The 124748-nt window shown below is 32.5% G+C and overlaps 4 protein-coding genes across 6 annotated transcripts in view; 2 read left to right on the top strand and 2 right to left on the bottom strand.

Moving 5' to 3' along the window:
- The first annotated feature begins 3774 nt into the window (after window positions 1-3774).
- On the top strand, window positions 3775-53711 carry LOC119835660 (gamma-aminobutyric acid receptor subunit beta-like). Its single transcript, XM_038360624.1, has 10 exons — window positions 3775-3904; window positions 36711-36811; window positions 46099-46166; window positions 47705-47931; window positions 48138-48220; window positions 49630-49767; window positions 50100-50384; window positions 50533-50705; window positions 50836-50967; window positions 51186-53711. Exons 1-10 carry the CDS (start codon window positions 3828-3830, stop codon window positions 51348-51350), a joined length of 1449 nt encoding a protein of 482 aa, XP_038216552.1. The 5' UTR covers window positions 3775-3827; the 3' UTR covers window positions 51351-53711.
- A 3491-nt stretch (window positions 53712-57202) lies between these two features.
- Window positions 57203-71139, bottom strand: LOC119835893 (UDP-N-acetylglucosamine--peptide N-acetylglucosaminyltransferase 110 kDa subunit-like). Of its 2 annotated transcripts, none has more exons than XM_038360993.1 (9): window positions 70898-71139; window positions 70427-70674; window positions 63901-64295; window positions 62282-63507; window positions 61911-62202; window positions 61655-61835; window positions 61328-61432; window positions 59400-59581; window positions 57203-57871 (listed from the first exon to the last, which is right to left on the bottom strand). In XM_038360993.1, exons 2-8 carry the CDS (start codon window positions 70543-70545, stop codon window positions 59422-59424), a joined length of 2478 nt encoding a protein of 825 aa, XP_038216921.1. In that variant the 5' UTR covers window positions 70546-70674; window positions 70898-71139; the 3' UTR covers window positions 57203-57871; window positions 59400-59421. The 2 variants fall into 2 exon arrangements, with proteins under 2 accessions (XP_038216921.1, XP_038216922.1); XM_038360994.1 differs by having other exon boundaries at window positions 59433-59581.
- A 22660-nt stretch (window positions 71140-93799) lies between these two features.
- LOC119835587 (tryptophan 5-hydroxylase 1) lies at window positions 93800-102365 on the bottom strand. Its single transcript, XM_038360501.1, has 10 exons — window positions 102077-102365; window positions 100985-101138; window positions 100059-100224; window positions 99584-99634; window positions 98182-98299; window positions 96074-96237; window positions 95821-95947; window positions 95436-95668; window positions 94927-95143; window positions 93800-93928 (listed from the first exon to the last, which is right to left on the bottom strand). Exons 1-10 carry the CDS (start codon window positions 102341-102343, stop codon window positions 93839-93841), a joined length of 1587 nt encoding a protein of 528 aa, XP_038216429.1. The 5' UTR covers window positions 102344-102365; the 3' UTR covers window positions 93800-93838.
- A 6499-nt stretch (window positions 102366-108864) lies between these two features.
- The window catches only part of LOC119835901 (JNK-interacting protein 1), a 25379-nt gene continuing 9495 nt past the window's right edge, over window positions 108865-124748 (top strand). The window contains exons 1-4 of one of the 2 annotated variants that reach the window (XM_038361010.1): window positions 108865-108986; window positions 109115-109347; window positions 110965-111141; window positions 123600-123800. In XM_038361010.1, the coding sequence (XP_038216938.1) occupies window positions 108865-108986; window positions 109115-109347; window positions 110965-111141; window positions 123600-123800 (733 nt within the window). Of the gene's footprint in view, window positions 108987-109114; window positions 109348-110886; window positions 111142-123599; window positions 123801-124748 lie in introns of both variants that reach the window. The other variant, XM_038361009.1, reaches the window with a different exon arrangement.

The following is a 124748-nucleotide window of genomic DNA, read 5'->3' as shown; positions in this document are numbered from 1 at the left end:
AAGTAATAAATGTTATTTGCAGTTAACAATTTTCTTTTTTCTTTATTACAATATTTATGGCAAGACTAGGTATATGCTCTAACGAACTGCGGTTGGTTTAGCGAGATTAAAGTCGATTTAGGTACAATTAACAAGAATTTTTGTAAGTAACTGAATTCCGACAGACGGTACTTAAGCTCAAACTCAAACATTTATTGATTCAATTAGACTTCTTATCAAAGAACTTCTGAATAGTCATAACATAAATTTAACATTTATTACCGGTTCCGGACGGCAAAAAACTCTGTATTTGATTTTTAAAATAATACCAACCTTAATTTTTAATTCTACAAATATGTAGTATGTACATAACAGTGATACCAATGCTATCCTATAGTTCTTAAGCGACAACATTCCAGGGAATTTCATCTTCCATATATTCATTAATGCTTTTTATTCTTACCAACGCGGCTTAGTAAAATACGTCTTTACTCAAAGTTCCGTCTAGCTTAGACTGTAATCATCTTAATTTAATACAAACTCAGACTATCCAAGTTCTCGTTTAATCAACACTTCGTCCTTTGCTCACGCGAGGCTGGCAGAGAGTTGTAAAGTCTGTTAGTCCTGTATAAGACAGCAATTTGTATCGAGTTTAAACTATTAGCGATTTGTGAACTTTGCTTTAAACCCAAGTGGCAATAATAAAAAAAAAAACATGGAGTTACAGGAAAAGTACAAAAATGGACTTTGTCACATTTTGCGTGTTGGTCAAATAATAATGATCTTAGGATTTCTTTTGTAAAGATGTCACTCAAAGTTCTGATTGATATTTTAATTACACTGAACGTTTTAAAGAAACGATATTTATTTATTATTTACAAGACGCTCATCTCAGCTCCACCCGGATATCAAGATTCCTGTTTTATCTCAAGGGAGCATTTAATCGGGATGAAAAGTAGACGAGTCAGCTCATGCTCAGTCTATATACCAAATTTCATCGAAATCCGTTCAGTAGCTTCAGCGCGATTGACGGACAAACATCCAAACAAATTTTAACATTTATAATATTAGTGTAATTGTAAAGATAAAAGACATGAAATATATATTTATTATTTATAAATACTAGGTAAGTATACGTGGCTCCGCTATAGTAAGTAAGGTCTGAGCATTTTTATACGAAACCACCAGATTAATATTTAAAAAACTGCCCCGCCAATTTAGAACACGGTTAAAAACGAAAAGAAATAAAAATTAAAAATAACATCGACTGAAAAGTAACTTTAATAGCTTTACCTATAGAATAAAATGCAGTTACTTGTTACTTTTATTTTCTCGTTATTCTGTGAAGCAATTGAGCAAGCGCGTCCTTGATGGACGGCGAGTAGCGTCAGACACCGCCCATAACGTTGCGAATGCAACGATTATATGCCGATATGTTATTGGTATATAACTGTTATATAAAACATGACGCTCCTTGCGATAGACAGAGATAGATACGTGTGTAATACATTTAGAAAGACAGTGATAGGGCTATGGTACGGCAATTCTCTCACTTACCTCGCGAAATGCGATGTAATATAGAGAGATTTATAATTATTTGCACATATTGTGACATTATTTGCACATTTGGAGGTTCGAAACCTATTTTAGCTGTAATGTCTTTGGTTTTGCTTATAAATAATGGGTTTCAATTTATGCTATTTTGATTTATTCAAATGACTTCCTAGTTTCCGCAGTGGTTTCTAACGTATATTGAGTCTTGTATTAATGGTGTGTTTTCGATCAATAATATTAGATAAAATGTTATTATGGTATCGAATTTTCTTTTTATTAAAACTTGTAGTTTAAAAAAAATCATGAATACATTTGTATTATGCAGGTATACTGAAGATGACCTGATGTTATTAGTAAAATCGAAATGTTTAGTGTGGATTCGTTTTTTCTTAACAATACTTGACGCTACTCTCGAAATCTGTTATTTTATAGAAGAAACGGAACTTGTAATATAAATAATAAATAAAACATTCCAACGCCACAGTACACATAAATATACATTAATTAATACAAAATTGAAACATTAATTCGGCGTTTTTGTCTTAGCGTTTGAGGCATTGAAGACTCTCAGGCGAAGTGCCCTCTCTCCTACTCCATAGCCCCTCGAAATCATTACATTTGCATCAGAAAGAGAAACTTCAGCGTTTTAATACAACACATTAATACAAGACAGTTCTTGTTTAACTTATGCTGTATTTAATAGTCTCCAGAAATAATGGTGTTGCGTACGATTTGATTCTTAAGAATGCGAATCGGGTGTGAAATGTTTTAAATAGGGTGCAATTATAATATATTTACTGAAATTATCATTTTACAAACACTGAAATTAAGCCGATATTATTTATTTACCAATAGAGTGAGGTAGCGTTGAATTCTTTACGGGCGCGGTGATAAATATTTATTTCTGATTAATTGGACTTAAATTTTTAATTGTTTAAATCATATACGTAAAATGAATGATGAAATATATACGTTAAGTATATAAAAATTCGTGTAAAGTTTAAAACTTTGAAATACCTACGTGGAAAAGTAGGTATTTAACGTTTTACATTATTTCGCAGCTCCCCAAATATGCCAGTTTTGACACCAAGACTGTGGGAATATGCATCAAGGCGACGCATATTTAATATTTACGTGTATTTATAAATAATTTCAAACTTGCGTCAACGTATGGAATTTCATTTTATGCTTTATAATGGTGAATTGTACCAATCAATTTGCATCAATAGAAAGGTGATTTATAACAATAGGGCTTTCCTTTATCATGTTTATAATGCTTATTTAAATATAAAATGAAATATACAAAGAATAAATAGATTGGATAAGGAAGAATTCATTCAATTGCTGAATTCAAGATGGCGGTATTTATGAAATCCTTGAATAAACAAAAACTAAAGGGGCCGCGTTTTTTGTTGGCCTTTTTGGAACATTAGGAATTTTTAGATTAGAATTTTCGCAATTTTTGCGTTACGTGAAAATATTCGTTATTGAGTTTAGTGCGAATATTCAGTGCTTCTATATTTCATAAAAATGTTACCAAAAATAGAAATACTCTCGAGCGAATTGCGATTAAAGTCGATTTAGCTATAATAAATACAGTTTACATTCGGATTATATTTAGCCCATTCCATTCATTAAGTATAAAATACGTTTTCCCTATATTTAACTCATTGAGTAGTACTATTATGGTGAAAATATTAATCGCTCATGTAATACGAACCACAGCGTAGGCGAGGGAATAAACAAACAAAACGTATTAATAGATGACGTCTTTATTATTATTGGATGTCAATATCCTATATCCATCTAATTTATTGCATATACAAGGAAACAAATTATGGTATTAAGATTTGCCGCAAACGAGCGAGTCTAAATACATAAATGGCAATATTGGCGCCAATTTTTTCATGCGCTCTTTGTTCCGAAAAGTTAGCGTATGCTTTGAATAAGATTTATGGTCATTTTATGGTCAAAAATTCTAGTTATTGGGCCTTTGCGAGCTACATGTGGCCTTCGAGTCTGGCGTCGAAAAACCGACCGCCGGCGAGATTTACCCGCGCACGTGAAGTTTTAATGCGACCGTCCCGTAATTAGGGGTAGAGTACGCGTCACCATGCGGTGGTAATATGGTCGATATCGCGACAGGCGGTGTCCGGGTCACGCAGGGATCGATACCTAACACTTTGTGAGCCCACGAGGGTCCCACCGAGTGAACCTCTGTACTCAGTCCGCCGAGTGACTTCGGCGGCTTTAGAATAGTCCGGGACGTTTTCGATGCAAGCACGCTACGCGAAATGAGCGCACGTCTCACAAGTGCGCCGCTTTATTTAGCGATCGCGGCCGCTTTTCTACCACACGCGAGCCCAGTTGAGTGAGTACTAGTCGCGGCATTAAAAAAAAAGTCATCGCAATCCCATTAAACAACAAAACCCTGAGTTTTACGACGCTTTTCCGACTGGTTTTCGACTTTTAGAAACTTTTAAAAGTTTTTCGAAACTTTTAAAAGTGAGAATTTTAACAATTCTTCGATTGGGCATGCCTCCGCAACAGACAAAAAACAGTTATAACCGCTTAAAAAATTCTATGAGTGAAAGAAAAAGTTTCGATAGTTACGACTAGCAATACGCAGCGAGAAATCCGATCTCGGAGCTCAAGTATTGCACTAAAAAACGCTATAAAAACACGAAAATCCTTAAAAATTCGAAAGCGTATGTGACATTGGTATGAGTATTTAGGCACACAGCGTTTAAAGGAAGTAATTACGATTACTTTAGGTATAAAAACGAACGTCCTAGCGTATTCTACTCAACAAATCATGATCTAAGAAGAAAATCCTTAAAGGAAAAGGATTCTCTGTAGGCTCTGCAAAATAATTAAACAAAATAAGCAGAAAAAAATCACGAGAATCGTATAGGTTAGGAGGTCCTTGTCAAATTTATCGATTCGACAGAGAATTGGGCGTATTTTGCTACCACAGACATCGCAAATGTTCTGTAAGCACAATGGATCTTTCTCGAGTATTTAAGAAAGGACGATGGTTATGCATTAAAAACAAAAAACCTGACTTCTTCTTCATCACAATGACACGAAAAATTACACTCATACAGAGGAATAAAAACGAAAAAATCTCATAAAACATAGCTTGAAACGCCAGTACACGAAATAAATAAAATATAGCTTACATATTTCAACAAAATTAACACAAATACAAGCCCGAGCTCTATTACGCCACTCGTCTTAACCTTTGATCCTAAAACTCAACATATACACAATGATTTTACAGATACTCAAATTATCAAACAACACCGATTCATACAGAAAAAGAAACGATCGCAAATGATTTAAAAGGTATGAATCCATTGTCATAATCTCCATTACAATGACGTAAATACAAAATTAACTCGAAACATGCACACACATGCTTATTTACATTATTTACACGCTTTCCTAAAAGCTACACTCATTAAAGCAGCTTTTTCTAAACGGCAATTAAAAAAGGTTAAATCTGTTTATTTTATATTTAATTCGCAAGAAGCATAAGCAAATTCTATCAATTTTACATTTCATTCACATATATATATATACACAATTCGTTTTTATAATGTTTCACTAAATTAAAACAACCCGTGAGCGCAAACCAAATTTTGAAGATTTACATAACAGCATTAGTTTCCAATAAACGCAAAACAAAAAAACACTCTTAAATAAATAAATATGTATCAAATTTATATCCCAATGTCGTCAGAATAAAAACCTTAAAACAACCCGTGAGTTTATTCCAAATTTTGAAGATAAGACAAAAATCGTACACAGTGATACAGTATATAGTATAAAATGCAATAATTTATCAAAAGGTAACAACAAACGAGTAAGTAATTAGATAAATAAATATGCAAAAAATTTCATTTATTTACATTTTAATACCATCTAAAAATACAAAAATGCTTTCGGCTTTATTATAATTAATGAAATAAATGTAAGCATATCGCATACATAATTAAACATTATCATTTTTCACAAAATACCTACGAAATACACGATAAAAAATGAATGCATATTAAACCTCAACTAACATAGATCATACAAAAATCACCATTGTAACATATTCACTGCATTTTTATTTTCTTTATTGCATAATATGATTAACCAAATCGAAACATGAAATACGTAACAGTTTCGAATTATATACAAATGTTTCGCTACAAAAATCTTATTAAATGCATTCGTATATAGTCGAAAAAAGGACCAAGCAAAAATAATGTTATCACTCATAAAGCTTTCTTATTTATTTATAAATTATGTGTAATATGTTACGTATCTACAGTTTCGTTAATATATTTTACCAACATTAAATACCACATTCATTAAAAACAAAACTAGTCAAAAAGTATGTTTGTTCAGAAACATATAGATCAAACATAATAAAATATCTAAAGAATAATTCTTACTACACGTTAAATCATTTTCTTATTATGCATTTATTTATTATTAATATTATGAATTACACTTAAAATTATATTATCACGATTCAAAAGTGCTTCTATAAGAAATTTAATTGCGTGGACAAATGTTTAAGTATGTATTATTCGCAATTCTATGCTCACATAAATTCGATAATCTTACGTGGAATAGATTGACATTTACATATAAAAGACCGCTTTCCATATAAAAAAAAATACATGTGACGATGTGTTATCATTCAATACCCGGATATTGTATAGAACAAATTTTTAGAGTAGGTATACTTTGTAACGTTATTTACATTTTAGAGTTACATTTTAAAACAATTTTTGGAGAAAATTCGAATTTTCAGGACAGGAAATAATAATTGTGTTCGCCTGAATAACAATGATATTGCGTGCCACCGCAGGCCAGTTGTTAATAAACCAGAAGTATACAGGTTCGTTGCGTGTGTGATGACCATCATAGTTGCGATAAAATCGGAAAAACCATCGAATCGGCGCTATAATACTATTTCCTATATACTATTATGTTAGGTCGTTTTGTTAGAAATAACAGATTATAAACATTATAAAGGATTCTTCAAATATTTAAAAATATTTAAAGCCCAAGTCGTAGGGCTTTTAACACAATTAACAGCTTGTCTCGATTTTGCACGAAATAACTCTTGGACGAGGGCTAAAAAACCTATCTTACGGTAGAAAATTTCTCAAAATCCGTCGAGAGGTTTTTAAATACGTAGACAACAAGCATAATAACAATTTTTTGGCTTATAACGACTTAGTGGAACATCTCATCCAAATAAGTTAAGATGTATTTAAATCATATTTTCACATTTCCTAAAAAAATATAAACCTGGAGTAATTACCTATCTGCTAGTAGCCATAAGCGCGGAAAAATACCACATAATTTTCTATATCTTCCTTCCTCCGAATTCGCGTTTTGTAATATCAAATTTAATAACCGTTTTTATTACCACATTTACGAGAATAAGCTACAACCTAAATATCATGAAAAACTGTCGCATATCTTAAAACCCTAAAAGCGATTTAAGCTTGAAAAATCTCATAAAGCTCAGCGGAATTATGAAAAAATTTTGTGCTAAAGATGCATTTTTATTAAACTTCTCTTAAATAACCGTAACAGTTGCTTTTTATATAATTTAAATATATGTAAGAGGCGTGTTAGTTAGATACTCTTCGGATATTGTTATTTTTAATTTGTATAATCTGTATCCGCTTACTTTAGGCATAGTTGTGCTAAAATGCCTAATAGTCAACTTAACGTACAATAACTACATTATTACATACTTAATGTACATTCATTATCTTGTGCTAAATATATGTCTATCAATGATTATTGTATATAAAACATAACATACTCCTGATTATCCAACACATCTCGTCACTCAAATATATTTTACATTTTAATCTCAATGTTAAAGCGTAAAAATATTCGTTTATGCCGCGTTATGTTTGATTATTTTAAAAGTATTAATATATATTAAAACATGTCCTTGATACAAATTTTCGTCAAAAATATTCTAAAATAAAATATCAAAATTTATAACAAAACCATTTGATTTATAAGACAGGGTAGACACCGCAGATAAAATCCAACTCGACGGATAAAAAATTAATTATACATATAAAAACCCTTTCAAGTGATGAGCTCCTTGGGGGAGTTGTAATATAAATTGTACTAGATATTTTCCTTAAGTGGTTGGTAAATTGTTTTTGTTTTCGGTATTAATTACATCGCCTTTTAGAAGAGGTTTCTCCAGAAAAACTCTGTCGTAAATAACAAGTATGATGTAAACGTATATTATATGCTTTATAAAGCGTATTGTTATATAGCTTTTATTTTTATTTTTTCTTTGATTATGGTTATAGTATCGGATTGTAGAAAAACAGAAAAAATATGCTCTATGCCTAATCAAGAAGTTGTTAAAAATTATATTGCAATCATCTTGTATATTTCTGAAGTAAATTAATAATTTAAAACAGCAGTAAAATTCGGGGTTTTATTTAGCATCCACTAGTGTTAAGTAACTTAACTTTCTATTCAGCATCAAGGAAGATTTCCTTATTTTTCGTATAAGTTTCTCTTCGTATTTCATTTGAATTTTGAAAATGAATGACGCAAGACTTTGAAATGCAAAAACGATTCCTACTTGTTTTAAAATATTGAACCAACCTATCACTCATGCACATTATACTGATTAATTTAAACAGATAACCCAATGATTAACGGTGCTGTGCCGCGGGAATGTATAGTTCAATTTATTTTAAAATTCCTTTTTCATATTTTCCATGATGAAATGTTGCAGCTTCAACTATGCATTCATCTTTATATTTTAGCTACAAGCTGTGCTTGACAAGCATATGAGCTTGAAGCATGAGAGTCATTAGTTCTGAAGTCCGAGCGTTTGTTGTTTTGTAGTTTTTAAAATTCCGCTTTTGCAATCCATATTTTCACCTGCAATTTTGTTGGATGATATTTTATTTTAGCGTATTTTTTATTTTAGAACAAAGATCATTTATAAGCAGCTCATCACAAGGTTTAACATTTAATTTTAAATGGAACTTTATACATACGCTGTTTTTGGTTATATGTTCTTTTACTTATAGCTGGCTTTAGTTAATTTGACTATAGCTGGCTATTACCTAGCCAATTGTTTTTATGAAAATTCTATCTATATCATAATCGAAATTCAATGAAATCCACTCCCTTTCAATAACAATACGCATTTCATTTGAATGCCACGTTTATCCGATATATTCGGTTATAAGTACATTCGAATATTTATTAATATTAAACATTCATATAACATAAACGTAGCGACATCATTCGTGTAAAATATTCATATTCAGATATCAAATGTTAGTTAACTGTTTATCTATTAATAAACACGAGCTCATTTTGCATCAGACATCTCGCAAATTAAACATCAAATATGGAAATGTCTGCTTCCGTGTTAAATTTCCCATTGCGAGGTTATATCTCGTTAATTATTTTCATTAAATAAAATATGAGACGTGAAAATGAAAAAATTATTTCTCTTTTTGATGTAAATTGGATCAGTTAAAAAACATTCACAATGAACATGTTTCTTATAACAAAACTGCTGTTATTTAATTCAAGAAAGGGTTGATTTAAAGCTCGTATCGGCGAATCAACTCGTTGATTGCCATCAAATAATTAAAACACAAAGGAAATTGTGGTCGGGTCAAACGTTTCCACCCTATCGTTGTTAACCTTCAACCACTAGCCATGGTTTGATTTATTAAACACATTCGGAGCGTAAAAGTTTTAAGTTTCACCAATAAATTCGTATCGGAACGTTCAACCCGTTAAAATTTTATTACGCTTTTTGTAACACTAAAGGTACGATACGGCCGGTGCATTGGAAATATTAAAATTGAATGAAAGTTTAACTTGTTCGACTTTTACCGTGTACGTTTTTTTGTTGGTTGATAAATTGCAGCGATATTTATTTCATAGTTGTACTCATTAATTATTTTTCGTTGATGATTGATAACTTGCGCCCTTCGCACGGGTCCAATAATTCATGTTATCACTACATTATACCATGTATTACCATGGCATAGCGATATCATGTATTAAAACAAAGTCACTTTCTCTAACCCTATGTCCATAGGTATACTAAATCTTTAAAATTATGCAACGGATTTTTTTTTATAGATTGAGTGATTCGAGAGAAAGGTTTATATGTATTGTAACATATATTAAACTACTTCGAATTAACGCGTGTGCTAAGCTAAAGCTAGTATACATATAAACCTTCCTCTTGGCACACTCTATCTATTAAAAAAGCTTGATCAGAATCTGTTGCGTAATTTAAAAGAGCTAAGAAGACATACATTTTGCGGAAAGCGAATAATTGTTGCAGCAATATATAGTGAAGTTAATACTAATAGAATGTTATTGTATTAGAGGAAGATTAAATCTTTATCACGGATTATATTACGCGAATTGTGTTTAATTTATTTATTAACTAGCAGAATTATTGATTAAGAATTTCTGATCAGTAAATAACTTCATCTACCTTAAATATCGGATTAATAAATTAAGAGTATTTACGGTTCTATAAATATTCATTTAATTACCATAATATTCAAATAGACCAGACGCTTTCTTTTTTGCCCCCGCACACAAATAGGCAAAAATTATAATAATCATTGTTTTAATTGTTACTAAAATGCTTCTGTTTTCATAAAAACAGTTCATTGAATTGAATTCTTCGCATTTTGGAAAGTCGGTTAAAAAGTGACATTACTATTTTTATTGAAAAAAATCTTACGTAAGTGTCATTACTTGAAATGAATGCTTTAATGTGATTATAAACATATGCTTTTCATAATAACAAATAATAATTTGTGATTAAATACAACCATTGTACTTGTAATAAATAAAATTCTAAAACGTTTTCTGCATAGAGCTTTTTATTATTTTTAATGTAAAGATTAAATTCGATAAATGATTTATCCCAACAACGTTAACAATGCACACGGGCGATAACTAAAATAAACAGTGCATCGACAAATAAATAAACATTGGTCCAGTGTTTGCGTTGTACACAAGTAAAATTCGATTCAACTTTTTGCGATTTCACGTTATATTGCATACTGCCCACCGCGAAACAATATAGTTTCAGACATACGAGGTTTCATTCAAAAAATTTTTGCTCAAATATCAAATGTTTTACGGTTATGCTTAATTTTATTGGAATACAAATATAACATTCTTGTATATTATAATATATTGTTCAATAAAGAGTAAAATAAATAATGAAAAATACACATGACATTACGAAATACAATGTAAGAGACTTTTTAGTTAAATAAATAATACGGGGGCTTTCCTGAAATTAATTATTGTGTTAGTATAAATGTAACTAAATTGTACCTACTTTTGGAGAATAAAATATAATACGCAACTATGGTTGCTGATTATATATTTAAAAATTATATCTGCGTCGCTTTGCGGGTATTTCTTTGTGACACCATCACTGGTTTTTAGTTTAATCACTGTTTGTTTAATGTAGATATTTTCATGAGAACGATGGCGAATAGAATATTTTTCATTTCCATTGAAATAAGTAAATATCTAATTAATATTTCTGTTTAAATCTAATTAATACTTCAACTACGATACTAAAATAATGCTAGAAACATCCTGTACAAACTAATTTTCACAAATAAATCAATTCGTACAAATTTTTAATTTTATTAAATTATATGACAATTTCTTCCTAAATTCATAATTCTTCACATTATTTCATCAATACATACATGTAGAACAAATAAATTCAACTCATTTTTAAGGAATAAGCTTAAATCGTATTGTATTAGACAATACATACCCACCTCGCAACAGGGTCAATTGGGCGTGTCCCAAAACCCTGGCAACGTAGCCGCGTTCGATATAGCTAGCTTATTTTTTGCCATTGCGTTCATCCATTGCTATACTTACTATTAGAAAGACTTTATCAAAACATTACGCGTGTTGAATAACGTTTTGGGCTACATCCAATCCATTTGTAGTTTCGGCTGACTATGATCACCCTATTGATTTTATTTTTACATTCGTGAGTGAGCTTGGTTTCTAGGCTTGGGGCAACAGTATCTATGTGTGTATAACAGTATAATACGTAAAAAATTTGCACGGTTGGTAATGAAATCCATCATGAGTTCATAATTTATGAGTTTTTCATAAGAGTTTAATAAACAATACATTAATTCATTAAAAAGCTACCACACACACAGAGCATTCTGTTTTTCCTTCTGGTTATGTTTTGATTTCAATCACTAGGCGTTTATTAGTATTTAGAATTCCTTTTACTCAACTCAGATGTTGTGTGAGGTTTATACAAATATTAATATTATAGTAGGTACAGAATGATAAAATATTTGCGTGCCTAGCCGCGACTTCCCTCGCTCGCCAGTTAAACGTACTACGTAATTTTAGTATTCAATGGCACATATTTAAATGCTTTGTTTATAAGAAAATTTTACAGAAATTAAAAAAAATGATCACGAGCCGGGAGTCGAAACCGCGTTACTACGAGCAATAATTCGGGTTTGACACCAGCTTCACGATCAAATTTATATGTCAAATTTCTATATCACACAAAAAGAGTTAAGATTGAAATAATAACATCAGCTTGTATTGCTTTCCTTTGTCTTTCACGCAAAAAAGGCACTTCAAGTCGATTGGCGAAAACATCTATTGTTATTATTAATATTTGTTCATAAATATCAGTTTTGAACAAGAAATGATGTATCTACCATTTATTTTTATTCATGAATCCTCAATATCTTCGCAATTCCTTAAAAAAATCATGAAAATTATCAACACGTTTTATTAATTTTTTTTATTAACTGTTCCCATCAAAATGAAATTAAGAGTGTTGGCAGTAATTTTTAGTTTTTAAAATAATATTGAGTTCGTTCAATTCAGGATTTGGGACTTAAAATGGTCGATGCAACGTTAAACTAGAACTGTTTATTTATCTTTCCATATTCTGAATGATAAGGAAAATTTAACGCAAGCCAAACCGCAGGCAGAAACATGTTAAAAACGTGAATAACAATGGATTAAATCACAAAATAAATTTGTTGCATCAATTATTATATTTCTTTAATATCTATTCATAGTGCTCATAGCCGTAAAACGGCGTTTTCATAACACTATTTACAGACAAGCACTTAAATTAAATGTTTATTATAGAGTGATGTCTTTGGTCAAGCTTAATGAATTTGGGTTAGGTTTCAAAGTGGACTCAATAAATGGCTATTAATCGCTCTTAGTGGTTATATTGAAGGGAATTGAGTATTCACAAAGGAAAATTAATATGAGCCTTCTCGTTGATGGACGTAACAATGGAACGTGGATTATAAAATTAAGTCAATGAAAATATATGACGTATATATCTATGACAGTTATTATGAAATATCTTCTGGTTTTTTTATCTCCACTTGATACTCAGTTGATAATTTTTTAACAAGTGGATGAATTTTCAAAGTCACAACATAAAAATGTTTGATTCTTATCAATACATACAAACATAATAAAATAAAAAAAATCATTTATTGAACAAATTATATATCACATACAACATGAATCCCAGACTCCAGAATATAGCTTTCGCTGTGTTTCACTCTGTGTCTTCCCGATACAGTACATAAAAGTTCAATTTAAGACACAATAAAATATAATTGCTGCTACATACATATGAAATATAAATTCTTTAATTTAATATAAAAATATGTCCAAGTAACTCTCTGCATGCCTAAAACACTGCACCGAATTGGATGAAATTGTTAACAAATAATACAAAGTTTGCTTCAGGTCCGAGAAACTACATAGGGTAGTCTCTATTGTGGAAATCAAAACGGAATAAAAAAATAGGGAGCAAAAACTCTGACTCTCTATACATTTCTTTGAATTCGCGAGTGAAACTGTCGGTACGAATAAAAATCAATTTCCATTACATGTAAATGTAGGTATCCTCAAATAATCGTATATTTCTGTCATACATTTCAATCAACAGAAAATGAGAAGCGATATAATGTATTTTAATAATTATACAAAAAAAAAAAACTGACCTGCTTTTGAATTATAAGATTTGGACTAAATTTAAATAGGACTACGGGGAGGTAATGAAAAAAAAAACATAAAAATTGGTTCATCCAACAAAAAAATAAGAGGTAACAGACACAAAAATACAGTAAAATCGATAACCTCCTTTTTTGTAGTCGGTTAAAAATATCCTATGAACTATAGTTAAAATATTTGAAGAGTACGTAGTTACGGTATTTGCGAAAAGTTCGCACGGAGTAACCAACACTCGAAGGAAACTAGTATGGATCGCGTGCAGCGCACCAAATCTGCGGCTAAGCTTTCAGAAACCTTACCTATGTTCGGAATTTAAGTAGCTTTCGCCGTAATTGCTCGTATACAAGTGGGTGAAGGACGCTTATAATCGCATTTATTAATCTTCCCATTTTTCTTTTTGAATTCTTGATGTATTGTTTGTTCATTAGCAGACATTTTTACAATTCATGTGAAGACATGATGTCCGATGTAACATTAATTTTTAATGCTTGAATGTGAATGTGAATGAATGTTGTTATTTGCAATTTTAGAATCGGGAGTAGTTACCTCCCCAGATCGGTGACGTCGGTGACGTATTTTCTACAACATATTTATTTTTATTCATGCAAAGATAATTTGTGTCATCTATAAATCTTTGTTAATTTAGTTCCATGTCATGCGTAGCCATTTTGTACACCTTGATATTGATAATGAAATAACGTTAACCTAAATGACAACAATTAAATTGCTTTTAATATTTCCTTTTACATTTTGTTACCTTGCAGTCTTCATAATTATCCTCTCTCTTTTACACTAGATGTCTTTTTGTCGTCGGCAACTGTAGATAAGGATTTGTTACTGCAAGAACCGGGAGCGGTACTTTGTAATTCCTTTTATTAATGCGATGTTGTTATCCAGAACACATTTTCCTATTTTCACGGTACAATTTTGAAACGCAGTAGGATTATACGATGCTTTCTTTTTAGAATATTCCCCTCTACTGCTTTTAATCTTCTACAGTATTAACTGTAAGCTTCAGAATTCATTTTGATGACAAGATTTTCTCGTACATTCGTGTTTTGAGAGCATTGAAGTGGATTTCAAATGCATTTTGCTTAATATTTGGATTCGTGTTTATTTGCTTTTGTAATTAAATTAAATTCATTACTTGATATATATAAATTTCTATAATATTCCAGTAATGTGTTAATATTAGTTAATATTAGTTTCACCGCGGTATCAAGTAGCCTACAGAATTATAATATATATAATTAGCCTCCTAGCTATCTATATATATTAATATAGGTACTCACTATATTAAAATACTAATAAAAAACAAGATAATTTGGTAATAAGTTACTGAATTAGTTAATACATTTGGGGCGGATTTTTAACGTATCATGACCAAAACCAATCAAAATGCAATAGAACATTTTAGGATAATTATATTGTAGTACTTTAGTTGTTGAGTACCGAGCCGCCAAAGTTTGTTTGATATTGACGTATACGTATACGTAGTCAAGTACAGTCTGACATGCTGTGCTGCATGACATTTAAACAACAAAGACCCGGAACTTTGCTGATAAGTTGTTAAACACAATAAAGACTGCTGTCAAAACTTCAGTGAAGCCAGCTTCAAATTCCAACAGTGTGGATTAAATACGGGTTGATTTTGGAAAATATGAAAAGCGACCCGCCAATACAGGCAGATGACAAACATAAAAAATGTAATGCATAATCGTTCAATTTGGTTGCGTTATAATTTTACTCCGTGTTCCTTCGACATCATATCATAGCAATAGTTAAATTTTAAATAATATTCGTACGACGACTTTAAAAGAAAAGCATATAAAAATATAGTTTAATTCTAGATAAATCTTGAAAGATATCGACATCGTGTCTATTCATTCCGAAAGTCTTATCTTTTTCAATTCGAACAACTCGTAGCTATCATGTCGTAGCAAGCTCGTGTAAACTATCTTATCGTCTTTGTCAATAAGGGTTGTGCTTCTATCGAGGTTCGATGGCATAAAAATTACAAACGATTTAGACAAAAGCATGGTATTATGTGCGATGATTAATACTAAGGTAATTGAAGTGTCATGCATATGAGCTACGGCGTAGACAATCTCGCCTAATAATGTCGTAGAGGCGTAGCGCTGGACAATATATGGGCGTAATATTATGTACAATCACATTTAATGAGCTATGACAATATAATAGTATTATTGTTGGGGATATGGTTAAAATTTCGTTAATATTTGACATTTTGTACCCAAATGCATTGTAACTGTTCCGCAAGTAGACATAAAGCGATACTAGTTCATGAATAGGGTATTATTATTACCACACAGAAAGATATGAGAAGACTCTAAACTAAACCATGGAAATTGTATGTTGTTAATTTTTCTAAATACATTTGATATATTATTTTAGTTATGTAGAGCCAAAATATTGATAAAATAGAAGCTTTATCTATTATAGTAGAGCTATACAATTCTCAGACCGTACATTAAAATATATAATATTGTAGATTTATATAGAAACGCTATAGTTATATGCTACGTGTATTGTCTTGATAATATCTGCAGAGACGCGACTGAAACAAAACGTACTGTGAAGCAACGGATGCGAAATCAATTCGGATGTTCGCGTTGGCTATGATAAATGGAATTTATTCTTCTATATATATGATTGTGTAGTATGAAATGAAATACAGTTGAGTTATGTATCTTAACTTTATTGTATTTGTTTTATTTTATATTATATTATTTATATTAGTTGAGCATATGTTCAAAAGAGATATAATAAAAAATCAGCGGTGCTATAAGCGCAATTATTTTATAAACACAAATCACACTCGTTCGTTCGTTCGTCATTTATAAAGCATTTCAATGCTATAAAACTAAAAATTAAACAAATCACACTCATTAAATTTAATAAAATTGGTATTATGAAATTTGATTAATAGTGAATTAGTCATATCTCAGACATCTTCTTATTCAAATACCAATTAGAAACCAAATTAAATTAATTAAAAGTTAAATATAGTCTACGAGAAACCTGACTGCATTTATCTCATTTAGCGCACCGAAGAAGTAATCAACCAAAGAAAGCTCTCTCACTGATTATCCGTCGATTTTATAGTCTGAAAGTATACGTATATCCTAAAAAATATACATAGATTTTCTAGGTATAGAATGTCGAATAATGTTATCCAAAAATACATACTTGAAGTTACATACATAACATTTTTATAAATAAATAAATTTGAATTTTAAATATATACAAATATGAAAGAAATATGAACTGAATATTTGTGAGTAATAAAATATTCATAAAAATTCAAATTTGTAAAACTAAACTAATACAGTTTTGTAGATGGGGTTGCGAGGTAAGCAGCCGCCCCGGACTCCCAAGCAGGGGGAAGGGTGGGGGAGGGCGTTGGCTGCGACCCACACCTTCGCCAAAAGACTGGCGCTTAACCTAGAACGTATTTATTATTTCATTTAGTTATGTTCTTTTTGTATCTATCGAAGCTTAAAAAATTGAATTGCATGTTCTTATTACTGCAACTGACATTACAGTAATTATACGGGAAATGATTATGAAAGCATTGATGTAATTCTTTTCAACATTGGACATGGAATTACAAACAAAACATTGTGATGCATTGAAATTCTTCATAATTGTTCGAAAAATTATAATATTTCTTTACTGCAATGTGAAATATACAACGTCAACATACATCTATACCGTTTATTGCTGTATCATTCTATTTTTCATAAAGTACTATGCCAGCATATATATAGCATATAAATCTATTGCAATTATAAAAAAGCACAACTTAGGATTTCAAAAAATATTTATTTTTCGTACTTCGTATTACTATAGCTCACTATCATCAAAAATATGTACTGAACATTACATATATTCTACATATCCACCAAATTTACGCATTAATATGAAAGCCCATTCGGTTTACGCGCGTGCGTATAAGAGTTATACTTCTGATCATTACGTTGCCACTTTATACTCAAATACAACATACTGTGCTGAAAAAACACAGTGTATAAACTGTGTTTTTTATTACACTATTGTACACTATTGTTTCTATTTCAAGGCATTTATCGTTTACTATAGAGAAAGTATTTAATGTTAACGTTAGATATAATTTTTACAGCAACTCTGAAAGCATTTAAACTGCAGCTATTTTAATAGAATTAATACATTGCATGCAAGAAATGTGTCATGCACCGCTCGTATAATTAAATAATATTTTATAATAAGAACAGTTTTTGCTTGTTGAAGGACCTAGCATGCACCGTGACTATTTGCATACATGATATACTCTGAGGTCAATATTCGACACGCGATACTACAATTTGTTGTGGGACAAATAGGCAAGGCCGGGCTTTATTACCATCGATAGAACATAGTAAGCGTTGTATTGAACTGATTTAATATACAAAAGTTGCCATTTGTCGTTTAAGTAGCATGTAAAATATTATTCTTATTTTGTGTTAAAAGAGCGACGTTAAATCGGAAAAAAGAATGAACTATTTCTCCACGTCAAATATTCATTGGCTTATGCTGAACGAATTTTCATTAAAAAAATGACAACCTGTAAGCCAGCCTCTCAGCTGATGTAATGTTTCAGTTGATAAGTACATGAAGAACTATTTTACTACAAATCATTCGGGTTAGGACTAAACAATTAAAATAAAATTTATCGCGTATCATAACTGGAATCAAAATTCATTCTATGTTATCCACAGCTATCAAAACCTTAAAAGTAAATTGTATTATCCTTGATTTGTTATAATGATTTATATTAAAATCACTGTTTATTAGTATAATGACATTCGCCAAGAATTTTGAAACTTGCGCAAAGTTATAGAATATACGTAATACTCGACTACAGTAAAAACTATGAATGGGATAGTTTACTTACTGATAGTAAAAAATAAAAGAGAAAATATGTAGTTACTCCAGTATTTAATCACGCATAGATATTTCACTGAGAGTGGCAGACATTTGACCACGTTCCCGCCCGATGCGATTAATTGATTTTTTAGCTTCCCCTCTGTTTGATGTTTAACAGTGTGAAATAAAAGTATATTCGTATATCTTAACCAACGTTCGAAAAAACAAAGGATATTCTCAATTCATATCGTAATTTTTAAATGTTTAAGAAGTGAATCCACTACTGTATACCGTCGGTAATCACACGATTGGTATGATTCTTTCGTGTCCAATAGGGAATTCAAATGTGAAGATAAGTAAGAAGCTAATAAAAAAATTATTGTACATACAAAAAAAAACACTGGTATGGAACCGGCTCCTCCTGTTAAAAGAAGCAAATAATCATAATTTAGGTTTTTACAAAATGTCAACGTTGGTGCCAATAGATTATAATAACATGAAATAACACCGACTTCCACGTATGTAAAACGCTGCGGTATCAATAAAAAAGTGTTTTAATTTAAAGTACATTATTTCCCGATCATTCTCTGTATGAAATAGCACAAATTATTTTATATCACTTTAGACACTAAACGTGAACGAAAAGTCGGCTCAACTGTTCACTTTATCACGCAAACACGTAGATATGATTAATAAACAAAGTCACTTACTTTATAGCAATTTACCTGCTATGAAAGCAAGATAATACCGTTTCATTCAACTCTTCACGCAGCTAAATTTATCAAGTAAACAAGAGACGCATAAATACTATTAAGATATTTATAGCGCTCTATGATTAGACTGCTCCATTTACACGAAGCTCGTCTATTTTCTATTAAAGCCTTCAGCCCGAAGCGTACAATCTATCAAGATTCTCATTAACTATGTCGCTAGCTGCGTATTAAGGATTTTCTATACAACGTATGAGAAAGTAACGTGTATATATTATAGATTTTAAAAACGAATTATCCTCCGGTTATATTAACATTCTAAATTCAATATAATGTACAACTTTAAAAGTCAAATTTTTACCTTCTAACCCCAATTTTTCAGTTGAAAAATAACCTTTAGCAGTGTAACATTTATGGATATATACAAACTATCCAATTTATTATTATTTTGTCGTCAGGCGGCGCCTGAACGTAATACTTAAATACAAGTGTTCGCAACATTTTTTACTTTTTACATTTTTTATGTCAACACGGGAACCTAAGGTGTGCTGCGTGGTACTTTCCCCGGTGGGAAATAGCCCAATTTGTGCGGAGACAAGCTCGACTCCCTTATTAATGCCTTATTTACTGATTGTCTGATCTTTCACCCTCAATGTTTTCAAAACACAATTCAAATGTCAATTTATCTCTCAATTTGAATCTCAATTCGATTTTAAAAGTCCCATCGATAAATACCCCATTTGCAAAGTCTATAAATAATGTAGCAATAATTTCAATAGAAACTGCAATCGAGTGAAATGATTGCGTGAATGCATATCGTTAAAATGCCAGCGTATCCCTACTGCAATAAATGTTTGCTATTCGGCAGAACGTATTAGAACACGATATAACAAGGTAGAAACGTTGCAGTAATCGGTTTATACCGGTTAAGCCTTCTGTGATCAACCAGGCTATGAAACACTAGCCGCTATCTGCCTTATTTATAGCAAACCTGCTCAGAATTACGGTACAAACTTTTTACTTCAATATTGTGATTGTACTTTTAAAGCTTTACCCTAGAAACCGTCTGTGAAGAAAGAACTTGTTTTTAAGTTGTGTCTAGTTATAAATAGCTGGCGGAAGAAATTCTTTTGAAATATTGTTTGTACATTGTAAAATTTATTATTATCCCATGAGCATATTACTCAAGATTTTTATTTGGTGTAAAAAATTGTTTTTTAACAAAATATTGCAATGAGGGTTTGGTTTTAAAAATTATACGGTACTTATAGATTGAAAGAATAAAATAAGTTGCATAGAGGAAAGAGGCAACATCGTAAATTTACAATAAACAAATATTCGAATAACAAAATTTAATTTCATAAAGTCGCAACGCCACCTTTAATTCACTAGTTTTAAAAAGGTTTTGTTATGAAAGCCGTGTTCGTTCGTCCGCGAGATGAGATTTAGTAAATGCTTAATACAAATATGTTAAAAAGCGTGGCAATCGGTTTCAACGTGAAACTGATTCTGATAGTAAAAATCACTCGATTCCCGCGCAACATTCACAGGCGACTTCACACAATATTTCCAATTAAGAAGTTTTTTGTTTTCCTTTTTTTGCGAACGATTTTTGTCATAAATTGAAGTGGAAAAAGTTCGTTTCAACGGCGTTCCGCTTTGTGCAATTTACAAAGATCCCAAAAGCGAACAAATATTCACGAAAATTTATATTTAATGTATTTATACAACGAATAGAATTTCCTTCCTGACCTTATAAAACCCATCATCCCTTATGTAGCATAAGAAATACACTCTATTATACATAACAACGATATCACCGCTGCTAATAATGCATAGACCTCGCGATATCATTCTGTTGTACCAACCAATCTTATAACAATCTGCTTGCATATAAATCGAATCAAATTTATTTATTTCCGTACCTGTGTGCGCCCTTTCCGTGCTTTTTTAAATACAATGTCGGCATATTTCTGGCTCAATTCGATACATCAGTATCATTAGATGTTACATAACATTTTTGATGAACTATTGCCGAATATTGAAGTGTATTTTGCGTGAAGACACCATAGAAACTATAATATTGGGAAATTAGAAATAATATTGATTTGTAATACAACAAACGTTGTACCGCATTATTATATATTATTTAAATTGTCACATCACAATGTGCAATAATATGTTGCTACTACGAAAAAACATTTTAACAATATTAAACGTCAAAATTTTACTATAATTCCTTATAATTATGGAGTAAACACCATTATAAGCATATAAAATAAAATCTCCATATATTTTAAACCTTTAAAACATTCATCCTCATTATTCGCATTTATGCTCAAGAGCGTTTTAATCTGCGCTTTTAAAAGCTTTTGCAAGCCGCTAATGAGTTATAAATACCGATCAATAGCTTCATTTTATAATTTATCAGCAGTGATAATATACCGGGAACTAATTAAATTCACACATCGAGATTAAATTCCCTCCATTCAGCTAATAAACCGTCCTTTTGTGCCACCGTTACTAGTCTGCGATAACAAAGAGCGAGTTCACTTTGACAGTTCGTTGCGGTTATGGCTTACACGTTTTAATTGAAGATTAGAATGGCTTCTGTTATCAAGGAAATCTTAGAAGTTTTGATAGAATAATTTGTGCCTATGTTTGAAATATTTTTACACAATACTGGAATTAAAGTACAGCGAATATCTTTTATAAAACTGGGGTCTGAAAATATTGAAATTTTTTCAGACCCTGAAATGAAGAAATGAACCTGAGAGAAGATTAGAAAAATAGGTCATACTTGCAGTAATAAAATCAAAAATCAAAATAGTTTGATTTGTGGAAAAGAGTATATTAATATTCACAGTTTGTATTTATCTCGAAACAAGTAAGATATATTCTTAATTAAGGCTTACAGTAACCTTTTCTACCATAAAATTGATATCATGATAATATTGTCATTTGGGTCGATTTTCCCAAAGCATAAATACAATATACTAAACATGTGAAACTGTACGTGTCCCAATTAATTTGGAAATTGTCGCCTATTTGCGTATAATCATAATTAAGTTGTAGCGAATTCGGATTATTTGTGTATGACGCTTGGAAATATGGCACATGAGTACGAGAATACCCAGCGGCGTAACCTGGTCACGTCTGTTTGCTTTTACATATAAGGGAAGAGGACAATGGATCGCAATGTTATAATAAATTCTTGATTCGTATTCAAATTTTGATCTGAAGCGTAATTTAAACTTCAATAGTTCCAGTTATCATTGCACTTCAATAAGGCTAGTGCTATTCGACTGTATTCATTTTGAATTTCATAACTCAAATCTTTTAAGAAGTGAACCGATTTGTATGATTCTTTTTTTATTTGAAAGCTGTTGCCATCCGTATGATAATCCCTATTCCCTCTATTAAAAATCTGGTCTAGTTCTGATAATGTGAAGGTGGTTAAGTTTTTACTTAAAAATAAATATATTCAGAAAACATTAAACGTTTTTATAAGTATGTTTGTTATGTTTTACTGCACCGATTCCAAAAATTTTTTCATCATTAGTAAGCGGCATTCACTCAGTGATATAGATTATATATATATGTACCACGGGCGCAGCTGGAGAGGACCTTTGTTATAAATATGTGTAATAATAGCATAAATATATAATTCCGTAATACGATAATGAAGAATAAGCATGGTGAATGAATCAGTATTCAAACTGCTATCTCCTATAATTATGTAGTTAATATTGTTTACAATCTCTTAAACGAAACTAATTTAATGATCAATCTTAATATGTAAAAATCCAGTGGCATGATGTATGTTCCCAATGAACTCTTCTGATTTTGATGACATTTGGCATTTTATATGTAATTTGGATATAGATTAACTTAAGATATAGGACAGTTTTTATTTCGATTAATTATCTCCATAATTTATAAGCTTAATATTTTTAATTATTACTATTTGGTCCAACTTAAGACATATGATAGTTTTTATTTCGATTAATTATCCCACTTATTTATAAGCTTAATATTTTTAATTATTACTCAGCCACAGCAACGCGTGGCCGGGTATGCTAGTGTAATTAATATGTATATTATAGTAACGATAGATAGATACGTGAGCGACATTATCAATATTTGAATATAGCCGGGTAAAGCGGTTTACACCCTCCAACTACGCCCCGTTCATGCTGCGGCGTGAGGCAGCGGCGATCGATGGATAGAATTCGCCCCCGTTTGCCGTGCAATTTTTGCGTTCAACTCAGTACTTTGAGAGTCTGTTATACAATTAATTTAATACATTCAATATGAACGTTTATCATGACGGGGATTGGATCATGGGGGATGTTGCCATATTTATATAGATATTTTTTTACATTATTTAATATGGTCACGCAAATATCATTCAATTTTTTACAAATTGATTGATGACAAACATTCCACCCGCTTTGCAGGCGAAGTCAAAGAAAAATATACAAAGTCGCAGGGTTTTTTTTAGCATAGTTATCGTTCGCGTAGCATTTACATAAAACTTATTTCATTTTTCTAAAAATTTCGTTGAAACCGCTCCAGTAGTCCCTTAGATTAGCGGGTTAAAAGAATCAAACTCCTCAGCGTTACGTGTATTATAAGTGTAAGTTATACGGTCACGTGGACTAAATCATGACAATATGATCGAGGTGTGTTTTATACAATGCAATATTATACCGTTTATTTCAGCAACGTAAATTTGTTATGAAACAGTTTTCGAAATATTTGTACATTGCATACAAATAGAATATCAGGTGGAATTATACTCACACCTTCATACTCTAATATAAATTGCATATCGTGAACCGAATCGGAAAAAGGATCTGTATTAAATACTTGAACATGTGAAGCTCGAATTCACGAGAAGCGAAATCAAATCATCCATTAAAGTGCAGTACTGCAGTCTAATTGAAAAGACAATCTAATTATCAAGCCCGTGATTGTTTAATCCGTTGCAAATAAAATAAAACTTCATTGAACAAACCTGTTGTATCTTTGTATGGCTTGTAAAAAGAGGACGTTTCAACATTATTCAGACTTTTGTACCTAGGAAACTGTATTAATAAGCCACGATTTAAAAGCAGGTGTGTATAAATAAAACTACCCGTTACGTAAAGCGTCGGGTCTTTTATTTTAATAGACGATTTTAGAATCCAGAACTGCCTCCCGTTGTTAAATAACGAACATTCATTGAGCGCTTAGCCAATTAGAGTAGAAATGGACGAGAATGAAAGCATACCATTAAACTGACGCCATTTCATCGTTCCTGTTTTAACGGGGCACTTTCTGTAGTAATTTACACTTCAATGCCATTTAGTTCGTTTGTATTTTATTAATAGACTATTTAAATGAATAAATACAAGGAGACATAATTATAGATTGAGTATGCAGTTTTTATATTAGCATATAATAATTAAGAGTATACATAAATTTGACATTTAAGGATAAGATATTGGATGATACTATTCTCAATTTGATTTAGATTCATTGACATGATAAATGTACAGATCGCAGCAAAAGCTCAAAAGCGTTCTGAAATTTGAAAACATACAATTTTTAAACAAAATTATACCTCTTTCCAACACAACAATCACCTGTAAAATTATATTAATCACAGCTGCTACGGCCTGTTATTTAATATCAAAAATTTTAACTTCGAATTGAAATAAAAGAAAACCCAACGAACGGCCTGTAATACCCCGGAACTCACGATGGGCTGTAAATAAATTAAAAAACATGACATCGGATTTATGCGGGTACGAATATCTCTATAGTAAACGTGTCGCAGTTATATCGGAAAAATTGCAGCTTCTGTAAACAAAACTCGTACCAATATCAATAGCGTCTAGCTTATTTACTTTATTTTCAATCAAATCAGCCATAAACAGTCGTCAGTATTCAAATTAAACGATTGGCATAATTAATTTCTTCTTTTAAAATCTATTATAAACATGTGCATACATTTTATAGAATATTTCGACTGACTTTATTTTTTCTCGTTTGTGCCGAAGCTTTGTGAATAAAACTCTATTAAACTCAAACTGTCTGAACTGTCGAAAACTATGAACAAAGCATCCGCACCATAAACTCAATACATATTCAAAGTTCAAACAATATTTTTGGACGACCAAACGAAAAGCTATTTAACAAAAAATAACTATCATTTTACGTTACATTCTTCGCTAACAATTATTATAAAACAATTTCGTAACATTCGAAATAAAATGGATTGAAATGTTACCTTTTAGAATTGTTATTGATAGTCATAAATGTCCGAAAGTGTGTTTATATCAGAAACATAAAACTTATTAACAATTTAACTGATATATTAGACAATACCGCATCTGATCAGTCCTTATCATTTCGTTCATTCTACAATCTAAATTATCATATCGTAATGTTCACTTGGGAGTTATAGGAAAATAATTCATACAACATTATCCGATAAGTACCCATATCAATTTATATGCTATTTTGAGTTCAAGAGACTATTTATAAATGAATTTATTAATTTTAATCAATCAGTAATCATAATGTGAATATCAGAATGGTTTTCGTTGTCACTCTTGGCCAATGAGTAAGGTGCAAAATTCACAGGTTATTAATATTCTCTTGTATAAGCCTTAAAGAGAGATATTATTCTCAAATTCTTTTAAAATATGTCTAATTAAAGTGTTGATATTAAGTGCAGAATACACGAATATGTACAAGATATCCATTATAAGAATTAACATCATATAAATAAAATTCGATGAAATATTATTATGAGCTTCATAGTGTTATTATAATTTTCCAACTCTACTTCGCTGTATTTAATTATGGAACATTTACAAAAATTTTGGCACAAAAAATGAGGACAAACTGTTCTCGAAACTTATTCGCCGTGTTAAAAAATCTACTCCATCCAGTGTACTGTTTAAAAACAACCAAAATATCTTGACGTGTAATATTATGTATTTACATAATAATACTTTTTACTATTTGGATATTATTTTTATGATCATTGGTTAAAATTTGCGGTACTAAAGTAAGTTCTTAATTCGTTTTGGCCGTGGGACGTCTACTGCTGGACAAAGCACCTAACTTTCTAGCTCGACTTTAAAATTACATAATTCTTTAACTTACAAAAATACTCTTATATCTAGCGAAATAAAAAACAAAATACAATAAACTGTTATGTTTTATCGCTTAATTCATAGTATTGACACGTAAAATGTTAAAATACTAACATTCTGCATAGTTTACGATCGTAGTATGCACAAGGCATTAGAAAATTGCCGACGTTTCCCCGCCAAATGCAGATCGGTAATTTGTGGGACATACACTTTTTATTCTATGAAAACAAATGCACAAAATTTGCATTCAAATCGAGGACAGTAGGGGGAGGGGGCACTTTGATACACAAAAATTCAATCTCTTTTCTGAGGACCATAAAGCATTATATTTAAATATTTGTTTTGATGTGTGCATTAGCTGATATGTCAGCTTATATTTTGGCTACGCAAAAACCACAAAAACTGGCGACGTATAGAAATAAACTGATTTTAAGAAAAAAATCTTTTTTTTTTTTCATTTCAAACTGTGACTCCATTTAATTGTTGGCACGTGTGCGTTCACACAGACATCTGACGTAGAAAAATTTAATTAGCTGCATACAATTACATATTTATGTCAACATTTAAGCATTTTTTATTATAAATTTAAACTTTACCTTTTATTTAATTAGAAATAAAACTGATTTACTAGCGGTGCCGGGCGGTTTTACCCACGTGGTACCTGATGATGTACAGACTTAAGTATTTCTTAATAATTGGGCTATCTAACACTGAAAGTATGTTTCTAATCAGACCAACAGTTCCTGAGATTAGCTTGTTCAAATAAACAAACAAATTCTTCAGTTTATAATATACTAGCTGCGCCCCGCGGTTTCACCCGCGTAAATCCGTAACCCGTAGGAATATCGGGATAAAAAGTTGCCTGTATGTTAATCCAGTTGTCCAGCTGTCTACGTACTAATTTCATTGCAATAGGTTCAGTAGTTTTTGCGTGAAAGCAAAGCAACAAACACACACATCCTTACAAGCTTTCGCATTTATAATATTAGTAGGAAGTAGGAAGTATAGATTCAATATTACAGTGAACCATGAGCAGTTATAAAATTCAATTTCGCATTTAACTGGTGTTACTTTAGTTATAACAGCCATTAAGAGACACTTCTCCACTGATGTCAATAGGGCGTACTTAATCATATATTGAAGTAGTACTTAAGTCCAATGAAAAGCTGTGAAAAATAAGTGTATATTTCTGTTGATGATAATATTTGACGAAGATTGCGTTAGACAATATATTGTGTGTGTGTGTGTGTGTGTGTGTGTGTGTAGATTGCAATAAGTCTTCGAACTTAAAATAGTATCGTTTTTCCTTATATCAGCTTTGTGCCAGATAAACTTCTATCTATACGAGCCCACACATTCAGAAAAAGAACAAACTGAAACATTTTTTTTTATTCTCATAATTTTTTTTTATGAACACAATTTATACTTTCATAATGATATGCTTCGAATAAACTAAACTGATTGTCTATGGTGTTATAACTTTAAGTCTTATTTTACTATCAAAAGCAAATTTATTTTCCCGTTAAATGCTCATTTGGTCTTTAGAAGTGTTGTTAGGAATTCTCAGTAATATTGTTTGATAAAGGGATGCAACGTTAACAAAAGAATTGAATACGACTTAAAATATAATAGAAATCTATTGAGAAGAATCTCACGGAATAGATATTTTCTCGCTGCTTCCACCAGTACGTGAAATGAGCGAACGAGGAAGGAAAATCACGTATTTATCCTGTATTCATATAATAAAAAGAATACGATACTGGAGCACTTTTAATATTTTCTTCAGGAGCGTCGTAGTCTTTGTTTCAAATAACGCAGGCACATTGTATTTACTCTATTGAGTGGGCAACAAGCAATCGGATTAAACTATTGTTGGCAGATCTTTTGTTTTCGGAAGGAATTCTATGACGCCCACAGCTTCAGGTTTCCGATGTTATAACAATGCTTTACTTTGAATGTTCGATGACGTCAGGTCGGCCTTGGGTTTCTGCTGTTTCTACGGGCGACACTGTCTTTGTTTGCACGTGATCAATGCATCCTTTGATCTGTTTAGAAACTTTTATTGCAGTTATCTACAATCAGTGATCAGTGTGAGATTATACGTGAAGTTATAATAAGGAAAGATATTGAACTGACAACTAAACTAAACATTAACTTTATCGTGACCTAATAGAAATGCATACTTTTTAATTGTTAATCTAATAAGCTTTCATTGGATTAATAAAATTTTAAACATGATATATATATTTAGAAATTGAAAACTTTTTAACGGATTTTAAACGCGATTTATTCTCAGACTTAGTCTCCGCGTTACCACGCTCGATGTAAAGTATTCGTCGGATTAATGATATAATGAATAAATCGCGTTTAAAATCCGTTAAATTTTTTTTTCTAAATGTATAATACTCGCATAAAATCGAACACAAGAAAATACTATGATATATATAAATTCATCCACAATGAAATATATGAAACCGAAACAATAATACTGTTTGTGCCACACACAGTGCCACGAGTATACTACGAGACCTGCTACGATCGATTGCTTTATGTTCCTATACGCGGTGAGTGTTTGCTTGGCTAACATCGGTTAAGAGTTCGAGGATGTTGGCACAATTGAAAGAAAAATTGATCATTTCTTATTTTCAATCCTTATCTAGTGGTATGAAGTTATATAACTTGCAATAATGGATCATATAATTACAAAGACATTGAAAAATCGCATGTGATATCAATTGGTAGGTACGTATAGCGTTTTTAAAAACTATAATATCATATGTAATTGAAAGAAAAATTTATCATTTCTGAATTTCAATCCCTATCTATTAGTATAAAGATGAACTTAGAATAACGGATCACTAGATCATAATTTCATTGAAAAATTGCATGAGAAATTGGTTGGTACGTACAAGTATGTATTGTCTTGGTAAAACTTGTATTTTTATGCAGTATATATGTACAGTTAATTAATAATAATTTATTATTGAAATGAAAGATACTGGTGCATTTAAAAGTCTCTCCCTTACACCTTTCAAAATGAGATCATATTTAAAACTCAACTATCTATTCTTCGCCTACGTAGTCATATGAAAATACAGTGCAAGGGTTTTACCCGCATAATTTGTGTTATCAAATTTTACACTGATCGGTTCAGTAGTTTAGTAATTACTTTCACATTTAAAATATCAAGAGGGATTCCATTGAACAATAGATAAAATAGAATTATGACGCTCGAATATCGATACTAAGATAAGGCTACGAGATTTAATGTAATATAAAAAGTAAGTCCCGTGTCCCCTAGGGGGTATGGGGCAGATGATGTACATCTGTTTCACTGATCTATTTTCTTTACGGACAAGTAGGTGATCAGCCTTCTGTGTCCTGCCAGACCGAGACATTTTTTTTTGTGCGTCCCCACCGGGAATTGAACCCAAGACCCCTCAGTTCTACGCTCACGCGTTAACCTCTGTGCCAAGGAGGCGGTAGAGTAATATGATTATATATAAAATATGTAATATGATTATACATAAAATACAATATTTTTATTGCGATAGAATTATAGATATTTCATCGAAATAGCGTTAAATTCGCTGAAAATTTTCTCCAATCTGCCTCTTTTCATTCCTATAAAGGAATTGTGGTAAAGGAATATTGGAGAAATAATTTTAATATTTTATAGTGCTCACATTTGAAGCTCGTGCAAGGGTATATGAAGTAATTCGACAAATGTTAGACATAAATTGTATATGTGAATTGTAATGTGTTTACGTTTCATTTCACGTAGTTTTCGTGAAACGAAATATTCGGATTGTAAACAACTTGTTATTCGAAATAGGTCATTTCCGATACTCGTAAACGAAATTTAGATGGAAGTATGGTGACTGGGTGTTTCTTTGATTACCCCGGTGTATTCTGCCTTGATTTATTTACATTAATATCTTTTTCAAAGTATGACAGCATTATATTTTCGCCTACAACGCGATGCTCCTTATCTTTTGAGGCATCATTTTCCCAAGATTCTCTGAAACTATATTTAGGCACATGCATTTTTTTCTTAGTCTTTCTGCAAACAAATCTGCTTTTCCTTCAATTGAAATAAGGATAAAATTCAATTGAATATTACTTTTAGTTACTGTCTTATTTTTATAAGTTCATTATAGCTTTGTTTTAATTCGGTTGAAAGTTGCGGCTTGAATATTTTTAAACATGATTTTTTGTATGGATAAAAATGATTTAATTTAAATTAATTTTCCCATTCGACTGAAACATACACAAATATGTCATATTATTCCGATCATAAGCAGCTGTATGAGATATCTAAATTTCAGCAGCATTTCTGTGGATCTTAGAAGAGTGACTAATTCAAACGGTGATATTATTATAGGGCCTTTGTACAGTAATTAATAATAGCAAATTAAATTATGAATTCCTTCTGAAACGTGTGCATTAAATCTTCAATGTATCTGCATCAATACAATTCTCATAAGCAATATTACGAAGACAAACTTTAAATTTACAAGTACCTATACCGATGACCTCAAACTAAAAATTTAGTTACATAAGCTCCTCCCATACGTTAGTAACTTTCAAGTTCGCGTTACGAAAGAGTCGATCAATACACTAGCCAACGTTAAAACGGATCACGCAAAGTAACTCACGAAAACATCATTTATAATATCCCACTCGTCTAGACCCCTAATATAAACGAAGGAGCCGAAGCGTTATCTCTCTATCTTATATTCACCTTAGCGAAATAGCAAATGCCGAATGAGAAAGAGGGTCGTTTGTGAAGGACCAAATTTTAGGTATCCAGTGTCATGCGCGGCTTGAGCCCGGTAAATCTATATTTAGATCGCTCAAAAATTGGGCACCTTACATTATTATTAAAAGCAATTTATACGTGAACTAGCTGTGCATTTTGATTTTATTCTTCTTCTGTTATAGGTTGTATGTAATTATGTAAAAGAACGACCAAATTGTGTACGTGATAACGCTGACAAAACATCTAAATTGAAGTGATTTTATCTGATTACTGCATTGGTTATTTATTGTGATGATATTAAATATAAAATATTAGGCAAAACGGTATTTTTTTTAGATAAACTTTCTTATTATTCTAATGAGACTTCTCAAAACCATATATCACTCACTACACCAGCCCAGCAAAAAAACTAAACCATACAAAAGCGTAGAAAAATTACCTTCGAACTTTACAGTTCCAGCCTATAATTGGAGAGAGTCTAAAACCAATATAGACGGAGCTAAAAAACAAGTGAGCAGTGCAATTTGGTTCGAGGCTGCGGAGCTTGCGTGTGAAAAATTCAAGCAGAATTTTTACTGCTCGTTTCAGCACTTTATATGACCACTCTTAATCGGATATTCGAAAACTAGTGAATTGCAATTTGTAAGTGAACACGCTGTCTTTTTGGTTGTTTTATAGACTGTCGATGTGTTATAGCTGAATTTATACTTTAAACTTTTGCGCGTATACACATCTGAAGGAATTAAGACTTGATATAAGAAAAATAGATGAATTATAAGGAGTAAGCCATAAGCGCATTTCCTAAGTTTCACACTTTCAATGTCGAATATGCAATGAAAAATCGACCCATTGCATGTCTGTGCTAGGTCAACGCTGCCTTTCTTCGAGGAAGTTTTAATTAAACTTCGTGTATATTTCAATAATAACAAAGCAGAAGTAAAATTGCATGTATATTTGAAAGTTTGTTAGTTTTGTGCACCTTGAAACAGTTAAGTTCGGTGTTTATTTTAATTCGATGCTAATGAGCAATTTCTGGCATAACATCTACAATTTAAACTGTATACTGCATAACATTGCGATACTTAAATTTTAGTTTGAACAAGAACAGTAATGCTAATAAGAATAAGAGTAAATTGTTTGTAACAGAACTGAATAAAGAAATACTAAAATATAATAAAAATTAGGCATTAAACCAAGTTGTCATAAATGGAATACTCGTGGTAAAGAACCAATGTATTCGAAGACGGATTTACGCTAAATGTTATTTTCAAAATGGATTCAAACGTTTGAGAGATTCTTGTTTCTCTTAAATCAAGGGTTTTTATGTATTGCTTTTAAATAAAAGCATTCACAGCCGATAAGCCGATTGACTCGGGTTCAAAGGGAAAGTTGAGATGGAAAATGTTGGCTCCCAATACAGCTCTTCAGGTTAACAAATACTCTGAATATTGCAAAGTTATGGAACGAGGCAATTTGAGCGACATTTTCTAGACTATTCTCCGAGTTGAGCATTTCGTGTTTAATATTGTTGTGTGAAATGCTTCTCATTTATTTCTTTTCTATTCGGTGAATGTGTGACTCACAATGCAACAAACTATTTCGCTTTTATATGAAACTAGGGTCTCACTAACCATACACATGAAAACTCATTCAGAATAACGCATTCAGATGCAGCTACGTAAAATGTAATTAGTTTTGTATGTTACTTAGTAATATGTATGAGGAAATTTACTTACATTTGCTCATAGACCTTGTTATGTATTATAAAAGGCAAAGAAACGGAAGGAGAAAGACGTATGAATAAAAGGCGTGGATAATATTTGAAAGCATTAAAGGCCTCTTCTATTGAATTTAATTTTATAGATAAAATATGTTTTGTACAGCAGTACTAAGAAGGCACAAGCGGATAATGTTATAGCTTTTATTACAATCCTTATCCGTGCAACCACTTCGCGATTGATACTCTAGAATATTTGAAATATTTTTCAAAGCTATTTTATAATGGCATGTTCTTTAATATGGATAAAACAGATGATATAAGTTTATTTCATAATTTTCTGTTTTACTTTATTTATATTATCTATCCTCAGTATAAAATTACTATACTACGTATTGGTGTGTGTTTGTATATATGTATGCTTAGATCTTTAAATCTAAACAACGGATTTAAGTATTTCTATTTATTACTGTAATAGAAAATGTATTAGTGTTAATAAAATCAACATAACAATGCTGTTATGCTAATTTTTCAGAGCTTTCACGAATTTTGAGCTCTAGGAAACGTTTAATAATTTACTTATTTATTTTTGTTAAATATACAAAACCTGATACATTATAACTTACACATAGGATACATAGATTTAACAAATAAAAATGAATAAGATATACAATATAATTAATAAGTTATAACATGGCTTGTTAATTGAAAATTATATTGTACTAGCTGTGCCCCGCGGTTTCACCCGCGTAAGTCCGTATCCCGTAGGAATATCGGAATAAAAAGTTGCCTATATGTTATTCCAGTTATCCAGCTGTCTACGTACCAAATTTCATTGCAATTGGTTCAGTAGTTTTTACGTGAAAGAGTAACAAACATCCATACATCCATACTTACAAACTTTCGCATTTATAATATTAATAGGATATTTTAAATATGTTTGCTTTTTTCAAATAGAAATGTATTTATACCATGGCTTGGAATAATTATACTCAACATTAATTTATTATTAATTAAAGGCTTATTGTTAAAGCCTTGGCTAGAATATTTGTTCAATATCGGATTAAAACATAAATAAACCACCATTACAATAATATCTTAACTGTTAATTTTTAGACATTTTACTGCTGACTTTAACATTTTAACCAGGGATCACAATATCTACTTATGTGTCAGTTTCCATAACCTTGCTTGATTCAAATGTTTTTTATGTTATTATACATATATGCCCTCTTAAACTATCTTAAATTTGTGGAAATTAACAGTATCTAGGCTTTAAGAAGTCGGAAAATTAAGAAGAGGAATTATGCTGCTGATGGTTATAAGACTTACATTATGTTTCTAGAAACTTCTGAGGGACCTTAAAAACCATATATAATATATGATATATGTTGTTTTGTAAAAGCAGTAGCTAATTAAAATAGTAAATACATAAAACAGTTCCTACAAATTTTCAATTTGCATCGGCATACAAATAATGTCATTTAAATGAACATTTTCCAATTACGGAATACGGCATTGCAGAATGATGATTTTCATTTCAGATTATGGCAGCTTGTTAACTTTTGTTCTATCGAATGCTCTGTCTATTTAACTCGTTGATAATTAATATTATTCGTGAATTTATAATGAAACACACGTAAAGGGATATTCAATTCGTTATGAGTATTCATTGCGAGTTTAATTATCATAATGTTATTACGATAATATGTTAATTTTTCGGTGGTCATTGATTTCAAAATATTATTTTTGTTCTTATAACCATTATTTCAATTTATGTTATAAAGAAAGATACGGATTTCTGACATCTAATTGGGACAATTGAAACATAGAAGCTACATACTAAGATTCACACGATTTCATTCTGCCATCCCCTTTCTTCGATCATTCTAGACGTCGTTATGTGGACGTTCTATATATCCGGGCAAAGCGGTTTACTCAATAGAGTCTAGGCTCTTCCGTTTCAAATAAAGAATATTCTAGAATTTGCTTGCTGAATCAGGGATCCCCGATTCTTACGATATGGGCTCTTCAAGCGTAGAGAGATTAGATACCTTCTAGGGAAGTGCGCTGCATCTTAAGCCAAATCCTAATTTACTATCAGGTGAGATCATGGCCCAGCGCTTCACCATAGATCAATAAAAACATAAAAAAGATATACGTTTATATTCCTACATTGTCAGACATTATGAAATCACAAAACATTTATGTTTAAAAAATTAAACCGTCAATCAAATAAAAATTATTATCTATATCGGTCCAGGGGTCCTCAAGTTATCCATTTGATAACATACATAGGTATAACTGAAAACCATAAAATACCCACAGACAAACTTCTCCTTTGAAGGTTGTTATAAAACTTATAAATCCCAGTAAATAAGCATTATTGTCTGCGATACCGAAAAGATTCCGTAAAACCCAACTTTACAAATTCACTACAATGAGGTTTGGATTCGGCGGTATTGATTTTATGCGTGTAATTTCAACGCAATGAGTTTAGGGTAAGGGAAAGTAGACCCTATTCACACAATTATTTAAATTGTTTGCGGAATTTAGATCTTATAGACAATTTTGCATTCAATAATTTATATTAGCCTAAAATTTTACCAAAAAAATTAAATCGCCTTATATTTTCAAGATACCACATGGGAGGCAATAGCTTTCTAATTAGAAAGGAACCATCGAAATCGGTTTAGTCGGTCGAAAGTAAAAATAATATAGGCGAATTGACAACCTCTTTATTTTTTGAAGGCCATTGAGAAGTAAATCTCAAATTAAGTTTAATATTTTTATATTAGCAAATGTTATATAGGGTTTACTACATTAAATTTGGTTTTAAATTTAACAACGTGGATTATTTTCTGATGGGCTGATATTTATATGACGCCAGCATGATTGGGGTAGTTTGAAAATTCAATTGCATTTGGCACATAACTATCGTAACAATAGCAGAAATTTAATTTCCCATATAATATTACCCAATCACTATTCGAATCTAGACCTTAGCAACTTATGCGACCTTATAGTTGAAATAAATATTGTAGTTATCGGTCTTTTGATCCTTGATCATGTATTAAAAATTGTAACATTTTATTTCAGTTTTCAACGGAAACATTATTATTTAAATCTTTTTATTTGATCTCCTACGCCATATTGATACTATGCGCTACTGGGTTAGCTAACTTTAACTAATCAGACACTCTTTCTCTGTAATGCTTCTAGATAAGGACATAAATTGAATTTAAATGAAAAGTACAGAAATTGTTAAACGTATAGGTGGAATGGAACCCTCTCTTCCAGTTTAGTTGAGGCGTTGTGTGAGAGAGAGAACGCGTAGAGGGCAGTGTTCTCTTTCTATGACGCAGTGATATCATAGAAAAGAAGTGCTAAGCGCTATCGGGACTGCGGGAATCCCGTGGATAGCAGAGCACGCCTGTGGGGAGATCGAGTATCTTAAAATATCAGACGACCCTTTGCTTTTGTCGTTGCCTGTATTATGGGCCTGTGCATGTTGAATAGGTAACGAAGTGGACGACATATTGTTGTGGCTACGGCCTGTTGTGTCAATAGATGAGTGGCATGTGGAACATCAAGCGTGCGAGGGTAACCGTTTGCGTTCGTAACGGAGATCCCGGGGATCCCTCATTGCTGGCGTCAATTTTAGGCGACCGTTGTGGTAAGGTTTATTATTGAGCAGGAGTCTGGCATAACCTTGCTTCTGCCTTAAAGTGGGGTACCTATGACGGATTTGTTCAAAAAAATACTACATAATCAGAAGTCATACTGGCCACAATTTTAAAACGTTCTTAACGTAATTAATTTTGTTTCAGAGGCTCCGGTGGTGGTGGAATGTTCGGAGATGTCAATATATCAGCAATATTGGACTCTTTTAGTATAAGTTACGATAAAAGAGTAAGGCCCAATTATGGAGGTTAGTCATACACACACGCACAAACTGAACAACGATACAAAACAAGTCACAAATAGAAATTTAAATCCAACGCTTACAAGTATGATAATCTTCCTATCCTTTAAAAATTTGCAATAATTTTTTACTATAGTCTTCGACCTCGATCAACTAAGTGATTAAAACAAAATGGATATATTTCAGCTTCAGTCCAGTCTATTTATGACATTTTCGTCCTTAGAAAATAAAATAACGCCTATATCAAAACAAATTTAACCCGTGAAACAATTATCTCGATAGAGATCAAATTAAACAGATTGGCTTGACCTACGACTTCCATCTCGTGCATTTTAAGTTATCGTGCGATAGTCGTTTCTATTGCAAATGTGTATTCCCTAAGTTATCCATTTATAGTAGTATTTTCTCGGGGAAAAGTGTCTAATAGTCGTTTTTAATTACCGTTTTCTTACAGTTTACTTGTTTTCGATAATAATAGTTTAATAATTTAGGTGAAAAAACTTAAACAGACAAGTAACGCATTGATCGCTAAAATATTGACTCGTTTTGTAACCTACTATTTTTTGGTATTGTATGTAAATTATTATGAATATTATTTTTTATTTTATTTGTCAATTTTAATATTATTTTTCTATCTGTAAACGTTCCTCATAAACCCCACCCAAATTTAGCATCAATCTTAACAGACTTAACAACTTAGTACAATTGTATCTCTAGAGAGCAGTGCGAGCGGGCATTGCACTCAGTCTGCTCCCTCCCCCAGTCCGATCGAATCCGACAGCACCCGAAAGGACGCGAGCGCCCGTCGCTATACATGTATTCCTGCAGACAGAGGGTGTAACTACACCCAACTTTCTAACTACGAGGTTTTACTGCGTTATCTCGATACTAAAATCCATATTTCGTTTTCGCTTGTGTACGAAAATACACTGAACATTTTATAAAACACTGCGTGTTAAAATAAGTATGAAAATAACATAAAATATTTGACTGAAAACTGACGTAATATGTATTATTGTAATATGGAAAATTTTCATTTTCATTTAACGTTCAGTTTAGATAAATTGAACTTTTAATAAGCTCTCAATATCCATAATAATTTCATCAACGATGCGTCATAATTTAATATACGGATAATTCCTAACCTGGGAATTATATAGTCTACTATCTATAATCGATATTCACAGTGGGTTATGCGAGAGATGACTATAGGTTGCGGTGTTTCTAATCCCGCTATAAATTGAACGGTTATTTCAATTATCGCTTGATTGCTGACAGGGTTTTGTGCCTGAATTGTGGACTTTCATAGCTTGTTATACCATTATTTTAGACAGGGCATTGTAAGCAATATTTGTAAGAACAATCGCAAACGTTCGTTAGCACGGACACGATGATGAACAGAAAAGTATTTAATTTAATTGGTAAATGCGTACTTGTAATTACAAAAAAGATGATTTTGTTTAACAATGATTTGCGGGGAACATTTTAAAGTTATCATAATATACAACAACATCTATATATTCTACATTTTGTTGTATAAATTGTTACACAACGTAAAAGTCTTTTAAGCATTTCTGTTTTACTAAATCAATACGAAATATTCACAAATAGTATAAACAATATCCCGAATAAAAACCGACTGTTGTATCCAATCTAACCAGATCTGGCTACAACTAACCTAAGCTAAAACATCGATTCATCAAGCCAATTACCTGATCACTGGATTTATGGTAGCTTGTCTTGCGAACTGAATTGTAAATTAAAGGCTTGTCTTGTTGAAATGTTGCGGCTAGACTATTAATAAAACTATTTATGAGATCAAATTATGTTGTTAAGCGTTTGTAATTTATATAAGTACGTTCGTCTTACTGAAATTATGTTTATACTACATACAATCCAAATTTAAATCTATCAATCAATCTAAACAAAACTTTTCATTTTTATGTAGTGAGCGAATGTGCAAAATATATTTGTCATCGACTAGACAATGCACATTATAATATCACACATAACGTGCGAAACACATTTCGTTTTATAATTATTCACTAATTCGATGCTATACCATAATTATCGTAAATGGTTGCTTATTTCGTTCCTAGTGTTAGCTAGATTCAATCTACGGCAAATGTGTAATTAAATACGAGCGAACCGCTCTTTGTTTCATTAACTCCATTCACTTAACCTGAAAATAACCACACTTCATACAACAATGTATAGAACCTTTCGATGAAAAATTTATACGTTTAAAATATTTTATCCTGGAAATCGACTCGGGTTAATTATTATCCATTATAAACGCTTTAGAGTTCGAACAATTAACTCATTTAAAATGTAGCTTTTACGTGTATTTTTCGTTCTATCGTAGTATGGTTAGGATATTATGATAGTCGTGAGTGTTTTCAACTCTATAATATCGAGATATCCTGGCTTGAAATATAGATTAATTATTTCACTAGAACTAAAAAACTGGTAGGTTTAAGCATAGAATTCTACTTACACCTGTATTTAGGTATCCCAAGTATGTTCACTACAGTATATAAGAATACCTCCAAATTATCCAATTTAATGTTAATAATATTGAAAGCAACAAAATTTTCCAATAAAAACCGTTCAACAAACGGGTCATAAAATATGCTGGGTGCTAAGCCGAGTCATAAAATATTTATGTACTAAATAACTTCTAAATCACTTTATTTATGTTGCGCCCGTAAACCTAGAAAAAATGCTCTTTAAACGGTTATTTTTTATTATGGGTGTTGAAAACGTTTCGAATTGCATTGGGCCCGCTCGGGGAAGGAATCACACCATCATTAAAGGCCGTCGTGAAATAGTAGCATTTGCATGCTATGTTTCGTATGGGGGGGGGGGGAGATAGACGCTCGCATCCTTTTCCTTAAACTACCCAGTCTCTTCCTCTAATCCCTCAATTGTATCCCCCAATGTAACACAAAAAAATTAAATTAAATTCTGCAAACAACTGGACAATAGCAAATTAAATTACTGTGACGGACAGATATAGCGTAGATTACATATTCATTTAAACATTTTGGGATATTCGTATACACTGGTTCAGAAAATCACGCCAGCAGAATAAAAACATTGCATAAAGTGCATAACATGCATTCATTTAAGTGTCATTCAAAAATGGTAAAAAATACTGTATCAAATATTTAATTTCCGCCGCTCAAATGATTCCATTATATTGCGTCGGTTCAAACATCAATGGGTTGGAAATACATGTAGTTTTTTAGTTAAATATTGGCATTCGACGGGAAAGGTTTTTATAGACAGCGATGAAATTTTATTTTACAATTTACATCATTGTGTCGCTCGTTTTCGTGAAAAATAACAAATAGAAGAGTAATAACGATAATATGTTTGTAAATTTATAAGGAAATTTTGTATGTACATTTTATGTGTGGTTGTAAAGAAGATATACATTTCTTATAACTTCTGTTTTTTGTTTTTTTTTTCAAGGACACAAAAATAAATTTAAAAATTACAAAAAAAAAAAAAAAAGATTCGCTCGGTAGCAATTCGGCCCTTGAAAAAGGGAAGCCAACTCAGCTCAATCCATGCGGCGCTGGCTCTAATTTCTTTTTTCATTTCATTTTCGACATATTATATATAGCATTAATAGTAAATTAATAGGTATTACTGTACACATTTATCTGTGGTTCTTAATTGTTTGTAAAATTTTAATTTTGACATAAACGTATATTTCTCCTTAATTCCTCAATTCGTGAGAACAGAAATAAATCAACACCAATTTAAAATTTTGTTACAAAATTAATTTAAAGACGTAAAAAGAAATGCAGTCTTACAAAGTTAACGTTAACTATTTTATGAAGGAATACTGTTTTAAAAGTATCTGTAGGGAATTCTAGTCTAGACGTTCTCATGAATAAATATTAGATTTACTCGTATAAATATTTATACATAAAAAGTTTATTTTTATATTTTCAAGTGTTCAATAACTTTCTAACTCTAACCCACGTTTCCTAAAATGGACGATTGTAGGAATACAAACTACAAATAATGTTGAACCTGTATATATCTACAAAATGTGCATAATGTTGATATAAATAATTAATTCATACCAACATATGAAATTAAAAGAATCAAAATAGTCGCTTAACTTTAATTACGCACATTCAACGGATAAAAACATAACATGTCTGCTTTCGTTTCCATGATACCAGCCAGGAGTCTAGTGTTCAAATCTTGGTTCAAATTTAAAAATATCCTTTAAAACTTTGTATAAACCTGATCTTTAAAAAATATGTTTTATTTTTACTTTATTGTATTGAAATCTTTCTAATCGCATGTAAGAAAAAAATCGTCCAATATTTACGAATAGATTGTATGAATGGGCACAATTTGACTTGCTAAATAAATTAATTGTCCATTCGTCGTATCAATGCAGCCAGTCGGCGCCAGCTGTAATAGCCGAACGAATGTTGGGTTGTAATAAATGAAACGATTAACTACGTTTTGCACAATTTCGTTTGGACTGCTCAGATAATGAATTCGATGTGTTTGCCAGTAATTTGCCCTTTTATTACTGGTATTTTGTAGTGAAATTCGCACTGACTGTTAGAGGCATTTTCGTAATGTGAAAATCACGGCGAATATTTAGTTATCAGTTTTATAGCATAGAAGCGCAATTTGGAAAGAATTGTAAAAATTTGACCAGTGAATGACGGGTGGCCGATAGGCCAGGCGTTGCTACGGTATAGCAATAAGACGCGTGTTCGAATCCCGCCTCGTGATCAAATTCTTTTGTCTTTCAAAATGCATCATTAACACTAATAATTAAATTTTACAATGTTTCCATGCGCACGTCAATCGATGTTATAGTATATTATTCTAGAATGTGTAAGCTAAAATACAAATTCTGAATATAATTGCAATTTGCTGATAATCTGTTTTGTTTGCGGCATACCGGTACTTAATGTGGTCTGCGGTTTGGTTCATTGTGATTAAATTGTGTTGAATGAAAATCAATACCATCATACTTTTAATATTCGACCACACGAAAGTTGTGTAAAATAACAAGTTCTTTTGTCGTCAAAACACGTTTATAATACGGAATTCGGACATTGGGATCTCTAGTTAATAATGACAGAGAAAAATAGTCGTATTGCGTAATATACAAAAAAATAAATTCTTATTAATTAAAGCTGAATCAGAAAGGGCAATCGTAATTTTTGTTACTTCTTAATAAACATGATAATCTGAATCACCTGAAATTTTAGATGGACAAAATCTGTTTGCGTCCATTTTATTTAAAATAAATAAAAACATCGTACATAAAGTTTCAACGGTTAACTATTAGTACTTCTTGGTAGTTTATCTTAGTAAGAGCACCTTCCGAGCCGTTGATAAATAACAAGACGTTGCTTCGAGAGTACTTCAAGAAGTTTTACTTTACTCAATCTTTTCCTCGGATAAAATGCGCTGGAAATGGTCGTTATAAAAATTCTCCGTAGCTCCGCTCTTAATAGAAAGAAATTAAAATGGACATGCAATTTTAACTGAAGTCTAACACACATTAGCGTTAGATTGTAAGTTGGAAACTTAAGAGTTTTCTTTGAAACGATTAGTTTCAGAGGTATTATATTATCCTTTAAGTGTTTAAGCTTGATTAAACTTCCTCAGATAATGTTCAACACATTACGAAAACGTGCTTGAGGTTTTGCTGTGTTTTAGGCGTCTGTATTTTATAATTTTTGCATTTGCTACTTAGTACCTATCCGCCAGCGAGACGTGAGAAGACGTGAGAGAGTTTTTAGACGAAAACTTCATCCTTAATAGATGTCGAATTACAATACGAAATTTCCAACGAAAAAAGGTAGGCTTCGACTTAAAAACCTTTTCCGAATATTGTTGCAAATAACGCAGTAATGCTTCTCTTCATTATATATCATACTGAAACCAGAATCCTCGAAACTTTTACTGTAAATATAGTTAGAAAATAGAGTTAATCGCTCACAGAGAATTTAATGAGTGCCATCCACGGTGCAGCTCTGGACTGTCGAAACTTTTAACAATGCTTAGATGGGGCAGAGTATTTGCAACAACACGTCAAAGTATAAACTAGGATGCCATTATAATTATAATACGCTTCTGTCCTATTGTTAGTATTAAAAAGTCCGTATTTATTGCAATCTAATTGCAAGCAAAATATAAACACGGCATAATCGCAATGTAATTCCATAAAATAAAACACCGACTCAAAATGAAATAAACATAATGAAAATAAACTTTAATAATTCTCCATCAACTGTTTGATGGCGTCTTTATACTAACAAGCACATTTTTATTAATTAAATAATCATCATGATGTCAAACTCCTTGCAGCCAAAACTGTAGGTTCTGAGTAGACACTCAGATGTTTTCAGCCTTTATAATTTTTTTTTTTTTTTTATTTTAAACAAAGGAAATAACTCAAACTGAATCAAAAGCCTCAGCCATTCAACTGGATAACTTTAAAAGCAATTTTATATCGTTAATTTGTTTTGCATTAGATATTGATAGTTATTCACGAACAGATATATTAGGTAACGCTTTTAATGCTTAGTTCTTAGAATAAACATCTTGATATTAAAAACTCAAAAAAAAAAAATAAATAATAGATTTCAAACCCATGCATTAAACTTTATTATTATAACATTCGATTCAAAATATTAGCGCCCATTACTATGTTATTTTATAAGTAAATAATACAACGATTTCAACATGACGAGGAATCCACAATAATAACTTAGGCCCAAAGTAATCGTTGAAATAATTTCTTATTGTATTATTAAATTCTACAGTATATCGGGAATCATTAAATTATGAATAATGTGCCAGTAATTCTACCACAAATACTTGCTAGCATAGTATGTTTGGCATCCTCTGAAATTACCGTTAATTCAATGATTAACAAGTTCATTTTGCATGAAGTAAAAATGAGATTCCTACCTTGAAATCCCTACTAATATTATCTGTCTGTCTATCTGTCTCTTCTTCACGTCTAAACTACTGAATCGATTTGCATGAAATTTGATTGGAAGATAGCTCGGAACTCGAAAAAGGATGTAGCATTTATCCCGGAAATCCCAGAGGAACGAGTACTATGCGGAATATCCCTTGGCATACACGGGCGCGGCAAACCGCGGGCGGAATGAATTGACGTTTTCTATTGAACGAACGAAACAGAGGTTACGTGTGACTCAACCTAATATTTATATTATAAATATTAACGTCTCAACTGTACATACTGTTTTACAAAAATACATAAAGAATTGACGTGAAATAATCCCAAATACATAAATATCAGATTTCTTGTATTTCCCATATGACCTGTTTAAGTCAGTTGCCTTTGGTAACAGGATGAAATTAATATCGTGAAAATCAAATTACCAAAATTCAGCTGTATCGATAATTGTTGAAATCCAAACCAGCGGAAATTAATTGATAATCTACGTTTTACTATAATTGAATTAATCCAATTGTACATATTAAATTGCTAATTTATCAGCATACGCATTGTACCTATTTCATATTGAATATAAATTATTATCTAAAACGTTCAAAACCAATGAAAATGAAACATCATAAATAAGTTTCAAAACGTTTCACAATATAGCCTTACAAATGTAAATATATTCTAGTTATAAATAACAAGGTAGACCGCTCAGTATAAATATTGAAGGTCGAGCTTTAGAATGAGAGAGTGCTACGAGTAACGGTGCGCAGATAAAGCGTAAGTGTGAAAGAGACAGCTGCACGCAGTCTATCCTATCATATAGTTTTCAACCTGAAGCTCGATATGTAATATGCTATGTTAACTGCCCAGAACCTGTAAACATTATGTATTGTGAACTGCAAGCTCTGCCCACAATACCTGGAAAGAGGCGTATGCATTTATATCATACGTTTACTATGTAGCATTTCTGCTGAAAGGATTCGCAAAACATGGATATAAGGCAGAGAAGGGAGGAATTCACGCCTTACCTACAATAATGTTTATTTTGATTTATTTAATCGTTACGTTTGCTTCATCCTACACAATTGAGCGCAACTAATGATAGATCCTAGTAACAATCATAATAAAATTCTTTATTTTGCCAAAACCTAACTTATTGATATGATTTCAAACTCAAACTCAAACGATATATCGAATAACAATGTAATAAATTTAGAACAACATGTTAATGATAAACTGATTCATTACAAAATAATAATGTTCAGTTTTGTGACTGACTTTAGAAAAGGAGGATCTCAATTCGACTGCTTTTATGTTTGTTACTTTTAAATGGGTGAACCGATTTCGATGATTTTTATTTTCTAAAACTGTTATGTGATCTCATTTGAATTTGGTACTTAATTGGACAATTTGTATGCGGATTAGGTTTTTGCTTAATGTAATTATTATAAATGTAATAAATCGATTTTCGAGATTCTAGTATTTAACAGTACGCTTAGAGTAGGCTTATTAAAGCGATACATTATTTTTGCAATGAATAGGAAGTAAGCATTTAGTTTTGTCGTACGTATAGGAGTTTTTATTATGATTGTTCATGAATTTATTTCATTATTCTTCTGGGGACAAATAAATAAATCTGTCAAAGCTTATGTTATGGATAAAACCCATTGTTTCGCTATGACAACTGGCGTGGCTCGAGGGAATTGAAATGTTATACACAGCACATTTATTTTTTCTTTTAAAATAACTGAAAATTTACAGTAAACCGTATCCATTAAATAAAAACAGTTTTCTTCTTTGTTGGCACATGCATGTTGGTATGACCGAGAAAGTTGCCAAAATTTTAATCGATAAAGGCGCTTACATAATACTTGTATGAGCTCACACAGATTTAATGCTATAGTAACAAACTGTATACGGGAAGATTAAAAAGGGGGAGATAGAATTGAATTGGGTAAACCATTAAACATTTTCGATATAAGTGTTTAAACAACAAAGATGAAACACTTGAAAGCAGTATCTTCACAAAATAAATTTAAGTTGAGAGCTTACCTTCAAATTTCACGCATGAAGACACGTCTACTTGAGCCTTTTCTTCTTATCATCATATAACAAAAGGTAAATTCAAACTAGTTCCATGATAAAAGATATAACGGATATTTATAAAAGTGTCATTGTTGTCTTTTCTATATCTACAAGCGCGTAATGTTTACGGTAGCTAAATTTACTTACGATACGAAATAATATAATACATGTTAAAAGATACCCCTATTTCTACGAGATAAAAAATATCATATACATGTTATATCGTTTTCAGGACCGCCCGTGGAAGTGGGGGTTACCATGTACGTGCTCTCCATCAGCTCTCTCTCTGAAGTGAAAATGGTACCTTGTTTTCAAAGCAATAATGACACAATGCATTAGTCAATCACCAGCATTACCGTTCATCGTAGCACCCGTGTCCACGGTTCGATTGCGAACGCGCACGATGTATTAACCATGGTCATGGTTACATCGCGCCCGTATGACCGCACGCACCCCGCGCCTTTCGTTGCTCAGGCGATGGGCACAGACCTTTGGTTTGGTTTTCACGGCGCGAGGAGCGAGCGACACTTACCATTGGGCTTGATTGCAGGTCCGCCAGTGGAGGTGGGCGTCACCATGTATGTGCTCTCTATCAGCTCCGTCTCCGAAGTGCTCATGGTACTCGTCCCTGTCAGCTCACGCTTGTCTCGGTCGCTCAGCCGCGCTAAGCGACCGAGCAGCCCCAGATACGAGGCTGCGAGCATGTCTACGTTTTGTCCAGCAAAACGCCCTTTGTCCGCCAACTTGCTTTCTTATCATGATCAGCATTTAAATATTGAAGCCATGATAAGAAAAGCAATCTGTGTATACCTAAATTGTCTAATGTGTATAGCAGTTCTCGTAACTCCAACGAAGTCGCTTAGCATGTTGACGTTTCTTAGTTACCTGTGGCGAAGTTCCTAAACGTCCCTGGCTTTTGCAATGTATTTTAACAATAACTGCTTGAACTTGATCACAGGGAGTCTCAGAAATCTTCAATTGCAAATGTATTTTTCATAATTTTGTTACGTAATACTTCACACTGCGTGGACTTGCGACGACTGTGCAGTTTTATTTGTCAGTCATTTCGTAGTTGGTTGTGATTGTATCTGTGGTACTTGTATCTACTGGAATACTGCCAACGTAATCGTAACTTTTCACGCTCTCCAGTTAATTGGGGCACCGGTATTTCACGTCTTTAGAGCTCTAGTTTCTTTTCGATTGCTTATTTATTCCTTTATGTATATAGTAGTCACTGTCGCTCGGACAGGAGAACCTTTCCAAAAGTACTTTAACTTGACAGAAAAGTGGAAACCAAATCAAAAATATAAGGTCACATTGAACGTGGCTGAATTGCAAAGGATTAATTGCGTGATGAGCATCAACGATACAAAAATAATCATAATGTTATTTCTCCTTTCAATTTGTACAAAATAAATGGGCTTGTATGCTTCAGTTTAAAAACTGCTTATCGAGCCGTGGGTGCCAGCTTGCGCCAACACCCACTAAATACATTGTCGTGTCAACCAATAAGAAGCCACCTGTCCATTCGTAGACCACACCTATTTCACTACCTAACTTAAACACTCCACACACTTCCGCATAGCTTTTCTTCACTTCACTGCACAAATGTTTGATCGGTAATTAGTTTGTATATTTGTTGTAAATGTTTTATGTGTGAAAATCGCAGCCTTCACAATACAGCATGCAAGTGTTAGATGGTATTCATAGAAACATTATTCATAGTGTAAATTACACAGGTTGCAAACCATTCTGACCACCTGTGAAATTTATCTGATAACATTGACAACTGTGAGTAATTTCTTTTGTGTATCTCCAAATGCTTTTAATTTTTCTAGGATTTCACGCTGGATTTCTACTTCAGACAATTTTGGACGGATCCACGCTTGGCGTACAAGAAGAGGCCAGGGGTAGAAACGTTGTCAGTAGGCTCGGAATTTATAAAAAATATCTGGGTTCCGGACACATTCTTTGTCAATGAAAAACAATCGTACTTTCACATAGCCACTACTAGTAATGAATTTATACGCATACATTACTCGGGATCTATCACGAGGAGTATCAGGTAGTGTTGATTAGAATAGATTTACAAATATATTGTGATTATATTAATGTATAGGTATATATTTGATTAATGAATCTTTTTTATTCATAATATTACCGGTTATGAAGTGATACTCATTATACAAAAACTCCAACTTTAAAAATGGAAACTACTGATATATAACTTAATGTATAATATTCAAATATTGTATTTAAAAACAATTACAGATTGACAATTACAGCATCCTGCCCCATGAACCTGCAATACTTTCCCATGGATCGACAATTATGTCACATCGAAATAGAGAGTTGTAAGTATCTTTACATTTGTTAATATATAATTTGTATAAATATAGATAATAATTGTAATTAACGAAATCTGTAAATTATTTCAATATATATGCTACGACACTATAGACGAGTTACATTTATTGTATCTCTGCAAATATAAATATATATTCAACTCACGCTTCATATATAATATATTTCATAAAATATTTTACCTTACCTTTCCACAAAGAAGGCATTGGTAATTCCGATGCTACCAGAAAATTTTATGATGATAGAAAAATAGGCAATTTATATTTTAACAACATCCGTGTGCTCACCAAAGGCAACCATTTAATTATTACCACAGTGCAATTTTCACTAGGCTTCCCAATATTGTGTTGTGACCACTTTCTTGTATCACAGATGTTATTCAGGATATCTCCTGTGAGCACAAGCGTTATAAACGTCGACACGTGCTGTGATCCCTCGTGTTATCATTATTTTGGAGTCTCCTTCTCGCATACAGCACCCGCAGAAGGCAGACACGTAAATAGTAAGCCTGTGTCCTCACGAGCATAAGCTAAACTGATTTTGAGACATCGACGCTGCGATTGCTGAGCGGGCCGAAGGAGGCGGGGTCAGCAGTCTGCTCAACCACCGAGAGCCGTGCCGCAGACACTTCTGCACGCACCCACAGTACTTACGACACACAGTACTAGGCAACCCCGCACCCGAGCATTGCCACTCATTGCTTTCACCACCCGCTACCAAACCTGCACAATCTTTGTCGCCAGCACTCGCGTATTGTATCTTGCTTACATTTCTACTATTTATTTTATGTGTACATGTAGCATTAGAAATAGATATTTTCATTATTTCACGCAGTAGATAAATCCTTATAGATTTATATTTTTCTATCATCCACACCAAGCCGACTCGAGTTACTCAACTCGGCTCAGCTCGGTTGTCTAAACGCGGGTCCCATCGTCAACGGCTGAGTGTGGGATGCGCGATACTCCACAGCGTAAGTGATAGCGTTTTGTGTGTTTGGCATGTCTCCGGAGTCGGATACACAATGAGAGACATTCGGTACCATTGGAAAGACGGCTTGGCGAGCGTTGGCATGAGTAATGAAGTTCAGCTACCGCAATTCCGGGTCCTCGGGCACCGTCAACGAGCAACTGTTGTAACGTTGACCACAGGTAAACTATTTGGCATCAATCGCTGTCCTTGCATTATCCATCCATAATCCGCCATCGACCCCGTCTCCCTCAGCCCGTGTGCAGATACCGCGGCACTCGCACAGTTATACATGACACGACAATCGCACGATAAGGCGCGAAATCGAGCTCGAACTCCCTGCCTTAGCCCCGGCCGAATGACGACTCGTGTTGCAAAACCCATTGAAATGGGTCTGGGGTTATTTCATTTATGTATGTGCTGCGCACAGTCGGCTACACCATGCGAGACATCCGTTACAAATGGAATGAGGGGCCTAATTCAGTGGGCGTCTCCAGCGAGGTGTCACTTCCGCAGTTCAAGGTTCTTGGTCATCGACAACGTGCTATGGAAATCTCCCTTACGACAGGTACTTGAATTGGGAAAAGTCGACTAAGAGACGAATAAAATCATTACGTAACATGAAACACTGGGCATAAATACCACGAATCTGTTCACGTCCTGCTTTTGTATTTTTGCACTAGCAACACTGAGTGATTCTTTAGTATCACAGTGTATAAATATACATCAATGATGTTATTATTCAAATAATTATTATTTTAATACAGTTTATATTTATTTCACAACTGTATTATAATAGAGATATGTATCAACAACAATAGATTGGACATAATAATATACATTATACATCTAAGCCTTCATTAATTGTTATTAACATCTTTGCTACAACATTTTTTACAGGAAATTACTCAAGACTGGCATGTGAGATACAATTTGTGCGTTCAATGGGATATTATTTAATTCAAATATACATTCCATCGGGTCTCATTGTAATCATATCATGGGTTTCATTTTGGTTAAATCGCAACGCGACCCCTGCACGTGTAGCGTTAGGTGTGACTACGGTGCTAACAATGACAACCCTTATGTCCTCAACAAATGCTGCTTTACCAAAGATATCATACGTAAAATCCATTGATGTTTACCTTGGCACCTGCTTCGTTATGGTCTTCGCCAGTTTATTAGGTAATTATGATTTGTCGAATTATGCAAAGCGATATTTAATTCTTAGTTTATAAGGCCCGGCTATTGCAAAGGCGACTAATTACCGTGCTACAGGATTAATGAACCCTTACTCGACACCATATAGTAAGAGTGTTCTCCGTCTTTCCAGAATATGCTACTGTGGGATATATGGCTAAAAGAATACAAATGAGAAAGCAAAGATTTATGACAATTCAAAAAATTGCTTCCGAGAAGAAAATGCCGGTAGATTGTCCAGCGGTTGATGCCCATACACTTTCTAAAATGAATACGCTTGGTAGATGTCCACCTGGACGACCATCGGTAATTAATTCATATTGAATAATTGATGTGTTTTAAATACTTGCACATTTAAAGAAGATATATCAATTGGGCTTCACAAATAGAGTTTTTTAGTTTCGTTTCTATTTATGACTTTTAACTACAATTTTAGGAAGTACGGTTTAAAGTGCACGATCCAAAAGTGCATTCTAAAGGGGGTATTTTAGAAAACACAATCAATGGTGGAAGAAACTCTGAGGACGATCCTTCGGCGCAGCCTCCTCAGCTCATACAGCCCGGGAAGGTAATAACTCTTGTTACGATAATTTTTATTTATCACATGTGCTGGCGTTTTGGCGTTCTATGCAGATATGCGAATGTGTGTGCAAAATACATATTGTTATAATATTGGACTAAATTAAGCTGATACTATTGTATTTATTGTATGCGTGCATTTACAAAGTACTGTCATAGATCTTTTTCCTTTTTAATGTCATAGACGCTAGCATTGTGTTGTTTCAGGATATCAGCAAGCTACTCGGAATGACGCCTTCTGACATCGACAAATACTCACGCATCGTTTTTCCCGTCTGTTTCGTCTGCTTCAATCTTATGTATTGGATCATTTACCTTCACGTATCCGACGTCGTGGCTGACGATCTGGTTCTTCTGGAAGAAGATAAATAGAGGGATCTCAAAGTACCACTTATTTTTCCACTCATAATTTATTTTGAATAATAATTTGAAACGTGCTAGGGTCAGACTTATCAGCAATTAAGTAGAATATGACGTAGTTGTTTAACATTAAAACGAAATGAAAATGAATTTGTAGACATAAATGCATTTAGCTTAGATGCTAGAATATCGCTATTAAAGTATAATGTATTTGTATATACTAAAAGACTTGATTGATACGAGTAGCGAAGAATAGTTCTAACAATAAGAATTAGTAATTCTGTTGTTAAGTCTGAAGAACAAGTGACTAACTGCTTTGTCAAAGGGTCTATTTGGATGATATTTACGTTTGGACAGTAATTTATGGCATTGGTAAATAAAAGCAAGCAAAGATTTGAATTTTGTATGGAATTACATTTGGTTTCAAATTATTATTACGTGGCAAAATGAGTGGACGTAATTATGTTCCGCTTTGGAAATTATTCTAATGCTCAAACTTTCTGCTTGAAGAGTTGATTAGTTCATTCATTATGTATATCAAATGTTTGGAACATAAAAAGTTTGCAAGTTGTATTCGTGTGATGATGTTAGTTTTTTGTTTTAAATGTAGTGGCAAATATCATATTGTTTATATTTATAGATTTAATTTTATCGTCATAGCTTTATATGGAAATGTGGATTTAGTGTTCATGGTTAATTGACTAAATATTTCAGCTTTAAATATTGATATAATGCATGGTAATTCTTAAATTTAAGTTTCAAAATATCATTAGGGCTTAAACTATCTATTGAACTTGGTAGTAATGTTGTGAAAATGAGTTGGTGTACTATAAGTAGGTGTGCTGATTTAAAAAAAGTCATTTTATTTTGTTGTTACTTTCATAATTTTTTTAGCGAAATAAAATTTGCTGCATGCATGCGCGTTAAAGTTTTTAATAGCATGATATATTATATAAATGTAACACATAAAGGTTTGGCTTTTAGCTTCACATCGTCTCATACAAATTTTGATGGTTGAAATAATCGAATGCAGGAATATTAATTGCTTTTGTAAGTAATGTTATTATAATATATACAAACATTATATTGCTGTCGTGTTTAAATGATTTCTTTACAGACGCTGTAAAAGGTTTTAATTGAAATGCTGTTATTTCCGTTAAAATGATAGTTGATAAATTGAATAGCATTTATTCAAAGTCGTGACAACACAGCGATCGCAATAAATTCCGTAATGTCTTTAAAACAAAGTGAAAATATTTTACAAGGAGACTGAGTGATTTTATATGGCGATGATACAGTTGATATTTGACGTTTTCGCTTTCGTCTAGTCAATGCACTGATAATTTTAGTAATCGGACTTATCTTTAAGGAATCGATTGTAAATACGATTAGCTGTTAGCTCTTATGATATTAATTATTTTTCTATTTATCCCCTCGCAGTTGGTTAGACTCTTTAATCGATTATATCGATTTATTCGATTATATAAACCTAAGCATCTGTGAGGGTTCATCCCGCAGTATCGGCAGTCTGCAGATTTAATAACCTCGGCTTACAGCTAAAATACGCTTACGTTTCCTCCATTCGTACCATTCTAACACAATTCCTGCTGGTTTCCACAGTACCGTTGTATCATCTTATTGAATTGTGTTTCATAAAATAGTTTAGATATCGCACCGTAGTCCGACACAACGCTTTGAATAGTGTAGTTATTTCTTTCGCCCATGTCTGTTGAAAGCTCCATGTAGTCGACAATTGAGCATTAGATCCGTTGTTATAGTGGGAATCGAGACCGCGCAGGCACTCGCGTTCTTTGCCCGAAAGAACACGATAGCTTCGATTGACAATTCCTTCCTTAACAACACCACAAACCCTCGACTATCTGACATGCAGAGCTCCTGTCTTCAGCTATGACGTGAATGTACGCCTTTACAAACGGGTTCCTTGCTAGTTAAAAGTAATCTTAATAAGTATCACTGCCCCATCAAACACCGAATAATTTAGTTCTACCGATCTCAATAATTTAGTAAATAAAGCAATATATTATGTAGCACTGTAATTGTACGTGTTGTTTTACGTAATAACGATAGATGCCTTATAGAATTCTGATATCGATATTTACATCGCAATAACATGATTACACGTTTATTCGTATTTATATTGATGTTGTCGAAGCGATACTGTTATGTACGCGAGTTTATACAAATTCTGCCTTAGCTAAGGTCGGATTGAGATATGGGAGTGCATATAGGAATCACGAAGCTAAAGGAAAAAGAACGAAGCAAAGTAATGATTCTAACAAATTGTGTCAATTATTTTGACTAAATGTGAAAAGGGAAATAACAGTCGTGACCAACCCATTTAGAAGAAAAGAATCGGTTTTTGGTGTGTTTAATTGCAGGGGGAGCCTTAGTGGCGTCGTGAATTTTAGAGAAGAATAACCGAATAGAACGCTGCAATATTATCATGTAACCAAATAATTAGGTTAATTTATCTCTCGTTAGTTGATTTTAAAAATAATATATTTTTTAATATATTCTCTCGTCCTCTTATATGTGTAATCGGGTATTATTTATAATAACACATGATTTATCATTGTTAATACGGATTAGAATTAGTGTGGAAAATGTATTTAAAATAGCTAGTGATTAAAAATATATATATAAAAATATTAGATGATTAGGAAAAGAATTTTATTTAAAAGAAATTAACGTGATTGTGCGTGTCGTTTTATTTGTAATGTGTGAACTGTTTATTTTCACAATATCATAAACTTTTGAGACATTGACACATGGTTTAAGAGTATATTTTTTTATTATCAGATCTCTATTCATGGTTATTGTATATGAATGAATAGAATTAAAAGTTGTGTTCATTGTTTTTATAGTACATTACATTCGACGGCTGTTATAGGGATGATTAAATACTTAAACTAAAACTAAATATATAACACTATATATTATTACCATTATGTATGTAAAAATCTATTTTCACTCAAATATATCGCACCTTCTCATACACTTTTTTATTATTCTCGGATATTAATTAAAGAGGTAGGCGTAGCACTAATCATAGCGTATTACGACGTTTTCCATAATATAATAATGCGTCTTTCTGAAACGAAATTCTAAAATATATGTGTAGTATCTAGTTTATAAGTACGGTTATTGAATAAGTGATAGCTATAAGTGAGATGACATGTCACACGCACACAGCGACTTTTGGGGCTCACTTGTATCTGATACATACAAATTATTCCATATATTAAGTTTTAGATAGATTCATACGCCGCAATAACATTTTTGATGATATTTTTAAATGTTAACATTATATTCGATGTCGATAGATTGCATATTATTGTTATTCAGTGAAATATTATAAAATAGACTGACTTGCAACGTCACTAATAGTTTATTTGCCGTGTTCAAATAAATTAAAAGTTGGCAATGTGAAGCCCAATGTTTACGAGGGAATATTTAAATTTGTTTTCAATTGAAAAAAATGTCACTTTGATGAAGAAATCTAACCCAGTAGTTATGTTTTATCAATATATATTAAGTTGATTCTATTGAAAAATATAGTATTGTTAAAAATTTATTATTGAAGCAAACTTAACATTTTAATATTTATAAATGTTGTGTTTAAAGTATAATGCACTTCCTTTTCCTAAAGTCACAGTCAGTCAGTTACACTAGGCGTTCGAATTTGAAGAATTAGAAATCAAATGCTTTACTTATATAAGATTAAAATGATGGAATAATATACACATACATGATTTGACATTTTGTGCTATAAAATTACTTGGATATGCGCGGGTATGTCAATACAAACAGTTGCTCCTTGGTACATGGCAAGCACCTATGCATTCAGAACTTTCTAGTGATGAAATAGAGTAATTTAATTTTGGTGAATGTGGAATTTTCTATATCAGTGCTTTATTACAATTATTATGAACCGAAATTTAATGATTTATTCTAAATTTGAGAACATTAATGAATTCGTGGAATAATAGGAATGCGTGTTTAAAACAAGTGTATTTATAATCATGGAATCTTCAAATTAATGTCTAGTGTAAACGAGGATGTGTTTTTGTTAAATTATATAAGTTAAAGGTTAACCAAATGATAAATTGTTTTGGTATATATTCACAAGACATATAGATTTAAAAAATGGCATTCATAAAAACAATATGAAACATCATATGCATAAAAGTAACATTAAAACTCCATATATCATTCATAAAGAATAACCTACCCAATGGTATAGGGAGGCGGGCTGGCCTTTTCATTTTAGACAGATTTTTCAAGAAATTGCTCATTAATATACAATTTTATTAACGTATATTATAGTTAAGGTATTAGGAAGTAAACACATTATTGATAAAAAAGTAAAAAAAAAAACGAGTTATTTACAGAAATTGTTCATTAGAATTAAATTTAATCATTATTTTTTTATTTTCTTAAATTTCCTTTAAAGTTATCCAGAAGTGAAAATGCTTTTTGTCTATTTATATTTTTATCTTTTAAAACAACGGATCAAGGATTAAAACAAACTTTTGTTTATTGCATTTATTGAAGAAACAATAATTTTGATAAGATTGTGATAATATAATTTAATAGCAAATAGATTTCATTTCATTCAAGTCTTTATCTAGTAAAAACTACAAACGCTTATTATTGTAATAAAAATATATCAGTATAGTCATCAATAATTCGAAATACAATCATAGACATACTTAATGACTGATTTGAAAGCAATACGAAATCAAAAAATATGAAAATTTGTATTTGAAATGTGAGTAGATAGACCTACCAATTTGGTGAAATATCAAAAATATGCTTATTAACACTCTTGCATACAGGCACACAATTTAAATCAGTGGTAATGTATGTATGATCTACACACATTTCATATTATTTGTACACACTAAAGTGTGATTATTTTCGATGGCAAAAACACTTTTATTACAATTCCATTCGGCTTTAACGCGATTATAATATTGTTTTACTTTTACAATCATCATCAGCAGAGTACTAAATGCAATTGATGTTCCACTAATAATTGTAGTACACGTATATTAAATATCAAAAAAAGTCTACTGCGTTTTATTTCTGACACCCTATAATTTCCTTATTATATAAATACAGCATCATCATCAGCCCATATATGGACACACACCTCATTTGAAGGTTCACTCACTAATCCACCAGTTTGGCAGATGTCACATGTCGAACTTTAAAATCTCGAACATGCCAGTTTCCTCACGATGTATTCCTTCAGCGTTACGAGTAGTGATTATGACATCCATAAGCGCTGACAAATTGAAAACTCAATTTATTTCTTACCAAAATTTTTCATTATAATTCATATTCTTACATAGTAATTGGGTCCTTTTAAACTGCAGTTCAATTAAAATCAATTTATTTTATCACCATGTGGAACAATGTCAGTAAGCTTATTTCGTGACGTCACATAGGTATGTCACACTTTTGTTTTTTTTTATATTAGAAACTTGGTTTTTGGTTAGACATAAAAAGTGTGAAGTCCCGTGTCCCCTAGTGGGGTATGGGGCAGATGATGTACATCCGTTTCACTAATCGATTTTCTTTAGGGACAAGTAGGTGATCAGCCTTCTGTGTCCTGCCAGACCGGGACATTTTTTTTTTTTGCGTCCCCACCGGGAATTGAACCCAGAACCCCTCGGTTCTACGCTCACGCGTTAACCACTGTACCAAGGAGGCGGTCAAGTTAGACATGGCTTCAAATAAAAGAGAAATAAAACAAAAAAAAAGTTTATCTATTTATTGCATAACCAACTTTTGTTTAAAATCTCATTTAAGGTGGTACAACCATTGGATACAAACAACTGCAATTATTATGTGTGGTTTTGAGTTTGCCTTTGCATAGTAATAAGAGCTTAAAATTTACTACCTGACCCGATTAAACACATACATTGATCAGACATTACCCTGAGTGAAATATTATTAAGACACGTAATTTATATTCAAATATTAAAATCAACAATTTTAATGCCCCATTCGGTGCGTAAGAAAAAAATTGTGAAAAGCTAGCACGTGTTTCTTCATACGATTCTTTTAATCCATATTCCTAATCCTATCATGTCCCATCGTGTCTGCTTAAGGTTAAAATGTGTGTGAGTCCATAATATCTACACACACATTTTTACCTAAAGCTTTAGATAAGACAACGATACTTGCAAAAAAACAAGGCTCGCAACACAGTCGTACTACTGTAAAAAGTTGTGAGATCCATGTGTCACTCGTATTGTTTGCCCTACTTGACGATTAATTATTAATGTTATATGTAGTGCGTTCACAGAACGTGCTTTTGTGTATAAAAAATTATAACTAATCCATACATTATCAACCATAAGTGGCAAAATAAATAAACACAAACACACAAATGTTTTATTTCACACAAACACTTATACATTTAAAATTGGTGTAATACTTCTAATTGATCCAGAATTTTCTTTGACTTCTTTCCGGACGGACGTGTCATTCAGATCCTTAAACTGAAATTGACAAAAGGTAAATTTTAATATGTACCTATCTATTAAATTTCATTACATTTAACTGAAACACAATGTTAAATTCAATACATCTAAATTCATTTTTAATTCTTAATGTATTAAATATGTCTTGTTAATTAGTCACGTTATTATGACATAGAGATAATATCCAGTCTTCTGAAGTACAAAAGGCCTTTAAAAACTTCTTATGATTGATGGAAATTCTCATTCGATAACTCCATTTTCCTCGGGCTTCCAACATTAAAGTAAACTGCTCTATATTTATAGGTTTAAGAGAAATCATTAAATGGTGAATCACAATACATTGGATTGATTACTAATTCTCAATGATCATGATTTAATTAAGATTGTTTTTGTGGCGTGGTGTATATAAATAAATAATAATAGTATGCGTATTGTAGAAAACAGCCAGTCCCCAAAATAACAACTTGTTCAGCAATATTCAACAATGGCCAGCGAACTATAGAGGAAATTTTTCGTTTATACAAAATAAGGTTTTATTTACACTCCCAACAAAGTTTTATTAAATACCAGTCAATATTTTCAGCCCGTATAAGTGCATGATGTACCAAGGATGATGTAGCAACGATACAATTACCGAATCATTTAATACTAGCTGCGCCCTGCGGTTTCACCCGCATAAGTCCTTATCCCGTAAGAATATCGGGATGAAAAGTTGCCTACATTTTATTCCAGTTGTCCAGCTATCTACGTACGAGATATCAATGCAATCGATTCAGTAGTTTTTGCGTGAAAAAGCAAGAAACACACACACATCCTTACAAACTTTCGCATTTATAATATTAGTAGGATAGGATATAATATTAAGTACCTATACTATAAGAAAAAACATCAATTCACGTCAAAAGTCATTCCTAACCACCACCTTTATAGAAATAACAGATATAGAAAAGCAATAACCAGATCTGATTAATTGAGATATGTTTTCCGGATATAACCATAAAGCAGTGAAAGTTAAAAGTTATTTTTAAACAGACTGACTAAGCGCCATCTAGCGGTTGCTATTAATATGCGTCTTGTGACTTTCACTGTCACTTTGAAACACGTGCACTGAAACTACGTCATTTCTACATTTTCTTCGCCCTGAGCGACATCTATGGATATTGTTTGTAAAATAAAGTTTCGGTTTTGTTTCAGATTTCATGGGCGGCAAATACAAAGGTTTGTTCGTACTTCTTAAGTTATTGTACGTATTCATAAATATTTTGCTGTTCTATGTCTACAATGCATTTATATGCGAAAAAAATATGATAAATTCGTGATCTTAAATCATTTCATGTTTATTTTATCGGTGGAATAGTAACTATGTGTTGAATAATTACGGTCTTAGTCATAAAACTTTAACTAAAGTAAGTTTAAAACCTTCGATTTTGAACAACATTTTTTACAACATCTATTAAACTACTCGGATTTTACGCGTGCGAAGCCGCGGGCAAAAGCTAGTTTATGAATAAGACCGTTAGTTTGAAGTAGTTCCATAAACACTTACAAAGACCTGGTAATAAACCAGGTTAATCCGTACCCGCTGATATATGATCCGGGCTGCATCCATTTTCATAAAGCTCCCACATCTTAGTGTACAATGTTTCTAAACCTTCCGTGTAGTATTTACAATTGAACAGAGGGCTATCAATTCGAGCGTTGTATACTTTGGCTCGAATATACTTTCGACTGGAAAAATAATTAATATTAAATTAGTACTCGGAATCAGTTTGTATAAATAACATAAATAAAAAAATATCCAGTGACCCAATGGTTTCAGCTTTATATACTAAGTATACATTCTTTCTTTTTATAATTGTACATAATCTCTTGTCCTTTGTGATACGCTGTATCTAACAAGTTTCAAATTTAAAAGTCATTTTAAATGATAATATATCTAGGTAAGCGCCTATATGATAAAGGTTGCTTCTACGGTATTGAGATGTTTCACCGTAGTAAAAAGAGGCCCATATTCCCCAGCTACCTATCTCCAAATTTATCTCCAAAATTAAAAGTCTTGTTATATAATGTAATTTTATTGATGTAAAAAAGACAAAAAAGAAACTACAACAATCTTGGGTTATAATATTAGCATTATAAACTGATAATTCTTCCAAACAAAATGTTTTTGTCCATTATCTCTTACTAGATTGGATCTACTTTATTTTGAAACTTTTAATAAATATGCTTTCTGTTTGATTAATTCAGGAAACTTTCCCCGCGGCAAAAATAGGAAGCTTGTCCACGTGAAGACAACTTCAGGGGGTGTTTGTAAGGTTATGTTGATATGAAACTAGATGGCGCTATATCCAAAATAAAAGAGTATTATTGAAAATTTATTAAACCGTGACGTCTTAAAGCAGTACTAATCCCAGTGTGGGATAGTGATGGCGCTATTATATTCTGTCTGTTCTCACACTATGTTATACACATATAGTAAAACGTAACATAATATATTTAATTTATAAAATTCCTTATAAGTGAAGAAGCAGAAATCGCTGAAAAGTTCACTGACATGTTTTGCCGTTGAAAGATAACATGTCGAAAACGAGATGAGTAATTAATGTTCGTTTAATTACGAACATAAATTGAGTGCGGTATCTAAACCAATATTAAACGTAATACTAAACAAATTCGTTATGATTTCTTACCAGTACCCTACTATTATTTATGTATCAATATAATTCAGATTTACGATTTATTTATTTGGTTCTCAAGAATAAGTTTAGTAAGCTACATGATTTAATAAGTGTAGAAGGTCTTCTGGGTTTCTGAGAAATATAATAAAGTTTTTGTTATTACATTTTTCTTGTAGTATATAATATCAATCTTTTGAATCGAGTGAAAAAGATGCCTTTTTTCAAGTCAATAATAATTCGCGCAGAATCGTCTTTGTGACCATGAAGGACTTATACCAAAAAACGTTTTCGTTTGTTAAACTGTCAGTAGCATATAATTTACACTACGGAAATTATTTAAGTAAAATCGTGACCGCCAATTTATCGCCAACCAAAACAATAAGTCCATCGTTCAAACAACTCATTACTACGTATCGCATAAATTCAATTCAGTAGCGGAACATAATAACATCCCTGTTTAGATCTTAATATTTCCTGGCTACTTATGCACATTTATCTTTTTATATAAATCGTCAGCATTTAGCGTTATCTGGCAGTGCAGTATGATAAATAAGTGTGGAAGGTTGTCAACCAAACGAATCACGAAGTAATTCATAGTACTTTTAGCCCTCATTGTTGTTGATATTTGTATGACCAGAGTGAGTTCTGTATTTACAGAGATTCTTATAGGATGGCTGATACTTAGGTTTCTCAATAAAATACGTAAAATTTGTCTTGAAATATTAACAGGTACAAATCCAATAATATTGTAATAGATACGCTAAATAAACACAATACAGAGTTTACATATACTTACTATTGAACGTCTAATCCCATTCTAACAGCGATGTCTTCGTAGTGACTCCTATCACGCGCTATTAGTTCGGGACATTTCAATGATATCAGTTGAGATGCGGCTACTCTGGAATTATTATTTTATAGTGATTAAGAATACCACCAAACAGTTAATACAAACACAATTCAAGGATCACCGGAGCAGTGACGTAGACCGGATGTACTGTTATAATTTTTCATCTATTTTATTCATCACATTCTTCATATCGCAAGTATTTCTGAATTGTGAACTTCCAATAAGGATTGCTATTGAATTACTGTTTGTAATGAATTTTTAGAAAATATGTACCTGGATGCCAGAGTATCTCCTGGGAGAGTGACAACAGGAGTGCCTGCCCATAAGACATCCATAGTTGTTGTATGACCATTACATAAAGGTGTGTCCAAACACACGTCAGCCAATTGACCTCGACGTACGTGCTCCTCCTTACTAGCTATTTTTGAAAAAATAATTCGACCAGGATCTAAACCTGAAAATATTATAGTTATCTTATAAATGTCTGCATTATATCAATAAAATGTATTGCAATATTTCATTCTCTTACCTAAAGCCTGAGAATATTTATGTATATTAGGTTCTCCTGCTAGTGGAAAACTTACGAGCCAAAGAATACTATTCGGCACCTTCTTGAGAATTTTTACCCACGATTTCAAAATATTTGGATCCGCTTTATACAACTGATTAAAATTACAATAAACGATAGCATCTTCTGGTAACCCATACTGATATCTTGATGTTATCACGATATTCTTGCAAATTTCTTCCCCATTTGCTACTTTTTCATCACAAGATACTATGCTAAGACCATTTTGTATTGATACATCACCAACATACACCTGTAAATTATTTGTTATTTATAAATTAAGTGCTTTGAATCTTCCAATAACTAGTAAGTTAATAATAAATTATTATTACTTGTCTTTCAGTAGAATCCTTTGTTGATTCAATCACATATTTCGGAATGTTTATTATTTGTTCTAATACTTCTATTGGGTTTAAATCATCATAATGTAAATTCAGTTTATTTGTTTCAACACTGAAATATTTTTCTAAATCCTCATGGTAATTTACGAGTGCTACAATTTCACCCAGGGTCTCATTTTCAATTCTTAATTTATACCGCTTTTGTAAATGGGGAAACATTTGCATATGATCTCCAACAAAGTACGTAAACGGCATGTAAGCAAATTTTTCACTAAAATCACGCTCCGCTTGAATCGGACAAGAAATTCTATCACATATTATATAATCCATATATTTAGCACCACTAGTACCAGGATAACCAAGCCACATAACTTGGATGGGCGCTGGTTTTAAAGCAAATAATTCATTTCTGGACCCTTTTGTGTAACCATTCATATTTACTAATATGTGGATACCATCACTAACTATTCTATTCCCAGCATCAGTATTAGACGCAACTTGAGACAAATCAACAAAATGTTCTGATTCTCTAACTATTTTACTACGGAATGTTGAGCCATCGTTTGCATTTAATGCATAACAAAAAATTTCAACTTTTGATTGGTCGTGAAGTCCTGGTACTGATTGCATCAAATGCGATGTCGGATGATTTCCGAAATCGCTACTGACGTAACCAATACGTAATCGGCCGATTCTCTCGATACTTTTTGCATTGCGTACTACGTTTAATCCTTTAACTTTTTCTAAATACAATAATGCATGCTTCGCAGCTATTTCCCTTCTACACTTATTCGTTAACGGATATAAAATGGAATGATGTGGATGGACTGATGATAGTTTTTCACTATTTAATTGACTCTCGACTATAGAAACTATTTTACTCATACGCTCGTCGTAATCACGCCAATCACAAACAATTTGCAGACAATGTGTTAAATTACAGTAAGCATCCGGGAAATCCTCTCTTAATGAAAGAGCCTTCTTGTATGCTTCAATAGCTTCAGTAATATTACCCGTATCTTTATAAATACTAGCTAAGTTACAATGGGCGTCGGCAAATGAGGGATTGATTTCGATCGCTTTTTTAAAACATTTTAAAGCCCCCGATACATCTTGTAATTCACGTAACGTGTTTCCCATATTGCTGTAGGCATCCGCAAACTTTGGTTGAATATTAATTGCTTGTTCATAATGCATTAGCGCTTCGTAGTATTTTCCTGAAAAAGAGATAATTATCACAATTGTGTATTGTACTCTTGTGATAATCGAATAATTAAGGAACGCAAGTATTGGCATAATTAATGTACGCTGTAAACATTAATTGTTTCGCAAGGCAAATCATTCGCATAAAATTTATTACAATTACATAATTATATTATTATTATACATAAATAACACAATCATTTAAGTAAAATTATAATGCGAATTATATTGATATTATTTATCAATACAACGTTAATTAGAAAATTCCTGGCTTGAATGCTGAAACTAATATATATCTTTAGAGAGTTACATCAAAATGTTTTACGAGCTGCTGCGCTAATGAAGGAAGTATTTCTATATTATTTTCACATAGATAACATTTCTTAATACAATGATAAAATATTTACCTTGTTGTTGCAAAAGAGATGCTAAGTTGCTATGAGTGACAGCAAAATTAGGGAAAACCTCCAACGCTTTCATGTACAACTTAGTGGCTTCTTCGATTTTCCCCAGTTCTCTTTTAACATTTCCGAGGTTATTAAGTGAATCGACATGCGAAGGGCACAAATGTAACGCCTTGCTGTAGCATTCTTCTGCTTCATTAACGAGGCCTTTTTCTTTCAGTGCATTAGCTAAATTGCAGTAAGCGTCAGGGAAATTGGGATGTAATTCAATGGCGCGTCTATAGGTATCTATAGCTAAGTCAATGAAACCTTGTTTGTAATATAGACATGCCAAATTTCCGTATATAATCCCATTGTTTGGAGTAAGCTTCAGCGATTGGAGATATACTGCTACCGCTCTGGAATTATAAACAGAATTCAATCGATTTGATGTGTTAACAATCAATCAGGTTTTGGCGTATGATTCAGAACGTGGTAACATTTAGTTCTAGGAAAATTAGTATATTATTTTGGAAATAGTAATAAATTTACTCAACTACATTCACTTTGCGTATGCAATGAATTTTGTTGTTTATTGCGATAAAGAAATCGGTGGAAGTAATATTTTCTCTAAAATTATGTTTATAATTAAAATGTTGATACGTTGTAAAAACCACATGATTTATTGTATGATTATTATTGAGATAGCTAGCAATGGATATTTTAAGGTGTATTATATTAAATTGCGAAGATATTTTGTCTAATAATCTGAACAGTTTTAGCAATAAATATAATTCCTTTTATTATTATTATAATAGTATAAAGAATTGTTATAATCTATACATCAGGTTTATTTTTAGCTGTGAGTGGTTCTAATGAAAGAGATATAAAATTTAGCCGAACAAAGTGGTCGGTAGAAGGCTAGACAGAATTAATTAAATTGTATGAACTTTTCCAGCAAAATTTTCCAGGAATTCAATGAAAGCTAGGCACAAAAATAGGTACGTAGATAAATGCGATTAATAAAGTCTTTATTTTCTGCCATTAATGTTCTATTCTTAACTTTATTAGAAAGTAGCTTTCTAAGAAGGAAAATATATACAGTCCCGGGGTTTTCCATGCAAAGCTGCCACTCCCGTGTGTTTTCTGGGATAAAACTATCTTAAGTTCTTTTTCGGGTCTCTAATTATATCTCTAGCATATTTCATTCAATGGTTTCGAAGATTTTGATGTGAAAATGACTCAGAAAGATACATAGACAAGCATAGCTACTTTCGCAATTATAGAATTTGTAGAGAAACTGCTCGCCCCAGCTCTACCCGGGCGGCCGTCTACATTAATTAAATCATTTTCAAATGTTTAATAGATATTATCCTAATGCAAGATAATCCAATTAAACTAAATCATCGAAATTCGTTTAGCCATTCTTGAGTTATAAGTGGGGTAACTCTCACAATATATGTATGTACTAAAGTAAAGTTTTTTACTACCTTTTGCCCACGGCTTTGCTCGCGTATATTAAAAATATTGGTGTTTCGTGAATTTTCATAGAGGATGTATTATGACACTTTTAACGAATTAAGATATAATTCGGGGGTCGATATTATATTGCAATGCAATTACTCTTTTAAAAAGTCTTTTAATGTATGAACAATTGTGAGATTCATATTATATTATATGTCTGTACATATTTATTATATATATTAAGACACATAATAATTATAAAATAAGTTGTTTACATTGGGGATATAGAAATCATTTCCTTTTATTAGACGACGTACGTTGCGTAACGTATGATGTAATATTTTAGCATAAAAACCTTCATTTTTCAATATTACGATCGTAAATATTTTATCTTACATTATTTCTACGACTAAACGCTTTACTAGAGGCCTTTGTATCCTCGGATGAAATAGCTCAATCAGTATCTATCCTTTTTCGGACAGAAAATAAATTGGCGGTAAAAAATGGGAATAGAAATTTGACACTTTCCCGCCAAATAATAATCTATCCCATCTATAAATGTGTTGCTAAGCGTAAAACTCGACAACGGTTCCACCAGTCGGCAATTTTTTCTTTTTTTGTTATCGAACAACAGCTTTTTACGGAGAGAACAAACGTACCACGGGTGAGGCCGAAGCGGATTGCTAGTATTTATAAGAAAACGTAACATATAATTTGTCGCTTACAAGGACAGCGTATCAGACGGTAGGAAAATTATGTAACTTGATATAATGCTAGACGTAGGTATCTACAAAGCATAAAATATCATATCTTCTTGGTTTTATTCCAGCTACAGCCGCATGGAAATATGTGAATAAAATGCGATGAACTTTTTCTATTTGAAATGGGATCAATCTCGAACTCATTACCTGAACTCGAGTTGAATTGAAATGTAAAATGCATTTTTCAGCCGAAGCGCTTGGGACTCATATATAGGTATCTTTAAATAATTTAGTAAATAATTCTTTCTGGATATCGAATGAAATAAATGAGTGGACGAAAATAGCAAAAATCATAATAAGTTATTTTATCCCCTCCCAATTAGCTGATGCCCGCGGCATTTTTCCGCGTGTTTATATAAATTTTAATACAGCAAATGGTTAAAAACCAACACAAGTTTATTGGGTCCATCAACAATCCTACTAATATTATAAATGCGAAAGTTTGTAACGATGTGTGTGTGTTTGTTACTCTTTCACGCAAAAACTACTGAACCGATTGCAATGAAATGTGGTACGTAGACAGATGGACAACTGGAATAACACATAGGCAACTTTTTATCCCGACATTTCTACGGGATACGGACTTACGCGGGTGAAACCGCGGGGTGCAGCTAGTATTTAATAATTTCGTAGTTTTGTTTAAGAATACATTTGATTGTTTACCTGACAATGGTTCGCCAGATAGTAAGCGATCATAAAAACCCATGAACATATTTTGCAGAGGTAAGTCAATGCAATTGCGTTGCCCGCTTTTAAAGGGTAAAGAATACACATTGGCGACGTGAAAAACAGAATGATATGGAAAAGGTGAGGAACCTGATAAGGGCCTGCGGCTCCCTCACTCACCATACGAAACACAGCATCATTCACGTGCTACTTTACGCCCTTCTGTGGACAGTAGTAGCTTTCCCAGTGCACGCTGACCCAATTCGAACCATACTTTAGAAATAAAAAATGATTATGACAGCGTTCTACTGAAAACCATATTATACATATTATACGTTGTCCGCAACGTATTTATACTAATACAACAACACTACATTAAAGTTCCGATAAATACAAAAAAGCAATTCATAAAATCTAACAAAATTATTAACCATCATTCTATAAGGTTTTAAATTTGTAGCACTTAAATCGCTCTCATACCAACTGGCGAGAGCCCTAGACGCCTTATATGCATCGCAGCAAAACCCATTGTCAGAGGAAGTCTATCTATATTTCTACAGACTATCTCATTATGTCTAGTAGTTTTCGAGATTTTGTGATGAGTCAGTGAGCTTCAGCTTTTATATAAATAGATGATTATTAAATACCTATTTTAGTTTAAGTAAATATTTGCTTCATTTTGCAAAAATAATAACTCAATATAGAATTAGTTTAGGATTACAATAATTTTAGTTTATTAAAATCATAAGGCTTGTCGATGAAGAATAAGGACAAGTGGTTAATTTAATAGAAAAATAAAGTGTTATTTTCATCTAGCCATGACCCACGGTTATTTAGACGCAAGCAGTACTTCCCAAAAATTATGAATATCAAAATCACGACTATTTTATTCGAAAAAATATACTAAACAGAACCACCATGACGTTTTAATATAATTTAGGAACAATTTAATTAATTTGCCTATATTAATATCAAAACCAGTAAAAATACCAACAATTGTGGAATATGATCATGTAATTTGGTACACAAGGTACCTTAAATTGAAATGTAATTGGTTTTTAGGACAAGAATATTTCCTAATAGACAATACATATTATGTTATGAGTCTGTTTTTGGTATAAGTAAGAGGCACCTTATTTTTAGATGAAATCTGGCCATGATACAATTCGGACGTCCCTATACTTCAACGTATTTATTAATTCAAATACTATATTCATACCTTGATATACTTTATGTTGCTCCATTAAAAAAAAAGCTATGAACTATATTCAAGTTCACAGTTCATAGTTATATAAGCCAAATCTAACGCCAGTAGACCGGTCTCCGACTATGATCATGGACTGAGATTTATGAAAGCCTCGATAGTTATTGTTCTTCACTTTTGCACGAACAAGGACCGCGATATAAAAAAACAAATCCAGAGCACAGAGCATTTTGGAATGGCGTTTCAATTTGTCCACAAATTTACTCTCACGAAGCACAGGGACTTTGATTTCGCGATAAATAGATTTTCATTTTTACGAAGGTGCCCAAATGTTATTCGTATTTCTGAAACGTATATTTGAATATGTTTTTCATCAATTTAACTCCTTTGTGAGGATTTTGTTGACTGATGGCAAAATATCAGTAATTTTAATTTTTTCCGTCTGTATAACTTTGATCCACCTAATAATAATCAGATAATCTTATTCCATCACCTGAAAAGTTTCAGCAGGTGGAGGCCAATAAGCAAATATTATATTGAAACTTTTTCTGTCATACATAAAGATGTGAATATAAACATGCGGTATTCATATAGTTCAAGGTTGCAACACATTCAATTGTTAACATGTCGCGAATTCTCATGAATGGTATAACTTATTCATAGATCGGCTATGTACGAGTACTCGCAAGCCTGGGGGATTGCTGCGCTGGGTTAAAAATTGTGCTTGAAAAGTTACAAATAATACATTCTGTAATATTATATGCCACTTTTTCTATTTAATTCAATGAATACATACAGGAACGTCTGTCTTCCAATATTGATATCGTTGAACCATCGAATTTTAAAATAAAATCAGAACGTGAAAGAGATCTATTTCAAATTTTAAATGACTATCCGAACTGAATCCGTCTTTTCCTTTAGAAGTTCGGAACAAATACAATCTAGTCACATTGTTGCAAAATATGTCTTATACAGTTGCAATAAGTATGTTAATATATAATGATTTTCTTCTTTTATTAAAAACTATTATTTATTTTTAAAGATATGTTATAGAGAGCTGATTTGATAGATTTGTTCGACATGAATAAGCTCCGAAACCACTGGACCGATTGGAAATAATATTTCACCAGCAGAAAGGTACATTGCTTCCGAGTTACGAACGTTGTGATTTATTTTATTTTTATCACAAGTCAACCTGGGAGGAGACGGGACATGTGGCTTGTATTTCATATACAGGGAAGAAAAATACTATATTATATGAGTATCCATTCTATTTTACAATTTTTACCAAGTTGTCTGTTTGTTGTAGACAAGAAAAAGGTGCGAGAATTATGAAGTACTTATAAACTCATAGAAATATATTATATTTACTCAAAATATTGTTTTATGTGTAAATTTAGGTATAATTAGTATGACATTGCCTGTTTTTCATTTTGATTCTCTATATCCGTATTCAATCTAAGTTGCAATCATCGAGTGATAATTTTACTATAAAAAAGACAATATTCATTTTCAAAAGGATCTCTATACATATAAAATTATTTTAAATATATATATAGAGATATAATATAATTATTTACGTGTCTCAGTGTTAGTAACCATACTCTTCCGAAGCGGCTGGACCGGTGTTTTTTTTTTTGTATGCATATCAGGTAGGTCTGAGAATCAGCAACGTCTATTTTTCATACCCCTAAATAATAAGAGTAAGATAGATAGTGTTTGGCGGGTCAGCTAGTAATATATAAAAAAAAAGTTATGAGAATTATGTAAAGGTAATAAACGAATGTCCAGTAGTGACAAGTAAAATGCAATTAGCCTTTAAAAGTCGTTTCGATAACGACTTGCTTTTTAAAGGACATTATATTTTTCAAGAAACAAATACATTTTCTGGTATATATTGGTACTTTCGATGTATCGATTAGGTAATGGCCTTATGCAATTATTTATCCATAGCATACTTGATCGCAATCGCCTGTTATATTCACATATTTTATTCACACGAAGTTGTCGGTTTACCAACGTTTTAAATGCAGTTATAGAAAGACATTGATCAATAAAATAAATTAATCTATCTTCATCGATAGCATGTTCCTTTATCGACATGTGTTATTGAATCCTACCAATATTATAAACGAAGAAGTTTGTAAGAATGTTACTCTTTCATAGTATGAAATTTGGTAGGAGAGATAGATTATAGCCTGAATTAATACATAGACTACATTTAAGCCAGGCTACATACGCGAACGAAGCTAAGGTTCCTGCTGGTCAAATATTAATTAAATACATAGATGGATATTAATGAAATTTTTAGTTTTACTTGTTTAGTCTACAAATATTTTCCGAAAATATAACGTAAGAATTATTCCCTTGACGAGTCAGTAAAAATCAAAATAAATAAAAAGTCAACTAATGAAACCGGACAAATCCTTTGATCGGACGAAAAATGAATACCTACCTTTTGATTTTATTTTTAATCCAGTCGACGCAGCCATCAGAGAATGACGCTGTTTCGGACGCGAGTTTTGGCGGTGCGATATTGATGACCGTATACACGACAACGCATTGGTAATCCATAACACGGTCATGTCCTCAGTGCTCCGCTCTCTAACTGACTTCGCGTCGACACGACGCGCCCGCGCAGTTTGCCAAGCGACGCGACGCAATCGGTGACCTTCACGCACGCATGATACAAACCGCGGGAATCTTTGAAATTAAAGACTAGAGATCAATCAAATTTGTATTTAGAATGGCGTAACGACATATCGAGGTGGGTTTCGATTGTGAATTTGGAAATTTTATTTCATTTTTTCTTTGTCTAGAAATGTTGTTGTTTCATTAATGGAAATAGCAAATGAGATAGTAGCGTGATGAATAAAAAAAACTCGCTAATACAAAAACTCTAATTCAAAGTAAAACAAAAACCCACCACTCGTCTGGGGATGCGTGCGTCATTAATATTCAAAAACTTATTCGAAATTCAAATAATAGAGCGTCAGTTGCTCGCGCCATTTGAATTTTACGCTGTCACAATATGGAAGACATGTTGTATTTCAATCATGGAGATACGGAGCTGTAAAACTCAAAAACAGTCGTCAAATGTTTACGTGTTTATAAAAGCGTGTATTCGCGAATATCGAATGTGAGTCAAAGCGGCTAGACGCGGCGGGATCTGAGCACGACTGCTGCTGGTTACGAACGCTACGAGCTTTCAGAAATCCCTCTAAGTGTACTTCCCTTCACGACTGTACTCTGCGCAACCGTCGAAACTATTAAATTTATACTCTACACCTTACAGATAAGACGCAGATTTCAAGAAACTTTTATATTATTAAAATTGTAAGTCCAATATTAAAATCAAATTTGAAACTGCTGAAATTGCAACGTACTAATGGTCGGAGTGCTCATTGAGGCAAATAATTTGCCCATGTATCGTATTTAATTACACGTTTTTACTATTATTGGAGTGAATTATTGTTGAATGTCTTTTAAGAGATGTTTGTGATTTCAATTCATTTATTATTTGAAGTAATGATATTTGTAACATTATTTTATATTTGATATTTATGACATTTTCATCACGTTGTCCAAATTGTTTGACATATTCATACTTTATTTATCAACAATAATAATTAAATTCATGGCTTCTATGGCTAATTCAGATTTAGACGTGATATTGATGTATCCGTATTGTAAAAATTGACCTATTATTGTTGTATCAAATAAATATATGCACCAATAAGGTCTCTAGAAGGTTTATGAATACAAAAGAACACATGATATTAAAAATAATGTTTGTAGGTTGTATACTCTTTATAATTCTAATTAAATAGTTCAATAATTTAGTACTAACAAGGTATTACAGCGTGGCTTCCCATATTCTGAATACTATCTGAATACGATCAAGATTAAGTATACATATGTCTGTTTATATCAAAGGCCATTCAATTTAAGTTAGGGTATCTATACTATAGTGTATTCATTACGTAATAGCGTCTAAGTAATTTTAGAAGCGCGTGATTCAATTAGTGTCAATAAAGGCAAAATACCTGATACAATTTGCTTCGGATCCAAATATAGAGCTTCTATTCTGTTATAAAATCTATTTTTCTAATACTGAAAATGTTCTGAGTATTCTTCGCTATGCTGAAATGCAAGTTCAATATTGCAATCGACAATCCCAACAAAAGGGTCTATCGTACCGTAAACACAGGGGTAAGCTGAAATTTTAGAACGAATAATACAGCAGATGTAATAGCTTGCAACGGTCTCTGTATAGTGGTCCAAGTGGCAGGTAAGATAATAAATGAACAGCAGTATCTGTTAGATGCTCACGTAACTACACTGTATCAGAAGAAAATACTAAGTAAGGTGTAAAAGTTTCACGGATTATGAATGTTCTAGAAAGAAACTCCGGGCGCGGCTAAATAAAACTCATTACAGAAAATAGGTAGGGCGTATAATAACATCAATTAATTGTGTTTTAACATGAAAATGTATACGTATAAAGCCATTGTCCAAAGACCATGTCCCTACACACGATTGCTTTGACAAGTGTAAAATGTACGAACTCCTGGTGACCTACTGACCTACTAAATGTTAACCAAACCATGGAATTGTAGCTTTAAATTTGTAATGAATGCGGTTACATGTAACAAGAGTTTTGTCTACAGTTTTATTACGCTGAAGTGTGATTGTTGTTTTGTCAATCTAAACTACCGATATGTTTTTATTAATTTCGTATTATTGGTTATGTCTACAGTGAGGTAAAGACCAATGGAAGAAGGAGGACTTCTAATGCCCGCTATATTAATCTATAATTTTTCAGCAATAACCTACATTCCCCCTTTAATATAAAAACACTCCAAAATATTCTGTATTTTGAAAAAAAAAACCTAGTTGCCAGATTTCTCATAACTTATTTTATGTTGTTCGTGTATTTTATAAGAATCAATGTCAATAAGAAGGAAACAGGCTCTTATTGGCGTCAATTTTAAAATATTTAAGTTCAAAAATAAAAAAATCGGTCAACGCCCCACTAACCCGCTTTACCGAAACTAATTTATTCTGGACTTCTCACTGCCCCCTCTAGACCTTCTACAAGAGACTGAGAAAGACTGACAGACAAACAAATGTATATATGCAATCATGTATATTTTTTTTATTAATTTAAATTCATATTTATAACAATAGGTTTTGTAAAAAACCAAAACGCATTCAATTCGAAAAACTATCGAAATATATTTTTAATCAATAGTCCCTCATATGATATAAAACGTCTATTTTATACATTATATATTAAAAAACCAGGGGAAAGAGTGTTTTTATGAACATTTTCAAGGGAAAATCGTTTATTGGAAAACACGTGCCGATGGAACAGAAATGAAATTATGCGCTGATGCAAATGCTAAAACATCTACCGTGTTTTGAAGAGCATTCGTTGGCATCATAATTCAATAGCTTTAGGCATTTGCTTTGATACACTTTACTTTGAAGTGACACAGATTTCATAGTTTGAAGGTGTATGAATATTAATACTAATCTTCTGGTATTCGTGTTATTCTGAAACCTATAAATGATATAAAATACAAAATAATTGCATATATTTAAAAGTTTAATTACGTGTACTGGGGCATAAAGTAACCCGTGACCGTGTGGAATGGGGCGGATAAATGATGTAGGAGTCGAGCACGCTTCGGCATGAATTGGGCCAGCTCGTACCGGGAAATTACCCCACAGAAAACTGGAGTGAAATAGTAGCATGCTACTTTCGTACGGCGAGTGGGGGAGGCTTACGTCCGTTTCGTTTTTCCTCACCCATCCCATTCCTCTCCTTCTTTCGTACTAGAAATCTAGTACTATTACTATATAGTAGTAGTATAGTACTCCTTGTAGTCTGACAATGCTCATGGGCGGTAGAGACCGCTTACTATCAGGCGAGCCACCAGTTCAGTTGCCCGCTTATGACATAAAAAAACACTTTCAAGGGTAAATTTCTGATACGAGTAATAAACCTTCTAAGTTCCGTCCAATCGGTACTTTATTGTACCTGACCAGAATTCATACCCAGGAGCCTATGGTTCTATAATCACGCACAAACTTCAATAACATTATTTAAATATGCAATATGCTTATATGTATGCATGTATGTTTATTCTTCTGACTGGCAATCCTGCAAAAGGCTACTGAAAATCGGCGCTCCGCATTACGCGTAGCACATGCCGAGTAGTTACCCTTTTTAGCAACACACCGATAAGTTATAAGTCCACCTTTTTTTATACGCTCGTTAACATTAGGTGGTGATAATAAACATTCTCTCTTTCTTCATTAGAAAGTCTAAAAGATACAAAAAATAATATTGACTGTAAAGGTAATACGATATTGTATCATAACTTTAAAACAGATGAAAAGTTGGGTATTATAATCGGCAATTGAGAGGCAGATTAAAACTCTTTCAAACTGTAAGTTATCGAAACTTGCTCAGGTTTTGCATTCTTTTGTGTTTGACTGAGTGAACTTTCCTCGCGATACATTTGATGCCACTTTGTGCTTCTTTAGAATACATTTTAATGTTGCTCTGGATTAAATATGACGTTTTCGAATTCGTGCGTACTTTTGATCGCGTTCTTACACATTTTAATAAGGAAGTGATGGACGAGGAACTATGTATTAGCATCTGTGGATTTTGGGTTGAGATCGAGTACGGATCGAATGTTAGTATATACTTTTTCGGTTGTTTAAGAAATTTTATTTTGAGCTCAGGTGCAAAAAGTAAAAAAAGTTATTGCCATAAAAGTATTTTATGATGAAGCGGAAATTTACACTATAAATACTGGAATAGAATAATGTATAATGGTATCTAGTGTGTGTGTGAACGTGCGATGTGTGTAAATGTGTGGTGTGATTATAGTGAAATAGAATTTATTATTGAGAAATTATTATTATTAATTACTCATATGAGTAACTAAACCTCGATCACTTTACTGAAGTAAAAGAATATTTGCTAGAATTATGTTGTTTGTCCTTTTCACAGTAATACTAGTACATACAATACAGGTTTTTATATTTCCAATTAAGAGCGCTGACATTGTAGTTGAACTTTCATAATGTATTCCAGTATTAATTATTCAATAACGTCGAAAGGAATGAATATTTAATAATTCATGGAAGTTGATCGATCGAGCTTAAATAAGTTTTGTTCTTTCAAAATGTTAAAGCGTGAAACTCAAGTAATTATGTCGGATTCTATACCGAATGAAGAATTACTCGTATTGCTTTAGCTATAACGACTGAAGCAGAAGGATTTAGATACGCGAAAAAAAGGTTTTGTGTAAATGGAAGTATTCCTTGTTCTTAATACGTAATCTTTGATATCTATTTTGTTATTTTTCTCTATGTTTCTACAAAGAAATTTTGCTATATCATTTCTCAATACTTACGTTGGTTTATAATCGATTGTCGAAGCGTTTGTCATACATTTTATTTTACGTTCTATTATTATCTGTCGACACATCGATGGATAAACAAACAGTAACAAAACAAATTGCAATAAATATTTAACTAGGTACTTTTCAATAGTCTTAGATCCGTGATTTTTCATCTAGACGAGGATACAAATATAGATAAACACATATTAATTAAGATTTTAATTTTAAAATACTTCAAGCGTGTACTTTGAACATCCCTTACTGAACTTAATTAATATCAAAGTGATACGCTATTCAATGTAATTTAAAAGATATTTGAAGTAGAATCTTGGCATAAACAAAATTTAGCTTCTATAGTAGAAAGTTCTCGTCAATGCTGAAATATATTGGCATACATAAATTACATATACAGCGTTCAAACTATATCTTCTCTGCTTAACCTTTATTTGTTTAGTTCTAGAACTGGACAAATAAGCGTGAGAGGTCTTGTCTAGACATAGACCTCTCAATCTGTGGGATGCAATTTAATCCAACAGTTGGGTCTATGATATATTCTATGGTAAGTTATGCGTAAAAAGTATCATATCATCAGATAAAATTATTCTTTTCGCAATGTTACCAAAGACAAATAAGTATATACACATTATCAGTCGAGATAATCATATTATAATAATATAATATAAAATTGAAACTTTGATCAATCTACCAGTGAATTCTCTTAGAAGTTAAACGGCCTAAAATATACACACTAGCCTGAGAGAAATATACATACTCGCTAATACTGATTTTGCATAATGTATTCAGTGCATTCGTTTGTTTGTTTTTAAATTTAATCTTTGGTTTAAAATTAATTTAACTATAGGAGATTGTATAGTTTGTTTAAATCGAAAATAGCTTTGTTCTTGAAGGAGTAAATTTTTTTTCTTTCTTTTTTTATGTCATAGTCGGCTATGGAGCTGGTTGGTCGCCTGATGGTAAGCGCTACCACCGCCCATTAACATTTGGAGAGGCATATGGCCAATTGCAGACCTTACGCCTCTACAAATGGATTGCCGACTTTAATTATTTTACAAATAATAAATTGACAATGATGCTCTGCCTTCTGAACTAGGTTATAACCTGTATCTCAGAAGACAGTGCCTACCATTTAAATTCATATATATAGTATTTGTATTTTTATTTTAATAATAATAATTAATTAAATGAAATATGATGAACAAATTCATGGTCAATTGACCGACGTGAAAAAAATCATTACTTAGTTACAAACTAACAGTTGGAAACATCTTCTGTTTTGAACAACGTTATACAACGAATGTTATAATAATCACGCGTTCTTTTCTTGACTCAGATTGCAGTTAGCCCAAGGTTGCGGTGGTGGTGGGGTAAGGTGCGGTTTATATAGCATTAAGGATATAATGTGCGAACGCGGTGCAGAAGCAGAAGTAGCAAATGAGCGTCATTCCTACCGCATTAAAACTTTCAAATCATAAAAATTATATAATAATACATTAAGATACTCTTTAAAAAAACTCTTCTCCTCTATCTGTTGACGAAAAGTAAATACAGATAGACGCGGCGCGGTAATGTGTATTATAATATTTACTGAAAACGGTATTTCTAGTAGCATTACAAAACAGCGGAGTGGTTTTGTGACTATTAATTTATGAAGAAACTTACTAAAGAAATTACGTGTCCGCGCGATTTTGTGCTTGCTAAAGAAAAAGCTAGTTTGTAATAAAATATTTATATGATAGACGAACCAAGCGAAGCGCGACAGGCATTAGCTACCTTTACTCGAATTACTTTGACATAAGATTAAGTCAAAAATATCACGAAACATGAACAGATCCAGGTTTTTTACTTCAATTTTAAAAAAGATTCGAATTTTTAATTAATGATGGGTCTAAGTCACCTTGACCTACAAGTATGTATTTCGTTTTCAGAGTGAGATCTATTTACGCAATGATTAATATTCCGTAGCGGAACAAACACAAAAGCTACCCTTCTTTCACAGAAACCTATTTCTTTCTCATTAGTACACGGCTTAACGGTTTCCCTATTACTATTTCTTTATTATTTATTCGCTTTTATCTCTAGTTTTTAATGATGACATCATTTTATTTTTATTATTATAAAATTCTTTATTTATTCTTGACTCCTGTGTCATTAATCATGTCATATTAATTAAAATAATACACTAGCTTTTGGCCAGAAGAAAGGAAATTCCTATGGGAATGAGATTTTACCGCGGTAAAAAGAGATAGACTTTATCACACACAAAAATCATAATATTATCAATAATTTCCATAAATATATAATATATTGAATTTTGATCCACTTTGTTCTTTTTTTACCTAAGTTAGCCAATGTTTACAGTCAGTGTTTGTATGTTTTTATGGATATAAAAATGTTATTAATATAATAATATATGACTTAAACACTTATGCTTCAGGGTTAGTTCATTTTATTGTCGTCCCAAATATGTTGTAGGTACCTTCTTATTTTATTAGTCTTTTAATTTTTTTAAGTTTTAGAGAATTGGTATTAACGTTATAGATGTTTATACTTCCATAAGCTGCGCTTTCTATCTTTACTTCAGCGATACTAGCTTATCATATTATTATAAATTTAGAAGTGTTTGTTTGTTTTTTTTTTTGTTTGATTAATAATGTTCACACCTTCTGGATCAAAAAAATTATGTTCGTAAACTATAGAATAATTCTTATATTTTATAGTCAAGAAAGGCGTAAGACCTCTGCAATTGTTCACGGATGGTAGCGCCAACCATCAGGCGACCCAACACCTTTATTGTCGACTAGAACAAAAAATACAGGTATTTTTATACCTGTATTTTTTGTTCTATATCTCGCATACTGCAACCGTGTACATTATACACTTTCTAGCTAACATGCATTTAATTCAGCACTCGTTAATTTATTTCAGAAACGGCTCTGAAGCGAGGACACAATAATATGACCTATTTCAAAGTCCACGATATGCATTCAACTTTCCTCTATTTCAGGTTAATAAGGTTTTTATGTATTCTGCCGTTACTCTAAATATCTTGAGGGCATACACGATTACTATACAAACAATGGGCTACATGGGCCCCTTTGTTATGTTTTAGCAAGAATATTTTCCATCATTTTTCTCATTATTATGAAACTTGCTTTGCTTCAAACGTACCTTAATGGATAAAAATGTTTTTCAGCTTAATGTGTATGTTATTTGTGTAGAAACTATGCAATGAAATTCAAAGAAAAATGTTCAATGGAATCTCTATGTATATATAATATTCTCGTGTCACTATGTTAGTTACTATATATATCTTGGCTATAGCTGGACCGATTTTTTATTTTGTATATTGATGATAAGAGTAAGGCAGAACAGCATGCCGCGTCAGCTAGTTCTACATAGTTAATAATATCCTAAATAAGATACAGCAGAAAATTTTGTTTAAATTTTTATACGCGCTTCAGGATTTCTTAAATTCTTTTATTGTTGGTAGGTCCCACGGGGGGAGCCGGGGCGGATCGCTAGTTTCATATGTTTACACACACATAATTAATCTGATTTTTTCCTATAAATAATCTGAATTATATGATAAATCTGAATAATTATTAAGCCATTGGTTGCAGTTGCAAGAATAAATGTGATTCGTCGAATATACTTCAATTTTTTTTTCAAAATACCATTAAAATTTGTTCAGTAATTTTTTGAGTTATAAGCATGTTATAAATAGGTAAATTACACGGCACTATTATAAGCAAGGCTTAATAAACGATAACATTATAACGCTTCTCAAATTATTTGCATACCCTTTGATCATCAGGTTGCCAAAAGATACGGCGCATCCAAGTCCCCTTATCTCTCACAGTGATGACATTGAAATCTAGTACTATATTGTTATTCTTACATATCTATGGTCTTGCGCAAGAAGTACGCCTTTAGCGTGCATGTAATTACTATATCTAGAACTATATCTGGATTACTGTAATTGATCGTTACCTTGTGTTGGGATTATTCAGAATTCTAACGATACTTACACATTTTACATAAGTTCTTGTATTTACATACTTAGAAGAGTAGTACGATCTGTATTTGACAAATGGACGAATAAATTTAGCGCCGCAGTTTTAAATACTCTTAAAATAAGCAGACATATTTTATTGCCACATTTATAAACAAACGACTTGGCTCAAAGCCCTAGTCTCCGTAATGTTTTCCAACGTGGACTGACGGAATGATGCTTTGTTATACGATTTCTCGGTTTTTAAGTACGGGTGTTGTGTGTGTGACATATTTTGACAACACGTCGACCGATACCAAGTATAATGAGAACTCGATGTATAAATGTATATCCAAATTAGAGCAATAATTTTTCGCCGCCAATCTCATTAACGAACGTCACAAAATTTTTCAATGTCCCAGTTATTTATAACGTGAAGCGGTGGATCGCTCACTTGCCAACATTCATACGTTTTTGACAGAAACGTTGGTAGTTATAATTAAATTGAAGAAGCACTGCCAAGGACAGTTTAAACCCTGGCTTAAACTGTTATTTTCTACGGAATATTTTTATTTGATATCACCCGAACTTACCTGGCAAGAAAATCTTATAAGTAGATTTTACCAATTACAAATGTTTCTATAACTGTTAATATAAGATATGAAATCATTGAATTCAGTATTGTCACTATCATAACAAATAAGTTAAAACATATTTTTATATATATTTTAAATACCCATGTATGAATTATATGTACTTTGTTCTGCTGTATATTTATTATTTATGTCATTCACCTGAGTTTTACGAACAAATATATATATATATGACTACAATTCATATTATTAATTAAATCCATCGTTTGCTGAAAACCTATTTGTTAGTAGAGTTTCCAATTATTAATTACTTACTTATATAGGTACAGATTCGAAGCTGTTGGTTAATTTCGTCGCAAATTTGTATTTCTGCGAGATAAAGACGTAAAGACGAATTTAATTTATAGCTTCATGCGAGCAAAGGAGATTTAATGGGATTTAGGATTAATTTTTTTTTTAATTTAACACAGTTATATCTTCAACTTAACAGCCAGTTTTATTTACGGACAATGAAATAATTTTACTCATAACCTGTTTTATTTATTTAATACTTTATTGTACAAACTTAAAAACAACAAGTGGAACAATATTACCAAAAAATATATCGTTTAAACGAGAGACGACCTTTGCTAAACAGCGAGCTCAGCCAGGCAACCCTATAGGAAAGGGATTGTAATTTAAATTGTTCTTCAAAATATTTTACCGTTTATATAATATATACAACATTGCGCAGATTTTACGATTGTAGTTTGACGAATCAGAGTATTATTAAATCCCTAAATAACCTGGTTAAGTAATGATTATTTCTTCATTTAGTTAAATGCTTTTTTGTATAAATGATGATGAGTTTTAACTAATAACACCTTCTTATTATCATAACTGGACAAAATTCAAATGACACTAAACGGGAGGAGAGCTTTCAAATAAAAAAGAATCATTAAATCAAATAACCCACTCGAAAATTCAAAATATCGAATCGAATAATCGAATTGGTTCTCAATTCGATTTTTTTGGGTTTTCTTTATTTTTTTGAGTCATTTTGGGTTTTCGGGTTGAATAAATTTTTAAATTAATACCTATATTCATATTTGGTACCATGTTAACAACAGATTTTAAATATGTAAAATATGCTTGAAAAAGTTATTATTATAACACATTTATTATTATTATTATAGAATGAAATAGAATCAGGGCAGCGAATTAAGTCTATACCACAATTTATACATTTCCTGGTATCTACACTTTACTTAAAGTATGTACTTAAAGTTTTGAAATAACATTTTTATTCATATCAAGATGTGATATTTAAAAAAAATCGTATCATATAAAAAAGAGTTAGACAATTTAGTTAGAAATCTTTCCGAGCCCTCTTAAAGCACCATTATGTTCTAGTTTCAATAAGATTACGTTAGTTAAAACCACATGTACCAGGTCTCGTTTGTTCAAAAATAATTCCAGCTTGCTGCATCACTGGCGTGTCATATACAACGGCGGAGTTAGTTTTTAACGATTCCGATGACACATTAAAACCCCGAAATTTGATTATGTTTCCGTTGCTCAGACGCCTATCATGGATGACCTTATTCCACTTGCATCACTTCTGATATAAAAAATAATGCGATATCTTGGCACGATGCCAACAAATTCAAACATCAACGTTAAAATGCACATCATCTGAAGGGTTTCATTAACGTTTTTACTGAATCATTATATAAATATGTTGCTTCAAAGTGTTCCAACCGCAATTATCGTAAAGTTTGATTGCATATGCTTTACATCTGTATGGGCATTGAGATAAGCTCTCTTAGGACCGCTCATTGATCAGAGACTGGATATAGCAATTACATTTGTAAACATCATCCTCTGTGTGTTTGTTTATTAATATAAGGATAATAATATGATGCAATACTATCGAATGCCTTATTCCAAAGTGTTTCAGAACTCTCATTCAAAATATATATTTTTTTTTATGTTAGAGTCGGCAATGTAGATGGTGGGACTTTTTGGGAAGGATTGAAGGATTGGGGACAGGAATAAACGAAACGACTGGGAAGGGTAAAGAAAAGGATATGGGCCTCCGGCTCCCCCACTCACCGAACGAAACACAGCAGATTGCTATTTCACGTCGGTATTCTGTGGGGGTGTGGTACTCCTCCGGCGCGAGCTGGCCCAATTCGTGCCGAAGCGTGCTCGAATACCACAATAATTAATACAGACCCTGCATTGATAGCTTACAAAACCTAGTTAGTTCTTTTATATTCAACATATTTGTTATTTGACGAAAAAGCATTGATTCAGCACAACTTTATTGTAATATTTGAAAACTTTACCTACACTTATAATATACTAGCTGCGCCCCGCGGTTTCACCCGCGTAAGTTCGTATTCCGTAGGAATATCGGGATAAAAAGTTGCCTATATGTTATTCCAATTGTCCAGCTGTCTACGTACCAAAATTTCATTGCAATCGGTTCAGTAGTTTTTGTGTGAAAAAGCAACAAACACACACACATCCTTACAAACTTTCGCATTTACAATATTAGTAGGATAGTTACTGTTGAACTTTTTCAAATTTGGATATCTCTGTAGGTATACATATTGTACCACTTATTTTAATTGTACTAAGAAAAACGATCGAAAATTTAGATATCTATTTAATAGATTGCATTCAAAATTATTTCAAGTACGATTCAAATTTCCCCGAATCGATTTAAACTTAAAAGAAACGAATAATTCTTTCACTGAGCTCACAATTTATCAATCAGCGTTTTAGTGATTCGATTAAATCGCGAACCGACAAATTGCACATCGGTTTCAAAGATAAAAGCACAACTCGATGTTTAAACATGTCAATATCGATTTTAAATTTAATTTCAAAGCAATTTCACGTAAGCAACGATACTGCTAGCGGCCATTATAAAACGAATGCTTGGAAATGATATTACAATTAACATTTTAACCTATGTCAATTTAAAAAGTTACATACAATATTTGTTAGTACTTAATATATCAGATTTAAATGGACATAGCGTAGAATATATTGTATCAAATTTATTGGTCAATTTTTAACGCGTTGCGAGCTATTAAATCATTTCTATTTCGGATTTCGTTCGTTTGTTTACAGGAAATCCAGTGGGTTGTTTAACGACGGTTTAGTTTACATTTGTGGTTTTATCCGTAATAATTGACAGTGTTACCACTAGCTTTTATTAAAGGTTTTTTGTGTTATGACAGGATATTTTTAGCTATTTTAACAGTAAAAGTTTCGGTGCTCAGGTAGGACAAATGAATACTAATAGATTGAAAAGGCGAATCTAATCTGGGTTTGGAACTGGAAGTTGTTAATTGATTGACCTATTTTTGCTGGTATTATACAGAATAAAACTTTTACACTTTTTTGACTGTAAAGATGAGACATTTGATGAGATATTTGAAATGAAATAATACTTTTTTACGCTTAATACTACAATACTAAGAATAAAACAGAAATCTACGTAATATTTACCATGTTTGAATTTTTATTTAGGTACGTACCTATGTGCATTTATTTTGTACGTAAAAACTTCCATATAAAATGATAACGATGATTGCTCGTGCGCTAATTAAATAAACTTATGAGAAAGTTAAGGTAATAATCTTACCCGTTAGAAATTAATGTAATATAGTTATTTCGTGGTATCTACAAACATCAAATTAATATGTTTATTATGACATACTGATGCTAATGAGCGCCATGTGTTTTTGGTCTAAGACCCGTCTAGAGTACAACATTAATTGGCTATTACCTTATCTTTACCGAATTCAGAGTTGAATTATGATTAACTTCGAATATTTATTACATTCTGAATAATGCTTATATAATGCCGGTTTGTTGTAGACTCAATTTATATATTGCCAAGGATCCAGTTTTCATTCATATTTTTTAACTAATTGTTCACACGCGGCTTTGCCCACATGGTCAAACAAAATTCAGATCGAAATTAAATCACTTTATTGGGACGTGAAAAAAAAGACAAATACGCAAACACTTTTGCATTTATAATATTATTGAGGACGGGAAAACCTGTCTGTTTGTTAGTTAGATTCTCACAAATACCAGTAAAATCATTATCGAATCGATTTGGTTTAATTTGTAATGAAATTAGTCAAGTCATTAGACTGTGGTTCAATCAAAGACAATTCCTTTATAAATGGAGTAGAGGTATTTGTTCATTGATTCATTCGCCATCGCAGTACATAGTAATCGAGGTGATTTGCTCATTTCATGATATTATCTATATTGAATTTTGTACGAGACATTTTTGCAGTCTTCTCAGACACCATAACACGAACATTGCTTTTTCTTTTCCATTGAGTTACCACTGGTATACACACTGATATCTTATTATGAAGTGCATATCACCAAATAACTCACAAATTATATACATTTTAGGGTCACGGTAGGGGTTGGGGGGCGCAAAAATCTGAATTTACACGAATTTACCATTATCGCTAAAAGGTTGACAGGGTTGCGTTCATCTGAATTATATTGACGGTATTTGGATGTATATATAAGTAATATAAGTTTGTGTATGTACTTTGTCAGTTATATTACTGCAAATATCAAATGTGAATCAATCATCCAAAAAAGTAATTAAATTCAGGAACTTAATAGAAAAGATTAGGTTAGGTTAGTTACTAAGTTGTTAGGCAATGTAATCATAATACAGGGATCCTCACTAATATTATAATGGCAAAAGTAATTCAGTGTGTTGACTCTACTTCAAGCCTAAACCACTGAACCGATTCTGAAACCTTAGTAAGGACATAGGTTACGTTCCATCACGAAATCCGGTCCCTTGTCCCGGAAATCAAACGGGAAAAGGAAGTATACGGGTTTCCCTTTAACGCGTAGTCAAAAAAAAGGGCGGAGAAAAGGAAACGGAAGAGGGAAAAAGTGCGCGCGGAAAGCTGTAGAAACATAAACGGTAAGACTTCCCTCCGCACTAGTCCACCGACCGACTGACTTTTTTTTTGTTTAACAAACTATCTCCACCACATTCAAAAATATATAACCTTCAAATTTTCTGCTTCCCCTGTATATGTTTACGATTGAACATGTTTATTACTGTTGTTATTACAAAAAATAACAAATAATAATAAATTAGAAAAATAATACGCAACATATGGGAATATTACAAAAGGAAAGAAAAATTCAGCCATTCCATATTAATAACTAAAAATAGACACCAAACCGTTTGATATTGATAAGTAATACGCCACACTCGTGCTATATAACGTGTCTGATTTTCCCAGGTTATTAGTGTGAAAAGTAAATAAAAAACCGGACGCTTTCATTTATCACGATGACTAATGTCGAACTCACTAGACTGGAACGGACGTACACATAGGATAATATATTATATTTAATTTATAATTATGATCGAGTGGAGTGACTGAGGCAACGCAGTAGCTTGAGGGACTATATCTGCGAATGCTCATGGGAGGGTCTGATCGCGTACCATCAAACCACCAGCTCAGTTGCGTGACTGGTCATTTCTTGACATTGATGAGTTAAATGTAACAAATTTAAGTACTGAATATCACAAACCCAGTTGCTTCGTGTATCCTGTTGTACTAGGAGTTATGCGTTGAGCTATCTACAAAGGGCCGGGTACGAACAATATCATTATAAAATAATTGAATATAAACATTGTAAAACAATTGAAGTTATATGAGATTTGCTAGTGCAAAATAAATAATACTAAGCGCAGAAGCTGTTGTGTTGATCTATAGAAATAATAACATAAAAAGCTTGTGTTGATCCTGAAAGAAAGCGATCCCACAAATTATTTTTCCATTGGAAGCTGCACTATCTTTAATTAATATCGGATGTATTTGTTCAAAGAGCGATGGCGAAAAGAAAAAAGACGAATATACGATTCGACATTTTGTGTGCATATCGGGAAGGTCTGAGAATAAGCCTACATTTATTTTCCATACCCCTAAGTGGTAAAAGTAGAAACATAACATTTATAGAAACATTTTATTAAAGGCAGGTGAGTAAAAATTAAGGTGATGGGAAAAATTTACTTCTATATAATTAATTGCATTATATGGATTGTAAAGGGTTTGCTTGCCATACTATATAAACAATATTGCAAAAAAATATATTTAAGCTTGTAACCTTTGGTTTTGATGGGAAGCGGAACGTTACTGCTTCCGTTCCTTCATAACAAAGGATAAATTAATCTTCTTGGTATCCACAAGGATGTCTAAAAGCATAATGCAGACATTAAATTATTAAAATTTGCTTCTTATTCACAGCTGCTGCTGTTTCTGGTAGTTAGACAATTGTAGTAACTGAGGATAAGGAACTGTGAGTAGGGAAAATATCAGACAATACCTCGCTTTTCAATCTCGTGTTTGGAATCATCACTCACTCACAAGCATACTTTCATTGCATATAATAAACTAGCGGTCCGCCCCGGCTTCGGTCGCGATAGATTTATAGCCTATAACCTTCTTCAATAAATGGGCTATTTAATAATGAAACAATTTTTCAAATCGGACCAGTACTTCCGGAGATTAGTGCGTTAAAACAAACTCTCCAGCTTTATAATATTAGTATAGATTTACGATGAATACACGACTGAATGTTTCTGGTGTCATAAATATTTATAATATAAATTACTTTTGGCAATAATATAGTGCTATCAAGTTAATCTGATGATGAAGTCAGAAAATAGATAGTTGTGTTCCTCAAAGGTGGAAAGCAAAGACAGGACAGTTCCAACGAGTACAATCTGGAGGTCTTCAAGCCAAAAGTGATCAGGTACTTTCTAGAGAAGCGCGCTTCATTTTAGACCACATCTCAGATTACCATCAGGCGAGATCGTGGTCAATCGCTGCCCTATTATAAAAAAACACAAAATTTGATAATTATAAAGAACTTGCTGCGCCCCGCGGTTTCACCCACGTAAGTCCGTATCCCGTAGGAATATCGGATTAAAAAGATGCCTATATGATATTCCGGTTGTCCAGCCGTCTATATGCTAAATTTCATTGCAATCGGTTCAGTAGTCTTTGAATGAAAGAGCAACAAACACACATACACACATCCTTACAAATTTTTGCATTTATAATATTGGTAGGATGTAGGATATTGACAATTAAACTATAATACTCGTATTGTTTGTTAAATACTCAATTATGGTATGGCTGTAAAGAGGACTGACTCGAGAGAACTTCTTAATGGTGTAGAGATGCAATATGTTTTAATGGTTTTAACCATTATAGCCTGTTTTAAGTTCCAGACGTCGAACGTACAGAAATAATTTAATTAAAACTATTTTGTACTACAATAATACTAATACAAAATTAATTACAACTGTAAATACTTGTAGATAGTACCTTCCTACTTCTGGTCTTGTCTGGCACCAACTTCAAATAAATGAGTGGGAAGCGCTTATAATTTTTCATAACGTTTGAGACTTTCTGTAGTCCTGAAGTCGGTTCAAATGCTTATTTTAAAAATAACTAATCGCATTCCTCATTGCAGTAATGATATTTAAAAGTATCTAATTTATGTTGTATTTTATGATTTATTGTACTTTAATCTTAGTTGAACTAGTGTCTTTTAGATCAGTGTAATCCTTATCATATTATTAAATTCACAAAAACAAGCTATAATAACAAGCTACTACGAACTCATTAGTATCTCTTTAGATTTCTAAAAGTATCACACTAATATAAATACTTAAATAATAAGCTATATAATAAACGATCGATTATCTCGGATGAATAATTCAAAGCTACAAATGAAGACCAATGTTTTATGGATGGTAAATCCAGAAGCCATTAATCTCCGTCAAAGATGGACAATATTATCGAATCGCTAACAATAGAGTAAGTGTTTTAGGTCAGGGAAACGGTGGAAACTTTAGCAAACATCGATTTGCTCTTAGCCTTTTGTAATATGCCTTGAGTTCTCGTATTATTCAGTGGTTTGTTCGCAGGAATTCATAGAAAATGTGTAAAAACTCATGCTACATTTTAAGGTCCTTCGTTAAATGTTATGCTATTAATATTTATGTTGTGACTTTATTCAGATTTGTGTTATTATTTATTTGATTGTATAAACTTTATTACAAAGGACATAAGAAGTGTCTTTGACTTTAAGACTAAGATGTACATCCAACTGTAGTTATACATGTACAAACTTGAGTAAATAATTCATATATTCAAAATTGTAATATGGACTTATCCTAGAATTATGAAAAATTAAACGAAAAACAATGAAATACAATCGAACCTATAAACTCTTTTTATATGTACAATGAGTTTATAAAACGAAAACCTCATTCAAAGGATTATTTTGTTATATTATTATACAACTTCACATTTCCATATTAATCGTCCAAATAGAAATCATATATGTATCGTAGATTAGCTTAACCAATTACAACACAAAGTTTATTATCGCTTTTTTCATTATGATCACTATAATATATAATCATTTGGAGTGTCCTTGACGATGAAATCATATGAAATATTAAGTTTATGTGAGAGATCAGAATTCATAGCCCGTCCGATAAATCGGACGTTATGCACGGCGGACACAATTGAATAGTTAAAATAAGAGAACGGGTTTTACGTAGAAATTTACTATAAAAAGCAAACAAATTATTTTACGACGTGGTTTTCCATATGGCATTTTGGGTGAAAGCCTACATATTAGAGTAAATTTCAATGTTTGAAATGTACAAATATTGAGATTTATTCTTCCCTCCACATTGGTTTACCCAACGACGTTCTGATTTATTGGGACCAGCCAATATTCATCGTATCGCATAGTACATAATGGTTTTGCTGGCTTGCGACATTATGTGGCTGTGTTTCATGTATGGAAATAAGCTTATTGCTATAAAGCGTCTTAAAAAGAATAACGACTCAGTCTCTCTTGTGCAGCCATTCTTCCGAGCAAGTAACCAGGCGTTTACTACCGAAACATCACCACCACTTCTGTGTACGCAACAGAATTCGTAAATTTAATAAAGCCTGGTCGCATTTGTCAACGCCAACCTCATACTTATTGTTATTTGAAATAAGTGATGGCTGAGAGACTTGAACTTTGTTTTTTTTATGTTTGACCAGCGGGTTGCAGATGTTATTGTAAGATTTTCAAAGTTAGTATCTACTGTGAAAACATTTTTATCATTCCGGCATACGAAGACATCATCAGCTAGTCGTAATAACCTCGCACCTCCTTCTTGAATTGTTAAACAGTTTCGACCGTGCAGTTCTCAGTGCGATTAGGTCTCAAGGTCTCTGTAGGCTTAGGCATAGACATCAGGCTCAAATATGTTAAATATTTCTTTGACAACTTAACGTAGCCTGACAATAGCATTGCTATAGTATTTTCTTGTGTTGTGATCTAATTTCTAAATAGCATCGCTTCTAAAATAACTTAAATTTCGGTTTCAAAATATAACAATTTAACTGGCGTCCGACTTATCGAACGTTATGCTGTAATGGGCTAATCAGTTTCTTATTGTGACATATATTAAGGGAATCGAAAAAAAATTCTATGAAACTTTATTCAAATGACGCATAAACGTATCGATAAAAGATTAATACTTTATTTTCCTAGGAACACCTGGTGTTAAAGTCATAAAAATGCGTTAAGACATGCCCATTACCACTGCTTTTACGCCTATTGACTAGAATTTATTCGGATTCTTACAACACATCTTAATCTTGTTTAACTGGTTATAAAATTTATGGTTCATCATTCACTTTGATAGACACTCACTAAAACATTTCTTGTGGACGTGAATGAAATCTTTTGTTGTGTTAAATAATATTATAGACGTCTGTAATTATATCAAATTTAGTCATTTATATAAATAAAAGTTAAGCATTAAGTTTGAGGTACTGGTCGTTCATGAGCAGTGTATATTTTTAAGTATATAAATTATATATCACTTTGTATGTTCACGATGTACTCCTAAACTACTTAACCGATTTTAATCAAATTGTACACGATGTGCAGTTTAATCCAACTTATAGAAAGGATAGTTTATATTATTTTAATTACGATAAACGACTGCCAGGCGGAGCCGGGGCGTGCAGCTAGTATAATGGAATAGGGGTACAATGTTATATACTTGGGTAATATCATTCTTTTGGGTTGGGTTTATTACTTTTTTTTAGGTTTGTATCAAATCAGACTCGTTGAAGTCTGAAAAGTATTGAAAATAAATGCCTTTACATTGACTCCACAAAATTACCATTTAAAAAAAACAATAAAATTTAGACAACACAATACAACAATGAAAACAAAACAGCATAATAAATAGGTACACAAGAATACAATTATAAACAAAGGAAAAAAAAGTAAATAAATTTAAAACGTGAAAAATACAGTGGAGCAAAATGGGGTACCCACTCAGCCTACGCAGCAACGCAGTTGCCACACTGATTTTCAGTGGCCCTTCTTTATAACAGCTGGAGAGGAAAGTCTTCAATGACTTATCAATAAATTAAAATAAATTAACGAAAGGTGATAAAGTCGTAAAACTTCCATGATACTCACTACATTTCTCTCCTAGAATTCATATAACTAAATTAATAGGTTGTGCTCAGAACACCACAAGAGAAACCGCCGTTGCGTCCAACCTTGTGGAACATCGGTTGTACGCAACTATTACCTGACCACATATAATAAATTGCGATGCGAAACAAATAAGTTAAAATCTAGAAATATTCTGATCCGATAAGTGCCAAGCTACACTAAACTCATTACGTGTTGACATCAGCTGTTAGAAGTATAAGTTCAAGACCTCTCTTTATACAAATAGCAACTATCTCAAAGCACTACGTCATTGCTTAAGAGTTTTATAAATAGCCTAAGCGGCTAAGCCATTATATTCTTTACGCGCTCATTCTATCAAACATTTAACGTATCAAAATCAAACTAACAAAAGATTATTTTAAAATAATGTTGGCGGTCGGTTTAGATAACAAATCTTACACAGGTGCATATCTAAAGTATTTTAGTATTGTCTAGCTCAGTATATTTTAAAATATTTGGCTAAATTCCATAAGCATGTACGTATAACAAATGCGACCTTATTCTATATTTCGCTGCCAACTTACTGATATCCGACGAAAGTAAATGAATGACAGGAGGTATTAAAAATTGGTGTTCTTATCGTGTTTCTACATAAAAATATATTATCTACTATGTTCATATACGCTGCTCGGGGCTCTGGTCAAAATCCACCACGATGGCCAAGTGCGGAATGGTAGATGTCGTCGTTTGATTCATGGACTTACCGGTTTTCTCACGAATTTTTCCTTCACCGTTTCGAGTAGTTGATAAGCAGATGGTCCTGGTCTCAAACCCCCAACTTATCGATTTAATTCCGAGATCTTCATCACTGAACCACTCGGTCCATACTCATAGCACAGCAAATGAGACTTTTGAATTAGGATAAAAACGTAAAAATTGTGAATGATAAAGCGATATACCTATACAAGGGAACTTATATCGATCCATGGAGACATAACAAAAGAAATATTTAAAACTTTCTTTCAAAATCTAAAGCTATGTTTGTAAATATGTTGTGTACGCTAAGTATCAACATGACAATATACATGATTTCATACGACAGTTAAATAAACCGAACTAAGAACGAAATACCCTTAAATCACAGAAAGGCGACGTAAGTTGACATGTTTTTAAATGGGATGGAATGACATACATTTTGAGGTGTAAGAAGACTACTTTCTCACCTACATAATAAATTTTTTGTGTACATTTTGCGTTACGGCATTTTATAATTTTTTTTTTCGTGAAGTGAAGTGAAGTCCTATGGAAAAGTTGTCATAACTAAAAAGAAATGTTTGTCTATGCCTATGCCTATGAATAAAATAGATATGTTTTTTAAATCGGCGGGTATTTTGTTCAACAGCGTTTCACAAAAATGCTACGAAATAACATGTACAGGAACAGGCCTCCAGGTGGTTCTGATTTATTATATATATAATATATATAATATAATATAAATTTACTTCTTATCAAATTACAAGATTTTTCTTAATTATAGACATTTACAATAAATGTGATAAGTGGCACCCGTTCTAGGCTGAGTTCAAAGAACTCGCCTGTGTGGACAGGCACCAACTTCTTTCCTTACTACAGTTATATTAGTATGCCTTTAATTAAAATACATCATAATATTTATAATTTTCTTGATATGATATAGACAAGAAGTAAAATAGATATTAATGAAATAAAATAAATAAAATAAAAACCTGAGTGTGTGTGAATGATTGTGTGGAAGGTGTGTGTGTATATGTGTATGTGTGGATGCTAGTGAGTGTGTGTGTTGATTGGTGTGCATCAGGAAGTGTTAGTAGTAAGTTTATGAATAGTAAGACTATGTTTATAGTTTAATTTTCAACAAGTTTTCAGTGGTATCATATGAAAATTCTTGCAGCCATTTACTGACGGTTGTTATTGGATTACTAGTTAATTAATGTACATTTATAGAATTTCTAAAAAGTGCTAACTAATTATGGCTATTTGAAACATTTATACTAAATCTCATGCACTATTTGTCATTTAAACTGATAGATAAGCTGATTACATTTATGTCACACACAAAAAAGGAAAAATTCAACACAAAACAAGTTCAAAATGTTTTAAACGCATTACACCCGTTTATAAGCAAAACAATATACACGATTTCAATGTAAATGTTAATTTCAATTACGTATGCGTTATTCAGGCTGCCTTGAACAATACCCAATTTAAAAGTTTTAGCTTCTACCTGTATATTTTATAATATTCCGTAAAGTCTTTCTTCTTCCTTTGTAACGCATAAAACGTACACGAAATTTGCTAAGTCGATTAAAAAAATTCTTTTAAAGTTTAGGCAGAGGATAACATTTGAGAAGGACATTTTGACATTCAATAACATTAAAATGCGGTGTTTGCTTCATTTCAAAATACAATTCATTGACTCCATAAGCTGTTATTTTTCTTTGGAAATTAATTCGTTTGTTACATAAATACTTTAATTTTTTAGAACTATTATTAAGACAACAAATTTCCTAAATAATAGGGTAGGTTACAATCTATGACAGTAGATGCAGGAGCTTTGTTGTTTTATCTTTACATTCCATATATATACTGTATTTCAGAAATTAGGATATTTTGAGTGTCTCAAAAGTTCTTATTATCGATTAAATATCGAAAAAATATAATCTGACTCATAATGAATAACATAAGAAGTTCAAATAAAAAATCAATAGCTTCATGATCTATTTATTGTCTCTTAAGTCTAAACATACATTTTTTTCATAGTCATTTTGATTAGCTCTACTAAAACAGCTTTAAAATCTAAGTATGTTCTTAACATATTAGAGATATATTAATATTTGGCTATATATCTATACGAATAAATATAAAGAAATATAAGTATTTAATATAAAATACTTTAAATATTATAAATTGATATCTTCATTATTATATTATTTGGAATAGAATATAATTTTATTAAAATGTATTTATAAAAACAAGGCTAACAATTCTCTGAGAAAGGGGGACTAGGGTCGTACAATATAACTTATCAATGGACTAGAAATATTAAATACATTTAATTTCCAAATGACTGTCAACTATTCAATAAGTTCATACGGTATATTTCAAGCATTTATAACGATAAACTCTGAAGCCTATGTTGCTTTAATTCTATAAATATAAATCCTCTTTCAGATAATTTTATATGACACTTTTATAGTAGTTCAAGAGCCGTTAGTGATAATCCCGATTTCAAATGCAATATAGATTTACTTAGAGTTTTCTGGTCGAGGTGATTGACCCCTCTCAGAATTAGGTGAGCTTCCTCCAGATGCACTTTGGGGACTTCTATCAGATACCTAGAAAAATGTCATTTGTTAAGTACTTATTGTCTAACATCCTTCCTTATTCCTATCCTTCTTTCTTACTCCTTTTTTCAGTTATGAACCTTATTCTAATTGTATTATTGATTATTTTCGAAATTAATGTTTTATGTGTAATATAATGTATATTACTTTAATATGGAAAACATTATAAATAGTATAAATTGCTCAGGAAATGTGTTAAAAGATAAGACGGAAAATAACTTATTTTATATCATCATCATCATCAGCCCATATATTATGTTCCCACTGCTGGGGCACAGGCCTCTTAAGAGGGTTTAGACCATAATCCACCACGATGGCCAAGTGCAGGTTGATAAATGTCGAATTTTTTATTCTCAAACATGCCGATTTCCTCATGATGTTTTCCTTCACTGTTTCGAGCAGTGGTGATGTTATTCACGTGTGCAGATAATTTGAAAAATCTATATATTTCCCACGCACTCGCCTGGTCTCGAACCCCAACTCAGTCAAGTCCGGGGTCCTCCCCACTGAGCCACCACTGATATAACTTCCTATATATATAGGCATATATATAGGAAGTTATATCAGTATCCTATATGTCTAGGTATGTCTTTCCAAATAATTACTATTCACATTTTCTTTTGTAATGCTCTAACAAAGCGTCGTTCTCGCATTAATGACGCCATTATCAAATTAAGAACCTGACTATATAGTTAAGCTTCATGCTTCTTATAACTCATTTCTTATGATAACGATATAAGATTGTTTTTGTATATAAGATTATTTATTATTTTAGTTATTGTAAGTATATAAGATCGTTTTCAATGACGTCAGTATTACCTATATATTTAATAATACTTATAAAATATCTTAGCCGAAATGTACAAGTGTCTATCGATATCACAATACCGTTGCAGTCAAAATAGTCCTCAGAACACTTCTACATGCCTAACGTAGAAGATGTATCAGTAAAATAGATGTTCAGTGTCAATTCTAGTCAGAAATAGTACCTGCAAGCCAGTGTGAAGCATATTCGCGATAGTCTCAACATCCAACGTCGAATCCTGGGCCGATATTTTCTTTATAGCAGACGATACGATGCAGATGTCGCCTCTCAGTTCACTGACTAGAGCGGTTATCTTCTGCGCGTTGCTCAACACCTCCACGCTTTGAGTGTACGGGTTATAGCGGACACCGAAAGGACGCTGAATGCTCTCCGCGAATGCCCTGTTGATTTATTATTTGGAAATAAAAAGTCAACCATAGCTGGTTCTTTAACCACAACATTCACTACATTAGACGTAGTACATGTAGACGAATGCATTGCAATGCATTTGTGTGCCAGTTTGTACAGGATTTACGACTGTATCTTATCATCATTATTATTTTATTCAGACGTAAAAGGGTGTTATGTATTTTATCAAAACAGAATTTATGTTCCAGTACGTATTGTAATATTGTCCCAGTAATATTGTATTAACAGATAATTATTCAAGTAAATAAGTCAGTCTTATAATACCTCATCTTTTCTTTAGCCTCTTCAAAAGAGTCAGTGTAATAGTAAGCGTTTTGATACGCCGTGATGATGCATTCTTCGTTAACCGTGACTTCTGGGTCAAACCTCTTGATCTTATCGGGAGTGGATATCGCATGTTTCAGCTCTGCTACAGAAGAAAGTAGACCAGCACCATATACTCTGAATGTACCGTCGGCTTGACGGCAAAGACCAAATTCCACGGTGAAGAAGTAAAGCTAAAAATTTCAAAATGCATGAAGATTTGGTACTTTCATTGATTACAAAAGCAAGGAATAAATACTTTAATACGAAAAAAATATATCTTGGTTTATCTATAACTATGTGTACATGAGGTCTCAAATGCATTATTAATTAACAAATATTTTACTGTAGCTAATTTGTCGATATCTTCGTCAGAAGCGCCGAGTGATGCCAGACCTAGTTCTTGAGAGAACTGGGCGAAACTAGGATTCGCAAGAAGCGGCATGTGGCCTAGCAGCTCGTGACAGCAATCGCTGTAAAAGAGTATTATAATTAATGTGTAGTTATCTTCAAATCAAATTGAATATTTAAATACAGTCACAATTTTCGAAGCTATATATGTAAATATAAGTAAATGTTAATATTAATTTCAAACTTACGGTTCTGGCGTATAAAAGGGATCCGAAGAATGCCTTATGTATTGCGTGCAATGGAACACGCGGAACGCTAACCCAGAAAGGAAATCTCTGGGAGATAAATATCCAGCGACAGGGCGCAACTGAAACCCTGTCTTGCGCTTCAAAAACGCACTCACGTCTTCCAGCTGAACAGAGTAATTCATTTATATATCAATTTTAAACTTTATGCTAGAACACATTGTATCTGAATCGAATTACAGAAATTTCGAGATCCATTTATTTTAAAACATTTGCACCAGTTATCTGGTGACAATGTACGATGTGTGTGTTCTTATTATTGTGTATGTAATTTAAAATGTATGTAATTATGACTCATCTGAATTAAATAACGTTTTCTTCACTGAAATAAAAAATATAAGGAAATTCATGCATCTGTACAAACTGCACAGAACCAACAATCAAGATTATCTAATATATAAAATTCTCGTGTCACAGTTTTCGTTGCCATACTCCTCCGAAACGGCTTGACCCATTTTGATGAATTTTTTTGTGCTTATCCGGTATCTATGAGAATCGGACAACATCTATTTTTCATACCCCTAAATGATAAGAGTAAGGCAGAACAGCGTTTGCCGGGTGCAGCTAGTATATGTATAATAAAGATTATAAATGTACAAAAACTTAAATGCGTACATCTTAATCTATTGTCAAAGGTAAACAAAAACAAACAGCCTCAAGCTATAACCTGATCTTGGAGCTTTTCACCGAAACCTTGAATCTGTGTAATTAATTCTGCGAGCAAGAGAAAGTGCTCTAGACTGAATAAGACACTGTAAAACAAACTGTATGTCTAACTAATAAAGTCGTTATTGTTTTTGCACTATGTATATGCGCTGATAATATTAAAAACATTTTATACTTATCTAGGTCATGTTTGGTGTTTTCCCAACAAGTATATTATGTTGAAAGTTTGCTCGATATAAAGTCATTTGTAGTTTGGAATGAGTATAACTTTTATCTGTAGGAATGAGATGTATACATTTTTCAATAGCATTTGTACAATTATAAAAATGTTTATATACATTCTTCATCAAAATATGTCGCAGACAGCTTTTGTATTTGAACACAATAATAGAATGGTTTATAAAACGACTTTAAAAAGGAGGAGGGTAACAGTTCGACTTTTTTGTGTTTGTGACGTCACAACTTTATACACGATGAGTTTTTAATGATAATTTATAATTTATTTATTTATTTTCTCATCACAAATGCGTATCTGTACAATATATTGTTAAATCTATTGCTTATAACTAATATTTGTGAGAGACTGGTGCCCGAGATAAGTATAAAATACTTGTGTTACGGGTCACCATCGTTCGCATGCGCAATGATTTTTTTTTTCATTGAAAGCTATTCCTTCCATATGATCTCATTTAAATTTGGTCTAATTCTAACATTTTGAAGGCTGTTTGTTTTTTTGTTCGGTATTATTTACAATACAGTACCTAATTATGATGAGTTTTGCCTTCCTACTACCTGCATTTATGATGCAAAACATGTGCCAAGATGAAAATTATTCCCTCTTGACTATGAGAGTATCACAATAAATCATTCAAGCTATTTATTACAAGCAGACACATCGGCCAATAATTATATTATGTTCTATAAACAATTTCCTCTATATTTGCATTTCGAGAATAGTTGGATAGACAAACGAAAAGAAATACTATCTACGACTAATTTATCTCACCATAACCGAAATATTAGAATTAAATATGATACTCATAGTTGATTAAGCATAAAGCATTTTATTTAATAACAAAACCATTATACATTTTATTAGATTATATTTTTTTTATTATCATATCTAACTAAATTTATTTTACTTTTTCAGTTCATATTGCAATACCTAATTTCAGCCACGGATGAAACTGCTAATTCTACACGAGTGTACATAAGCATTCTTTCAGACATTAAATAGAAATTAATCGCCAGATTAAAAAACTATCTGAAATAGAAACTAAGTATAAAACCAATAACTCTCAACAGAATACAATGTAATCCATCGATTAAATCGACCACATCAAATACATACTCTTTAACATACAGAAAATAACAACCAAACACACCTGAGGTAGATTGTCCTCTCTATAGCCACAGTATTTGACAAGCTGAGGCCAGTTCTGCAAGTATTCCTCACACGCATGCTTTTGATACAGCTTGTGCAGCTCACGAAACACAATACCCCTGTTGATTGAAGGATATTTTAAGGCATGGGAGCGATACATCGAATTACGATGCTGTAGATATCCTTATTGGACCTATAGAGACATTTTATCATAATTTCCTTAGATCCTATTATACCGTAAAGTTGCGATCGAAGAATACTTCTCATTATAAAGTTCTCCTTGATTGACCGCATCTTTGTTTCAGTGATTTAAGCGTAAAATCTAAAAGTGTTTAAGCACTAGGGTACATACTAATAAAACAAAGCTGTATTTAATTGTTTTTGCACTTGTTCTCATAGAAAATTGAATAATTACGTTTGTTAATGAATCATACTGCAGAAACAATACTAGAAAGAGAAAGAATCCACTTTTCTTTTTACTTTGCTATCCTTTCTAGCTAACATCCTCATGCTTTGCGTATGCACATGAATATGATCATTTAATAACGTGTTGCCTTTTTGTATCTAAAATTACTTTCTTATTTAAAGTTACCGTTTATGTTTCGCCATCATTTTTGTTAATTAAACCATATTGTGAATATTTTTGCCCTACATACTATTATGTTATGTATTAGTTTATTAGGAACTAAATAGCAGTTATACCCACAAATACAAATTGACAAAGAGAATATCATAAATCTTACGATAGAGATATAAACTGTTAAGAGGATATAATATAAGATAGAAAACCGTTAAGAGGATATATAATAATGAATATCTTGATGTATCACTCGAAGACACTTCAAAGCTGTTAAACATCAATCGAAAACTGAGCCAAAGCACAAGTTCTAAAATAAGCACCTAACACAGTTTAAACTCCAAGTTGCAAACTCGTCGGAGTAAGTTCTTGCTCCACATCCTTCGAGCTTAAATTAATCTCGGTGTAATTGACACAACAATATAATGTTTAAAAGTTTTTAGTTTCAATAGCGTTGACGGCAAAGCTTTTTGTCGACTTTCCTCTGTTGAAACTGTTTTGCGAACTGGTGGTAAATGTTAAATTGTGTATTTTGATAGTTCTAAAACGCTTCTGGAGGATAATATATTATACTAATATAAAGCATAAGCTTACATGAGTTGGGTGTAAAATGTTTTTTATTTATTGGTTAACAAACGATATTAATTCAGAAACTTGTACAAAAAAAGCTTTTTTAATATTACAATAGGTCAATGGAAGTTGATTTAACATAAAATAAAAATTGAGATGGAAGGGTTTCTATGAATATTAAATGAAATTTGGAAATATTAGGAATGTTTTAATTTTTTTAAAGAGTTCCCTGTGTTCCCTGTTCAATTTAACTTACCAAGTTTTGATTTCCACTTCAGTGTATTGTACACGAGGTATCGGATGTCCACTTGAAAAAAAAACATCGTTTTGAAATAAGCGATTATAATTTACAGTTAAATGCAAAATATAATGCCAATTGTTTGGAGATGACGCTATATGGAGATGAGCTATTTTAATACCAGTTAGATAATATTTTACGTCCAAGTGAGATATAGCATATATCAAGTTTTTTTATACATGGGCGTATCCATATTCCATAGTAAGTGGCGCTTGACTTTTTGTATGTCTAAAGAAAATTGGTCTCTGTATTCAGCAAGCTTTATTTATATTCAATTTAAACGCTCAATTAAAGTAAACTCAAGAAAATTTTGATAAAAAATTAAGTGCATATTCCATTATTGTCAAATTTGATTAAAGATAAACATTTCAGAGCTTAACGTAATGCTTACTCATTATTCATTAACGCAAACTGTTTGAGAGACTTCACTTACTATTTATAGTTGTTTGCTATAGCAGCAAATTGTTCACGACGCTTTCTATAAACGGGGTCTTTGAATCCTGGATGATCAGCGTCTAGCTCAGAACCGTACATTAGAACATTCTGAGCCCGGTCCAGATCAGATATCTTACGAGGGAACCACGGCATTTCACCGAAATCTGCGAAAAAGTTGCCTATATAACTAACGTTTTTTTGTTCGTAATTAACGTAGGACACCTTGTGAGAAATCAATTTTTTTTTATGTCATAGCGGGCAACTGAGCTGGTGGTTCGCCGGATGGTAAGCGATCACCACAGCCCATAAACATTCGCTAAAGTTGGTACCTCTGCAAAAGCGCTGCCCGCTTTTATGGGGTAAGGGAAAAGGAAAGGATTAACGACTGGAAAGAAGGAATGGACTAGGATGGGGGAGGAAAAGGAAACGGGCCTCCGGCTCCCCCACTCATCGGACGAAACACAGTGGCATGCCACTATTTCACGCCGGTTTTCTGTGAGGGTGTGGTACTTCCCCGGTGCGAGCTGACCCAATTCGTGCGCAAGCGTGCTCGACTCCCACATACGAAAATACCACCACTAACTAAATAATACCACCACTAGCTTCTTCCTTAGTTTTTCGTTATCACGGGACAGTTGTCCAAATACAGCTTTTTATCAGTGGTTTTTTGCCATGTTTGATGAAAATCGGCCAAACACGGCGGCCACCAGATAATGTTGGTATAACTATTCCCAACTCCCTCAATATGGTGTGTCTATATTATTATAATAGTTACTTATATTTTAATATGAAAGGGGATGACTCGCAAAATATCAAACTACTATAAAACACTGCCCAATTTTAAATTCAATATGACCATAATCATTATGTTTTTCCTTTTAATAATTAATTCTATATAAAGCTTTTCCCAAAAGAAATTCATACCAAAACTAGCAGCAGCCGACAATGGCGTTGGTGGTGGGAACTCATCCCCAGTATTTGTGGCAACCAGCTCGAAATCTTGAACTTCCCGTTTTAGCATTCTTTTCAACTGCTCCATTAGCCTTGGATCACACTCCACGTCAACCAGAATGTCAGACTAAGATCAGAGATATAATATAAAGGGATTGTATTGTGACGGAGGATAATCAAATTAACATTTCGCACTTTGACCGGAATGAAATGAGTTGCTATCTCATTCTTTTATCATGATTGTTTGAACTATTGAAAAGTATAAGATATTTGCAAATTGTATCGCACAAATTACGTTTATTTTCAGATAAGGAGAAAATTAATTACGTGTTGAAAACAAGATTATGTGAAAAAACATTCAACTACCCACAAAAAATATGAACTTTATGAAATAAAAGTTGATCCTTTACACAGGCATTTTACAAGACTTACAGTAAACGGCGTGGCATTACATTATTAAAAAATGGGTAAATAAAATCCACATTCATTAAATTGGTAAAACACATTAAGTTTATGAAACGATTTAACTTTACACTTATATACGCTTTGCGCTTGTATCTTAAGAGGGCGTTAAATATTTTCGCCATTGTTTTAAGTCGAATAAAGAAAAGTTTTACAGTACTCTTTTATAAAATATTTTCCTCTGTCGGTATTTAAATAATGGAAGCATATTTTGCTCAACAAATTACAATGAAATCGCCGAATATCGGTCGCTCTTGTTAGTACATTAAATAGTTGCTTATATCACGAGAATGTGATCAGAGAACATTTGTATTTCTTCTGTTTGGCAATATTTTACGGTTTTAATAATAACAATATTTGCCTTTCAGAACAAAATTAAATCAAGATTTTAAATAAAAAAATTCAAATAATATTCGCTGTCTTAATGCTTTTTTTTTAAATTTGCCAGTATTATTAATAGAACCATGAAGGTTGACCATTGAAATAATTGGTTCTAAAAAAGCAAACAGCACAGATTATTGTCTATTCAAAGAGTGTGTGTATAGACGATAACTGGATAAAATCGCAGACAGCATAGCATTATTAGGTACATCATGAACTTACAGCGGACATTTCGGTTGCAGATTTCCTCGATTCAATATGAAGTACATTGATTCCAAGGTCTTGGAATACCGTCAGCACCCGCACCAGGCCACCAACTTGATTCTTAATAGTGAACATTACGGAAATTCTCTCGCCCTCTTGCTGGTCGTGGGTTTGCGGCCGCATCTCCCCAAGCTTCGGATGATGGGGCGCTTCCTTTTTGACTTCCCAATCCGAGCCATTTCTATACAACCACAAGCCAAGTAGACCTTTGCCCGATCCACTCATTTTAAATCAAAGGAGGATGATTTAAATTACTGGACACTACTGAGCTGTTTTGGTGGGGCCTTAAGAGGTTTGATAGGTAAGGGTGACTGTGATATACTGCGGCGTGTCTTGTCCTGTGCGCTCTTTATAAAGAGATGAGGCGCGGGAGCTGAACAGGAGGGTGGGTATATTTGATTGGCTGAATCAAGTGTTCACTGTAACTTGGAAAATCTTTTCACACCGTTAAGTCACGGACACACTTCGCTTGTTATTTTTCGGAGATATTTACAAATTTCTGGAACGTGTACAATCTTAAGGTTTGGTTTTTTGATTTCCATGATTGTTTCACGACACGTGATTTCTAAAATGTTTAATAATCATGTATGATTTATGTCGTTAATTTAAATATAGATATCTAGAAAATACTAGTTATTACATTTAGTTTGTTGAATGTTGATTATTCATAGTTCGTCTATTAGTCTGTTATCACATAGCGTTTGATTGAATATAAATATAGCCCAAAAAATTATAAAGTAAGAACGAAACCATACAACTTTAATTGTACACGTAAAACACCACCTTACATTCTAATGCTCTATAGCAACTTAAAACGCCTGTTGGATTATTAAAATAAACATTGATATTCATATTTTTGCTAAGAATTTTATTTCAGGCATCATAAATTTTTTACTAAAAGTTGTCTAGTATGTTCTAGGGCTATTAACACACACAGATGCAACCACCCCCTTTCGGACTAGTCTCCGATAACGGTGGGCTTGCTGTATTTATTACCATTGTTTAGCGGAAAGAGGATTCGCTGTCATTCATTATCAAATAGCCCTGCGTATACCTACCTACGTGCTGATACATTATTTGTTCCTTGAACTACATTATAATATAAATGATATTGTTGTATTTTAAGGATACTTTTTATTATTTCATTGTAACATAATGAAGACTTTTATTAAAATATAACATATCATCTATCACCATCACCTATTAATTTAAAAATATTCGAAGCATTTTGTGTAGTTGTGGTCTCAATATAGCAAATAGATTGATATATAAATAGAATAATTAGTTGCATATTTTTATAAACCTTTAAAGCATTACCCATATTTAATATACATACATATGTATATAACCAAAAATGAAAAAAAAAAAATCGCATTATGTACTTAAAATTTTATTTTACATGCAATCAATTTAAATCGTTCACAACATAAAAATGACAAATCTCTTTCATTGTCATCTCTGCCAAACATTTAAATATAGAATGCAATATTTTCCATAAAATATTAACGATCGTTTTATTTGCAGAGCTGTTTTATGCATCAAAGTGAAAGTCCTCTAACAATTTTAACCGAAGAGTTCAGACAACCCACATGTAACGTATGACTATGATAATCCTTTCATGTCATCCACAGATAATACTGGTTTCAGTTACAGTTCGTTAGCGTTGATTGCTGAAACATGTAATTTGTATGGTCCATATTTTATTTTACAAACACAATGTTAATCTTTGTAAACGTAGTAGGAATCGTGATGAAATTGTTGTATAGCTATCATGCTTTATGTTTTTTTTATATTTTCCTATTGCTGCATTTCTCAAATTACATGCTATTGTATAAAATATGTCTTATGTGTGTTATCGAGGGATAAGTACTTGGTGATCAAAAGAAGTTATCTATTTTTCTTGTTTAGTCCATACTGAAGTATGTTCTTAAAATATAAGAGTAAACTATTAATTTTGATAATGGTCCGTATAATACTTTGACCAAAAATTAACAATTAACTTTTACCCATTCGTAGAATGGAAATTCCACATATAGCACAAGCGAAGCCTTGAGCGAAGAGCTTGTCAATTTCGTTGTAATGTGTCTTGAATAAATATTTACGGTAGAAATTAAGTAAGGAGGTATACAACACTACCTAATTCAGTATGATGTATTAAATATGACAAAGTTATAGATATATTATTATATATTCAGCATTCCCACATAATAATATATTAGATATCGGGTACATCCCGCGCTTAATTACGCAAGTTCCGATTATAAAAGGCACATACAGTTCCTATAATCTCCTAATGTACAAATGGGAAATAAGTTAAATTTTTTTTTCAAAACATTTGTTCTTGTTATAAATGTTTCAATAATTTCAGATTCAGTTACGATACCAAATAATTATTATGAGTTTAGTCAATACTTATTTTATTCTGCAGCCCATGGCTTATATTCCTAATGAAATGAAACAATCATTAGTTACGATAATCTCAAGAAAATGAGATATAGGAAAATACAGTACTGTATATCAAAATACTCGAGTTATCTCCTATGCCTACACTTTCAAACCCACGTCATACAATGTTTGTCACAAAGCAATGATTATATCGGAGTATTATAACAATATCCTTCGGGGAAAAAGTGATAACTAATTGTATACAGAAATAGAAACACGATAAAACATTTCATTCGCAGAGCGGAGCTTTTAATTTGATTCCCTAAGAGACGTAGCGTTTATTCGATTTCTAGTTATTCAGAGCTTGTTAGATCTGATTTCTTTAATCATCGCTTATTGTGATTTCAATATTCATGGAAATATATATTTTGGTAATCGAAATTTATATTTAATATAAATTGTTTTCAATATCTCATCGTTATTTTATTCGCTACACTTCTTGGTAATTTCATGACCTCGATAGTCGCAAACAAAATTAATTTACATCTAGCTTTCCGCCCATGATTTCCCTCGCGTAGATCACAGTTTTTTTTTACTTCGTGCATTTCCGAAGAGGCCGTATAATATTTTTTTACGATTGTATATGCGTGTATCTCGTCAACTATTAATTTTTGAATGAGAAATTTTGAAAGAATAGAAAAAATTTGATCACGAGGCGGGATTCGAACCCGCGTTTTTTGACTAACCGTTGCAACGGTGGATAAGTTAAGAGTAACTTATCCACCGTTGCAACGCGTTGGGATAGAGATCCCAACGCGGTAACCTTTTGTAGCAAAGATTTATTGGTGCAATAATGTGAACTGATAAAACTGATAATTAAATATAATAACATTTAGAAACTAGTAAAAGTATATCTTATAATGACTGTAATGAAGAATGAAGGGCTCCCTTACAATTTTTTATTTTATCATAAAAAATATATGTCTTGTGGCATAACAAATGACACGCTGTACATTTTCTTTATAGACTTGCGTAGCTTAGTTAAATAGTCCAAAGACAAATAATTCTTTTTAAACCCTGTCCAAGCTTTACCACAGAATCGTATAAAAATTTCATTACTCGTGAAGTATTCTTTCATCCCATAGACCGAGAGAGGCGCACGTCTAAGAGTACTGTCAACACTTCAGGTCAGTATCCCGACAAACACTTGAAACTGGCTTTGAATTAAAAAGGATTTATGTTATAATTACATCATTCGTTTGAGCTCATTTGGTTTATTTAGTTGAGGGAAGTACTATTAAATTTTTTGAAAGGACTGCTTCCCTTTTATAGATTAATGTTGTTTTATTAAATAATGTATAAAGAAGTATTGCTTTAAATTAAACAAGGTGATAGATTAGAAATTTTGAAAGAGTAAATCATGATATAGAATAGAGAAATTTGATCACGAGGCGGTTTCGAACCCGTGTCTTTATGCCAAACCGTAGCAACGCCCAGCCTCTCGCCCACCCGTGATCCCATCTCAGAAATAGAATTTGTTCTACTCCTTCGGTTTTATGTGCCTAAGGGACACCCCACCTCGTGACCCAAAAAGAAAAATTAAGGTGTAGATATTATAAGAGAGATTTATGTAATAATTGCTAGTAGGTATTTATTAATAATTCATTATAGCATCCATTTACATTGTCAACTGTTATGTATGTTATTTTAATTATTGATTTTAGGGGATAACATTCCCACACTGGAATTAGTACTGCTTTAATACATCAGGGTAACGCCCTCGTGATTTAATGAATATTATTTGTAACTAATAGGTATTATAGCTACCTAGCTAACACAATATGCCAAAATGTAATTTGATTCGTCATCTGCTAGAAAATATGAAAACTGTAAAGTTTTTAATTTTTTTATGTATCAATTAATCAAAAGAAAAAATCATCTATATTTAAGGTAGCCTGACTGGATGATAGCGTCAATGATAGCCTATTAAACACTTTAATAATAAATAACTAAAAGTGTCCGGTAGTTAATCCATTTTAGTCCTTTAATCAATATGCCTTTGTGATACACTGGCTAAATATCCTTTTGGTACCTTTTGCTTACTTGATTGTCTATGTATATTGTTATATTGTTTAAGATATATTAGATGTACGAGATTCAAGAAAAGCTTATTTCATCGCGTAGAATTAAAGAACCTTTCGTGAGTTCGCTATGGCCTTATAATATAAGTTCACACAATTTCAGTTCAGAATTTAATTGATCAAAGCGACATCTGCCTTGAGATGAGTGAACTCAGATTCCACCTACGAAACAGTTAAAATTACATGGCGCCATCTTTCTAATAAATAAGTACTAATATTAAGAAACACCTCGCATTTGAATATGTCTTTTATTTAAGTGACATCTACTGAATAGTAAAATTTAACGCACAAAATCTTTTAGTGAAACTTCGCTTTTCGTACGGCATAAGTTTCTTTATTAAACTCTACAGAGATTGATTGTGTTTGTACTAGATTGAGCCCTTAGAAATTGCTTTTAAAATCATAGTTGAACGATTAAAGACTCGTTTCACTCCTTATGTAGATGAATTAATATTGGAATAGTTTTATATAATCTAAAAAAAAATGTGCATTATAATATGATACGTATGCCAGTATAAAAAAATCTAAATTTACCCGTGAATCTAAACTTAACAAACATTTTCTCTTTTTTTTCTGTTTTTTAATGCATTGAATTCTTTACTTTATATGCATACTAGCTACGCCTCGCGGTTTCACCCGCGTAAGTCCGTATCTCGTAGGAATATCGGGATAAAAAGTTGCCTATATGTTATTCCAGTTGTCCAGCTATCTACGAATCAAATTTCATGGCAATCGGTTCAGTAGTTTGTGCGTGAAAGAGCAACAAACACACACACATCCTTACAAACTTTCGCATTTATAATATTAGTAGGATACTTTGGCCTTAAGAATACGTCTTGTTTAGTGAGCTCAACTGTAAACTAAGGGTAACCCGTTACAAACTAATTCTATGATTGCACTTCCCATAAAGCGGGTCCACACGGCACACACTAAGTGTGCACAAATATGCTTGAAACAACATGATTGCATAAATTGTGTACGTGTGTACGTTAAAATTGAGCTAGTTATACTAATTTGTATTTCGCATACAGTATTACGTTATCTGTGATTTAACATCAAAACTGCAGTAAAGTGTGTGGATAAATGTTCAAATTTCTTTAGGATATAATGAATGATTTACGTTATTATTCTAAGCAGTTCATATTTGAATTAATAATATTTTCTATGACATTTGAAAATTTCAGTCGAAATAATGTTTTCGTCTTTTTTCTTTAATTACCGATTTACTGATAATGTAGTTTCTGCTAATATATACTAATATTATAAAACTGAAGAAATTCTTTGTTTTTAACGCACTAATCCCGGAAAAACTACTGGTCCGATTTGAAAAATTCTTTCAGTATTAGATAGCCCATTTATTGAGGAATGCTATAAGCTATATATGTACCACGGGCGAAGCCGGGGCGGACCGCACGTATGTTAATAAATGTCTATGTATATTCTTTCCATTGTATTACATTAACATTTCAAAAGTACATTACTCCGCGGCAGCCAGCGTTCATTTGATTTACAAAAGGCGTGTAACGTAGCGTAGAGGTTGCGAATCGTACAGAATTTTCTTTGCGCAAACTTTTGCGCAGCATAAGTTTACTTTTTGTGTAATGTGGACCCGCTATGACATATAGCGTTTAATTAATAACGTTTGCATAATATATTTATTTATTAAGATACCATGTTTTAAACCATTTTTGAAACGTCACGTGATAAAACTTAATTTAGGGGTGTCTTTTATAACAACTAAGGATGAAAAATGATTTGGATATGGGGTATATCGCAGAGGTGTTTTAGTTTTATTTAAAATATTAAATTCATTAACATTAATTACGTTATTTCAGTTCAGTTAAAATGATCCTGGATTATAAAATTAGCACAAAATTAAGAAATTTCAACTCTTAAAATGAGGTGTAAAAATAGATTTTATTTGTTTTTTAGGTAGGGAACTTCGTTCCAAATTTGTAGGAAAGTTTTATTTTTAAATCGAGAAACTAGAACACAGTTTCAAACCAGCAGATAATGCTGCCCAAAATAAACCAGTCTATTTATAAATTTGTCATCAAGTTCGGGTTAACCCGCTGATTCATAACAAAGGTCCATAAAGACCCCTATATTATCAAGACCAAAATGAAGGGTTAACATGCGCGCGCAATAGCCGGAGTCATGCGCAGTGCTAACCTACCCTTGGCATTAGGGTCGATACAGGGTCTAGAATAGGTTTCGCGCATGCGACTCCCTCTATGTCGGACAATCAGGTGTAGCGATATGGCCGACAGCGAGTTTGAAGAATTTCGCCGTGTATTTGACAAATTACCACAACACATTAAGGCCCCGACGCCTTTTTACTCGTAAGTTTACGCTCACATATAAATCACCGGCCACCTCGCTGCCTTTTTCGAACTCGCCGCGACATTGTCTCGAATGACTCCATATTTTCCACCTAGTGTTCAAGGACTGAAGTGATGTTTTGTTTTAGATTAGTGCCAAATGTCGGATTTGAAGATGAATCGCCCTCTTCAAAGAGCGAGGAATCACCTGAAGAAGAGAAAGTGTGTGTGGGAGACACGGATGGGATAAAGGCGAGCTCAGATGCATCGCCTGTCGCTCAATCTGATGTAACAGATGCACAACGCAGCCCCCGACATCAAACATTCACAATCGGTGAAAGAAGGCGAAGAAAACTGCCCGAAATACCGAAGAATAGGAAACGTAAGTAAATTGATGTTATCAACGACAATTTTTGGCATAAAATCGAAGCTAGCGATTAAGTTTTAGCACCTGCGCTCTAGCAATTGTATTTTATTATTTATGGCATCTATGTTTCATATAATCGCAACGCAATGTCTTTTAAATATATGTTTTGGAGATGATAGAGATATGACTAGACAATTTGGGAGCAAAAAATATGATTTTTGATAGTCAAAAAAAAAAAATGTTTAAAAAAATAATGACATGTATAGATAGATGCATAGACAAGATAAAATTTATTGCCAGTACCAAAATTTCATATAGGGATAGGCAAAATCAATACATGCAATGGCCAGTAATGACCGACCCGTCGCGATGCACTTATATGTGGGACGCCTATAAGGATCTTTATCCTTATTTTACAAGAATAGTAATGTGAACGCATTGAACTTATGATATAAAAGGACAGTATGGACAGTATACAGTGTTTGTGTAATAACATTAACGGTATTAACAATCTTCATCAAAACACTTCAGAATTTTTTCAAAATGGATTCCCATATAGCTCAACTTCTCATGCTTCAGGTAGGCTGCAGTTTGTATTAAGGAGTTATTAAATTGCTTAACGAGGCTTGAAAAGCAACACAGTAATATATTATGTAAAGATAATTATGCAGTTCTTAATCTATTATGCAATAATCTATCTGACTTGAAGGCTAACACTTCATCTCCTATAAGATGCCCATCGCGATGAGTTATCGATAGCCATCTGATTGCAAATAAATAGCCTAGATTACGCATTGTTTTGTTTTGTTCAATATTCCAGTTATGTGAGTAATTTTGGAGAGATATTTAGAATTATCAACAAGTCATTATATTTTGTGTAAGTTGGTTTCTTGCATAAGAAATCTAAAAAGATTGTGTCTAGGATAGTAAGAAACATATTATGAAAAGTGTGGACTTTAGATAGATATTCTGGAATTCATTGGCTCTGAGTAAATGCCCTATAAGGTCTGCTTTAATTAAAAATCAATGCAATTGAAATCGTCCAACCTGAAGTTTGATTTGCATACAACTTCCGACATTAAATTTGCAGTTTGATATGCGCCATTTTGCTTCCGATGTAATATCGATTCACGCCCACTTGTTGAATGTTCTGGGAGCGTTATCATAGCAGATTGATATCTCATCTTCGTAGTGTCTCTCGTTTATATAAGACGTTCGATAGTTATTCCAATATTTGTTAGTACTGTTTTGGAGCCATTATTGTTACAAGTTTAGATTTTCTTATCAAAATGTTGATCATGGTGGTGCCATTTTGTTTTGTGAAGCTACGCAACTAAAGATATGATGCAAAAGGGTATGACTTAATAAATTACTTAGATCTAACAGTAAATCTTAATGAAATCATTACTATTTCAAAAATAACACGAAGAACTCACAAATATGACAAAGAATTAGTACATATAACTTAATCAATGGATAACAGATTGCAAAAAAAACAATATTTCACATTGTCCCTTGTCCAGTGCATTTCTTGATAATATTTTGATTTTTCAGCGAACATAGTGCCAGGTAACCAACCGGCTTCGCTTGCTGACGAACTGGGAGCATTAACTGGTCTTCTTGTACGACCAGGGTGCCAAGGGCGTCCCCTGCTGGTGCTCAAGTGTGGCTATCTCTTGGATGAAGACTCCAGTCCTGATTCCGAAAGACTACAGAGTCTCGGCGATGTGGACAGCGGGCACAGTACAGCTCATTCACCCATTGACACGGGACCAAAGAGCCTGTCGCCGACGCCGTTACAACAAAACGGTAAGTACTGGAAGTTTCTTTCACAGAAGCAGAGAATCTTTCAGAATTCATCTTACTGCGGGACTTTTACAATCCCTTCGAATGAAAATCAAGATGCAAATTACTCGGATAACATTTTCACTTGAAGTCATAAGGAATTCTAACATTTAAAAATTTGATAATTATAGAGATAATGTACAAACATAAAACATCATAGCATACGAACAAGCAAACATAATAAGCTGCAAACATAGGAGTATCATAATGCCCAGAATTTACATTCATACAAAAACATATGGACACAGAAATAAAAAAATTATATAACCTTACAAACAAGCTTGCTTACAAATAAACGATGTACAAGCATGCTATTGTTTATTCATTACATTTACATGTACTGAGTTACATAATCATACAACAATGTTATTATAAACATAATATTCTAGTTTTTCCCTGCACCATAAAGCATCTACTCGTAAATAGCAGGAATGCAATGATACAACGGTACACTTATACACGCATAGATTTAATGTAAGAGTCGAGTACGCTTTTCGCGAATTGGCCAGCTCGCTCCGGGGAAGTACCAAATCCCCACAGAGGACCGATGTAAAATAGAAGCATGCTAGTGTTACGTACGGCAAGTGGGCGAGCCGGAGATCCGTTTCCTTTACCGCTTCCCAGTCCATTTCTTCTTTTCAGTCGTCTACGCTTTTCTTATCCCTTTAAAATATGGCAGGGTATTCGAAGAGGCTTACTTCTACGAATATCCAAGGGTGGTGGTGATCGCTTACCATTAGGCAAACCACCAAAGCAGTTGCTCCCTATGATATTAGGGAAAATAGAAAAATTAAAGTACAAATAAGTAACCTTTTATGTAATGGTAGGTGCTACCTCGTATATTCCGTGCTATACTCATTTAATTTTTCATAGGATGCATAAAAATTTGCTAGATTAAAATTGTGGTATCTTTCGGATATTATTATATCATTCGGGTTTCCGTTTCTTGTACTCATGAAATAAACATTCTCACAGTCTTGGTCCGAAAAAAAAACTCAACATAAAATACTCACAACCGAAGTATTAATTGACTTAATCATTCTAAGTGATTAACTTGGTGTCATAAAGCGATTGGAGAAATCGTAGTTGTGTAATTACTGTCACCGGCAGTAATATGAAATAGTAAATCCATCAGCATTTGGAGGTGAAGTACTAATAACAGCGGTTATTTACATATCCAGGTTGGTATTTCTCATATTTTGACAACATCACTTTCAACTTCAAGATCTATTAACGTAACGATCACCAGTATTGCCAGCGAATAATAAAAAAATTCGCTTTTCCTTAAACACAAAAACAGGGATGATCAATTTCAACTCTTGTTCATCAAAATTTAAATTTAAATGAAAAACCAAACCGAGTCTATAACCAGCACTATAATGGACAGAATAAATGAAAAATTACAACCAATACTAGAAAAAAACAGAAATTTAAAGATACAGGAGCAAAACTTGGAAAATAAAATTGAATATTCGGAAATAGACAAGAAAAGCGACAACATAATAATATATGGATTGAAAGAATCAACAAAAGAACTTATCAATTATATGAATCAAAAATTCCAAGAAGAATTAAATATTACCCTGGGAGATTATGACATCAACAAAATATATAGCGTTGGAAAAACAACAAACAAAGAAGAGCCGAGACCAGTGCACCTTTATTTTACTAATGGTTGGAAGAAGAGTGATGTATTTTAGAGAGAACACCGAACGTGTTATATAGGTAATATGTAACAGAAGATTACTCGAAAGAAACTCTAAAACAAAGGAAGGCTTTGATACTGAAACTAAAAAAAGAGCATAACAAAGCAAACATTGCCTTTTTAAGATACGACGTAATTATAATTAAAGAGAATTCAACTTCTAACGTAAAAAGAAAACGGGAGACATCGGCCTCTCCATACGCAAACTCTCATCCGAAAAAGCAACAGATAACGTCATTCTCATCCAAGAACAACAGAACTAAAGCATTTGAATTGATGAGATGTCGATTTAATTGTCTTATCATACACCCGTCACGAAAAGAACAATAACAACTAATAATCGACGAACGGAGAAAAAAACAAATAATGGATTAAAGTATACAACAAAAATAAACCTCGCACAAGCTGAAACTGGTTCTCGTGCAGGAAATTGACCAAGATGTCATTTATAGAAAAATTATCGATATACATATAGCAAATTTTATTACCAGATTACTTAGGACACCGGAGAGACTTCAAGAGCTTGAAATGACCTGACAGAATTAAAATGAGATATAATTGGAACAAGCGAAATGAGAAATGAAGAGAACAATAAATGACTATGGAAAGTACATTGTACACTACATAGGCGAGACACCGGGACTGTACAGAAAAGGCTTCTTAATAAAAGATAAACTAACTGAAAGGTTTATTGAAATTAAAGGCGTAACTGAAAGGATAGCTATAATTAATATAATACTGCCTGTCAACAAAGAAGAATGCTCTATCATCCAAGCATATTTACCATCAGAATCGAGTAATACACAAGATATGCAAGAATAGATAAAATGTACTTCGACTTACAGGAAACGATTCAAAATGCTCATAAATAGATCATAGTGATGGGAGACTTTAATGGGTAGATCGGAATATGTGACAACCCAGGTGAAGAATACATAATAGGCAAACATGGTAAAAGAACAAAGAATGGCGCAAGGCTTGTTTAATTTGCACTACAAAATAAACCAAGGATTCTTAATAGCTTCTTTAAGAAAAAGGAAACAAAGAAATAGACATGGATCTACCCAAATCGTGCCTATAGAAACGAAATAGATTTTATTTTGTCCAATAACACCAAAACGTTTAAACACGTCTCTGTTGTACAGAACCCGAATTTCAATTCACATTACAAAATGGTTTGTGCTACATTGACAGGTAAGCTTGATGTGTACTGAAAATTGTGGCATGCTAAAAAGCAACTTAAAAATGTTGGTAGGAATATTCAGAGAAAAACACCACACCTGTTAAAGAAAACTATGGACAGATTTTAAACGTTCTTAAAACAGTAACTCGAAAGCTACTTGAAGAAAGGAGAAAACTGTTACAATCAAAGAAAAGCAACCGAGAAGAAAGAATCAAGATAAGAGAAGTTAATAAAAATACAAACAAAATCATTAGAAGGGATAGTAAAATCAAAAGAATAAAAAACATACAATGGAAAGAGCTGAGATAATTAAGGTGGCACACACATACGGAATATTATAGAAAATTATTTCAAAGCAAGAGCAAGCACTGGAACAATATACATTCATTTCTGAACCTATAACAAAAAAAAAATTAGAAGAAGGAACTGCAAAAGCTATAAACACACAAAAAGCAGACAGAACACCCGGATCCGATTAATTACTTCCATTTTGACAGATTTATTTAATTAAATTATTGAAACCGAAAGCATTCCACAAGACTGGACTAAATCAACAATCACTCTGCTACACAAGAAAGAAGATACTGAGGAAATTCGGAAACTACCGCACGATCAGTTTAATGTTCAACGTTTGCATTCTTTTCAAAAACTATTTTGTCCAGAATTGCCACAGTACTCGACGAAAATCATACAATTGAAGAAGCAGTCTATAATAAGGCTTTTGACTCCCTGGAATAAAGATACAACTGGGAAGCTTTACGATGTCAAAATATACAGGACGGATATATAAGAATCTGAAAGAATATATACTCCAAAAGTACAGCACAAGTCATATTGGAAAATACAGGCGAGGAATTCTATATAGAGCGAGGGGTTCGATCCTATCTCACCTAAATTATTCTCGGTTGTTTTTGAGATGATAATTAGGATCCTGGAATGAAAAGAGCAAGGGCTCAATAAAAACGCAGAATCTAAGTCATCTACGTTTTGCATATGATCTAATACTGTTCTCCAAATGTCCTAGATCATTACAACAAATGCTACAACAGCTAGCAGACCAGAGTGCAGTAGCAGATCTAACAATGAACATCACGAAATCAAAAATGATGACCAATTCCTCAGAGACACAAAAGATCACATCATTATCATCAGAGTAAACGTGCAGGAAGTACAATACGTGGATTAATATATTAACTTGGGACAGTTAGTATCGCCCATTAACACCATGCATACGGAAGTCGATAGGAGCATAGCTAATACATGGAGTACTGGTCACTAAACGAAGTTATGAAGGAAACGGGTAGGCTAAGAGGAAAAAGTGAACATAAAGTACATTCTTCCATGTTTAAAAGAGAAGAAGAAATTCGATTGCTGAAGCGGTATTAGGGGTGACCGAAAGGTACGATACGGCTGTCAAAGTTGGGCATTAACAGAAATTTTAAAAAATAAAATTAACGTCTGCTAAAATAGTATACATAGGAGTCAAGAGAAAAGATAAAGTTAAATTATCAGAAATTAAAAACAAAACATAATTCACACAGGCAAATTTATTATATCCAACACTGAAATGGCGATGGACAGGACACATGCTAAGGGTACTTATTACATATATGGAAGCCTAAAATAATGACAAAATACAATTGCGCATAGGGCTTTGTTAATAAGATATATCGTATAAGCAAACAAACAAAAACACTTTATTGTGCACCAAATGATAATAAAAGTAACAAAAAATATATACATTACTAGCAAACCCCGCGAACTCCGTTTCGCCACCAGATGGCTTCGTTTTTCCCGCTTTTCTGTTGAAATTTTTCCGGAATTTTCTTTGCTATAAACCTCACGACGCCCGAGACCTTTCCAACGAATGCAAAACCGTGGAAATTGGTTCGTGCGTTTTGGAGTTATAGCGTCAGGAAGGAAAACCCGACTTAATTTTATATAGTAGATATCGTTAACATTCACGAGCACAACAGGCGGTCTTATCGCTAAAGCAGCGATCTCTTCCACAACCTGGTGGTCAAGGAGAAGCTGTGGAAAATATAAATATAATATGGGCAATAGGTGCGATTACAAAATTTAAATACATATATATAATAGATATACATAAAAACATACAAAAATAGAAGTAAAAATTACATAATCATAGAAATACATACATATTTACCTACATACATACATAAATAAGACATATGTAAAAAAAAACAGTAATAATTTAACGTTTAAACATCCTGCTAAAATACCAGTGAATAAGCTGTATAGAAGCTAGCGTACAGGTGTACAAGCTTTTAAACTAAGGCTCTAGACATACAATTATGTACTGTAAATACATATTATGCTAGAAACTGCAGTTATGAGTATACCCAATACACTCTTGAAAGTATGGAATCACAAGGACATGCAAAACCTCCAGGTAATCATGCCATGAATAACTATGCAACCAACGTGAATGTGTAGGCATTTAAACATACAGAAACTCTTCTAGAATACAAGTTTATTTAGAATGTTTTAAATCATGTAGAAGATAGGTATATAGTGAGTTACTATTTGCGATACTATGTAGTGGGAAGGTAGTTTATATTATCCACCCTAGATCTTTAGACTTGGCTGGTAACAATTTTGAATAGATGAGTGGGTAGCGCTTATAGAAATTATATTCATTTATTTTCCTCTTTTAGTGGTTTGAACAATGTTTTTATATTCACAGTTATATTCACTATCGATGTGGATTACTGCCACGATTTACCGTAAAATAATTGACTACACGTAATAAAATAGCGTTACATTTTTACCCCCCCGCTACACCGCGGAGCATTCTGTCCGCGCCACATAGCTTTTCATGTATTGATTAATTGCTTTCGTAGTCTCCTGAATTCCTTTTCAGCAGTTATTTTTTAACCTGGCTTTAGACGAATCGTTTGCATGATGACTATCGATTTAGACGGTATTTATCTAGGATTGGCTGGCTATGCTTGGATGAGTTGATCAGCATTCAAGAGTTTCCTAGCCGGAAGCCAACCCTGGGTGCAGCAGAAATGTTACGACGAAATTTATAACAGTACACATTACTGTTAAATTTTATTACAAAATTTCGTCGTAACTCTTACTCCATTATCAGATCAGTTCGATAATAGCAGATTTTGCATTTAGCTAAACATGAGCTTAATCGGAAACCAAGTAGTGTGTTAAAATTTACTTCTAATATTTAATTTTACTGTGAAATAGTTGGTTTTTCCTCGATTTTGTTAGTTTCCCTCATAGGTAAAATAGGACCACCAGCAGAGTATACTCTTTCAAACTATCTAAAAATGTCTTAAATCGGTTCAAAATCGGCGAAAATGTCGCCTAACATTAAAAAATATACATTCAGAGGAATATAGAACCTCCTCGTTATCGTTTTAGAAAGTCGATTAGAAAAAAATCTGTACAATGTCCTCTTGAAATTGTCGTTTAACATTATAAAGTGCTACAGGAATACTTAGTCAAAAACAAATTAAATCAATTCCTTCGTTTGGAGTCTTACTACCAGAAGGAGTGGCAAAAGATTGAATTATTTCATGTTTTTAGAAATTTCGAGGGACTTTTACTCCTCACAAAATAACAGCACGTAGAGGAAAAATTCCTCTACGTGCTGTTAGCGTATTAGCCATTCATAACACCACAGCCTACAAATAAAGTAATTACAAAGATAATTATGCTTTACATAGCTTCAAATGTGATATCAGTAACTCATAGTTATTCATTATTCAAAACAATTCATCAAATAGGCAGTTGTTAAAAAAAATTGTTAATAGATTATTCGCTATCTTCATGTTTCACGAAAGACTGCCCGAATTGCCTGTATAGCTTATTGCCACAGAGTGCTTGTTTCATCAGGAAACATAGCAAGAATACAATTAGGACAAATTCAATTTTCATTTTTTTTGTGACATTACAAATTAGTTTGTTTGAGTCAAACGGTGATTAATAAATTTAGAGATTACAATATTCAAAAAGGTATTTACAAACCTCATTATTGTGGGCACCTTTATGATTTCGACGATAGAACGTAATTCCCTTTAAAATTTTACTTTTCCTCCTTAAGAATAACGACTTCTTCTTAGTATGAACATCACCAGATTCAATTAAAGAAAAGCCCATAATTATCATTTATATAATAAAGGTTCAACTTTACTACCACTCCAAAAATGATTTTCTAAATCATTTGATATAATTTTTTCCGAAGAAAAGGTCAGTAAGTGGTGTTATGGTAAGTACATTTGCGTTAGGAGAAAAAAATCTCTGAGATCTGAAGATTGTTATAGGAAAACGCCCTTGTAGCATGCTATCCATGCTTGGAGACTTAATCAGTCTGACATACGATGTGATTATAAGATTGGCATTGATTGAGTAAGAAAGAAGAACTGTTAGGTAAATAATGGGTGGAATTAAGAGGTAGGAGGTGAAGATTAGGAGTCAAAAATAACAAGTAATTTATGAAGTCATCAATAATTATGGTATGGTACGAAGGATAAAAAATTACTAGAAAGTCGTTTATTAAAGTAGGAAAATAATATATATATATATATATATATATATATATATATATATATATATATATATATATATATGAGGAAGGACTGAAGATGATGCGTAGAAGATATTTTGTAGTTGTGCAGAGCTCTAGAAAAATATATTATAGAAAGAAATGGCGAATCCACCTCTGTATAATCTAAACTTTTTCGACGATTGTATCAATAATTTAGAAGAATTGCATATTGTAGTATGTAGTGATTATATAAAATGTCTTGAAATTATAAAAACGTTTTTTTATATGGCATCTATTGTAGATACCTTAGAAAGACTTTTCACTCCTGCACTTCATTTGTTGTAAATATTTCAACTTATAATAAAATTGTAGGAAATATTCTATAGTTTTATCTTATATGCAAATATATACCGAGGGTAAATGTCAAAACGGTGTTATGAATTTTCAAAAGCACTATAAGAAGTCTAATTGAATAATTAACTGAGTTTAAGACGCTACTGAAGGAAATTATTTCACACTATGAAAAAACCAACACATCCTTACCCTATTGATTTCAAAAAATTATTTAAACATCGGCACATTTGTCATAAGCGTTCTAATATTTGAAACGGACTGTGTCATAAAATAGAATTTTTCTGTATGTGGGTCTAAATATTTTAAAATGAATACTATACAGTGTAATGTATAAAATATAATGTTAAATGATTTTATTAACATTTCGTCTGAGTCAACAGTTGTTTAAGCAATTATAATATAGGAAAATCCTATAAGCACCACCGATTTCTGTTCAAATTATGATTAAAAAGACGTATGAAATTTAAAAGACGTAACCATTTGTAAAGAAATCGTTTTCCTTTATTAATTTTATCATGGAAAATCAATAACTTCATATATTTACTAAGTCAAGTGAATTATAATTATTGTTGTTCTATTTATTTAAAAACCCCGCTGGTTTTTAAACACAAATTTTAATATGTAAATATTTTAATTTAATCGAAAACAGCACCCGATTTGCCGATACATTCATTAAAAACTGTATTTCTCCGTTTTTAATTCTTGTTAGATATAATTTTTTCATCATCGATCATCCCTTGGTTAGAAGCACTTTAAATATCTATGTTCGATTGGAAAGATCACAACTATTCAGATCCACTTTTCGTACATTAAGTCCTAGTTTCCAGAACATAGAAAGCTTCCAAGTCGAACTTCATAATAAATTTGAAGTGCTACAAGACTTAGATACCGTCGACAAACTAAATAACTGATTTGACCATAGCTGAAAAGTAAAAACAAAAAGATCTCGGAAACCACTCTTAATTTCTTGGAAGAACGTCGCCAAATGACGTTACAAATGTCGACGGACAAAGAACATTACTCACAACTTAACAAGCGGATCTCCAAATCTCTGAGATATGATATGCGTGAAGCTAACACAATCCACATAAAAGATACAATAGAGCGAAATAAAGGCCCCAAAGTATTTACAAGAGATCTCTTTATCGGACACAGCCAGATGACTCAGCTACAAACCGAAAGTAATGTTCTTGTCTCATCGAAATCAGAGATGCTAGAAGTAATCGAAAGGTTTTACAGCAATATATATATTCTTCAAAGGTTGACCCGCTGATTAATGATAAAGACAAAAGAGCCAAGCTTACTCGCCATCAAACAAAGGATGTCCCGATGTTAGTTTGTATGAAATTAGATCAGCTCTCAAACAAATGGAAAACAACAAAGCCCCAAGGGAAGACGGGATCACTACCGACTTACTTAAGGCTGGTGGTAAGCCAAATACTACAAGTCCTGCAAAGGTTATTTAATTCTTTTATTCTGAATGCTATCCCACCAGAGGCGTGGAGCAAAAGCGTGGTGGTTTAATTTTTCAAGAAGGGTGATAAGACCCTCTTCAAGAATTATAGACCAATCTCACTTTTGAAATCGCATAACACGTAAGTTGGATGACTCTCAACGCAAGCCGGTTTCAGTAAATCTTTTAGTACAATGGACCATATACACACATTACGGCAGATTATACAGAAATATGAAGAATATAATCTGCCACTCTGTTAACATTAGTGGACAATAAGAAGGCATTTGATTCGGTAGAAACCTGGGCTGTGCTTGAGGTACGAAGGTAACTGATAAGGCTCTCAGAATCTCAAAATTGAAATGGCAGTGGGCAGGCTACATAGCTCGCAAGACGGATGCTTGTTGGAGTACACAGGTCCTAGAATGGCGACCACGAACCGGCCGGCGCGCTGTTGGATTCGATGTTGCTAGTTGGATATAGCGAGGATGCTATGGACGCAAATGGATGAACAAAGCCAATGACGAGCAACTGTAGCACATTTTGGGGGAGGCCTATGTCTAACTGTGGACTAATTAGGGCTGAATGGATGGATTGATGGATGGATAACTTTTTATCATGGGGGCAGAATAAGACACGGTTTAATCGAAAAATGGTCTTCCTATACCCCTAATATTAACTTTTTCAAAGACCATACGCTATGATGAATACGAAATAAAAGATATGACTGTCTCCACTATTGAAACATACACCTTAAAAATATATTTGAGCTAAGCCTTGGATACACAGATAGATATATAGAAACCAAACATATGGAAAACGTAAGGGTTCCTTATTAACTATGGAACCCTCAAAGCTGCTTTACAACGCTTTATTCCCATAAGGTGTAAGTGGAAAATTGAAAATTGGCAAAAAACCCCTCAAATTCTGTAAGCAACACATTTTCTCACACAAACTCCTCGAAAACTATCCAGGTACAGCTTTTTAACTAACAACCTAACACATAATATAAAATTTACATCATTAGTTTTATACCAAATGCTTATACAAATTGAGAAATTTAAACGAATCTAGAATCCACATCATTCGCTACATTTGAGCGAATGATGCGGGTACGAATCCGCCCCGCGATCAATTTTTTCCACACTTAAAAATTTCTAAATAAATGTTTCCATTCCCTATTTAATCATACCACTTTTTTATTTAATGAACACTACTCTTACCGATCACCATCAAAATTAAATTAGAACAAATATTTGTAATGAAATTGTAAGTAGGTAAATGTATTATCAGAGTATACATAAGCAAGCTATAGAGCGCGACACTTAGTGTATAAATCCCAAAAAATCCCACTAAATAAGGTTTAGCATTAAAACAATAAATAGAGACCGTACCAATCGTGTATTCGTCATTCACAGCAGCAATAACATTACTTAGCATAATTAACTTTCGTAACGCGTTTTAGACGATTTAGGGCGACATTTGTAAGGGGTTTTAATTCACTATAAATAACATACATTAACACTAAGTATTAACTAAAAGCACAAGTAAGAACATGCACCTCTTTTTCTGGAAACACTCACTGTGAAAAAAAGATGTGTGTGCGATTACACACACGATAGAAGTGAAACTTCAGTAAATCGACAAAAGAATGAGATGAATATATGTAAAATATAAAATAGTATGTATATTTCTGTTTCATTCTTTGCCGGCTCCATTCTACACATTTATGTATTTGTGTTTTTTTACCTGTCGTTTTTTTCGTTGCATCAGGTTTGAAATCACAACGATTCTAAAGAAGTTACACTTCAACAATACTTGGCACACACAATCAGTGTGAAAAGCAGTCACAAAGAGTTGGCGAGAAATATTTTGTTTGTTTTTATATAAATGATGGAAAGTCCGGAGCCGTGTTGTAAAAATGGTTCCGTAAGCAAAGTAAAGGACATAATAACATTTCTTTTCATCGGTTAATAGTATTTAATTAGTAATTTAATTCCTTTTAAAGGGTCTGAATAGAGGATGCAAAAGATGCGAGGCGAGCGACAATATTGTTTATCGTTTTTATAATTTTTATACATATTATAATTTTTATATATTATTGTGCGAGTCGAGCACGCTTCGGCACGAATTGGGCCAGCTCGCACCGGGGAAGTACCACACCCCCACAGAAAACCGGCGTGAAATAGTGGCATGCCACTGTGTTTCGTACGGTGAGTGGGGGAGCCGGAGGCCCGTTTCCTTTTCCTCACCCATCCGAGTCCATTCCTCCTTTCCAGTCGTTAATCCTTTCCTTTTCCCTTACCCCATAAAAGCGGGTAGCACATTCACGGAGGTACTACCTTTGCGAATGTGCGGTGGTGATCGCTTACCATCAGGGGAACCAACCAGCTCAGTTGACCGCTATGACATAAAAAAGTATATATATATATATATATATATATATATATATGAATATATATAAATCATAAGATAAATTTAAAGATTATATTTTTTGACCCTTTAACAATACAACACATTTTAAAACAACCGCCACGCAGTAATCACTTGGTATATTTGATACGTAATGTGGTGAAAACATGTACATACAAGAATAATGTAAATAATACGCAAATGTAATATTATGATAAGGAAAAGGCAAGTTTTACATTAAATAACACTTTTTATGGAACAATGACAATCTCTTCACTCTAAACTATAAAGTTAAAACTAGTTACTGTTTTTTCAATAAATCATTTTTAAATTCTTTTTTACAAATATTATTAAACCAGAAAAATCCAAAATTCATTATTTCGACTTATCGATATCATGTATCGTGCATGGAACGTCACTATCACACCCTTTTAAACAAATCTGCTTACGATAACAGCTCGAGGTGACACCCGCGCTTTATGGCTTGCTTGTATTCTCTAAGTTTCCATAATACATATAATATTAGTAGTTTTGAATTTCGAATTTTCTCAAACCCCAAACTAAAACCTATCCAAAGAGGTCCTATTAGAGGCCTACAAAATCTTATACAGACAAGATAATATCTTTGGACAGGACAAGATAATTTAATATCTAATTAGATATTATCTTGTAAGTAAGTCAGTTACTATATTATCTGTAGTATCTACAAGGGATAATGGATCTTAATGAGTTAAAATTTTGAATAAACAGCTATGCATATATTGTCATGATCATCGTCTATTTTCAGTGTCACCATCCTCCAGTTGTAGTATTAGCGGCATCAACTTCGCTGGAAACGTGAGCACTGTCCCACACAGTCAACTAGAAATGCTCGAAGCTACGCACAGAGGCCTACATAAGTTCAACCCGAGACATCATGACGAAATTGAGGTTGAAATCGGCGATCCTATTTACGTTCAGAAAGAAGCAGAAGACCTATGGTGTGAAGGTAATAGTTGTTCAGATAATTCACTTGTAAACCTTTATAATTGTGAAATATTAGTGACTGTTTCTAAGCTTGAATAATTCGGACCGTTATTGAAGGTATTTTGTTGTATAGGATGTGGCGTAATAAATGGATAATAAGGTAACTTCGGGTGAGGACGTTGTGGCGATTCAGTAATATACGTTTTAAGAGAGGTCATGGGTCTGCATGCGCATAGTTTTTTTAACAAATATGTAAGTTCCTAAATGTGTCATAAAGGTGACAGTATTTTTTTACACAAAACGTGACATTTGGTTTCAAACCTTGTTAAAAAAACTATGTATCCTATCGCAGTATGCATACGCCTGTTGAAGTCATGGCTTAATATTCGATAGAGCATCTATCAAGGGATAATGTTCTCCCAAGAAGCATACCTATATCCCATGACAGCAAAGGCCAAGGAAATTGAAAAAATAAAACTATTTTAAATATTACTCGCAGAAAAAGTGTGTATTTATTTTATTATATAAAATGTGGGATATCTCGAAAACCGAGGGACTTGTACTTTTCACAAAATATGAATTTCCAGATCGCCTCAACGTTCTCTACTCTCAATTACCATAATATTACGCATTTAGTACGCCACACCCTGAATATTATGACACAGTGATTGCCTACACTAAAAATTTCGGGACTTGAAGGAGTTCGCGCTAAATGAAAATTCAGTTATATTCAAATTGGTAAAAAAAATTCAATTAAACGTCGCGTTGTAATAAAAAACTTAAATTTTATACAACTCACAAAATACGGATGTATATAAGAAAGTTATTTAGTACAAGTATTTCAATAATTATACCATCCCCGCTCGGCTCTTACATTGTAAAAAAAAAACAAATATGAAAAAAATTCAACGCGTTCCAAATTAAAATATAAATTTTATTTAAGTGAATTCAATTAAATTTCAATTCTTCT

Source organism: Zerene cesonia, chromosome Z (genome assembly GCF_012273895.1).
Source record: "Zerene cesonia ecotype Mississippi chromosome Z, Zerene_cesonia_1.1, whole genome shotgun sequence".
In the NCBI taxonomy this organism is placed as follows: Eukaryota; Metazoa; Arthropoda; class Insecta; order Lepidoptera; family Pieridae; genus Zerene; species Zerene cesonia.
Note: the sequence above shows the minus strand (reverse complement) of the source record. Positions and strands in the feature narration are given on the sequence as shown.

What these genes read in the sequence shown, in the direction of transcription:
- LOC119835660 (XM_038360624.1), top strand. Translation starts at nt 3,828, where the DNA reads ATGAGCGCACGTCTCACAAGTGCGCCGCTTTATTTAGCGATCGCGGCC. An exon ending in CTCTCTCTGAAGTGAAAATG is followed by an intron (nt 46,167 to 47,704) that starts GTACCTTGTTTT and finishes TAATTTTTCTAG; the next exon opens with GATTTCACGCTGGATTTCTA. An exon ending in GTCCACCTGGACGACCATCG is followed by an intron (nt 50,706 to 50,835) that starts GTAATTAATTCA and finishes CTACAATTTTAG; the next exon opens with GAAGTACGGTTTAAAGTGCA.
- LOC119835893 (XM_038360993.1), bottom strand. Translation starts at nt 70,545, where the DNA reads ATGGATTACCAATGCGTTGTCGTGTATACGGTCATCAATATCGCACCG. An exon ending in ATTAAAAATAAAATCAAAAG is followed by an intron (nt 64,296 to 70,426) that starts GTAGGTATTCAT and finishes TTATAATTCCAG; the next exon opens with AGCGGTAGCAGTATATCTCC. An exon ending in TAAATATTCTCAGGCTTTAG is followed by an intron (nt 61,836 to 61,910) that starts GTAAGAGAATGA and finishes TAATATTTTCAG; the next exon opens with GTTTAGATCCTGGTCGAATT.
- LOC119835587 (XM_038360501.1), bottom strand. Translation starts at nt 102,343, where the DNA reads ATGAGTGGATCGGGCAAAGGTCTACTTGGCTTGTGGTTGTATAGAAAT. An exon ending in CTGCAACCGAAATGTCCGCT is followed by an intron (nt 101,139 to 102,076) that starts GTAAGTTCATGA and finishes CTCTGATCTTAG; the next exon opens with TCTGACATTCTGGTTGACGT. An exon ending in CCCTTTTATACGCCAGAACC is followed by an intron (nt 95,948 to 96,073) that starts GTAAGTTTGAAA and finishes ACTCTTTTACAG; the next exon opens with CGATTGCTGTCACGAGCTGC.